Source organism: Canis aureus, chromosome 12, assembly GCF_053574225.1.
Source record: "Canis aureus isolate CA01 chromosome 12, VMU_Caureus_v.1.0, whole genome shotgun sequence".
Classification (NCBI taxonomy): Eukaryota; Metazoa; Chordata; class Mammalia; order Carnivora; family Canidae; genus Canis; species Canis aureus.
This window is the reverse complement of record NC_135622.1, coordinates 3,506,863-3,647,858: the sequence shown is the minus strand read 5'-3', so window position 1 is coordinate 3,647,858 and position 140,996 is coordinate 3,506,863. Positions and strand designations below refer to the sequence as shown.

Sequence of the window (140,996 nt, the reverse complement as noted above, 5' to 3'; positions counted from 1 at the left end):
CGTCTGTCTCATGTCACGAACAGCAAAACAGCCCAGAGGAGGATAGTCAGAGAAGCTCTCAACCCACATAGGTTTGCCAGGAACCATATCAACAATGGCAGCATCCCCAGATTTCAAGAACTTGGCACCATCTTCCAGCTTCTTTCCAGAATGACGATCTATCTTTTCCTTCAGCTCAGCAAACTTGCAAGCAATGTGAGCTGTGTGACAATCCAGCAGAGGTGCATATCCAGCACTGATTTGGCCTGGATGGTTCAGGATAATCACCTGAGCCGTGAAGCCAGCTGCTTCCATTGGTGGGTCATTTTTGCTGTCACCAGCCACGGTGCCACGACGAACATCTTTGACAGATACGTTCTTGACATTGAAGCCCACATTGTCCCCAGGAAGAGCCTCACTCAAAGCTTCATGGTGCATTTCAACAGACTTTACTTCAGTTGTAACATTGACTGGAGCATAGGTGACCACCATGCCAGGCTTAAGAACACCAGTCTCCACTCGACCCACTGGGGCAGTACCAATACCACCAATTTTGTAGACGTCTTGGAGAGGCAGACGCAAGGGCTTATCAGTTGGACGAGTTGGTGGCAGAATGCGATCCAGGGCTTCAAGCAGTGTGGTTCTGCTGGCATTCCCATCTTTACGGGTGACTTTCCATCCCTTGAACCAAGGCATGTTATCACTTGGCTCCAGCATGTTGTCACCATTCCAAACAGAAATTGGCACAAATGCTACTGTGTTGGGGTTGTAGCCAATTTTCTTAATGTAGGTGCTGACTTCCTTAACAATTTCCTCGTATCTCTTCTGGCTGTAGGGTGGTTCAGTGGAATCCATTTTGTTAACACCAACAATTAGTTGTTTTACACCCAGTGTGTAAGCCAGAAGGGCATGCTCACGGATCTGCCCATTCTTGGAGATACCTGCTTCAAATTCACCAACACCAGCAGCAACAATCAGGACAGCACAGTCAGCCTGAGATGTGCCTGTAATCATGTTTTTGATAGAGTCTCTGTGCCCTGGGGCATCAATGATGGTCACATAATACTTGCTGGTCTCGAATTTCCACAGGGAGATATCAATGGTGATACCTCGTCACGTTCAGCTTTCAGTTTATCCAAGACCCAGGCATACTTGAAGGAGCCTTTTCCCATCTCAGCAGCCTCCTTCTCAAATTTTTCTTTCTTTTTTTTTTATTTTTTATTTATTTATGATAGTCACAGAGAGAGAGAGAGAGAGGCAGAGACACAGGCAGAGGGAGAAGCAGGCTCCATGCACCGGGAGCCTGATGTGGGATTTGATCCCGGGTCTCCAGGATCGCGCCCTGGGCCAAAGGCAGGCGCCAAACCGCTGCGCCACCCAGGGATTCCCCTTCTCAAATTTTTCGATAGTTCTTTTGTCGATCCCACTACATTTGTAGATCAGATGGCCAGTAGTGGTAGACTTGCCCGAATCTACGTGTCCAATGACGACGATGTTGATGTGAGTCTTTTCCTTTCCCATTTTGGTTTAGGTTTAGCGGCACCTGTGTTCTGGCGGCAAACCCCTTGCGAAAAAGAGCCACTGCAGTAATTACCGGAGCTCTCAGTCTGCAGGGGCCTGGATGCTAGGGGGGTGGGGGCCGCTGATCTGCACAGCTGGTGGCAGGAAGTGTCCTTGCTGTCCTGGGCCCTCCCGACCTCTGCCTGTTCCCGGGGGGAGGCCGGATCCTGGGCTGTGTCCCGGCGCCCTGTGCTCCTGGGCCTGCGCTCCTGGAGTCGCGCTCTTGGCCGCGCAGCTCCCTCCGCGCGGAGCCTCTGCCGGAGCCGCCCCAGAGCAGCCCCGGGTCAGCCGGCGCGCGCTGCAGCCCTTTAGGGAGCTCGGCCAGGGTGTGGTGCTCTCCCAGGTGCACAGGTCCTCGGTTAGTGTCCCAGGGAGCCTGAGGGCATCCCCGCCCCTCCTGGGATCCTGCTCCAACTCCCTGTGAGTGCCTTTCTGTCCGTCCAGGTCTGGGAAGATTGGCGAAGCTCCTGCTTCTCCAGGACCGGGCTTTCCTGTCCTGGGGGCACTTCCCCCCACCCTTAGCCCAGCTCCTCGTCGGGCCCTTCCCCTTTGGATGCCTTTTCTTTATTTCTTTTTTTCCCCCATCTTCCTACTTTGATAGAAGCGCAAACTCTTCTCACTGTAGCATTCCAGCTGTTCTCTCTTTAAATCTCAAGCCGAATTCGTAGGTTTTCAGGATGATTTGAAAGTTATCTGGGTAATTTGGTGGGGACAGGTGACCCTACTCTTCCACCATCTTGCCCCGCCTCCTTCCTAAATTGAATTTAAATGAAAAATATCCCCAGGCTCATGGAGGGGCAGTCACTGACTCGGCATGGCACCTCCTGGGGAGGGGGATGATGGGCTGGAAGGAGGAGGTGGCATTTGTGCAGCTGCTTCCTTTGACTACTCTGTCTTTTCCTTCATGTCCTGTTCAGCATTAGGGACCCAAAACCTACATGTTCTCCCTGAGGTGTAACAAGGAGGTCAAAGCAGATACATTCCGTGCCCAGGGAACCAATGTTAGAGATCTGGAAGGAGCTAAGGCTGGGAACTCAGGAGGCCAATGGACTAGCCCTGGCTCTGGAAGCTGACCGAGGGCCATTGCATGCACCCCACTTGTGCCACAGAATGAAGGGTCCTGTCCCTCCTCACACGGAATAGATAGAGCAGCGGGCCAGGTGCTACGTGATGTACACACTTAAGCAGAACATAGGCGTACACACTAAATCTGAAAGAGGAAATGATATTCCCACACAAGGGGATAAGCACAGTGCAGTCTGTGTGGGCTCTTTATCTCTTGGTGAGTAAGTGTTCCAGGTCCAAGATCTATTTTATGTGGTCAAGGGGGGATCAACAGAGGTATATATCAGATTGCCTTTCCCAAAGGGCTGGAGAGACCCTTCTCTGGGTCTCAGGCAAACTTTCTGCAAACTAGGAGCTGACCTCCTCTTTCTAAAATTCAGGAATACCTATAAAGGGGTCCTAACATGTCCAGGATTAGTTGATGAACTTCCTGAGAATTTTTGAAATGTTTTTAACAGATGCACAAACATAAGCACAGAGAGGTTAAGTAACTTGCCCAAGGACAAACTGTGAGTGAATGGTAGACCTTGATTATAATCTGAGTACAGGCTGACCCCTGAGCCCATGTTCTTAACCATGATTCCATCCTTTATTCCTCACTTTTTTAAATAATAAATTTATTTTTTATTGGTGTTCAATTTGCCAACATACAGAATAACACCCAGTGCTTATCCCGTCAAGTGCCCCCCTCAGTGCCCGCCAACCAGTCACCCCCACCCCCCACCCTCCTCCTCTTCCACCACCCCTAGTTCGTTTCCCAGAGTAAGTAGTCTTCCATTTTCTGTCTCCCTTTCTGATATTTCCTACCCATTTCTTCTCCCTTCCCCTCTATTCCCTTTCACTATTATTTATATTCCCCAAATGAATGAGACCATATGATGTTTGTCCGTCTCCGATTGACTTACTTCACTCAGCATAATACCCTCCAGTTCCATCCACGTTGAAGCAAATGGTGGGTATTTGTCATTTCTAATGGCTGAGGAATATTCCATTGTACACATAGACCACATCTTCTTTATCCATTCATCTTTCGATGGACACCGAGGCTCCTTCCACAGTTTGGCTATTGTGGACATTGCTGCTAGAAACATCGGGGTGCAGGTGTCCTGGTGTTTCATTGCATCTGTATCTTTGGGGTAAATCCCCAGCAGTGCAATAGCTGGGTCTTAGGGCAGATCTATTTTTAACTCTTTGAGGAACCTCCACACAGTTTTCCAGAGTGGCTGCACCATTTCACATTCCCATCAACAGTGCAAGAGGGTTCCCTTTTCTCCGCATCCTCTCCAACATTTGTGGTTTCCTGCCTTGTTAATTTTCCCCATTCTCACTGGTGTGAGTGAGAATGTGGTTTTGATTTATATTTCCCTGATGGCAAGTGATGCAGAGCATCTTCTCATGTGCTTGTAGAATTTATTCCCAGGACACAAGGTTGGCTCAACACTCGTAAAACAATCAATGTGATTCATCATATCAGCAAGAGAAAAACCAAGAACCATATGATCCTCTCAATAGATGCAGAGAAAGCATTTGACAAAATACAGCATCCATTCCTAATCAAAACTCTTCAGAGTGTAGGGATAGAGGGAACATTCCCCGACATCTTAAAAGCCATCTACGAAAAGCCCACAACAAATATCATTTTCAGTGGGGAAGCAATGGGAGCCTTTTCCCTGAGATCAGGAACAAGACAGGGATGTCCACTCTCACCACTGCTATTCAACATAGTACTGGAAGTCCTAGCCTCAGCAATCAGACAACAAAAAGACATTAAAGGCATTCGAATTGGCAAAGAAGAAGTCAAACTCTCCCTCTTCGCTGATGACATGATATTCCACATAGAAAACCCCAAAGACTCCACCCCAAGATTGCTAGAACTCATACAGCAATTTGGCAGTGTGGCAGGATACGAAATCAATGCCCAGAAGTCGGTGGCATTTCTATACACTAACAATGAGACTGAAGAAAGAGGAATTAAGGAGTCAATCCCATTTACAATTGCACCCAAAAGCATAAGATACCTAGGAATAAACCTAACCAAAGAGATAAAGGATCTATACCCTAAAAACTATAGAACACTTTTGAAAGAAATTGAGGAAGACACAAAGAGATGGAAAAATATTCCATGCTCATGGATTGGCAGAATTTATATTGTGAAAGTGTCCATGTTACCCAGGGCAATTTACACGTTTAATGCAATCCCTATCAAAATACCATGGACTTTCTTCAGAGAGTTAGAACAAATTATTTTAAGATTTGTGTGGAATCAGAAAAGACCCCGAATAGCCAGGGTAATTTTAAAAAAGAAAACCATAGCTTGGGGCATCACAATGCCAGATTTTGGGTTATGCATTGTTTTTTGTTATTCTTTTAAATGGCTCTCTTTCTCCATCAGACTGTATATTCTATGGGATCAAGAATTATTCGTGTTTTGTTCATCACTATATACCCTGTATATATAGTTCAGTAGATGGTCAATTGTTGAATGAATTAGTAAGTGAAAAAAATGCCTCCCATGGATTTGGTACTACTCTAGATCCACTGGTAAATAGTAAACACATATGTATTGAACACTTACTAATGCCAGGGAGTATTGCTGGGCACTTTTATATAGATTATTTTGTTTACTCTTTTATTTATATTTTATTTTATTTTTAAGATTTTATTTATTCATTCAGGAGGCGGGGGGGAGAGAGACAAAGACAGAGGCAGAGGGAGAAGCAGGCTCCATGCAAGGGAGCCTGATGTGGGAGTCAATCCTGGGACTCCAGGACCACGCCCTGGGCCAAAGGCAGGAGCTAAACTGCTGAGCCACCCGGGGATCCCCTTGTTTACGCATTTCTGTTGGGTTATATGTTTGGTATAGAATTACTTGGTCATAGGGTTGCATATATTCAGCTTTAGTAGATATTACCCTACTGTTCTCCACAATGACTATGGTCATTGTTTATGCTATCACTACCAGGCTGAGAGTTCTAGTCATTCTACCTCTTTGCACACACTTGATATGATCACTTTTTAATTTGCGTATTTGGTAGATACGAGTGGTTCTCAGTGCGGTTTAACTGGCACTTACCTGATATCCAATAAGGTTGGGTACCTTTTCATTGGCTTCTTTGATATCCCTTTTTCTGAAGTGTCTGTTCATGTCTTTAACTTTTTTTTTTTTTTTTTAGAAGTTAGGTCATCTTTTACTCATTGACTTATAGGCATTCTTTGTATATTTTGGATACAAGCTCTGGTTTGTTTGTTGTTGTTGTTTTGTGTGTGTGTGTTTAAAATCTTCACAATAGCACTGTGAGTGATTATAATGACATTTCACACAGGCAGGTTCTGAGGTCAGAAAGGTTAAGTCAGTTGCTATTGGACATGTGAGATATTAGAATATAAGAATTATTCCTTCTCTCTGGTAACTTATAATCTATTTAGTTGGGGAAAAAACATTCAGAGAACAATTAGTGAGTAATACTAGCAAATAAGTATTAAAGTACTGATCTAGGTTGTATAGGCTATGAATGACATAGTAGTTAAAGGATCAGTGTGAGCTTCCTAGCAGAGTTAGGATTTAGTTGAAGACTTTAAGGGCAGGTATAATTTGAGGAAGTAGAGGAAATGAAAACACATTTCAGGGAGGGTGAACCACAGGCAGGCATGGAAATAGAAGAAATAATGTGACTAACATCTTGCCTTTGAATAGTTCTTTGCAGAACTTTACAGCTGTCTATGTAGGACTACATCTTTCATGAGGGCAAGGACCATGCCTGTTCCATTGACCAGGGCATGTCCAATGCCCACAATAGTGCCTGGCACATAGCAAGTGTTTAATAAATACATTTAAATGAAATGAAAGAATGCATTAAATCTCAACAATATTCCTTTCAACTTAGTAGAATAGGGTTTAAATGATCAAGGTTAGAATTTAGATTAAATGGCCAACTTGATGTCCTCAGTAGGATTTCTAAAGAAACTAGTGGTAAATTGTAATTGGAGGGAAAGATTATAGAGTTTGATTGGTTTAGATTTGATGTGGCATAAAGTGTAAGGTGTCTCTCTGAGAGGTCTTGAACAGAGAGAGATGAAATGAAAACAATGTTCTGCAAAATTCTTGAGTTATTAAATGAACGATGGATTAGAAGCAAGGGGCCAAGTTAAGAGGCTGTTGCAATGATACCAGGATTTATTCATTTTATTCAACAGACAACTATTGCGATCACAATACACATTTGGTGCTAATCTCCATGCTAATGAAGGATAGCAAGATGTGTAAGTCGTGAACTTTGCTGCTAAGGAGCTTATAGTCTAAGAGGAGAGCTAAGATAAGCACACAATAACTGTAACTCATGGGAAGAAGTTTGAAAAAGAGACACAAATCAAAACTGTGGAATCAGGGGAGAATCCTGCTGATTTTGCTGGAGCATCAGGAAAGGTTTGAGTAGTCTTCTATAGTAGCATTTTACCTGCCTCTGACTTCCTGCTCCCTTGTCTCTCTCTATTGTGTTTCTTGCTTTATTATCTGGAATTCTCTTGTTTATTTATGGTTGTACCTGTCTGCTCTTTGTCTCTCCCTTCCCTCATTAGAATACAAGCTCCAAGATAGAGAGTACCTGTTTGTCTTGTCGCTTCTGTATTTCCAATTCTTCACCTAGTATTTGGAATCAACATAAATTTTTAAATAAAAATTTCGGTATGAATGAATGAAATCCAACCTTGAACACTGAGGTTGTATCCTAGGATAAGCAGGAATTGGAATTCAATAAAAGGGGAGGGAGAGAAATTATTTTAGGTGGAGGGCACTTGAAAGCCCATAAGGAGTGGAGAATGAAGGATGGATCTGGAAAATGGGTTTAAGGCAGACTAGGGAGATACTGTAGTGGATTAGATATGGAGAATAAAAGAAAGTAAATGACGATTACAAAGTTTATGCCTTTGAAAGAGATAGAATGGTATAGAGAGGACAGAATGAGGAAACTGGGAGGACAAGCCAGTTTAATGGGGGAGTGACTGGCAGTCTTAGGGGTCATATCTTGTGAGCGATTGGACAGATTGGATTGAAGTGCTCGGTCAAGTGTAAACAAGGTGAGTTGCGACTTACCATTGTAGAAGAGACACTAGTAACTTGGGCTAAGGACAGTTTCTCAGAGAGAAAGTCCAGAAAAAAATAGCTTTTGGTAAGAGCCTGCAGTCTTGGGAACTGGATGAGAAGAATCCACAAGAGAAGGGGAAGGACCAGTAAAGTGAGAGGCAGTCATCAGTAGGAACTGCCACAACAGGTCTCAAAACATGGAGGTTAGCGGTCTCTAGGCTTGTCAGATGAAGGGCAATTCCATCTTCAAAGGAAGAATATTTATAGGATGGTGGAAAAAATATTGCTTTGTGGTAGGGATAGAACAGAGGGCAGAAAGAGGGAGAGAAAAATTGGATGGTTGCTTGAGTGTGAAGAGAGTGTTTAAAAACTATTATTTATTTTTTGAAAATGAAGAAAATCTCAAATCAGGAAATAAATGTCATATAGAGATAGCTACTGTTGAGATTTTTGTTCTCATACTCTGCCTATTTATCTATTAATCTTTAAGTGGAATCATACTCCATTTACCATTTTATAATCATTGGAAGCTTAGTATTTTATGAATCCCTTCTCAATTAAATAAAATCTTATAATTCTACAATTATAATATAATCTCATAATTTGTCATGATTTTTGACATTCCACAGTATGCAGTGACCATGATTTAGTTAACAATTCCTGTAATGATGGACATTTAGGTTGTTTCTGGGTTTTGCTATATTTTTTTTTAAAATATTTTTTTGGGTTTTGCTATCTTTAGTACACTACAACTAATATCTTTGTAGACGAATTTTTATACGCATTCCTGATTATTTCCTTATAATGTCATCTGGGAAATATTTAAAAATGTTTTTGTGTGTATTATTGAATTGCCATCTGGGAAGGTTGTACTCATTTATATATCTATCATCTGTATTACAGAGTTTCTGTGTTTCCATAATCAAATCACTGTGTGCTTATTAAAAACAAATAGCATTTAATAACTTGATAAGTGAAAAAACTATTTTTAATCTGCATTTCCTTTAAGTCTAGTGAGGATTTCATATATTTATTGGAGCTATCTGTATAGCTTCTTTTGCAATTTGTTACATATAACCTTTGTCATTTTTGTGGTTCCTGACATATATTGCTAGTGGTTTGTGAGAAAGACTGATGAGTTTAAGCTCTAGTATATATTTTTCTTTTTTGTGAGTTGCCTCATGTCTCCTGGTCATTAAAGAGTATGTATGTATGTATGTATGTATGTATGCATTTATATTGGGATATTCATTCATGATCAAAGGTAGAATGAACAGAGCTGAAAATGTTGGAGGGCAAGGAAGTACAGGGGAATTTTAGATTCTGGAAGAGGTGTGGGATGGAGTGGAAGAATATTTAACCTTGAAGGCAGGATGCAACAGGAGATGGGGCATTTTGGCTTCAGGAAACATATGATATCTATTTTACTCTTTTTCTAAGTTATTACTAGCTCTGAGGCATCATCCTTTAATCACAGGCATGTATGTATGTATGTATGTATTTATTTATTTATTTATTTAAAGATTTCTAAATTTATTTTAGAGAGAGAGCGTTTAAGTGTGCACCAGAGCAGGCGGAGGAGCAAAGGGAGAGGGAAAGAGAAACTCTAGGCTGATTCCGCACTCAGCACAGAGCTCCACATTGGGCTTGCTTTCACAACACTGAGATCAGGACCTGAGCTGAAACCAGAAGTCAGCTGCTTAACCTACTTTGCCATCAAGGTTCCCCTAATAGCAGTGTTTTAAAATAACTGCAAATCTCCTAAGATTGTTTTTGTTTCTGATCAGTGTTTCCAAGGCTAGATGGAGAAATAAAGGGGAAAAAAACAGCAGCAGAAGATATTGATAATGAGGTTATTTATTTCCTACTTTTTCCACATTACTGTCAACAAACCATATAGGTAAACATTTTGTAGGCTTAGTGGAGCATTGGTTATAAGAGCTTCTTATGGAATGAAACATACATTAGATTTACATTCTGTGTCTCCTTCATAATTATTCTTGCTTATTTGAGCCAGAAGCTTTGAAAACACTGTGTAAGGAGTGGGATTTAAAGGAATGAATGAATGAATCTGTGGCATAATTTAGTTGCACCTGGACATTAACAAAGAGTCATGAATCTACTCTGATTGGGTGCTAGAAAGTCATAATTATTTTATGTTATGGTGATATCCGAGATTGTCTTGAAGGATAAAATTTTAGGATAAACTTGAACTCTGTTAGGAAATGTCATGAAGCAGAATAATTGGCATATATGAATTAATTTTATTTTATGGGGGTGGTATTGCAGAGTCTCATACTCACTATAGCCACATTATAAAAAGCCAACAAATCAATTGAAGAAATCGACATATGTTAAAGATATGAAAGGATTTTTTTTCTATTCCTAATGACAGGTAAATTGTGAAAAACTGTCTCATGAGAAAATCCATTTTGGTACTTGGAAGTATCATCATATGGTAGGATTTTTGGTGTGATATTTCTTTGGTGGCATCTCCCACTGCTGAATACTTCCTTATTTGCTTTTGTAGAGATCTAGGAAAGGAATTTAAAGAATTATTAATTTGCTTCTCAATGTGTGCATGTGAGCATTGAGGGTGATTGGGAGGGAAGAAGTCTGGGACATGTTGAGATGTATGAAGTTCCTTGGAATTTCTTCTGGGATCATAATGATTCACTGCTTATTGGTGCTTGCCTCCCTTTGTAGTACTGATTTCTTTTCCTGAGGGTGGCCCTGCATATCTGAGGCTTGGGGAGCTGATGTTTGCTGTGCATCAGAAGGATCTGCATCAGGCAGATGTTCCCAGTTGTAATATTGTAATGCTTGGCTGTCACTGAAGATGATGGGACAATCTGAGCCCTCACTGGTGAGGGATGCACTTGACTGGTTGTTGAGGAGCTCTTGGCTTGACGCTCTAGCTGACAGAGCTTGATTTTGCTGCTCCACTGGGGTCATATCCATTTGTTGCAGTATCTTCTCTTGCAGGTACTGGTACAGAGGACTGGAATAGATTGTACTTCTCTCCACAGAACCAGATTCTTGGTCCATCTGCATCTTCTCTACAAGGCTTGACTGGGGGACTGAAACATCATATCCTTTCTTGGCTGGATTTTGTTGGTCATTGGCTTCTCCTGCCAAATATTGGGGGCCTTCATCCTCCTCTAATGTTGCAGGTTCATCTCTTTCAAAGTGTGCTTTGGAGGAGGCTGAATTGTCATCCAGATTTTTTACTGGAGCCTCCTGGGTCTCCTGTGCTCTACTTTCCTCTCCTTTGGTACTTGGGCTCTGCGCCTTTAACTTTTTTCTGCTGTCTTCCTTTGCTGAAAGCTGTCTTATGGAAGACTGGTCAGTGACATCTGCCTTCAGTGTACCTGGGATCTCTGTCTCAAGGGACTTTCTGTTTTCTCCTCTTGATATGGACTTCTGTGCTTCTGGATGTCCATCAGGGTGCACAGCTGAACCTTGGTCTTTGGTCCCTAAGCCCTGACTCCTGTACTCTTCTCTGGCAGCCCATTCTGATTCCTCGGTGAGCTTATCTTCTCCTCTGACTTCCAGCACCACTGCCTCCTGAGTTCTGCTTTCCTCACCCAGTGCTACCTGTTTCTTAGTGTCTGGGTTATTATTGTGACTTCTTTCCATAGACTCTCTAAGAGGGTCTACTTTATTCTGGGAATCTCCTTGCACAGGTGGATCAGTTGTCTCTGAGCTGTTGTCACCATCCTCTGGAGTAAGGCTATTGGGAATTTCCCAAGAACTCTCATTATTCTGTGTGATTGTGGCCTCGGGATCCTCTCCCAGATAACCAACATCCTCCTTGACTGGCTTGTCATGAGTCTTGGTGACATTCTCATTTTCTTCTCCAGACGGGTTCTTGAGTGGTGCTAAGTCTTGTGTTCTTTCTCTTGCTCCTGGTGTCCCTTCTGCTGCAGGGGCGTTTTTGCTGCTCATACGTGCTTCTGCTATGCCTTCCTCAGCATGTCTTGCCTCTTCTCCTGGGGTGACTGCTCTTTCAATTTCAGAATGGTTCTGTTCTCCTTCTGAGCTTGACACTTGTGTTTTAGAATCTTCTACAGCATCCCTTTCTTTTGATGACTCTTGGAGTTCCTGATACTTCCCATCCTGTGATTGGTCTTCCAGGGTTGATAGCTGAATTTTTCTCTCATTTTCTTTCTGCCCTGCTGTTCCATGGGCCATAGGGCTTCTCCTCTTCTTCCTTATAACTTGAGCATCAGGTATTTCTGAAACATTTCTGATATCACCTTGGACAAGCAGGTCCTTTGTTTCATGTTTTTTTTCTTGTGCTGGTGGTTCTTGGGTCTCAGATGCTCTACTGTCATCCCCAGATTCAGCTAGATTCTTTGTTTCAGGTGGTGTCCTATCGGCATCCTCTCCTTGTCCTTGGGTCTCAAATGTACTACCATCATCGTCAGGATCAGTTAGTTTCTCTGTCTGCAATGGTTTCTGGGCAGTAGCTTGTTCTGGTAGATTGGTATGCTCTGAACTGGGCTCATATTTTCCTGTCAGCGACAGTTCTTGTGTTTTAGAATGTTCCTTAACATCCTTTTCTGTTGCAACTTTCTGATCTTTGGAAGGCCTCTTTGTTGTTTTTCCTGGTGGAGAACTTTGGAGTCTCAGGTTCCCTTCTTGTTCTCCAAATCGATCACTTTTCTTCGTGTCACTTTGTTCCCTGACTGGTTTATCTCTTTCCCTGGGACTCTCCTTTTCCTGTCTCTCCTGCTTTGTGGGACTGTCAATCTGTTCTGAATCTGCTGTTAGCTTATTTGTCTCAAGTTGAACTCCATTGTCTCTTGTTGCTGATACATCTTGGGCCACATCCTGGCTCCATTGATCTCCTTCTGGGTGTTGGTTCTCAGGGTCATTGCGCCCGGATGCTTCTACTGGCAGATTGTAAGTCTTGGTGTTTTCGGCCCCATTGTATCCAACTGCCCCCCTTCCCACGAAGCTGAGCTGAGCTGATGATGTCATTCCTGAAGGAGGTACCACTCTGTCTTGAGTTGGTGGAGTTTGTTCTGTCTGCTGGCCAGTGCTACTGGTCACCTGAAGATCTAGATCATCTGGCTTCTCCTCTGGTTTAGACACTTGTCTTGGTTCTGATTTTAGTAAGGATTGTATATCAAGATAGCAGAGGTTCAAAAGGTTGAAGATTGCAAGAACAAATTCATCAAAACTGATGGTGCTCTTGTCAATATTCAGAAGGTTCAAGTTTTTCTCCACAGCATGAATGGCATATGGCTGCATGAAAACACAGTGAGAAATCAGCCTATTTATATGAAGTCAAGCACCCATAGTATCTGCATGTCTCCCAAGAATCCTTTTTTTTTTTTTAAACATTATTCCTCAAGACCTAGTGAAAATTTCCCCAAACAGTATGAGTTTGTTGATTCTGGATACCATTTTTCGCCAGGGAGCTATGCTAAGAAGGAACTTTTACATCACTCTGAGTTGCATTTATATGTATACTGGCTCATGACTCCTTTCAGAACCTACTTTGCTGAAGCATAGCCCCAGGGAGGAAAACCTCATTTTCCTCTATAAGGTCGATTAAGCAATTGCACGCAGTAGGGAGCTGAGATTGGAAAAAATTGTTCAAAATCAGTGAGTGCTGAGAATTGGTAGCCAAATGTAAAATAGGCAGGGATCATCTATGCACATCTTGCATAGATTATGGAGAAAGGGTAAGTGGGGGAGAATTTCCAGAGCTCTGTGAATACCACACCTGAAGAATGTCCCCAAACTCGCCCTGAATGAGCTGTTTCAGCTCTGTACAGGTCAGTGTTGCCTTGTTACCGTCCTCCTGGGCATACTTGTGGAATGTCTTGATTATACAGAGGACATCTCTCAGGAGCCGAGGCATCTTTCCCAACTCAGGAAACTGTGAGAAAGAACAAAGTTCATTTTTTTCAGGAAGGAGATACTGAGGTTATCCTTTTCTCTGTCCCTCCCACAGTTCTACTGGCATCATATACTCTATTCTGTTTATCTCTATCTATTAATATCTTGTATCAGAATTTCTTCTTTTTTGTATCAGAATTTCAATGATTAGTTTTGTACCAGATAATGTGGTGAGATCAGATCTGGCACAGGTAGATATTAGAAGCAACACTTCATCCCACTCTGTGGAAAACAATGACACGTGTTCAGAGAAAGCTGTATTGCAAAAAGAAGTGGAAAAAGAATACAAATATAAGTACTGAAATGTGCAAATGATGTCGACAGAATGGGACCAATCCTTCCAGCATTAACTGAGAGTGTCCACCTATTTTCCTCCTACCTTGGCTTGGCATAACTCCTCTGCTTAGGAAAGTATAATTTTTAAAGTTAATAAAGCTTCTAGAAGAAAGAGAAGTAATGCCAAAAGTATCAACCCCTATGCAGACTGAAGCAACATGTTTTTACCAAGAAGACATGGCTTAGTGAATTCACTGGAAAAACAAATAGAATTCTGACCCCTCAGTCATTAACCATCACTTAAATGACTCTGTATTTTCATTTTAATATAGCCTTGAGTCCCGGGTCCTGGATCTTGTTAAATACTATTCATGCCTACGTCATACAGTTTATATTTTTTTAAAAAAGACAATGCTCAAAGTAGTTCCAAAGCAAAGAATGCATCTGGGGGGCTGGAGCTCCCAGTTTAGTGGCAGTAATGGTGCTCGATTAGACTTGAGATATGTCTCCTCTGGAATTCTTACACAATCTCACATATAAGCAGAGCAGCAACCGAGATCCCAAGTATGCTCAAGCATATAGCCTATGAGACTTACCTTGTTCACGAATGAGAGCAAGAAGAATAAAATGTGCAGCAGGCTGTGAGCTGACAGCAGGCGTTCAAACCTTTTATTGAGTTCCTAATTGCACAGTTAGGAAGGAGACACCTTCCGGGTGTAATGCTCTGATTCATCACCACCAAACCCAGTTCTCCCCTCCTTGTCTACTGTCAGCTTCTCTTATTTTTATTTCCTTCTTTAGGCAGCTTCAGTTAAGTCTTGCCTTTAGACTCATCCAAAGGAAGGAGAGGGGATATTTTGTTTCATTCACTGACTTATAGTTTTGAAGAATCTTTGGAGTGGTGTTGGCTTTTTTTTTTTTTTTTTTTTTTTGAGCTGAGAACACAATTACATTTCTGTTTGACAAATCATAGGGCTGGCAGGGACCTCAGAAGTCATCTGATTCCTCCCTCTGCCCACAGGATGGACTGTATTTGACCTAGCTGGACAGATGGGTGTCAATCATGTGTTTAAAAATAGAGGCCCCACTGAGCCATGTGACAAGAGTGGAGATACCAGTTAATTCAGGTGTTTCAATGCTCTACTCTCCTTGCCCAGAGGCAGAGTTAGAAAAAAAAAATCTTGCTGGGTGTGCAGAACTTTGCTTACTTACCTAGGATATACCATTTTAAAAAAGTGATTGATATCTGCTCTTTAAAGGTGCTTTTATAATTCAAGGAGCTTAGAAATGGGCATCCACAGTCCTGTGTTCTTTTTGTGAAAGGAAAAGAGAGACCTAGAAACCACCAATCTGAGGACAAGTGGAGGAGAGACTGAGATGCTAAACTGGTAAATGTTTTTATTACCTTCTGGATCTGGATCCCTCTTCAGAGAGAATATTTAATTAGCAGGAGAATTAGATTTGTTGTTTTATTAGATATTTAAAAAGATATAGAGTATGTTTGAAAACATTCTTGCCTGCATTTTTTTAAAAGACTTTTTTTTTATAAGAGACACACAGAGAGACACAGAGACATAGGCAGAGGGAGAAGCAGGGAATCGATCCCTGAACCCTGGGATCATGACCTGAGCCAAAGTCAGACACTCAACCACTGAGCCACCTGGGAGTCCCTATTCTTGCCTGCTTGTAAAAGGATGTAAGAAATAGACCCATGAAAACAAGTGTAAAAGGCAAATACCAAGAGAATGGAGGGGTGGAGATGGAGGTAATTTTATAAGTCTGAGGCTAAGGACAGCATCACTATTGAGCAAAACCTTTTCTTGATCTTCCTGATAATCAAAGCAAGTACAAGGGAACTGAGTTTTTTTTTGAGGGGGGCAGTAGGGAAATCCATGTTGATAGGTTTCCACCTGTAAAGAAATTTCTCAACATTGTCCTAAAAGACAGAAACCTCTTTCTGAGAATTGGGATTGGCATGTGAAGATCATCTTAATTCTGATCAATCAACATCTCCTGAGTACCAACTATTTCTCAGCCATTATGCCAGGCACTGTGGTGTTTAAAGTTGAGTAAGTTCTGTATCCCTGCTCTGGAGGTCACAGGCCAGTTTCATGAGAAATGGTTGAAGGAAACATTAACATCAAGGCTGGATTGGAAAGAAAGGGGAGCATAACAGCTGTTTTAAAATGTTTGAAGGGTTTTCATGGGGATGAGGAATGGGATGGGAAGAGAAAGGAACTTAAATTCATTGAACACCTAAGACACACCAGGTACTTTACGTGGGCTGTCTTACTTTCTTACTTAATCCTCATAGACCTTTTAAGTAGTTATTATCCTCTTTTAGCAGATAAGGAAGTTAAGGCTCTTAGCTGTTAAGTAACTTGCCTATGGCCATGTGCCCAATAAATGACAAACCTGGATTTAGAATTGAAATGCCTCAAGAATATATCTCTGAGCTCATGGTATCTCCATTATGTTGAATTCCTTATTCTGTGTAAAGCCAGAGAATAGAGCTAGAATCAGTGATTGATAATTTCTAAAAAGAAGTCTTTAGTTTTTGTTAAGAACTCTTTAAGGAGCGGTGTTGTCTGACAATGATGTAGACTGGTCCTAAGGTTAACAAGATCCCTGTCACTGGAACTGTCAAGTAGAGGCTGAATCACAATCCATTGGCTGGGTTATAGGGAAGTCCTGTCACAGCAGGAGGCAAGGCTGGAGTGGCTTACAGTGAAGAGCACAGAACTCTTCCAACCCTAAATATCTATATTTTTATTTTTTGTTTATTTTTTTAAATAATAAATTTATTTTTTATTGGTGTTAATTTGCCAACATACAGAATAACACCCAGTGCTCATCCAGGTTTGGATCTTGAACAATGTAAGGGCTGTCTCCTCAGCCCTTTTTTTTTTTTTTTCTCCTCAGCCCTTTTATAGGCATTCCTATTTTTTCAGAGCTTACTTAAGACTTTAATTAATATCATACTTCTCGGGATCCCTGGGTGGCACAGCGGTTTGGCGCCTGCCTTTGGCCCAGGGCGCGATCCTGGAGACCCGGGATCGAATCCCACGTCGGGCTCTCGGTGCATGGAGCCTGCTTCTCCCTCTGCCAGTGTCTCTGCCTCTCTCTCTCTCTCTGTGACTATCATAAATAAATTAAAAAAAAAATACTCATACTTCTGGGTGGGTAATGACTCAAGGTCTGGCAGAGGCAAGAGAGAGTTGGGAGGATAGGGTAAGAATACTTTTTTGTTTAAAAAAGTTATTTAGATTGCTATATAATAAACCATAAACAATTCTACTATTACTGAAAAAAAGACCTGGTTGCCCTTTCTACTTCCAAAAAGAGATCTCTAATAGTCCCTTCATGATGTCCTCTCCCTTCTAATTTTGTGCAGGGACAGTGAAGAAAGGGAGAGAGACACAGTGAAAAGAAATTGATTAATAAAGAACTATATCTGAGGTGCCTGGGTGGCTCAGTGTGTTAAGTGCTGGACCTTTGATTTTAGGTTGGTCATGATCTCATGGAACGCAGCCCCAGCTTAGAGTGGATCCTATTTGAGATTCTCTCTCTTTCTCCCTCTGTCGCTCCCTGCTCACATGTGGGCTATCTCTCTCTCTGTCTCTTTCTCAAATAAACAAACAAACAAATAATAAAGAACTATGTTTGAAAGTCTATTGCTTTTCAAAGGCCACACCTGAAGTCTTCAGTGAAGGCTCCAAATAAAACCCATATGAAGGCTACTTCGGAAAAGACGGCTAATAAAGCAGTTTTAAAAAAGATTTATTTATTTATGAGATAGCCACGTGTGGGCAGGGGAGGGGCAGAGAAGGAGAGAAAGGGAAACACTGGTTCTACCCTGAGTGGAAAGCCTGAGTGTGAAGCCTAGATGTGGGACTGGATCTCATTACCAGAGATCATGACCTGAGCTGAAATCAAGAGTCCTACACCTAACTGAGGGAGCCATTCAGGTGTCCTGCTAACACAGCAATTTTTAATGATTCTCTGTAATACTGGAAAATGTAACAAGCAAAGAAGAAGACTCCAGCTTTTATTTATAGTTTTGTTATCTTTTTTCTTATTATAAAAGTGTTCAAGATGATGGTAGACTGAGCAAATGTATATTCTTTTGTCTTTCCAGGAATCCTCTAAAATAAAAATATACAAGAAATAAATGTACCAGAACTATAAGCAGAACTGGAGAATTATAGCTTAGATTCAGGAAATTTATGGAAGTTGAAAAGTGGATGCTTGAATGTTCATAATATAAACAAATGGAGAAAGGCACAGCCCAGAATGTGTTATGAAGGAGGGGCAGAGATGAGAGTAGGTTCAGCCTTCAAAACCTGGAGAAACTCTGGACTCAGAATTAGCAGGTATGATGGAGGTGGGAGTAGGAAGTTGGGGAAGTTGGGCTTTAAATAGGGAAAGTAATTGAGAGTTTATGTGAGGAACTTCTGTTTTAGTGGCCATTCCCATATCCCTCCTCCACTTTAGAGCATAGAACATAGACATCTGGGCATATGCTATATTGCCTAACCTTTCTAGCAAAACTCCAAATGACTCTTTCCTAAAGAAATTGAACAAAAGTCCTAAAAATGTTAAATGTAAACTCCTTGAAGGCAGAACTCTGTATCTTATTTTCCATACTATCCTCAGAAGCTGTATAAGTATCTGGACTATAGTAGGTGCTCTGTCATATTTGTTGATTAATGGATGGACTGAAAGCCAGAGCATCTAGTGTAGATATTCTCCATATGGCATTAGTTGAGGGTGGGAAAAGGCAGATCTGCAGCCAGACAGCCATTTCTCTGCAAATTGACAGGTTTCTCCTTCAGCCTGCCACAAGTAAGAGAGTTGGTGTGAAAACAGACATATTTATACAAATCAGAAGAAACTCAGATCTTTTAGTTGATGTAAAGGAGCAACCAAGAATATTCAGGTATATTAATAAATCAGCAGCATGAAAAAAAAGAGTAAGACAAACAGACAAATTTCCTCTTGGTCCCAGAGGAAATAGATATAATTCAGGATGTAGAAGAAAGATTAAAAAGAAACCTCTAATTAATATACTCCCAAGAGATTAATTGAGGCAAGACTAGGATGCTCCAAAAGAATAATCAAAGAACAAAAATCAGAAAAGAAAATGGTATTTTTAGATGAAATTAAATACAAACATGAAATGAAATAAATAAAAAACAATTAGAATTTTAAAATATCTCACAATATTGACAAAATCCTTTAGAAGAGCATTTTCCAATAGAACTTTAGATATTTGCACTGTCCAATGTGATAGCCACTAGCTATATATGTGGTTTGAAATGTGGCTAGAGTGAGAAACTAAATTTTAAATTTTATTTAATATGTATTAATTTTCACAATATTAATTCTTCCAATCCATGAACATGGAATGCCAATGCTACCCAGGCAATTTGCGCATTTAATACAATCCCTATCAAAATACCATGGACTTTCTTCAGAGACTTGGAACAAATCATCATAAGATTTGTGTGGAATCAGAAAAGACCCCAAATAGCCAGGGGAATACTGAAAAAGAAAACCAGAGTCAGGGGCATCACAATGCCAGATTTCAGGTTGTACTACAAAGCTGTGATCATCAAGACTGTGTGGTACTGGCACAAAAACAAACACGTTGTTTAATGGAACAGAACAGAGAATCCAGAAATGGGCCCTCAACTCTATGGTCAACTAATATTCGACAAAGCAGGAAAGACTATCCACTGGAAAAAGGACAGTCTCTTCAAATAAATGGCACTGGAGAAATTGGACAGCCACATGCAGAAGAATGAAACTAGACCATTCTATTACAACATATACAAACATAAACACAAAATGGATGAAAGATCTAAATGTGAGACAAGAATCTATCAAAATCCTAGAGTGTGGGCAACACGCTTTTTATCTTGGCCACAGCAACTTCTTGCAAGATACATCTATGAAGGCAAGGGAAACAAAAGCAAAAATGAACTATTGGGACTTCATCAAGATTAAAAGCTTATGCACAGCAAGAGAAACTGTCAAGAAAACTAAAAGACAACCTACAGAATGGGAAAAAATATTTGCAAATGATGTATCAGATAAAGGGCTAGTTTCCAAGATCTATAAAGAACTTATTAAACTCAACAGCAAAGAAACAAACAATCCAATCATGAAATGGGCAAAAGACATGAACAGAAATCTCACAGAGGAAGACATAGACATGGCCAACAAGCACATGAGAAAATGCTCTGCATCACTTGCCATCAGGGAAATACAAATCAAAACCACAATGAGATCCCACCTCACACCAGTGAGAATGGGGAAAGTTAACAAGGCAGAAAACCACAGATGTTGGAGAGGATGTGGAGAAAAGGGAACCCTCTTGCACTGTTGGTGGGAATGTGAATGGTGCAGCCACTCTGGAAAACTGTGTGGAGGTTCCTCAAAGAGTTAAAAATAGATCTGCCCTAAGACCCAGCAATTGCACTGCTGGGGATTTACCCCAAAGATACAGATGCAGTGAAACGCAGGACACCTGCACCCCAATGTTTCTAGCAGTAATGTCCACAATAGCCAAACTGTGGAAGGAGCCCCGGTGTCCATTGAAAGATGAATGGAAAAGAAGATTTGGTATATGTATATGATGGAATATTCCTCAGCCATTAGAAACGACAAATACCCACCATTTGCTTCGACATGGATGGAACTGGAGGGTATTATGCTGAGTTAAGTAAGTCAATCAGAGAAGGACAAACATATGGTTTCATTCATTTGGGAATTATAAAAAATAGTGAAAGGGAATAAAGGGGAAAGGAGAGAAAATGAGTGGGAAATATCAGTGAGGGTGAAAGAACATGAGAGACACCTAAGTCTGGGAAACGAACAAGGGGTGGTGGAAAGGGAGGTGGGTGGGGGGTTGGGGTGACTGGGTGATGGGCACTGAGGGGGGCACTTGATGGGACGAACACTGAGTGTTATGCTATATGTTGGCACATCGAACTCCAATAAAAAATATATACAAAAATAATATGTATTAATTTAAACTTAAATGCAGATAGCCATATTCACCTAGTGGCTACCTCTTTGGATAGTAAAATTTTAGAATATAAAGCAAAAAGAGAAATGTAAGAGGTGAGAGAAAAAGTAAGAAACCTACATAATCAACTTAGTAGAGCCTACTAATAGGAGCAGGGAGATAAAAGATTAATTTATCAAATTAAGATTCCTAGAGATTTCAGATTTTAAAATGTTCAAACAAAATGTTCACCTAGATGTATCCTTGGAAATTTCAGAGCACCAAGGATAAGGAAAATATAGGTCAAGTGTCTTGCCCAAGGCTACAAAGCTATTAAGTGGTAGATTCATTTTTCGCTCTTAAGCAATCTTGCTTCTGTGCCTAAGTGCTTTAACATAGCAATGTAGATATTTACTGGTTTCCAAGTGTATGTACAAAGCACGGTATATTTGGTTGTGGTTGGAAATGTAAAAGTGGAAGTGGTACTACCAAAAGTTGATGGAAAAAGAAAAAATAAGTCCATTATTTTGAATTAGAATGGTAATTGCAGATTAGAATAATGAAATATTAAAAACTGAGAAAGAGGGTGGAGAAGAGAGGCAGCATAAGTGATTTAAATCCCCCCCTTTCATCATGGATATGTCATTTTAAACGGATAAATTTTACTACCAGAGGTTATGCCAGGAGAAGAAGAACAACAAATTTTTAAAAAAGAATCTTTCTCTGAGGAATGGGACTGGGGTTCAAAGATTACTGGATCTTAGGGTAGTTCTACTTTTAACTTTTTGAGGAACCACTGAACAGTTTTCCCATCAACAGTGCATGGTGTTCCTTTTTCTCTACAGTCTCACCAATACTTACTGTTTTCTGTTGTTGATTTTAGCCATTCTGACATGTGTGTGGTAATAACTCATTGCAGTTTTGATTTGCATTTCTCTGATGAGTGATGTTGAGTATCTTTTCATGTATCTTTTGGCCATCTATATGTTTTCTTTGGGGAAATGTCTGCTCATGTCTTATACCCATTTTTAATTGGACTATTTGTTTTGGGTTGTTGAGTTTTATAAATTCTTTATATATTTTTGGATATTAGCTCTTTATAGGATATGTCATTTGCAAAGATCTACCATTGCCTTTTAGTTTTTGTTGATTGTTTCCTTTGCTCTGTAGCTTTTTATTTTGATGTGATCCCAACAGTTTATTTTTGTTTTGTTTCCCTTGCCTGAGGAGGTGTATCTAGAAAGAAGTTGCTATGGCTAATGTCAAAGAAGCTACTGCCTGTGTTCTTTTCTAGGATTTTTATGGTTTCAGGTCTCATGTTTAGGTTTTTAATCCATTTTGAATTTGTTTTTGTGTGTGGTGTAAGAAAGTGATACAGTTTCATTCTTTTGCATGTTGTCCAATTATCCCAACACTGTTTGTTGAGGAGACTGTCTTTTTCCCATTGGCTATTCTTTCCTGCTTTGTCAAAGATTAATTGACCGTATATTTGTGGCTTTATATCAGGATTTTCTATTCTGTTCCATTGATCTATGTGCCTATTTTTGTGCCATTTCTAAATTGTTTTGATCACTAGTTTTGTAATACAACAGTTGTTTTATTTTGTCTTATTTTATTTTAGTTTAATTTTTAAAAAGCATTATTATTTATTCATGAGAGACACAGAGAGAGAGGCAGAGATACAGGAGAGGGAGAAGCAGGCTCCCTGTGGGGAGCCTGTTGGGAAACTTGATCCCAGGACCCTGGGATCACACCCTGAGTTGAAGGCAGACTCTCAACCCCTGAGCCACCCAGGTGCCCTTACAACAGTTATTTTTCCTTTTTTTTTTTTACAAAAGTTATTTTAAATCATCTCTACTTCCTTTGGTTATCTGACAACCTCCCCAGCCCCTTACTCTTAGAAGATGGTCCTGCCTGTTTACTTCATAAATAAAATAAAAGTCATCAGAGGAGAATCCCTTAACTTTCTTCCACCAAACTACAAATTTACTGGCACCTATTTACATGCATGGTTTCTTTTTGTTACATTAGAAAAGGCATCCATCTAAGCCTAATCTCTCTTCCTCTCTGGATCCTGGTTTTCCTGTCTTTTCAGGAAATCATGTATGTTGATAATTCCCTCTCTTTTCTATGCTGCAGTCTCTATTTGTTTTTTTTTTCCCATCAAAATTTATACCTGCCTAAGTCTCTTCTACTTTATAGAATCCTGCTTTGTGTCCATAACCCCACCCAAACTTCTTCCTCCTCTTTGTGAACATTAAGCAATGTTCAACATTGAAGAATTTTCAAAATACAAAAAGGGACTTAGGGCTTCAGTATTCAGAGGGAAGGATGATATGTTAGGTGGGTAGTAGAAACCTTGGACTAAAAGAACTATAAGGGTTATAGTAATTCATGTGACAAATATTAATTGAATATCTATATTATGCATCAAATTCTCACAACTCCTTAGCTTCATAGGGACTAGGAACTTTTGAAATCCTAGATGAAATTATTGAGAATATATATTTTTCTAGTGAGACACTCCACATATTTCAACAGAATTTCATAGAGTTCTATTGCTTATTGTTTATCCTGGAAAGAATATACAAAATAAAGAAGTCCAAAGTGTAGTCTTTGTTTTCAAGGTCTTTACTATCTAGTTGGAAGATGAAGCAAGTATAAAGCCAACTAAGGCAGAATATTGTAATCAATTAACGAGTAAGTAGTAAAGATAATAGCTATCTTGGAATCTCAGTGAATATGTGTCTGAATGATTAGGGAAGACTCAAAGGAAGAGGTGGGACTAAATCTGGGTCTATTAAACTAATTAGAAAGTGTCCAGGTAGTTAGGGAGGGAGGCATTCCAAATAGATAAATTATGCCAGTAAGCTTTTGAAGGAAGGACAATCATAAGGTGTCCTGATGACAACATAGACTAGTGTGCTTTTAACAACATGCTTGGTTCAAGAGATATTGAGGGGGCCAGGATTAAAAGATATATTACCTCTAGAGTGTGGAGGGCTTTAAATTCCAAATTGAAGATCTTAGCCTTTATCTTGCAGAAAATACCACACTCATTTTTTTCTTTTAAAGGGGAGTGATGACAAATAGAAATTAAATTTTTAAGTTTTTGTAACTTGAGTGCTTGCTGTGGAAGTCCAGAGGATTTGGAAAATGATGACCTACTCAGAAATCTATGCTTTACATTAATTTTAGGTTGTTGTATGTGACTGTCAGCTCTTTTTTAAAAAAAGATTTTATTTATTTGTTCATGAGAGAGAGAGAGAGAGACGGAAGAGACATAGGCAGAGGGAGAAGCAGGCTCCCCTCAGGGAGCCCAATGTGGGACTCCATCCCTGAACTCCAGGGTCACGTCCTGAGCTGAAAGCAGAGCTTAACCGCTGAGCCATCCAGGTGTCCTGGTGACTGTCAGCTCTTAACTAAGAAGGGAAATGTGCTTATTACATACTACATAGATCACAATCTTCAGAGGCTTACAATGCCAGTATACTTGCTGAGCAGACTAATTACTAGGACTGAATGAAAATACTAGCAATGTATAATTAGTGCAGAAGATAGAGCAGAGATGGGTTCATACTTAACTAATGGCCACTGACTTTTATTTTGAGTGGAACCAAGTTCTAGGACTTCATTTTCTCCTCTGAAACAAATGGGAGTAATTAAATGTATATGTGAAGTTCATAAATTAGAGGGTCAATGATTTTTAATAGTACTAGAATCATAGAAAATGAGATAGGTTTAGGGTCTTTTCGTGCAGTGAGTAAACCCTAGATGATAGGAAAACACTCTGGGGAGGAATTTGAGAGATAAATAGAAGGAACTTCAGGTCCGATTGGCTAGAAAGACAAGATCTTTGAAGCTAAACTAGGCTCTGATGATTACCATCATTTAATTCTTTTTCCTGCTTTCTCTTAGTTTAAGGTAGAAGCTGGGGTGAGGCATTATTTGAGTTGCTTTTAGAAGTTCAGTTTTGCCATGTGGCATGTTCCGATGAGAGACGAAATGATTACTCAGAATCCATTATCTTTGACAAAGACCTGAAGGGGCTACACTGTCAGGCACCGCCAAGAAGTGCAGGTGTCAAGGTGAAGCCTCAAGTCTGGGTTGGCTCTGTTTTATTATTGTAGAATGTAAAGTATGTGGAAACAAGGAAGGAAAAACAACCCAAGAAACCAATTGTGTGAGGGGTAGGCAGCATCTGTGACTGTCTGCATGGGTCTCAGAGGAGCATTAACTCAGGGGCTATAGGGATGGGAGAACTGACCTCAGCAGGCCTTGGTGTCTATCTACCATCATTGTTGTTTCAGCATGTACTGTTTGGAGTATGGAGTGATGGCAGGGATAATTGGTTTTTGCTATATGCATAAAATTGTAGCTATTTATGTGTGTCCCTGTTCTTATTTTTTCTTTTTCCTGCTAGGGTCTTGCTCTCCCATACAGTTGGACAAACTGAATGTTAGAATTATGTTTTTCCAGTCCTAGGAATACCTTGGTAATAACCATTTCAACCTCATAGTTCAAAATACAAAACGAGGCCCAGAAAGCCTAAGTGACTTGCATAAGGATACACAGACAGTAAACGAAGAAACAGGTGAGAAGGACTATTTCACTACTGTATGCATATTGCCTTAGGATGCCTTGCACATAGCAAGAACTCATTAAATATTTGCTGAATGAATGAATGGATTAATTAATTAAACCAGGCTTCTGGTTCCTTGAAGCAGTCTTTCCACTGTACCATTTAAACTATGGCAGATCTACTAAAATGTCTTTGAGGAACCAGGATCTGCTTATAAGATGTCAAAAGATAAATAAAGGTCATCACATTGAAATACAGATGTTTCCCTAGAAACATAACCTCATCTTATATGATATATTAGTTTGCTAGAGCTATCAGTACAAAATGCCACATGCTGGGTGGCTTAGCCAACATAAATTTATTTTCTCACAGTTCTGGATGTTAGAGGTATAAGAAGATGTTGGGAGGGTTGGCTTCTTCTGAGGGCCATGAGGGAAGGATCTCTTCCAAGGATCTCTATTCTTAGCTTGTAAATGGCCATTTTCTTCCTTTGTCTTCATATCATCTTCCCTCTCTCCATGTCCAAGTTTTCTCTTCTTATAAGGACAGCATTCAATTGGATTAGGGCCCACCTAATGACCTCATTTTAATTTCATTACCTAAATAATGTATCTCCAAACATGGCTACATTTTAATGTGCTGAGGGTTAGGAATTCCCATATGAACCTATAGGAGGGACATAATTCAGCCCATAAAGTGGAGACCAGCTTTTCCATTACAGATCATATATATTCAACTCTCAACCCCATTCCCCAGTAGCAGCCAAGGTGATGTTAATAGAGCTCCCAGTTTATAGTTAAGCAGCCAGTTGCCCAATAGCCTCAAGGTTCTGCCCATGCACGTACATTATTTAGGTGGTGCAGGAAGGTTGGCTTGCCAGTATGATCTCCTGCCAATGAATAAAAGAAGAGCCATAGGGCATGTACTGGCTGACATTTTTTTTCTAACTACATGTTATTATAACTGTGATGAGACAATACTTTCTTCTTTGGAAATTGGCCCTTTCCTCATCTTGTAAAGTGCTGCAAGAAGCCTGTGGGCTTTGATTGTTTTTTATTATAGGTGAATTGTAGCTTATATGATGAGTATATATTTCAGGAGTATCCTGGGGCTGATATTTATAAGGAGGTGCCCATTGAGAGGATCCTGGAGAAAGCCAGTGAGGCTCTTCCAGGGTTTCCAGGAAGACTAAATAAGGAAAAGTTTACACTTGCCTTAAGAGAAAAGTAGTTTTGCAGTTAGAAATCATTTGAAAGAGATGAAGTTCCAAGGGCATCAGGGATTCCCAGGTTCTGCCTTTTGTGGGTATCTACTGTTTGTGTTAAAGTGAGGGAGACGCTAGTGCTCCTTGCAGAAATTGTCACCTTACTCTATCAGAATGATTCTCAGGAGCTATAGGCTTAGCTTTTTTCTCTCCACCATTGATCAAAATGTTAAGTAACTTCGAACATCTCACCTGGGACCCTCACAATTAGAAACGATCCTATCCTGGATTAGGGTCTTCTTGGACTTATTCCTAGTTGCTAAGGTATGAATGCTGAATATAGACTTCAGCAGGTGGCAGAGGGGTGTTTGGATTTTTAGATAACAATTTTATACTTTGGTCTGATTAGTATTAAGCATCTTCTGATTGTGTCACCTCAGGGATATGCTGCTTAAGTCAACAGGTCACCTACAATTTCTGTAATATTGAACTGAACTTTCAGGCCATTTTCTACTATTGGCTTATCAGACATCAGAGACCAAGAAGCTGCTGTATTCTCAGAAGGAAGAATTAACAAACACATTATACAAACAATTTTATATATCATGACTAGTGAGTCCCTGAAAGAACGGAAAGCTGTGCAGTGAAGAATAAAAACCCCTGGAAAGAGAATTGTAGCTTGGAGATGGAAATAATGTAGGGCTCACCCTAACAGGAAAAAATGGTTGGGGAAAACAGATTTTTCCCCCTTTTTCATATTTAGACATAGATAATAGTAGCTAAATACCCTTAAATGGGAGCTTACATCAGTTAAAAACCATTAGATCTTGAGTTATTTAATGCTTAATAAAAAGAGACAAAAATAACTATTTGCCAAACTTTTATTGTTTTTTATGTAGTCCACTCATTTCAACAAGAATGTCTCCAGCGTAGTATCAATAGGCCTCAAAGGATTGTGGGCTGATGGGTCTTGGCTCATCTAAGGGCCTCTACAAACTTGTCTTTCTGTTCACAAATTTTCCCTTTCCCTCCCCCAAAATGCTGTTTTCTTTTATTGCTTTAAAGCTAAATATATGTTTACAAGATCCTGAGCAGGCTCCCTCTCAGTTAAAATGAACAAAGGTAGTAATATTCTTAACCTCATCAAAGACTGGGGGCACAGAACTGAGCACTACAGACTACGTAGACAGTTTTAAAATTTGAACTCTGGAGTTGTTTGAGAAACACCTTGCCTTTGCTTCATGAGATTTTAAGTGCTTGTGTATGAAAAAATTCTAATTCAAATTCCAAGTCTTGAAGCTAAGCCTTCTTCATAATAGATATTTCTTCCAATTAGGGGCAGATTTTATAGGGAATTTTCTGTAGAAGTCACTCCCCCTGTGCTACTCAAGGATTATAAAGATTCGGTCCCCTTGCAGAATCTGTGCTAATTATACCACAAAAGCGAGCCTATTTGGAGATAAATATTAATGTAGTTAATGTTAATTATCTGCGGGAAATGCCAAATGGAACATTAAAAATATCTAAACTCTCCCAAAAGATGGACTATTAAAGAAAGACCCAAATCTTTTGAATCCTAAATCATATTCTTGTTACTCTTGAAAGCAATAAATTAACGTTCCCCAAACAAAACTCCTTAAACAAATTAAATGATTTATATTTTTAAACAATGCACACCACATCTGCACCAAAGAGTAAAGACACCCTGCAGTAAAGAATTACTTGAGAAAGAATAAAGGCAAGGTACAAGGTATATAAAATGACTATAGTTTAAAGTTTTGGAAAAAAAAGATTTTGAAACATCAGAGAGTTCTCCCACAACCAGAAACATCTTGAGTTATTTGGTATCCAGTGTTTCCTCATTATCTTTTGCTGGAAGCTTTGGCAGGTGTCGGGATATTGGTAACATCTCTTAAGGGCGGTACTGAGATCTCTGCTCTTGGATGTACTCATAGAGAGGGCTGGAGCGCACCGGGACACTAGCAAACGGACGCTTGCCGGGCTCCAGAGCCTGCCTTCGGCCTTTGTCTCCTTCTTCCCAGACTTGGCTACGGCGCCTCTGATCCTCTCTCTGCTGGCGGCGCAGCTGCTCTTCCCTTTCCTGCAGGAGCTGTTCCTCCTCACGGAACTTCCTGTCGCGCTCCTGGCGGCGCAGCTGCTCTTCCCTTTCCTGCAGGAGCTGTTCCTCCTCGCGGAACTTCCTGTCGCGCTCCTGGCGCAGCTGCTGCTCACGTTCCCTCCTGCGCAGCTGCTCTTCCCTTTCCTGCAGGAGCTGTTCCTCCTCGCGGAACTTCCTGTCGCGCTCCTGGCGGCGCAGCTGCTCTTCCCTTTCCTGCAGGAGCTGTTCCTCCTCGCGGAACTTCCTGTCACGCTCTTGGCGGCGCAGCTGCTCTTCCCTTTCCTGCAGGAGCTGTTCCTCCTCACGGAACTTCCTGTCACGCTCCTGGCGACGCAGCTGCTCTTCCCTTTCCTGCAGGAGCTGTTCCTCCTCGCGGAACTTCCTGTCACGCTCCTGGCGACGCAGCTGCTCTTCCCTTTCCTGCAGGAGCTGTTCCTCCTCGCGGAACTTCCTGTCGCGTTCCTGGCGGCGCAGCTGCTCTTCCCTTTCCTGCAGGAGCTGTTCCTCCTCGCGGAACTTCCTGTCACGCTCTTGGCGGCGCAGCTGCTCTTCCCTTTCCTGCAGGAGCTGTTCCTCCTCGCGGAACTTCCTGTCACGCTCCTGGCGACGCAGCTGCTCTTCCCTTTCCTGCAGGAGCTGTTCCTCCTCGCGGAACTTCCTGTCACGCTCCTGGCGACGCAGCTGCTCTTCCCTTTCCTGCAGGAGCTGTTCCTCCTCGCGGAACTTCCTGTCGCGTTCCTGGCGGCGCAGCTGCTCTTCCCTTTCCTGCAGGAGCGGTTCCTCCTCGCGGAACTTCCTGTCGCGCTCCTGGCGCAGCTGCTGCTCACGTTCCCTCCTGCGCAGCTGCTCTTCCCTTTCCTGCAGGAGCTGTTCCTCCTCGCGGAACTTCCTGTCGCGCTCCTGGCGCAGCTGCTGCTCACGTTCCCTCCTGCGCAGCTGCTCTTCCCTTTCCTGCAGGAGCTGTTCCTCCTCGCGGAACTTCCTGTCGCGCTCCTGGCGGCGCAGCTGCTCTTCCCTTCCCTGCAGGAGCTGTTCCTCCTCGCGGAACTTCCTGTCGCGCTCCTGGCGGCGCAGCTGCTCTTCCCTTTCCTGCAGGAGCTGTTCCTCCTCGCGGAACTTCCTGTCGCGCTCCTGGCGGCGCAGCTGCTCTTCCCTTTCCTGCAGGAGCTGTTCCTCCTCGCGGAACTTCCTGTCACGCTCTTGGCGGCGCAGCTGCTCTTCTCTTTCCTGCAGGAGCTGTTCCTCCTCGCGGAACTTCCTGTCGCGCTCCTGGCGGCGCAGCTGCTCTTCCCTTTCCTGCAGGAGCTGTTCCTCCTCGCGGAACTTCCTGTCACGCTCTTGGCGGCGCAGCTGCTCTTCTCTTTCCTGCAGGAGCTGTTCCTCCTCACGGAACTTCCTGTCACGCTCCTGGCGGCGCAGCTGCTCTTCCCTTTCCTGCAGGAGCTGTTCCTCCTCGCGGAACTTCCTGTCGCGTTCCTGGCGGCGCAGCTGCTCTTCCCTTTCCTGCAGGAGCTGTTCCTCCTCGCGGAACTTCCTGTCGCGCTCCTGGCGGCGCAGCTGCTCTTCCCTTTCCTGCAGGAGCTGTTCCTCCTCGCGGAACTTCCTGTCGCGTTCCTGGCGGCGCAGCTGCTCTTCCCTTTCCTGCAGGAGCGGTTCCTCCTCGCGGAACTTCCTGTCACGCTCCTGGCGCAGCTGCTGCTCACGTTCCCTCCTGCGCAGCTGCTCTTCCCTTTCCTGCAGGAGCTGTTCCTCCTCACGGAACTTCCTGTCACGCTCCTGGCGCAGCTGCTGCTCACGTTCCCTCCTGCGCAGCTGCTCTTCCCTTTCCTGCAGGAGCTGTTCCTCCTCACGGAACTTCCTGTCACGCTTCTGGCGGCGCAGCTGCTCTTCCCTTTCCTGCAGGAGCGGTTCCTCCTCGCGGAACTTCCTGTCACGCTCTTGGCGGCGCAGCTGCTCTTCCCTTTCCTGCAGGAGCTGTTCCTCCTCGCGGAACTTCCTGTCACGCTCCTGGCGGCGCAGCTGCTCTTCCCTTTCCTGCAGGAGCTGTTCCTCCTCGCGGAACTTCCTGTCACGCTCCTGGCGGCGCAGCTGCTCTTCCCTTTCCTGCAGGAGCTGTTCCTCCTCGCGGAACTTCCTGTCACGCTCCTGGCGCAGCTGCTGCTCACGTTCCCTCCTGCGCAGCTGCTCTTCCCTTTCCTGCAGGAGCTGTTCCTCCTCGCGGAACTTCCTGTCGCGCTCTTGGCGGCGCAGCTGCTCTTCCCTTTCCTGCAGGAGCGGTTCCTCCTGGCGCCTCCTTTTCTCGCGTTCCTCCCTCTGCACCTGCTCTTCCTCCCTCAGCTGCTCCCGTTCAGCTGGCTTGGCGTACACTATGTGGCGGTGCCTTTGGCTTTCCTCATCGGGTTGCCACCTCCATTTTTGGTCTCGGCGCTGCTCCTCCTGGCGTAGCTTCCTCCCTTGATCCTCCTGGAAGTTCTCCAACCGGAGCTGCTTCTCCTCCTCACGGACCTGCTGCTCCTGCTCCCTCTCGAGTCGTTGGCGCTCCTGCTCCTCCTCACGGAACAGTTCCCGCTCCTGTGGCTCCTCCGCTCTTAGCTGCCTCTCCCGCTGCTCCTGCAAAGCGGGCCTGGCCGACAGCCTCTGGCGGCGCCTCTCGCTCTCTTCCTCCGCCTGCCACTGCCATTTAGAGTCGCGGCGCTGCTCTTCCTCCGCCTCCAGCCGGCGCACCTGCTCCTCCCGTTGCAGCCCGCGTTCGCGCTCCTCTCCGAGGGGCCGGGCCCCGCGCTGCCACTGGGCGTCCTCCTCCTGCGCCCGCAGCTGCTGCTCGAGCTCCTGGCGCTGCCTCTTCTCTTCTTTCTGCCTGCGGGGCCTGGAGTAAACTTTGCTCTGACGAGCTTCCGCTTCACTTTCCAGCTGCCACTGCCACCTTGGGGTGCGGCACTTGCCCCGCTCACGTGCCTCTTCCTGCTCCACCTCCTCCGCCAGCTGCTGCTCGCGCCTCTGCTGCTGCTCCAGGCGCTGCTCCTCGCGTCTGAGCTGCTCGCGTCTTTCCTCCTGCTCGCGCCTCAGCTCCTGCTCCAGGCGCGGCTCCTTGCGTCTCAGCTCCTGCTCGCGCCTCAGCTCCTGCTCCAGGCGCGGCTCCTCGCGCCTCAGCTCCTGCTCGCGCCTTAGTTCTTGCTCGCGTCTTTCCTCCTGCTCGCGCCTCAGCTCCTGCTTCAGGCGCTGCTCCTCGCGTCTGAGCTGCTCACGTCTTCCCTGCTCGCCCCTCAGCTCCTGCTCCAGGCGCGGCTCCTTGCGTCTCAGCTCCTGCTCGCGCCTCAGCTCCTGCTCCAAGCGCTGCTCATTGCGCCTCAGTTCTTGCTCGCGCCTTAGCTCCTGCTCACGCCCGAGCTCCTGCTCCTCGCGTCTCAGCTCCTGCTCGTGTCTTAATTCTTGTTCGCGCCCCAGCTCCTGCTCCAGGCGCGGCTCCTCGCGTCTCAGCTCCTGCTCGCGCCTTAGTTCTTGCTCGCGTCTTTCCTCCTGCTCGCGCCTCAGCTCCTGCTCCAAGCGCTGCTCATTGCGCCTCAGTTCTTGCTCGCGCCTTAGCTCCTGCTCACGCCTGAGCTCCTGCTCCTCGCGTCTCAGCTCCTGCTCGTGTCTTAATTCTTGTTCGCGCCCCAGCTCCTGCTCCAGGCGCTGCTCCTTGCGTCTCAGCTGCTCCCGTCTCTGCTGCGGCTCGTCGCGCCGCGGCTCCTGCTCGCGCCTTAGTTCTTGCTCGCGTCTTTCCTCCTGCCGGCGCCTCAGCTCCTGCTCCAGGCGCGGCTCCTTGCGTCTCAGCTGCTCACGTGTCTGCTCCTGCTCGCGCCTTAGTTCTTGCTCGCGCCTCAGCTCCTGCTCCAAGCGCTGCTCTTTGCGCCTCAGTTCTTGCTCACGCCTGAGCTCCTGCTCCTCGCGCCTCAGCTCCTGCTCCAGGCGCGGCTCCTTGCGTCTCAGCTCCTGCTCGCGCCTTAGTTCTTGCTCGCGTCTTTCCTCCTGCTCGCGCCTCAGCTCCTGCTCCAGGCGCGGCTCCTTGCGTCTCAGTTCTTGCTCGCGCCTTAGCTCCTGCTCACGCCTGAGCTCCTGCTCCTCGCGTCTCAGCTCCTGCTCTTGTTCTTGCACACGTCTCTCCTGCTCGCGCCGCAGCTCCTGCTCCAGGTGCCTTTCCTGGCGCCTTTGCCGTTGCAGTTGCTCGCCTTCCTCCTCGAGTGCCCGCTCGCCTTGCTCTTGGCGCTCCCGCCTTTGCAGATGCTCTTCCTCTTGCAGCTCCCGCTGCGCCTGCCTCTCTCGCCTTTGCTCTTGATCAGGAAGTGTCTCTGGCTCTCGACCCTTGCGCCTCTGCAGATGCTCTTCCTCTTCCAGGCGCCTTTCCTGTTCTCGCCTCTGCAGTCGCTGCTGCTCCTCCTCTGCGAGCTCCCTCTCCAGTTCCTGTCTCTTCTGCCTGCGTTCTTCAAATTGTGTGTCCTGGGGCTCAAATCTCCTTTGGTCTTCTTTTTGCCTGGGATCTTGTAATGGGTTATCCTTTCCCTCACAGTTGGCCCCCTTCTCATCTAGCCCGGCAGCCTGGCTGAGGGCGTAATAACAAGCTTGAGCCACCTTGAAAACGAACAGGAGGAATTCGTTGAAGTCAACCAGCCCGTTACAGTCGCGATCCAGAAGTTCCAGGATCAGATCTACTGTCTCAGGGTCATGTGGTCTCTATGAAAAAAATGAAGACAAAAATTTTACAGTGCACTATTTACAAGTAGTAAACTTTCAGTCATAGACACAATGAATATTTTGTGATATGCTGACACTCAAAAGACATTAAGAGCAATTAGGAAAACATCCAGTGTGTATCAAGTCTGGTCCCCATGTAAAATGTGAACACTTCATTTTAAAGCATACATTTGTTGAAAATTTTTGTAACTCGTAATTTAATGCTGATCAAAAGAATCCATGTTCTCTTAAGCTGGGTGAATAAGAATGAACTAACCTTCAAGAGAGAAATACAACGAAAATTTGTGAAGTTTAACAGCAGCTAGTTCTGTCTGAAATAGCCGGTACCCCTGCTTGATTTTTATCCCATGTTTGAAGACAGAACAAAACACTTATGTTTTGTTAACATGTTAACATCATTTTACTAGAGATCAGGCTGATTTTAATTGTTAAAATTTGGAAGTAAATTTAAGTTCCTTCCAAGTTTAGTTCGATCTGACATCTTTGGTGATAACTTCGCATGAACAGTTCATTCACAATGATGTTACCATCAAGTACATGAAATAGTTGCTAGCTACTTCCTTAGTATTCAGACTACAATGCCAGTTAAGTACCTTTAAACTCAGGAATGAATAAGGGTGGAGTGCCTAAGTGTCTCAGTGGGTTAAGTGCCAGACCAGACTCTAGGCCTCCACTCAGGTCATGATCTCAGGGTTGTGGGATTGAGCCCACAATGGGCTCCATACTCAGCATAAGTCTGCTTTCCCCTCTCCCTGTCTCCACTTGAGCATGTGTGAGGTCTCTCTCTTCAAATAAATAAATAAAATCTTAAAAAAAGAAAAATGAATAGGGAATGCAGTGTGGGGCTGTGATGGTATAAAATAGATAAAAGGTCATTATTCTTTGCTATGACCCCTACTGAGAAGACGTTTTAAACCCTAAATCAATAGATTTTCTTTTCTTATTTCTTACCCGAAGGACATCTCCAAATTCCCTTTCAAGGAGGTTCTTCAGGTCTTTCTTGCTTAGTGCTGCCCCATCACAATCATGTGAGGCATATTGATTAAACATTTCAGTGATATTGAAGATGCTTCTCAGAAGTGGAGACATTTTTTTTTTCTTTCCTTCACGTTCAAGTAAATCTAGGAGAATAAGAAAGGATCCAGAATCAAAACTCTGTTTCTGATCTTGGAGAGGCTTCATCCACACTATTTTAGTCAGAGCCCCAAATTTACAACAGTAGTTATTTTTAACCTTGGCTTTCAAAGTTTTCTTTTTTTCAATCTTTGAATACTTAGAATGGGGAAGACAGATTCTAAGAAATTTTAAGCCAGGAAATTACTTTCAGACTATCCTGTAGTCAGCTTTTGATTGTCCACTCAATCTGGATTATCCATATCATTTCCTTCTCTCTTTTCCTACTCCCTAGAATATTTCAGATCAGATAGTGAAGAACAGAAATTTAAATTTGATATGTTGCTACTCATAAGTATCTTCCTCTAAAGTTGAATAAAGAGAATAAGTGAAAGCCAAAAGGTAAAGGAAGATTTGAAAATATTTAAAAGTGAATAGAAGCCATGTAGATCTAATTGTGGCAGCAAAACATTTGGTGGTACTCAGAAAAATTAACAGGGAATATGGATTATTTTCCAACATTATAGAACATACAGGATCTACATGGATAATTCATAAGTCACCAGTTCTAAGATTAAACACCACTTCTTCCTAGTCAAAGATGGCATTATAATGCTCAGATATAACAATGGGGAAGATAGAATACATGTTATCTGCATCAACTCAGATATGTTGCAAATATTCAGTTATTGGCTGGCTTCTTTAGTTACTTCTCAACTCCAATACCTCAGATGTCATAAATACATGAAGATGGCCCATAGAGAGTAGAACCAATATAAAAAGAGTACTGAGGATTGGTGACTTTTCGAGATGACAGTTTTTAGGAAGATGAACCCCCTTAGAGTCACACATGACCATCCTCCAACCCCTGATGTGCAAACAAATTTATAGAGCTCAGAGCCTTGGGAGAAGAGCCATGTTTTCATTCAAGTGATGGTTTCAGCTATAAGATGGCATGGAGTTAGTTGGAGTATGACATCACTGTAAGATGCTGATCCTTTCTGGCACATAGACCCTCCTCATCCCCACCCAACATCTACTACAGCTGGAAAATGAATCATGCAGAAGAAGATGATCCCATTGACTGGGACTTACCCACTTCACCAAAGGAAGCTGAGCCCTCGCTGACACTGCTGGCAAGTGTACTGGGCAACTGGGACCTGGGCCTTTTATAGGGGATTTAATTGTGCCTTGAAGAGCAACTTGGGAAGGAGACACCCACTCTGTGGGATGGCCTGATTCATTCCTAACCAAGCCCAGCTCCACCTCTGTCTCCATGAAGGACTTGTTTATCTCACTATTTGCTCACGTAGCTATTTGGCACGAGGTTCACAGACCTTGCTTTCTGACAGTTAAGGTACTCGTTCCACCTGACATGAATGGATAGAATATTTGACGGAATCTGTCATTTTCTTAAAGTGCTAAAATTGAACGATCAAAGAAATTAATGTTCAGAATCTTAATTATGACTTCATAAAAAGTAGTAAAATCTAAGCCATTTACTATATAAAAAATATAAATTCTAGAGTGGAGTTAAACAGGAACTTTAGCATAACTGATGAGAACCAATTAATATAGCAATTCTAGGATGAGAGGGTGTAAGGAATTGGTTTCAGTTTTTTTCTCTAAAATGCAAGTGGGGGGGATCCCTGGGTGGCTCAGCAGTTTAGCCCCTGCCTTTAGCCCAGGGAGTCATCCTGGAGTCCAGGGATTGAGTCCCCGTCAGGCTCCCTGCATGGAGTCCGCTTCTCCTTCTGCCTGTGTCTCTGCCTCTCTCTCTCTCTCTCTCTCTCTGTCTCTCATGAATACATAAATAAAATCTTAAAAAAATAAAATGCAAGTGGGAAGAAGTTTGCATTTGTATTTGTGGGTCTTATGATGATTTTCCTACAGATTGGGAATTGCCTCCTTGGTAAGCAATTTTGGCATCTGAAAAATATATTTTCATTAATTGTTCATAAGAGAACATGAAATCTATAAAATTTCATTCTTACATCTAAATGAAGTTTGCTCATTTCTTTTCTCATTAACATATCGATGCCCCTAGAGAAAAAGAGCTGGTGTAATGCATTATTGTAGATATAATCATCCTACTCAGCCTAAGTTGCTAATGATTATGACACCTAAACACTTGACTCTGCTTCTCCTGGAAGCACATTAAGATAATCGGTCATTCTAGCCCATTATATCTGTCAGGGCTTTCTCAACTCTGGTGATCATTTGCAATTCTCAGCATTGTTTTATTGTAAGGAACTGGATTTTATCCCTGGTGGTAGTGACTTCCACCCTTACATTTTAGACTATACGAAACTTTGGTTCACAATAGGTTTATGGAGACTATTAAATGATTCAATGGCTTTCAGCATTTCCATCTTCTCCTTTGTCCAATACAACCAACTATTGGTTTTCTGAATTTTGAGGAGACTCTGTAGTGCCCTTTAGTAGAATGTGAAGATTTATAACTTTAATCTTGGTGGCTAGTACATTATGTGCAGATTGGTCCAAATGGAAATAGAGTTGACTTCTATTTCTCCCCTCAATTACTGCTATCCCAGAATTGGGTGAAGAGGAAAGTGGAAGTGGTAAGTCACCAGAAGACAATTGTAAGCCTGGCTCATTTCTGCATCCTTAAGGACTTCAGCACTGAATCCTATGATCTAGGAATTTTCCTGGAAATGTCACCATTTCTTGGGATCAGGTAGTAAACTTCATATAGTAGCTTCTTGGTGAAGAGTGAACATTTTTCTTTTTTCCTTTCTACTTAGGGGTTTATATAGTTCTCTTAATATTTGGATTCTAAGAAAGAACCATCACGAACATTGTGTACAATGTAGCCATGGATAATCTCAGAACCTCTTTTTGTCACAGAGGGATAGCCTTTTTTATGGGTGTCCTTCAAGGAATTACCTGGACAAACCCTGTTTTATGTCTGATTCTGTTGTTATCTACCAGTGTGTGATCTGTTGGGAACCTCAGCCCAGGTGGTGGGATGCATTTGTCTGATTGCATTATCTTCCTGTAGTCAATACACTCAAAAGGAGACTAGACAGTAATCAAGCTGAGAAAAAAGGGAAAATATTAATCATTCTAAAATCATGGTTGAGCAAGCAAAATAATATAAAGGCAAACTTCCCAAAAAAGTGCCTATGAAGAGTCTTGAAAAAAATGGCTGAAATTGCTTTCATAGTAACAGAAAACTCCTCCCCCATTCTGATTGAAGCTTGATCTTTAATCCAATGATGGATTTTTACCCACTTTTGTTTAAAGTCAACACAACATAAGGCAAAATGTTTAAAAACTTGAAAAACCTAGGAGAATTAGTCTATCTTTCTTATTGTTCTTTGTACATCATCAGAAAAAAATATAAGTGGATTCAAATGCTAAATTCTAAAATCAGATTTGATATTATTCTAATGAAGTGGCCCTCATTACTATATAATGTTCTTTTGTTTAATACAATATCATTATTTTAAAATCCTATTTTAAAAGAAGCTTCTGACATAATGTTTGAACAGGGAAATAATTTTTGTTTTCTACTTCCTTAAAAGGTTGGTAAATGCCAAAGAATGTAGAAAATTATCAAGTCCTAAAAAATTGCTTCAATCTATTTTTTTAAAAGAACAACTGGGAAAGGTAGCAGTGTTTACTCATCATGGTTAATCAAAAAAGAATAATCTGAGGATCCTCATTCTTTTTATAGACAGGAAATCTCATTATCTTTCTTTTATAAGACTGTACAAGGAGGCACTGAGAGGTCAGATAATAGTAACTATACTGACTGGCCCAGGAAGAACCCAAATGCCCCTGCTCCATTCTGCAAGAATGCCCTTCTTTATTAAAAGTTAATGCTGTTGGATTTAGAGCACAGTTACAGTACTGTACTGTTACTTGGCTTTGAGACTTGGGCTCTTCATTAGAGAGGAATTGAAAAGAGAAAATAAGATTCATATCACTCAGATGCTTTAATATGATGTCAATCATGAAGCCTTGTCCATGCTGAAATCTCTCAGGGTGGAGCTCTGCTGTATTAACAGAACTAAGGAAATATTAGATTTTCCTTGTCTTTATCCCAAGGGTGTTTGTCCCATTTTCTGTTGTCAGAACCCAGAAAAAGTCAATAATAGATTTGACATTCTGTGGCATTCTACTAGGACCAGGCAACCAAACCACCTGTCCTGGTTTTACTGGAAAACCACCAAAGTGGAAATTTAGATAAAGCATAGAAGGTACTAGTGTCACTGTCAGCCTAATGGGCTTCTCCAGAACACAATATGAGCCACAATAAGGAACTCTGAGAAAATGTCTAAGGAGGGTGATTTTATTTGTTGATTTATTTTTTACTTTTTAAAAGATTCATGTATTTATTTTAGAGAGAGAGCGAGCGAGCGAGATCGAGAGAGGGTGCCTGTGGGGGGAGGGATAGAGGGAGAGAATCCTTAAGCAGACTCCCTGCTGAGTGCAGAGCCCCACATGGGGCTCCATCTCATGACCCATGAGATTGTGACCTGTGCCAAAACCAAGAGTCTGTCACTTAACTAACTGACTGAGCCACTCAGATGTCCCCAAGTAGGGTGATTTGAGATGGCTTTAAAAAAATAAGATTGTTTGGTAAGCTCTCTAAACATCTCTCCAATGAAGACTTTTTTCTTAAGATTATGTGTTAAACCTTTCAAGTTTTCCTATTGTTTCTTCTTATTCACTGATTCACTCAGTGGGACCCCATCTCTGCCAGTCTAAGACCTATGGTATTTTCTTTGAGGCCCTGTACAAGTTCCATCTCTTTCTTGACCTTTACATATAGTGATCTTGCAATTAAAATAATTTTACATAGCAAGCATTGTCAGCATCATACAATCTAGCACTAGTTAATGTGTATTTTCCACATTTTTTCCCTCTAATTTAATGGAGCCTTGTTTTGTCTTCTCAGTTAGGATTTAAATTCCTTGAAGGCAATACTGTATCTTTTACCTTGACTAGGTGTTTTGTAAAATCCTTGTTGGTATAATTTTATTGCATTGAAGCAGTTTAAATGGCTAGCAGGTCAGAATGAGATGGATTGCTTGATTTGGGATGGATTTCTATGGGTTTGGGGATGAAGGCACACACCATAATAGGAGTCAGCTCTTTTAGGGCCTTTCTAGTTTCACCATGTATGGGACAGGTGATGGAAGAGGCATTACCACTCCACTCCTTTCTGCCTTCCCGCATGCCCATCACTTCACCCCTCTGTTAAGTGAGGAGATGTAAGATATGAATCCCTTCCTCAGAGGACAGCTGTGATAATTACAGCTTGTAAAGCATTTGTGTTCTTAGATATAAGAAGGCTAATTATTATGATCATTAATAATTCTTAATTTTTATCTTCTTTAAGGTAAATTATTCTTACTTTAATTATACCCCCACCCTGGTGGTAATTATACCTCTTAGAGTCAGCAGATGCTTTCATCTTACATCATGCCATGCAGGGTGACTGAGCATGGGTGCCCAGGGAGGGCACTTCTACCTTCTGCTCACTCCTGCTCTCAACTAGAGTAGTCAAGGACTCCTGGCTTTCTTTGTCATTAAAGTGGTCATAGATTTCAAGTGACTTGTTTTCCCTGTCCTGTAACTATATATCTTAATCTGTAGCTCCTCAATTTCACAGAGTGTTGGGATTTATCAAACGATACATTGAATAGGAAAAATGAATTTAATTTTCATAATTTGATGAATACTCTGAATAAAGGAATCAGGTATCTTTGGTTGGGCAGTGGAGACTTTATGAGAGAGACTTATAGAGAGACTCACAGCCACCAGATGAAAGAAAGGCCATAGCTTCTTAGGGGTCACGGTGCTGTGTAACATTGTCTTTTGGACTTAGATCTGCTCTAGTACAGTAACAAGTCATTCTTTGGGGTGAGATAAGAGGATTTGTACCTAATGAACTGAAAAAAAATTTTTTTTAAGAGAGAAGTTTTGCTTTTCACGGTAAGGTGTAACATAGAGGAGACTGAGAACTGAGGCTTTACACTTAGTAGAAGCTTTGGGAGTAAAAGTCGCAGCCTCCCAAGGGTGCAAAAGAACTGTCAGCAGAGGCAGGCATGCTCCAGTCTGCCTTAGAATGTTTTCTCCAGGCCCAGACATTCAATAGTCACTTGTGTCATGAGATAAGTACTGAGCTCTTCTCTTAGGTGTGTTGGTACCCTGAATCCCACCTCATCCTTGAAGTAAGGATGGAAGTGGAACAAGGAGGAGGCCAGTAATCAGAATTTTTTGGTTTTCATTCTGATGCTTCCCCTGCAGAGGGGCACATTGCTTCCCTGGTTAGCCTCTGCCCCCATTCCAGCATCCTTTCAATTACCTTCCTTTGCTCATTTCTCTTCTCTTCTTTTGAAAATCATTTCCATTTATCCACCTCATCCTCAAAACCACTCAAAACTCAAGTAGGGAAATAGGAGTGGGTTGAAGGAACTTGGAGGGGACTGGTCATGGTTCTTGTCCCTTTGGCCCACAAGCATTAAGTCCTTGTTCTGTACCAAGCATAGTGCCAGACACTGCAACTCTAACCACCAGGTGCTCCACCCATCCCGTGATGATTTGGAATGGGACGTGTTAATTCCAAAAAAATAAATAAATAAATAAATAAATAAGTCTATGTATTAGTATTTGCTTGTATACTCAAAAAAGGTTTTTCTAAGAACACACAAAAAAACTAGTGAGAGCAATGACCTGTAGGGAGATAGATGAGGAAGTATCTTTTTTACTGTCTACTTTCTTAGACTTTTTCGTATTTAAACCATGTGAATGTGTTATCTATTCAAAACTTAAATACATTAAAGGAACCTAGCTGGCTCAATGGTTGAGCATCTGCCTTTGGTTCAGGTCATGATCCTAGGGTCCTGGGATCGAGTCCCGCATAGGGCTCCCTGCAGGGAGACTGCTTCTCCTTCTGCCTATGTCTCTGCCTTTCTCTCTCTGTGTCTCTCACGAATAAATAATTAAAATCTTAAAAAAGAATTAAGTACATTAAATCCCAAAAACAAAAATTTAATTCCAAGAATAAAGAGATGAAACAAGGAGAAGGCAGCTAGCAGAATATGAGATAGGGGAATTGAACATTTTATTCTAAGATGTAAAAGAGCAGAAACAGGAGAGTTTCTGGAGTTGACGCTTTTAGGAGACAAGAATGCATATCATGTACTCAGTTGGTATTGCATCTGGCAGGATACTTGGTGATTATTTATTTATTTCTTTTACGTGCAATGCAATGAAATAGCCTTTCAAATATTTGAACTTTAAAACTCATGAAAGTGGTTGCACACTAAGCATTTCATTTCATTTTAGCCTTTGAGCTGTTCTGTCAGATGTGTAATTGGAAGTTTTCAGATGGTTTTCTTTGAGGCATTCCTTATCTGCAGATGAAGAGTGCTGTGGATGCTACTTCTCTGGGTGTCTAACCAACCCCACCTGGCTCTGGGCTCTCAGTTGGCCTGCTCTCAGCTCTGGTCAGAGAGCGCATCATTAATGGCTCATCTATAACTGCATCGTTTGAAAGCATTTCCCAAATTACAAGAAAAAGTGCTTTCAGCAGCACAAATTAATTGAAGTGAACCATATCCTCTGTAGGTGTTGCAAATGGGGAATAATTGGGCTAAAGAGTCAGTTTTTCTGACATTAATGTAATTCTTCCTTTCAGTGCCAATATATTTCTAAGGCAAATTTGAGGGTTCTTTTGTCATACTTTTCATGGTGCAAAACTCTTTGAAAGTCTCTGAATGCAAGCTCTAAAAGAGTGCTTGTATAACCTTACCTTCCCCATGTATGTCCATAGCACCTTGTTTCCAGCTGATGAAAAACTTTCGGTAAAAACTTATTAAAGGGAAGACACTGTGCTAGATGAAAAGAAGACATCATCCTGGGCATTCAGAGACTATGATATGCTTGTGAAGTCTTCTTACAATCCACACATGCTCTATGGGTTAGAGAAGGAAGGCACTCCTGCTGGCTAAAATAGTTTGGGAGGGCTTCTGGGAGGAGATGGTGCTTGTTCTGAATAAGATGAGTGGATTTCAGGGGCACCTGGGTGGCTCAGTTGGTTAAGCAGCTGACTCTTGGTTTCGGCTCAGGTCATGATCTCAGGGGGGTGGGATGGTGCCCCTTGTCTGGCTCTGCACTCTGTGTGAAGTCTGCTTGGGACTCTCTCTCTCTCTTTGCCCTTCCCTCTGCTGTCTCCAAAATAAACAAAATGCATCTAAAAAAAAGATAAGTGGATTTCAGGTAGGCCAAGTGGAATGAGGAGGCATTCTAGGCAGTGTGTGGAAAGCTGCAGAGTAGGAATTGGCAAAGTCTATTTTGAGAAAAATAGCTGACCAGTCAGACTATATTGGAGAGTTTATTACTCTTTGATCAAGGGCTGTGTCTAACTGGTTCTAACATCTTTCATACTTACAGAAGAAATGTTGGTTTCATCCATCCATCCATTCATTGTGGAAGGAATTGAATACAGTATCATATAGGTTCCATGAAAGGTTTCATATCTGTTTTGTTTGCTGCTATATTCCTAATCCCTGTTATAGAGCAGGCACTCAGGAAATATTTGTTGATTGAAAGAGTGAATGATCTGCATTTATGTGTCATATACAAGACCATATGTAAGTGCTATGATCAGAAAGTAGCCCTGTAAGAGTTCAGAAAAAGTCACTTTAAAAATTATTTTTTATTTAAATTCAATTTAATTAACATATAGTGTATTAGTTTCAGAGGTAGAATTCAGTGATTCATCAGTTGCATATAACACCCAGTGCTCATCATGTCACGTGCCCTTCTTAACGCCCATCACCTAGGTACCCCCTTCCCCACCAACTTCCCCTTTAGCAGCTCTCAGTTTGTCTGCTAGAGTTAAGAGTCTCTCTCTCTCTTTTTTTTTAAGAGTCTCTTATGGTTTGTTTCCTTCTCTATTTAGAAGTCACTTTTTAGTACTTTAGGAAATTAGGAGGAAGAAGAGCACATGAGAGAAGTTGGGATGAACCATGAGATAGGAGGGAGTGCATAATTTTATTTTTTAAGTTTTGCTGGAAGTGTAAAATGGGTGGCTGGATTGTCCAGGACACAAGGAAATAAGATGGGAGGGCAAGAGTAGTGACAATAAAACTAATATCCTAGTTCTTTCTACACTGGCTTAGTCAGTGGTTTCTTTTGGAGAGTTGAAACAAAGGTTGAGAGAAAGAAATGATGTTCACCAAGGGACTAATTTCATATCTGTAATTTAAAAGCAGTTCCAAGAGTATCACCTGAGCCAGTCTGAGCTTCCTCTGCTATTATTATTCAGATGAGAACTTGACTAAGCAGAAATTGCAGCAGTGAGGAAAATTGCCTGGAGCCCCAGCCTAGGCAAGGCTTAAGTGGACTGGCTTTGCCCATATTTAGACAATGGTTCATGGAGGAGGATTCATCTTTCTAATCCAAGCATCTGCTGTACTTCAGCTTGATCTTCTGTACTCAGCATCATATAATCAGTTAAGTATAACTAAATTTACTGAGCACTGGCCCAGGTACTGAGAATGAAAATATGGATGAGAGATGCCTCTGTTCTACACCTCCAGTTTGGTGGAGTTTGGTCTATGTGGCATGGTGGAGAAGAAGTTATTTTGTATTTCTGTGACTGTCACTACTGCCACCATCATCATCACTGTGAGCCAGACAAGATAACAGCTGTAGTCTCTCATTCTTAACTAGTCTTGTGTGGTGAGCATGCTTATTCTCATTTTGTAGGTGGGGAGACTGAGGGTTTGAGATGTGAAGTGACTTCTCTAGGGCCGAAGAGCTGTCAAGTGGCGAAGCTGGAATTTGAATACAGATCTATCTGACTCTAAAACCCATGCTCTATCAGTACCATCTTCAGTACTCCTTTAATTCTTTGCTGCCTATGTGGAGGTGACAATACTTTGATACAGAAAGTAAGATATCAAGATAAAAGATCTTCCCTTTACCACTCCCCATCATGGTCAGCTAATGCTCTTGCCCCCTGCCCCCGCCCCTCCACCGTGTGGTTAGAACAAACACATGCTATGGGGCAGCCCTCTGCAGCAGATGTCAGTTTCCCGAAGGCTGTACCCTCAGCCACGAGTACGCAAAGTCGCGGTTTTTGTGGGGAGGTTGTGAGGATCTTGTTTCCCATGAGACATGGTGGTGATTAGACTAAGACAGCTTGACTTCTGTGCTATTTTCCTCCTGACAACTTTGTGTGAGGACACCAGAGGTGGCCTAGATCAGTCTGTGCAGCTGATGCACTGAGCCTGAGAGTGTCCTGTTATCAGATACCAGCACAGTGACTGCTGAATGTCATGTGCGCACCTTGCAGACTTCTAGCCATAGCTTGATTATAATCATTAAGATTTTACAGGACTCTGAATGTATTGCCAAGTGGCCAAGTGTTTTATGACCTTCTTTTTATTAGTTGTTCCCCATCCAGCCTAGCCTGACGGAAGGGCTGCCGCCTCTGCTTTCCTGATGTGGAAATAGATAGGGCCATGATGAGGTTAAGGTTTTTGCCAGAGGTCACCTGGCGGCTGAGCTGGTGTTCCGACTTTCTGGCTTGGCCAGATGTGGTCTGCTTCTTTGGGCCAATTTGTTGATGTGGGAATCAGGGAAATTTAGAGCTAATGAAATAATACTTTGGGGGGTCTGGAAGGTAGTAGGATACATTGTTTGAAATTTGTCTTCCAGTATGAATTTTGGTTTTGGTGTCCAGAGTTGATGAATCAAAAGTAGAAGAGCTGTCATTCTTATTCCACTTTGCGGTTCTCACTTTTTTATGTGCTAACTTTTCCTTTACAATCTAAAAGAAAGGTTTGATCTTCAATAAGTGATTTCAAGTTCCAGACATTTACAGAGGGGCCCATGTTGTGGGTGGTTATGGTTGTGCAAATTACTGGGCACATGAGAATCACAAGGTAGCTCTCTTTTGCTTGGAGATAACATTCTCCATATAGGGTCTCTAGTTAAAACATTGGTTTCGTGGAATCTTCCTAGGGAACCAGGTACTTCAGGCTCTAACATTAATACTAATTGGGAACTCCAAGTTAAGCAAATTGAAACACATTATTTATTATTTTTGTATGGTAGGACTTCTCAAAGCCTTGTGTGTTGTGAGTTTCCAAAGGAAGACTCTAGCAGAAATCATATCTGAAACTCAAAGACCACCAACTCTATTTTTCCCTTTGCTCTGTCTCCTGACAATGACATTCCATGCAATACCCCTGAGGAGATTCAAGCTGATATTCTCAAGCACACCCTGCTCAGATGTGAGCTCAGATGTCATCTACCTCTCAGGTGGTATACAGTCCCCTTCCTTCTTTCTGTGGCTCCTTATGGGACTTTATTGTGCTCTAGGAGTTATGGGAGGGGAAGAAATGCTCCCATAATTCTTTGGGAAGCATAGGTGAATGCTTACTCCACAAACCTTCTAGACCTGTGATCCTTCCTGTATGTACCTTCTAGGCATGAACTTGTACCCAAGCCAGGAGATGAACCACACATCTCCTGAATTGAACTTTTCATTTTTGCCCTTGCTCACTATGCCAACTATAATGTAATAAATAAGTATTGATTATGGGGTACGTGTCTAGACATAATTTATTATACAGGTTTTTGGAGTGCAGATCATGCAGGTTGTACTATATGATGAGCAACATTTTGAAATCATTTGTGCCAGTAATTTCAACACAATGGGAATGGCCTTGTGTTATCCCCACCAAATTTCCTCCAGAACTGTGCATTTAGATATTTTTGGTACATAGTAGTGTCAGGGGGTAAGAATGTGTCTTTTTAAGGAATAGTTAATTTTTAAATAGCTTCTGTCCGGCCATAAGGTAATGTGGGAGCTGTCAGGGTGGGGGCCAGGGTTCCTGCTGTAGGTCCAGCTTAGACATTGGTATTCTCTATGACCTCAGGTGAGTCACTTAAACTCACCAGGTCCTGGGTGTCTATGTATAAAATTAAGATAATGACTTCTGCTTCCTCCCCCTCTTGGGGGTAGGGATGCTAGAAGAAATGAGATCATATAAGCTTTGAGCCTAGAGAAAAAAAAGCAAGAAGAGAATTTTAAGTATCTCTATGTTTTTTTTTTTTCTTCCCTTGACATCTATATGCAGAATCCTGGGAATAGATCCTTGGAAATCAGATCCCAAGAGGGAGAAATGAGGTCAAGAAGAGATGCCTGCACATAGAGTTGCTTATGGGCCTTTATAGACTCTTGCTTTCACTAAGTGTTGCCCGAAACATTACCTTCCTTGAAAGCACAGTGACTTGGGAGATTTGCTTCTCTGTTCTTTATCTATCCGCCTCTCTGTCCTTTATCTCTGCCCTTTATCTAACAGTTTATAATAATCGTCTGTAATTGTGGGGTCTCATTATCTTGTATTTCTTCACTAAATCTTTTTCCTATTATATGTCAGGATTCTGGCAAAGTCTCTTTTTGAAAATTGCCAAAAAAACCCACTTGCTGAAAGTGAGACATGTTTGTCGGATATTTGTTCTGCCATTGGCCTTTTCTTACCATGTGCCCAGGACATCTGGTGTTTTAGGTTATCTCTGATCATCAGGATCTGGCGTCTCAGAAGCTTTTGGCTCTCAGGAGCCTGAACCATTTTAGTGTTCTGCTATGTGCATGTCATTATGATGCCCAATTTCCTGAGGATGACATGGAGACAGAGATGTGATGGACTTGCCTGGGGCCACAGGGTGACTCATGAACACAAGGGTGAAGGAGAACACGAGGGAGAGATTCTTCTCCCCTGACCTCACTCTCAGTCCCCACGCTGTCCAGCCCACTCTCTTCTATGAGCTTGCTTGCTCAGAAACCCGGTTCCAGAGGCATTTTGTTGCCTCCTCCCATTCATCATTTATATTTGATGTAATTCATTTATCTAAGGCATTATTTAGCCCATTATCTCTTTGTGATGCTCACTTGGTTGCAAAGAATTTCCCATCTCTTGTTCTACTTAAGTCTCAGTAAGTGCAGCTCTCTACCTACCCTCCTTTTCTCTGGGCTCTGGGCTCTGTATCAGAAGCTTGGGATCATATCTGTCATCGATAAGTGCAGAGTGGTTGCTCAGAAGGGAAGGGAAACTATAATTTATTGAATGCCTTCCATTTGTCATGCTCTATATTAGATACAAAAATAAAATAATAAGTCTATGAGTATGTATTCATATTTGGCAGATGAGGAAAATGAGGCACAGAGAGGCCAAGTGACCTGCCCAAGGTCACATGACATTCAGCCCACATTATTTTTCAAGATTTTAATTGAGGTGTAAATGACATACAATATTATATTAGTTTCAGGTGTACAACATAGTGATTTGACATTTGTATACACTGTAAAATGATCACCACAGTAAGTGTAGTTACCATCTGTCACCTTACAGAGTTAATAGAACATTATTAATGATATTCCCTGTGCTGTACATTACATCCCCATGACTTATTTTATAACTAGAAGTTTGTAATTCTTTTTTTTAAGATTTTATTTATTCATTCTTGAGAGGCACAGAGAGAGTTGGAGACATAGGCAGAGAGAGAAGCAGGCTCCATGCAGGGAGCCTGATATGGAACTCGATCCCGGAACTCCAGGATCACACCCTGAGCTGAAGGCAGATGCTCAACCTCTGAGCCACTCAGGCATCCCTGGAAGTTTGTACTTCTTGATTCCCTTTACCCATTCTGTACCCCCTGATCCTCTGCCACTTGACAACCATCAATTTGTTTCCTGTATCTATGAGGCCGTGTTTTGTTCTGTTTTGTCTTTTAGTTTCTACATAGAAGTGAAATCATGAAGTATTTGTCTTTCTCTGTCTGACTTATTTCACTTAGTGTAATATCCTGTAGGTCCATCCATGTTGTCTCAAATGGCAAGATCTCATTCTTTTTTATGACTGAGTAGTATTCTGTTATATAAAACAGAATATATATATAAAATCTATATATTATGTATATAAAATAATATAAACAAACATATAAAGTGAACATATATTTACATATATCTACACATATGCACATATACCATATATACCATATCATCTTTATCTATTCATTCATTGATGAATACTAGGCTGTTTCCATGTCTTGGCTAATGCAGTAATGCTGTATATTATATTGTAATATAGGGGTGCAGATATCTTTTCAAATTATTATTATTATTATTTTAATTTTTATTTATTTATTTATGATAGTCACACACACACACACACACACACACACACAGAGGCAGAGACATAGGCAGAGGGAGAAGCAGGCTCCATGCACCGGGAGCCCGACGTGGGATTCGATCCCGGGTCTCCAGGATCAGGCCCTGGGCCAAAGGCAGGCGCCAAACCACTGCGCCACCCAGGGATCCCCATATCTTTTCAAATTAATGTTTTTGTTTTCTTTGGCTAGATACCCAGGAGTGGGATTGCTGGATCATATGGTAACTCTATTTTTAATTTTTTGAGGAAGCTCTATACTATTTTCCAATGGCTGTACCTATTTATATTCTCACCAACAATTCATGAGGGTTCCCTTTTCTTTACCTCCTTATCGACACTTGTTTCTTGTGTTTTTGCTACTAGCCATTCCAACAGGTGTAAGGTGATATCTCATTGTGGCTTTGATTTGCATTTTCCTGATCGTGAGTGGTGTTGAGCATCTTTTCGTTTGCTTGTTGGCCATGCGTATATCTTTTCTGAAAAAAAGTCAACTACTTTGTCCATTTTTAAATCAGATTTTATATGTTATTGAGTTGTATGTTGTTCTTTATGTATTTTGGATATTAACCCCTTATTGGATGTATGATTGGCAAATATCTTCTCTTATCTAGTAGATAGCCTTTGCATTTTGTTGATTTTTTTCCTGCACTGTGTAGAAGCTTTTTAGTTTGATGTTGTCCCATTCAGCCCATTGTTTTTGTCCCTTGCTCTGCTGCTTTTGATTTTACTAAAAATCCTTTGTTGTCTACACTTTTTTAATTCACATGGTCTTAATTTTTTACATTTGTATAGTGATCTATGGCTTCAGAAAGTTATTACAAATTTTATTTTATTTTATTCTTGCAACAGCCATATGAAACAGGTACCACAGGTAATAATACTCCAGTTTTTTAGGTTAAGAAGTTGAGGCTCATAGAGCTTAGTGATTTGCCCAACATCCCACTATCTGGTGTCCAGTCTGTACCATATAATCTATTATCAAAATATTTTTCCTCAAGTACTATTTTTATTATGCTAATTTTCTGATTAAGAATCTTACAGTGGCTATATATTGCTAAATATACAATTAAAAGTCAGTTGTTCAACTCTCTTTGCCAGCTGGCCTTCCCCATCCATCATTCATTCATTCATTTATTCAACAAACCTTAATTAAACACTTGTGATGTGTGAAGAACCAAGGATACAGAGAGGAATAATACCTGGTCCCAGCCCTTGTGGAGATTACAGTGTGGTCAGGGAGTCATGCAGTCAAGCCATTATTTTAATCCAGGATAATAAAAGCTATGGTAGAGGGTGTCATGGGAGCATACTGAAGGGGCACATCACTTAGACAGTGGGCTTGAGGAGGCTAGCTTAGCGAAGGTGCAAGCTTGTACCAAATCCTGTGGAACAAGCCCCACAGGGTAGGGTGTGGGATAGAGGCAGGGATAAGAGGTGAAGGTGGGAAAGCTAAGCAGGGAAGATAATGAAGGATTTTGTGGGCAGAAGTAAGGAATGTAGACCTTATCCTATAGACTATGAAGAGCCATTATAGGATTTTAAGACAGGAGAGGACTTGACATACTCAGATTTGCATTTTGGAGAGGTTACTATGACAGAAACACTGAGAATGGGTTGAGGGAATGCTGGATAGGAGAGAGCAAAGTTATTTAGGTATCCATTAGTGAAATAGTTGAGAAATAAAGGCTTAAATCAAGGTATTTACAGCTGGGCTGGAGAAAATAATTTGAATCAGTTTTTAAGAAGCAGAAACACATAAAACCTGCTGAAATATTGGTTACAAAAGACAAGGAAGAGGAAGGAATCGGGAGGAGATCTGGATTTGTTGGGAGTCCCTGGATAGATAGATAGCAGGGAGAGGGAAATGACAGGAAGAGATCCATTTTGACCATATTGAGTTTGAGATACCAGATAAGGAGGCACATGAAGCAATAGGACACATAGGTTTGGGAGCCAGAAGTGAAGTCTGGGCTGGAGACAGGGATTTCGAAACCATCAGTGGGAATGATATGGTGTAGCCTCAAGAAGAGATGAGATTGAGTGGGCTCTGTGTGTGTGTGTGTGTGTGTGTGTGTGTGTGTGTTTGTGTGTGTAGTACAGTGGTGCTCACCTGGGCTGCGCATTATTAGAACCATGGCAGGGTGGAGGGACTTTGACAATCCAGATAGCTTGAGTCTCATCACAGTAACATCAGAAATTCTGAGAATGGCATACAGGAGCCTCCTCCCCACCCCCTTTTTTAAGGACTTGCTAGATGTTGAAGTGGCAGCCAAAGTAGAGAAGCACTTAGCATACAGAAACAACAGAAAGAGGAGTGGGAGGAAACAGAAAGGGAGGACCAGTTTCTGAAGGAGCCTAAGTTTCCTGAGAAGGAGAGCCTGGAGAGAAGGGGTCTTGGGTGCTAAGTGTGTGAGGGGTCTGGAAGAAGGAGTGAACATCCTCTTTCACAGAGTCTTCAGTCACTTCCTAAAATGACCCTTTCCCACAAGTGCCCAATCTGTTAGTTATTTCTTGCATTAACTTGGGAGATGCTCCTCTGTATCTCTGCTCAAACCACTCCAGATACCCAGATTCCTGCCTTTTGCCAGGATGCCAGTCCACTTCCATTCCATGTATAAGACTTGGTTCAAAGCTCCTCCTCCAAAGATCTGATTAATTTTGCCAGATTCTAAAGACTTCTCTTTAAGTAGTCCCTTATACATTTAGTGATTCATCAGAGATGGCCCAGCTCTGGGACAATGCTAAGAGTTCTGGACTTGGACTCTGAAGATCTGGGTTCAAATCCTTGCTCTGCTACAAGTTAATTAGCTGACGTTTTGGGAGAAATCATTAAAGCTCACTAGTTTTGGGGCTCCTGGGCGGCTCAGTTGGTTAAATGTCCACCTTCAGCTCAGATCATGATCTTGGGGTAGTGGGATTGAGCCCTGTGTCGGGCTTCCTGATCAGCAGGAGCCTGCTTCTCCCTCCTCCTCTACCGGTACCCCCCCCCCGCCCCCACTTGTGCTCAAGCTCTCTCTCTGTCAAATAAATAAATAAAATATTTTTAAAATTAAAAACCTCACCAGTTTCTTTATCTGTAAGGTACTCATAGCTACAACTACTTTGAAGGGTTCATGTAAAATTTGTGTGTGAGATTATAAGTAAGATATACATATGGTATAACATTTTACACTTGTGAATATGTTGCTTTACAAGCAAAGCCTATGTGTGTGTGAGCATTCATTTTAATTTTTCTTTTTTTTAATTTTCATTTTTATTTGCATTTATTCTATGCAGAATTTACTCCTGGGCCATAAGTTTTTGTTTCTTCAGGTCTTCTGGGATATCTTTTTCTTCTGTGCAACCTCTTATTCTGGTTTAGGAACAATCTGCTCTTTTTCAGTAAGAATCATCTCAATGTGGCAGGGAGAACTCATGGATGGGTTAATCCAGCCATGAGCCCTGTAGGTTCTATGTCACATCTTGGGGGCTTTGTTCACCTGGATATGCTCAATGTCCAGAGTATCTACATCTAAACTCTTAAGTTCAGCATTACTCTCTGTGTTTTTAAGCATGCGCAGTAAAAATTCAGCACTCTTCTTGGGCCACCCTCCCTGTGTCCAACTCCACTGTTTGGCCTGCGCACACCTACCAACTCCACCATTGTAGCGTCGGAATGGCACATGCTGCTTCTACGAAGTGACATCTTTCAGATACTTGGTGGCTTTTTGGATATGCGTACCCTTGATGGCCTGGGCAGTTTCACGCGTGTTCTTAAAGTGAACACAACAATTTGAACCTCTCGATTTGCATAATTTTGTAGGGTTTTCTGGGTCCAGCGAATATCGAACTATTTTCGGAGGTCACCTCGGGCCGCTCGGAGGAAGCGTTCATTTTAATTTTTTCTAATGGGATTACAAATTCCTCAGAGTTTATACTAAAAGGGGGTTTAGTGTTGTGGTTAGGCAGTCAGCACCTTTTGTGGGATCATGCTGGTTAACTTCAATATCCCTGAGGATGTTGCTCCCTGATGACAGGTCTTCTGGACCTTGTACAGGGACTAAGCAGTCAGATGACAGCCTGCACAGGCATAGGATGCTATCTGAGTCAGTATCATCCAGTCCAGATCTGTGGGCTCCAAACATTTAAGAGACAAATCCTAGGTGTATGCAGGAAGTGGGAAAGGATTGAGGCAAAACCATTTGATGGCTCTCCAGCTTGCCCTGAGGAAAATCTAAAATCCTTAAGCCTCCCCAAACCTGCATGGTTAGTGGGTATGCAGAATGACTTCTTGGATCTCATTTTCTGTGACTCACCCCTTCCTCATTTTGTATCCACTTGTCTCTTTGCTGTTCCTGAACTCACCTGGCATGCTGCTGTCTCAGGGCTTTTATAGCTGCTATTCCCTCAGCCTGGACTGCTCTTCTCTAGGTGTTCATTTACTCCACTTCTTTAGATCTTTGCTCTGATGTTACTTTCTCAGAAGACCTTCCTTGACCACTTTATTTAAAATCATGACCCTCAACATGCCTTATCTTCCTCCACTGCTTTTCTTCCCTGTAGCCCTTGTCATTATCTGATGTAATATGTGTTTTATTTTTTTTCTATTGTATCTCCATTATGATGTAAATTCAATGAGGACCATGTTTTTTTTTTTTTTTTTTTTTGTCTATTTTTTTCAGTATATTTTTCAAAGCTTCTGGGTCCCTGGTGCTTATGTGGTTCTTGAACATAGTAGGTGCTCATTATTTGTTGATGAATGAATAAAATTTACTTATCAGTGGGCAAGATATTTTGAATTGGTGGAGACCCAGTAGGTCAAGGAATCTGACTCCTTTCCTTACTCTGGTTTCCTCTTTGTTTCTTTATTAGGTTTTATTTAATCAATTATGGGGAAAAACTCTTATTAATTCCTGTGGACCAGTGGCTCTGTAGTTTCTTTCTTTCTTCTTTTTTTAAATTTGGTTTTCTTTCAAGGGGAATAAATCGTAAAGAGGAGAGGGCTTTGGTAGTTTATTGAATCATACTTCAAACTCTTTCCTCTTCTATCTTCTAAATGTGGCTTCTAGTCATCTGGAAATTTCTGCCTTTTTTGGGAGGGAATTTTCTAAAAAACAGTGGACTGCTTTTTTTGAACTTTAAAGTCAAATGAAGAGAGAAGAATTAGGACATTATGATGGTTTATAAATATGTAGGATTAACTCTGATGAGGTTGATAGGGTTGGGAGTGCAGGTTTTTTTTTTTTTTTTTTTTTTTTTTTTTTTTTTTAATCCCAGAAGAGCCTGGACAGATTTGCAGAAGGGAAAGCACAATGAGCTACTTGTGAACTAACATCCTAACGTGTGTGGACGCTATTCTCTCTGTCTCCACCTTTTCCATAGTGAGCATACGAGTAGTGACTGCATGGACCACTGGTCATACCCAAAGGAGCCACTGTGGTGTGTTTCACAAGCCCCTGGGTGCTATTCTCAGACACATGGAAAGCCTAAATGTGAAGTGTGGCTTCTTTCATTTCTCATCTGACTCACCTCTACCTCATTCAGCTACAGTATAGGTGGGAGTAAGGCACATGAGTGAAAATATCTCAGAGCTTTACTGTTTTTTAAACCAGGCTTTGACAGAGTGTGGGAAACCATTTGGCAAGGAGGCCAAGGCAGATATTTCTGCCTTATGTGTATATGTAAAATGATTGCCTTATATCACAGAATCTTAGAATTGGGTCCTATAGTTCAGTTTAGAAATCACCCAACTCAAGATCCATCTACTGCAGAAAAGCTTCTGCAGTGTGACCCTGACTGATAGTCACACTGTTTCTTCTTAGGCAGGGCTGGTGATGAGCAGATCACTACATCCTAAAGCAGTAGACTCTGTTATAAATATAAGAATATTTCTCTTTAAATTGGGTAAAATTGCCTTCCTTTTAACTTTTGCCTATTGACTCAAGTCCTACTCTCAAGCAATGTAAAATCGTTCCTTATTTTATGTGACTGCCTTCAAATACTTGCAAATTCCTAACATCCTTTTAGATATTCCTAGGAGAGAAGTCCTTATCTTACTACTCTGGAAAGACTCAATGTTGCCCTGCTTCTCATTATGTCTGAACTGAGCAGTGAAGGGCAAAGAGTTCTATTTCCTTCCTATCTGGACACTACTTCTGTTAATTTAACCTAAGATTGTTTTACTTTTTTTTAATTAAAAATTTTTAAAAATTTAATTGTATACAATGGAATATTACTCAGCTATTAGAAATGACAAATACCCACCATTTGCTTCAACGTGGATGGAACTGGAAGGTATTATGCTGAGTGAAGTAAGTCAGTCGGAGAAGGACAAACATTATATGTTCTCATTCATTTGGGGAATATAAATAATAGTGAAAGGGAATATAAGGGAAGGGAGAAGAAATGTGTGGGAAATATCAGAAAGGGAGACAGAACGTAAAGACTGCTAACTCTGGGAAACGAACTAGGGGTGGTAGAAGGGGAGAAGGGCGGGGGGTGGGAGTGAATGGGTGACGGGCACTGGGGGTTATTCTGTATGTTAGTAAATTGAACACCAATAAAAAATAAATTAAAAAAAATTTAATTGTGGTAAAATATAAACAACATAAAAGTTACCATCTTAATTATTTTTAAGTGTATATAGTTCAGTACTGTTAAGTATATTCACATTGTGTAACTATGAATTTGACTACTCTGGGAACCTCATATGAATGCAATCATACAATATCTCATTGAGCTTACTGTCCTTGAACTTCAACCATGTTGTTGTATGTGTCAGAATTTCCTTCCTTTCTAGGTCTGGATAATACTCCATTGTGTGTATATCTCATTTTGTCTATTCATTCATCCATCAATGGACACTTGGGTTATTTTCATCTTTTGGCTATTGTGAATAGGGTTGCTATATCATGAATATACAAGTATCTCTTCAAGATTCTGTTTCAATTCTTTTATAATATCTGGATCATATGATAATTCTATTTTTAATTTTTTGAGGAACTGTCATACTGTTTTCCGTAATGGCTGTACAATTTTACATACACATTAGTAATGTACAGGGTTCCAGTTTTTCCACATCCTTGCCAAAAGTTGTTATTTTCTGTTTTAAAATTTTAAATAGCAGCAATCCTACTGGATGTGAGATGTTATCCCATTGTGCTTTTGACTTGCATTTCCCTTACGTTTAGTAATGTTAAGCATCTATTTGTTTGGCCTGCTGTCTGTTTGTGTACCCTCTTTGGAGACATGTCTTTTCAAAATTTTACACACTTTTTAGTTGGATTGTTTGTTTGCTTGTTTTGCTATTGTTTTGGAGTTCTTTTTGTACATTTTGGATATTAATCCCTTGTTAGATATATATTTTGCAAATATTTTTTCCCATTCTGTGGGTCACCTTCCCACTCTATTGATTGTGCCTTTTGATGCACAGAAGTTTTTAATTCTTATGTAGTTCAATTTACCAATTTTTACTCTTATTGCCTTTATTTTAGTGTGATGTTTTAGATGGTTTTATTTTTTTCTTTTTTTAAATTTTTTTTATTTTTAAATTTTTTTGGTTTTATTTTTTCTTAAAGTAATCACAGTTCATTACTTTCCTGTTATGATGACAATCAATTAAAAGCCAAGTCAAAAAAAAAAAAAAAAGCCCAAGTCAGATGTATTAAGCCTGGTGACCTTCATTCTATCTCCTTACTTACATTTCTCTAAAACTTACTCATCCCTAATAACCCAGACCAAATGCTTCTTTCAGCCAGAATCCCACCAGTATTCCTCAGTTGGATGTAATTTTTTCTTTGTCTGGAACTTTGCTTGATTATAAACCTGTTATAGTATTATTTGGATTAAATGTATTGGTTTATATGAATTATATCCTTCAGTAGACTTTGAACTCACCAAGGGCAGGAACAGTTTTGTTTGTATGTGCCCACTATAGTCATAGCATTAAGTCTTATTTTAGCAAAGATTGGTGAACTTGGCATTTATATGCTGGATTCTGTCCATGAATTATGGAACTCATTGGGTAGGCTCTTTTCAATGGCTTGAGAGGCAATAAAGTGATTTAAAAACATGGACTCCAGAAGTCAGGCCTGGATTTGAATTCTTCTTCCTTTTTTTTAAAGATATTATTCATTCATTCATCATTCATTAGAGACACAGAGACAGAGAAGCAGAGACATAGGCAGAGGGAGAAGCAGGCTCCATGCAGAGACCCTGATGTGGAACTCAATCCTGGATCCCGGGATCACGCACTGAGCCAAAGACAGGCGCTCAACTGCTGAGCTACCCGGGTGTCCCTGGATTTGAATTCTGTTCTTATCACTTTGAGGAAATTACTTAATCTTTTTATGCCTTGGCATTTTCATCTGTAAAATGGGGATGATAAAAAGAACCTAACTTATGAGGGTGCATAAGAGGCCTGCATGGAATAGTTGTGCCCAGTGCACACTAAGGGCTCTTGTGAGTTATTGGCTATTTTTCACTTGGATTTGCAAGCAGTTGTTTGTTCTATTGGACCCATCACATGGAATTGCGATAATCTTCCTGCCCCATAAATTATGAATTCTTGATAATGGACACCCTATCTCTGTAACTCTCCAATGCCAGTGTTGTCCTAGCAAATTATAGTTATCAGTGTTTGGATGAATGAATGAATGAATTGGTGACTTAAACTGCATTCCCCATGTTCCATATGTAAATGCTGCTGTTTTTAGTAGGCATTGCACTCCGAGGTCTTATAAATGAATACTATGATTCATTGTATTCCCTGACTTGAGGGAAGTGTGTGGCAGACAGCATGAAAGATAGACTTGGAAATTATGAACTTTAAATTAAGCAAAGTAAATTAGAATAGTGTAATAGAGGAATGAGAAAAGTAGGTGCACACAGGTGATTTGAAAAGGACATGACTAAACTATAAGGAGTGGCTTTATGGAGATGAAATTTGAAGTAAGAGTTTAAGGATGAGATTTTAAAGTTTTTTAAGGGTTGAATAAATCCATCTGCCTATTTAAATCCTAACCATTTATTAAAGTCCAGGGCAGAGACTCCCTGTGCCATGAAGACATTTATCTTGTCCCACCAGCATGTGATCTGCCCCTCCTTTGAGTCTCCATGGTGTTTTACTTCTTATCACATACCACCTTCTGTTATAGCCCTTGGTGTGCATGAGGTGATAAAAAATGTTGTACATTGAATCATCATTACTTATATGCTTAGCTTAGTACTTGCCGCTACCCCTGGCTGATTGCAAGCTCTCTTAGAGTATGAGTTCGATATCCACAGTTCTTTAACACCTAGAATGTGCCGGGCACTATGCCGGGCACTCCACATGTCCTTATAGACATCCTATGGAGAAGATACTATTATTGGAATTTTATTTATTTTTATTTTTTAATTTTTATTTATTTAAAACAATTTTTAAAATAATAAATTTATTTTTTATTGGTGTACAATTTGCCAACATACAGAATAACACCCAATGCTCATCCCGTCAAGTGCCCCCCTCAGTGCCCGCCACCCAGTCACCCCCACCCCCCGCCCTCCTCCCCTTCCACCACCCCTAGTTAGTTTCCTAGACTTAGGAGTCTTCCATGTTCTGTCTCCCTTTCTGATATTTCATTGTGGTTTTGATTTGTATTTCCCTGGTGGCAAGTGATGCAGAGCATTTTCTCATGTGTGTGTTGGCCATGTCTATGTCTTCCTCTGTGAGATTTCTCTTCATGTCTTTTGCCCATTTCATGATTGGATTGTTTGTTTCTTTGCTGTTGAGTTTAGTAAGTTCTTTATAGATCTTGGAAACTAGCCCTTTATCTGATACGTCATTTGCAAATATCTTCTCCCATTCTGTAGGTTGTCTTTGAGTTTTGTTGACTGTATCCTTTGCTGTGCAAAAGCTTCTTATCTTGATGAAGTCCCAATAGTTCATTTTTGTTTTTGTTTCTTTTGCCTTTGTGGATGTATCTTGCAAGAAGTTACTGTGGCTGAGTTCATTGGAATTTTAAAATGAGGAAACTGAGGCTCAAGTCACACAGGAACTTAAATGGGGGGACAAGATTGGAATTCACTTCTACTGGACTCCCCAACTGCTGTTCTTCACTCCATAGCATGCTGTACAATGCAGATACATTGCATAGTTAGTGATGGTAGCTGCTGTAGTAGAGACTGATGAGGAGTCCATTTGACAAGTCTTACTCATTTACTGGGCAAACAGCGCCATATTATGACTATTCCCTTCTCAACAGTCTCATTTTTTTTCTCTAGACACCTCAGAACACAAGAAATCCAGTGATCAGTAGGTGGCACTAGAACCTCATCTGATATTTTTTCCAGTTTGCGGTCTAGGTGTTTTGCAGCCTCTGGAATATTTATTTACTGTCTTTAATCAGCTTGGCTGATTCACCTAGACATTTAGCTATAAAACCAGAGCAGTACAAGTTGAAGGAAATCTACATTGTAAATTGTATTGTGTCAACTCCTCATTTTAAGGATGAGAACACTGGAGCACATTATCAGGACAAAAAATACCCAGTCAACATGGCGTTAGTGGCAGTTCAGGACTGTAACTCAAGTTTTCTGATTCCCAGTTCGATGTACTCTTTCTCTGAGACTGTTGCTATCTATTTAATAGGTGTTGGTGGTGCCCTTTGCTCTCAAGAATGCAAGTTGCTTGTATGCAAAATGTATTTTGACAGTAGGTACTCAAAAAATGTTCAGTTCAAATTAGGCTCTAGCTGCTTGAGTAAGTCTCCCAGTAAGTTAAGCAACACCAGTGGCTGCAAATCCATTGTGCTGGGTTTTCAAAGGAGCAAGAGACTCATCAGCTTCTTAATAGTCTCGTAGCTTCAGTGGAAAGGATGAATGACAGCTGAAGCAACAGAAGAACATTTATGTATGACTCTGTCGGAAAGCAGAGGGCACATGGAGAAGCCTGAGTATATGAAAGTCAATAGAGCACCGAGGGAGGAAAGATTAGAGGAGTTGAGTTTGGAACTGATCCTTTGAGTTGGTGGATAGGTATTGTTAGGTTTGAATTGCAACGGAGAAGGGGGAAGGTGGAGTGAGGAGTGAGAAAATAGAATGGCCACAGTCTGGGATCCTGAAAATCATGGAAATTGTTGGTGCTCAGGGTAGATTATGCACCCCTCTGGAGTTCTATTTCAATGGGGTTGTGTCAGGAGGAGATGGGCAAAATAGGGGAAAGGGATAAAGTATAAGCTTCCAGTTATACAATAAACAAGTTACAGGGATGAAAAGTTCAGCCTAGGGAATATTGTCAGTACTATTCTAATGACAATGGTAAAAGATGGTGACTCCATCTTAATGATGGTGATCATTGTGTAATGGATAAAATGGTCAAATCCCTAGGCTGTACATATGAAACTAATATAACACTGTATGTCAACTATACTTTAATAAAAATATAGGAAAATAATAAATGGGGCTTGAGCAGGGAGGCACAGGAAGCCTGAGAGAGAGAAAGGCCGGATCCTGGGTTGTGAAGGAAGATGGGAGGGATGATAGCACACTAATAGCAGACTAGAACAAAGAGGACAGAGTAGTGGTGCCAGGCATGGAGGGAAAGAGCCATAATGTAATGGAGAGTCCATTCAGTTGAATTTAATTCAACAAGAACCCACCAAATACTTATTCTGAATATTCTGGGAGCTAATAATGATGTAAAGAATAAAGTGTGGACCTTTTACTGAAGGAACTTCTAATATAGTCAGAGAGTGAGAATGTTCACTGATACCTATAATAATGTAGAATGTGATGATGATCACAGAAGCTTTCCAAAGATGTTTGAAGACAAAGAAGAGGTTTACTATTGTCTAGAAAGGAAGGGAATCAAGGAAGGTTTTTTGGAGGAGCTGGTGCATAACCTGGGCTTTTCAATAATATGTAAACATTTATTAAGGTTCTATTAAAAACAATGTCAAAGGGGAGAAGATGGTAAACACTAACTAAATAAGCAACAAGATATCAGATAATTAACTACTTTATGTATGTCATCTTAACTTATTTTTAAGCAACTACTGGAATTTTTTTTAACTACTAGAATTTTTAATCCCATTTTACAGATGAGAGAACTGAGATTTTTTTTTTTTTTTTTTTTTTTTGAGAACTGAGATTTAAAGAGATAGAGAAGGGATCCCTGGGTGGCGCAGCGGTTTGGCGCCTGCCTTTGGCCCAGGGCGCGATCCTGGAGGCCTGGGATCGGGTCCCGCGTCGGGCTCCCGGTGCATGGAGTCTGCTTCTCCCTCTGCTTATGTCTCTGCCTCTCTCTCTCTCTCTCTCTGTGTGACTATCATGGATAAATAAAAATTAAAAAAAAACTTAAAAAAAAAATAAAGAGATAGAGAAGCTTTTCTAAGTTTTCTGAGATTGTGAAATCAGTAAATGGTGGATCTAGGTTTTTAAATACAGGTCTTCTAGTTCTAAATATCTCTCTTTTTAAAGAAGTTTATCTATCTATATATCTATTATCTATCTATCTATCTAAATCTATTTATTTATTTTAGAGAGAGAGAGAGTGCGTGCACATGTGCGCAGTGGGGTGAAGGGCATAGGGAGAGGGAGAGAAAGTCTTCAGCAGTCTCCACACTGAGCCCAAAGCCCAATGCACTGGGCTCGATCTCATGACTCTGAGATCAGGAACTGAGCCGAAGCCAAGAGTTAGATGCTTAACCAACTGTGCCACCCAGTTGCCCCTAAATCTGTCTCTTTACATATAGTTGGTCAGTCACTGTGCTTGGTGTCATAAATACAACTGAATAAGATGCAGTTGCTGCCTGCTAGGATCTCGCAGCTTGGTGTGGGAAATGTGCAATGTGATAAATTCTGCACTACTAATAGCTCCGAGAGATGCTGTTAATTAATAGAATAGATACAATTTTGCCAGGTGGAGGCTTAGGAGAGTAGAGTGTTCCAGTGGAGGAAATGGTATAAGCAGAGGTGTGGAGGCTGGGCAATTGTCCAATTAGGCTAGAGTCTAGGTGGCATGTAAGGGCATATGGGGAATCAAGCTGGAATGTAGACTGAAGCCAGATTACAGAGGCCTTCTCTGAGCATTTGGTGGACACTTACACTCATTGGGCTTGCACCTTGAGTGCATACTCTTTTTTGATGCAGAGGGCACGATGGTAACAAGACAAATAAAATCTGTGTCCTTATGAGCCTTAAGTTCTAGTAGAGGGAAAAAGACAATAAATAGATATTACAGATATGAAAGATTACAGATATGAAAAATCCTGAGAACAACAAGAGAAAGAGGAGAATGTGACTGAGGACTACTCTTATGGACTAAATGTCAGAGAAAGCTTATTCTGGGAGGTGACTCTTTAGCTGAGACTTGAATGAAATAAGGAACCAGTTACACAAAGCTGGGGAGAGGACACTTCCAAGCCAAAGAAATTGGTTCAGAGGTCTTGAGGTGGGAACCAGCTTGTCCTGCTAGAATCACAGGAGGAAGGCCAGCATAGTTGGAAAACAGCACGGAGTGGAGTGGTGTATGATGGAGTGTGGCAGAGCCCCATCCTAGGAAGCCTCTGGGAGAATCCTGGATTTTATTCTTAGTGTAATGAGAAACTGAGCCTTTTACCCAGGGGAGTGATCTGATGTGGTTTCCATTTCACAGAGGAGTAAGGAATCCCATCAGGAAGCTGTTGCTGGGTTCTAGGAGAGAGACAGTGGAGAGAGGGTTGAAGACATGGGAGATGACAAGAATGATGGGATCTAGTCTATACTGTATTTTGAGATAGAAACAAAGGGACTCGCTGAGGAGTTTGATTTGGCAGAGAGAATGACTAAAATGAAGAATGTCTCTCCTAGACTTTCACTTGAGCAATATGGATGGTCCTACCAACTTACTAAACTGGGGAAAATTGAGGGAGAAACAGGTTAAGTCAAGACTCCTGTTTGAGAGTGCTAAGACTGAGATGCTATTTGATGTCCCAATGAATATGTCAACAAGATAATTAGATATACAAGTCTGGGATTTGGGAAAAAAGTAGGGCTGGAGAGGAAGACCTGAGAGTCTTAGAAATAATGGCTATATTTGGAGCTGTAGGACCAAACAAGATAATCATAGTTAGAAAAGAGAAGGAGGCTGAGGAGTGAGCCCCAAGGGGAAGATGACTTTTACAAAGGAATGGCATCTTTCTGGTGTAGGTAGATTTGGAGGTCATATTGTGAATTAGCTTCTTGGTGTGCATGATTCAGAGTTTAAGAGTAGAGACAGGGCTTAAGGGGGACGATCTTCTGTTTGGTCATGCCAGTTGAGGAAATTTGGTGGGTTGCTCTCTGGCTTAGATCCAGAGAGCTTCTTTTTTGCCTGCTGCAGAGCAGTCAGCACAGCTCAGTTGGATGTCTCCCTGCTTTCACACCTTTTTAGGGTGCACCTCCTTTCTTATCTTTTAGCCTGACGGCCTGGATAGCCCCCAGTCCATGCTTATGTTGTACCTATGATGAGGAGTTACCCATATAAAATTTACCTAACTCCACTCCTGAAAGTAGCCATTTATCTTTATTGCAAACATCTCTCCTACTGGTTTTCCTCTTGTTTTCTACACAGAAAACTTTTGAGGCTCCTACTACTAACAGAAAAAATTCCAAACTCTTCATGGTGGATTTTGAAGTCCTCTGTGATCTGGTTCTGTTTGTCCTTCCAGCTTTGACTGTCTTTCTTTTTTTTAGTGTTCCCCTGAAACTTCCTTCACCATGTGGCACTTGTGCTGTTCTGCCTGCCTACAATGCCTAAATCCCTCCCATTCTTCACTGCCTCACTGACCCACTGAGAGCCTCTAGGAATCCTTAGCAGCTTATAGATTTTGAAACCTCTCAGCTTTGGGTTTATTCTCCATCCTCTAGTTTAGCTTTCTGGGGAGGGTCTCAGTTATAGAGAGCATTTGTGAAGAAAGCCCATCTTACCCCTGAACAATTATGCCATTTAAACAGCAGCCAACAGGGTACCTGGGTGGCTCAGTGGTTGAGCATCTGCCTTTGGCTCAGATCATGATCCTGGGGTCTTGGGATTCAGTCCTGCATTGGGCTCCCCACAGAGAGCTTGCTTCTCCCTCTGCCTGTGTCTCTGCCTCTCTCTCTGTGTCTCTCATGAATAAATAAATAAAATCTTTTTTTTTTTTAAAAAAGGAGCAGCCAATATATGAGCATCCCCACTGAGCCTAAGGCCCAAGGTAAGCCATGACCCTTCTCATCCCCACTCCTCCAGGATCATGACCCTAGCTTAGATGCTTTCCTCCATGCAAGCTTCTTTCAGCCCTTCTACATATTTACTTACTCCCTGCGTGGTGTCACGACAGCAATTTTCTTGTACTTATGACTTCTTGCCTTATTGAATGGTTGTTTGCTGTACACATATTTGTTACTAGATTATAATAATCTTGAGGAAAAGGGCTGCTGTTATAAGTCTATATATCCTTCCTATAGTGAATCCAATGGCCCTCAACATCCATTTTTATCTCCTTTTGTATTTTCTAGACTCCTTTGAAGCTAGGGTTCTGGATGTGAATTATGTGTTTCCAACTAGATGTGTTTACATGATATTTGGAAGGTACAGTGATTTTTGCTGTTTCTTTTGTAAACAGAGTTATGAAATATGGTTGTTGACTGGCAGATTTGGGAGCAATGCCAGCAGCTTCTGGATCCCAGGTTTCTGATTGCTGGATTACAGTTCTGTGGATGTCTTGAACAGAATAGTTCTGGAGTTCGCTTGCTGATTTCTAATAATCCAGATGTTATAATTCTAGGAATTAAATGTCCTATTGTTTACAATATCAAAAAGATTGCTGTTTCATTCATTGAGCTTTGACTGAGTAAGGGTTAAATTTAGCCTCTTTTGTTTGTTACTATGTAAATGTTACTATGTAAATGTTTAGTTGAATTTTTTCCTGAAGCCAGACTAATTTCCTCTATCTGCCCATCTATTCAGCAAAAGATTATGAGTGCCCCTGGACCTTGATGGCTGCACTAAGTGCTGAGCTGTACATAGTTGAGTAAGTTACAGTCTCATTCCCAGTTTGGTAGGGGTGGTAATCACAATAGTTTGTGTGCAAAAATGAGTGAGAATGTAGAGGAAGGAGTACTTGGAGTTTGCAGGAATGCTGCTCAGAAAATGAGATATTTTAGTTGGGACACTGAGGATGCCCAGGTTTTTACCTGGCAGAAGAGGGAGATACTCCAGGCTATGGAATGGTATATGCAAAGACATGAATTAATGAAAAGACCATGGTATACTAAGAAAAGGTCAAGTCCTTGGTATAGCTAGAGCAATGGGTCTCCTAGTAAGGGCATTTCATGAGACTAACCCGGGTAGGTCATCTGAGTCAGGTAACGAAGGGCCTAGATGTTATGCTAAGAAGTATGAACTTCATTCTAAAGTCCCTGGAAGCCACTGAAGAGGAGGGAAATTAAAGGCAGTGGAAATGGAGAAGTGGGAAGAGATCCAAGAAGTATGAAGGATGTAAGTCTTTGGCAAGACTTAATGACCATTTGCATGTGGAGGTGAATGAGGGCAAGAGTCAACTTTGACTCCTTTGTGGGAGAAGGAGATAAAAATACTTAGATAAATTTCCTTCGACTTTTTTTTTTGATTTGTTTTATATTGATTCCTCTTTTTCTTTTTCCTCTTCCTCTCCCTTCACTTCCTCCCCTTATCCTCCTCCTCCTTCTCCTTTTCCTTCTTCTTCAGTGCTCAGGAACTCAAAGAAAAAGGCATCTTAGAAGTCAAGAAATGAGGTCTTATTCTTGGAAAATGGCACCAAAGTGAAGACAGGGTAGCATGTCCCCATCATGAAGAAGGAAAAGAGTCATTGAGATCATTGCTCACCAATCATTTATTGGGTATATTAATACAATTCCACATATTTTCTTTGAAGGGTTTTCAAGAGCTATGGATGGACAGTTTTGGCTTGTTGGAATTTGTAAGCAGATGACATATGCTTTCTGTTTTATATGATCAGAAACTGGGTAAGTATGGAGCTGGAACCAGTCCAGTCAGCTGTAGTGATAGCAGCTCAAGGGACAGCCTCTGTGGCAAAGGATGGGAAACTTGGCATGTTATGGACTTCAGAGATGACTCTCCTAGAAGCCTCTCACCATGTTTCATTGTAGTGTAGGCTATGAGGTTTGCAATTTCTGGTGTTTTGTTCACAGGAACCCAAGATCATCAAAGCCCAAGTGTCTTGTCTTCAGGCTATAATATATATCTTCAGAATACTTTTCCTGTTTCTGAACTTTTGGGAGAAGTTTCTGCTATTCAATGATCCAACCATGACCCACCTAAACAGAGGGAAAACCAGGAAATGATTTAAATACCCAAACTAACCAAAATTGGGATCTGATTATGTCTCCCAACTTACCACTCAGATTTAACTTAATAGAATACCCTAGAATTTCTACTCAAAGAATGAAAATGCCCTAAAAGTGAGTACTAGTATTCAAAAGCATCCTTGCAAATAGATATAGGAGGGAAGGAAGACGTACATTTTCAATCTCTTAAACAGAAGTAAAGATAAACTTGACATGTAGATTTCTTCTTTGGCTTCAAGTTGCTTTAGCTGTGGTGTGTGCACAGCCTAGTGCTGATTCCTTTTCTGATCTTGTACATAGTCATAGAGGGGATTGGGAGCAGGAGCTGCCTTGGTAGGGTAACTTCCACCCTGTTCTCTCCTTGGGAGCCTCCCACCCCTCTGGGTGGGATGGAGGGTCAGGTTACTGGGTCTTCCCTGGGAGCCTTGCCTCTGGCTATTCTCATTCATTTGAAATTTTTCTCTATTAGCACAGCCTTGCTCAGTCCCATAAGATTGTCGATCCTGGGACCCTTGATACCTTTCTTCCTCCTTAAGGGTTTGCCTATCCCATTGTTGTTGACAGTTTTGATTCTTGTCATCAGTTTCCCTGTCTCGACGCTGATAGGTGTGCTCATCTTCGTGAGTTTGTCTGTCTTGTGGTTGACGAGCCTGTTCATCTTCATGGGATTGTCCGTCTTGTCGCTGTTGGGTCTGTTCATCTTCGTGGGTTTGCCTGTCCTGCCTCTGATGGATTTGCTCACCTTCACGGGTTTGCCTGTCCCTCCTCTGATGGGTCTGCTCATCTTCGTGGGTTTGCCTCTCCTGTCCCTGATGGCTTTGTTCCTTATCATGGGTTTGCCTGGCCTGCGTCTCCTGTGGAGTTTCTTTATTCTCACAACCATGTCTGCCCCAACTTTGGCGGCCCTGCTCTTCTTTGGCCTGGTGGCTGTGTCCATCTCCATGACTTTGCCTGGCCTCGGCCTGTATGTGGTCCTGCTCACTACTACATGATTGCCAGTCACCCCTTTTGTAACTACATGGCCTTTCTTGCTGGATTTGTGCTATGAGTTTGTGTTGGTGGTATTGGCTATCCTCAGGCTCCCATGCCTGATGGCTATTCTGTTGCCCTTCCCTAGACTGGAATCTCTGCCCTTGATTTCGGGTTACTTCCTGCCCCAGAGTCTGTTGACTTGGTCTCCCTGACCTTCCTGATTGCTCAACATATGAGTCTCTGTTTGTTCCCTCACTCCCTTGGTGGTAACTATTTTGTCCTGTTTCCCTAATCTCTGACTGACTATAGTGAGAGCTCAAGCGCTGTCTGTCTGACTGATCATAATGATAACCCTGGCCTTGTCTGTCTGTCTGGCCATAATGAGAGCTTAGGCCTTGTCTTTCTATTTGGCTATAATGATAACCTTGGCCTTGTATGTCTGTCTGACCATGGCCATGGTGAGAACCCTGGCCTTGTCTGGCTGGCTGACCATAGTGAGAAATCTGGCCATGTCTGTCTGTCTGGCCATAGTGGGAACTCTGGCCTTGTCTGTCTGTCTGACCATAGTGAGAAATCTGGCCTTGTCTGTCTGTCTGGCCATACTGAGAACCTAGGCCTTGTCTTTCTGTCTGACCATAGTGAGAAATCTGGCCTTGTCTGTCTGTCTGACCATAGTGAGAAATCTGGCCTTGTCTGTCTGTCTGGCCATACTGAGAACCTAGGCCTTGTCTGTCTGTCTGGCCATAGTGGGAACTCTGGCCTTGTCTGTCTGTCTGGCCACACTGAAAACCTACGCCTTGTCGGTCTGTCTGACCATAGTGAGAAATCTGGCCTTGTCTGTCTGTCTGGCCATACTGAGAACCTAGGCCTTGTCTTTCTGTCTGAGCATTGTGAGAAGTCTGGCCTTGTCTGTCTGTCTGACCATAGTGAGAAGTCTGGCCTTGTCTGTCTGTCTGACCATAGTGAGAAGTCTGGCCTTGTCTGTCTGTCTGGCCATACTGAGAACCTAGGCCTTGTCTGTCTGTCTGGCCATACTGAGAACCTAGGCCTTGTCTGTCTGTCTGACCATAGTGAGAAATCTGGCCTTGTCTGTCTGTCTGGCCATACTGAGAACCTAGGCCTTGTCTGTCTGTCTGGCCATAGTGGGAACTCTGGCCTTGTCTGTCTGTCTGGCCACACTGAAAACCTACGCCTTGTCGGTCTGTCTGACCATAGTGAGAAATCTGGCCTTGTCTGTCTGTCTGGCCATACTGAGAACCTAGGCCTTGTCTTTCTGTCTGAGCATTGTGAGAAGTCTGGCCTTGTCTGTCTGTCTGACCATAGTGAGAAGTCTGGCCTTGTCTGTCTGTCTGACCATAGTGAGAAGTCTGGCCTTGTCTGTCTGTCTGGCCATACTGAGAACCTAGGCCTTGTCTGTCTGTCTGGCCATACTGAGAACCTAGGCCTTGTCTGTCTATCTGCCCATAGTGAGAAATCTGGTCTTGTCTCTCTGTCTGGCCATACTGAGAACCTAGGCCTTGTCTATCTGTCTGACCATAGAGAGAACTCTGGCTTTTTCTGTCTGACTGACCATATTGGGAGTCCAATTTTTGTCTATCTCTCTGACCATATGCTGATTCCTGATCCAAACTCCGAGACTGTCTATAATAAGAGCCTGATTCCTGTTGGTTTATTTGGCCATAATGAGAATTGTGAATTTGTTTCTCACTCTGATTTAAGGCAAAGATATATCCTTGTCTTTTAGACTGACTACTGCTAGATTTATGACCCCATCTTTGATCATCACAGGAGTCTCTATCCTGTCCTTCAGACTGACCATAGCGGGAGTCCCTACGCTGTCTCTCAGACTGACCATTGCTAGAGTCCCTATCCTGTCCTTCAGATTGACCATAGTGGGAGTCTCTATTCTGTTCCTCAGACTGACCATAGTGGGAGTCTCTATCCTGTCCCTCAGACTGACCATAGCGGGAGTCCCTACGCTGTCTCTCAGACTGACCATTGCTAGAATCCCTATCCTGTCCTTCAGATTGACCATAGTGGGAGTCTCTATCTTGTCTCTCAAGCTGACCATAGTGGGAATCCCTATCCTGTCTATCAGACTGATCCTGGTGGACATCCTGGTTTTGTCTCTCAGACTGAGTACAGTGGGAGTCCTGCCTTTCTCCTTCATGCCTCTGCCTCTGTTGTCTACCTCTATTTCCTGGAAACTTATGGTCTCGTGTTCCCTCCTCCTCTTCTTGCTGAGAGATTCTATCGCCATATGACTTGTTATCCAGTTTATGATAGCAGGCTTGGGCCAATTGGAACACCAACAAGAGATATTCATGAAAATCAACATATCCATTTCTGTCTTTATCCAAGAGGCTCAGGATGGTTTCCACTGTGTCTGGGTCATTTGGTCTCTGTGAAAAGATTAAACAAAGAGCAAAATCAGCTGTTCTCCTGTAGATACTAAGATGTGTGCCAGTGTCTACAACCCAGCCTCTTCACTCCTGTATGAGCCTTCGTTGGTTGGAAATCATTAATCTGAAATGGCTTGGGCTTGGTTCTAGTCTTTGATCAACTGGTCCTCAGAACCTCATCCCTTGTTGGACCAGTTGGGGCATGATTATCCCATCCCATCACATGCTATATTGTAATTATTTTTTACTGTCTTCATTCTAACCACAGTGTGAGATCCTAGAGGGAAGAGAAGCTGGTTTTATTCATGTCTGCATCCCCAGTGCCTAGGAGGGTGCTGGACTGGAATAGGTGTTCAATGACTTTTTACTGAATGAATGAATGAGAAGACACGTGGACAGAAATCAAGACATGAATCTAGAATTTCTTCTGAGAAATGATTTCTGGTTGGAAGTTGTATTCCCTCCTATTAAGCTCAGCTATAAGAAGGTGTGTGTGTGTGTGTGTGTGTGTGTGTGTGTGTGTGTGTATGCCTGTGAACACGTGTGTCTGCTGGGAGAGAAGTACTGAGGAGCTGCCTGAAAATCATAGCTACAGGGTAGATGGAGCATGACCAGATCAAACAAAAAAAACATCAAGCCCTCGGATGCAGGTATCAGAATCACTCACACTTGACTTCATGGGGCCAGAGTCTGCATCTTACCCGGAGGATATCTCCAAACTCAGCTAAGAGCAGCTGCTTCAACTCCTTCTTGCACAGCAATGTACATTCCCCATTCTCTTTAGCGTATTTCTGGAAAACCTTGATCACAGTGAGTATGCTGTTCAGAAGTTGAGCCATTTTAGCAAAAATGAGTGAACCTAAGAGAAGAAGGAAGATTCTTTCTGTGTTTAAGATGAAGACCTGAAGACAGCATTCCCAGAGGGAAAGTGGCCCTTTTTGGTCAGGGAAAGAAATTTTAAAAATGACAGAGCCCCTTCTTATCCATATCTCTCACTCCCTTTGACCCACATTTAGGCTCCAAATATCATGCACTGCAGTGGGAGATGGGTGCAAACTATGGATCCCTGACTAGGAAGTAATAATTTCCTAAAAAGGAAAAACCTATGGTAGGTGGTTTATATATGCCCCCCCCCACACTCCAGGTGGGACTTGATTGATTGAAACTCATTTTAGAACAAAAAGGAATGGGGGTCAGGAGATCCATAGAGGCAGGTCCAGAAGCCAGTATAGTAAGACAATTTTCCACCAGCTAAATAGACCTCACTAAACAGTCCTTAGTCTTCAAATGACTCTTGCTCAAGTGGAGAAGAAGGCTAGAGTCTTTTGCCATGGTTCAAGCAAACTCTCTGGGGGGCTAAATTCCAGCAAGCACTTCTGGCCTGGATGGTCATTTGGGATATGCTTATAAAATAGAATCAATTAGTATAAAAAGTATTACAGATAAAAATGGCAACCCAAATTAACTGCACAGATGATAGGAAGTGTATATAATCAGCTAGATTCCCATTAGCCATGTTGGAAGACTAAGGTCTTTTAGGATCTGGATCACATGATATTTCTTCCTGTGGCATAAAAATTCTAGTTACTGCATTTATAAGCCTCCAAGAAGCCCTTATCTGCAAAGCACATTGGACTTCCAAAAGCATGCAGTGATGCCTATATGGATGCATGGCAAACAATGAATGGGACATACTGAGTTTCTTATGGCAATTCACCGCAATGAAACTTGAATGTTACTGTGGCCCTGTGGTCTAGAGCCTTAGACCCAAAGAGCCCTAAACTTCTAGGTCTTGCCTTACTTGCACGAAAGGTCAATGCTCCGCTATGGGAGACTAAGCTATCCACTGATAGTTCTAGCCCTCCGTTTTGGGATGCCCAGGACACGCTGAAACAAAGGCATGTATATTTTACAGGCTCAGAAGTGGGCCACCTCAGCTATCATCATAGTCTCAGATGGAGCCAAGAAAAGGAAGCAGGGTTCTACTCAAGCCTTTCATGCACAGACCTCCCCAGCCCAGCGCATTATAGTTGCCATCAAAAGCCTTGTGGATATTGCCATAACATATCCTCTCTCACACCCCCTCCATGAATGTTTTCCTTACCTGCTTAAGAAGGAATGAGCAGAAGATTGAGAAGCCAGAGAGGATACTGGAGACTTGAAAACCCATCCTATTTATAGGGGTTTTAATTGTCCTGCTAGACCATCCCAGGAGACACCCATTCTGTGGTAGAACCTGAATCACTCTGGGCCTGGCCCCAGCTCAGCCCAGCTTGACCTCTCCCTCTGTGGACTGTTTGGTTTATTTACTTCCCCTACTTACTCATGAACCTGTTTGTCATTCAATAGGTGATACTGTTCAGGTCTCAGCCCCATTTAATTAGGGGAGTGTGTGTGCGAGTGCATGCTGCGGGGGTCCCAAAAGATAGGTGTAGATTGCCTCTCTTTGTTAAGATTCATCCTTAACATCCTTGGTGTCACTTACCAAGACTAGTGGAGGTAAACCATACTGAAGAAGGATATTGATATGGGTCACTTTATAACCTGTCAGGGTAGGGTCTAGTGATTCCAGGCAAATAGCTACAATATAGTTCCAGGAAGAGATTTGTTTTAGGCTATCTTGCTTGTGTAGGCAGATATGTATATTTTAATCTGTTGACCTATTTTAATTAAAGCATTTAAAAAAAAATTTAACAGCTTTACTGGCTAAAGGGAGAATTGGATTCATGACCGATTTGGGGAAGGAAGGGTATGATGATGATGGAGCTGCCACCTTTTAAGATCTTCCTAAAAAAGTTACATGTGAATGCTATGGACTATGTGAATGCTATGATATCTGTGAGGAAGGATGCTACCGGGGACCTGGGTCACTGCTTATTCTCCACCTCTGTTCCTGTGATATGTCAGCAGTGTCTTACACATAGGAAATTCTCAGTAATTTTTTGTGGAGTAAATCAATTACTGATTTATGGAAGCATTGGAGAATCTTGTGTAAAGTGCAAAAACTCCTAGGTTTATCCCTACTTTCTACTTTTGCCTCACGTCTAGATTCCTCTTGGATTTTTTCCTATGTGTCCATACATTAGTCAGTTATTAGTGATGACATTTGTTGTTATTGTCTACATGTTCAGCATTCTGCAAGGCAGTCACAAAAGTGCAGAGATTTTAGTTCAGTCGGAATAAAGAAGCTTCATATAGGAAACGATTTTGAACAGCAGGAGCAGAACATGAGAAGTGTTGAGTGTCAGAACCTTGGTGTTTGTGTGGAGTCTTCATGGAGTAGGCCCAGGCTCCCTTTAGCAGGTGGGCTTTTTGTTGTTGCTATCAGAGTTCAGGTAGGCAGAAAAGAAAGCAGAGAAATCCTGGTGGAGAGAAGGGAAAAACCAAAGGTACAGGCAAAAATTTATAGGGTGTGTTTGGATTGCAGTGAGCTGGTGAGTCTGGCTGGAGTGGAGGGTATACAAAAGAACAGAATTAGAGAATTTTAAAGCTGCAAAGGAAATCTAGTTACAGCCTCTTAATTTTACAGATGAGGAAACAGGTTTAGGGAGATGGAGGGACTTGCCAAGGATCCCACAGAGCAATGACGAAATCTAGGCTCAGAATCCTTATTTTCCAACCTCCGCCCAATACGCGTTCTTATATATTCTCTGAGACAGATTTGGGGTCTGCTTTAGGGTTACTTTATTTATTTATTTATTTATTTATTTATTTATTTATTTATTTATTAGAGAGAGAGAGAGCACAAGCAGAGGGAGAGGCAGACTCCTGCTGAGCAGGGGGTCCAATGTGGGACTCCATCCCAGGACCCTGGGATCATGATCTGGCCCGAAGGCAGATGCTTAACCTGAGCCACCCAGGTGCCCCTTTAAGTTTACTTTAAGTTTAGTTTTAATGGGAAATGGGAACCAGGGAACATTTTGGTCAGGAAAATGACATGGTCAAGAATTGTCTGAGAGAAGATTTTAATCTGCCTGCAGTAAGATGGCAAGCTGTCTCAGTTTGTCTGGGACTAAGGGGTTTCCTAGGACAGGAGACTTTCAGCGCTAAAATGGGGAGAGTTCTGGGCAACCTGGGACAGTCAGTCACTAGAGACTGTAGCACACAGGATGAATTAGAAAGAAGAATGTCTGAGCAGGAAGACCAGTTAGGAGTCTATTGTGTGGCCCACGTGAGAAAGGATGAGAACTTTGACTTGGAAATGGCAGTTCCAAACTACACAACAGTCGCTGGATGACAAAGGGAAAGAAAGGGTGCAGTTTGCAGCCAGATTAGATGAGGGGCAGGGAAAGTGGAAAAGTAAGGAGAGACTCAAGGCTTTAGGCCTGGGTAGCTTGGAGAAATGTGGTGTGCCGAAGGAATGTGACTTCTGACAGGAGCCCGATGGAGTTTTATATTTGGCACTCCTTCCAGCATTCCACAGACTTTCTGCCTCTGGGAGCTTGCCATCTTCCCTCCTACTTGCACCCTCTGCTCTTTGGGATCTTTTGGCACTGGTTAAGACTTGCTTCAGTCTGTTTCTATATCCCGAGAGTGGGGTATATTAAGATTCTCTTTCTGCTTTTGAACCTCGACTTGTGAGTGCTATTCAGGTATGTCTCTTCTTACCTATTAGGAGAAAAAACCAAGATAAGATTTGGTGACCACAGAGGCAAATAAGGGAAATGGTAGTGGGATGGGTAGGGAGTAAAAGACAACAGCTATTACAGTATAATGGCAAAGTCGAGGACCCCAAGATGTTGGCATCTTCTAGGACTCCCTAGAAACTATTTGTTTTGGTTAGATGGGCAGTTCTCTGCCTGAATCTGCAGTGGAGAGAAAGATGATGTTCTTAATAGTAGGGTCTGCTATGTATGCATTCATTCAATGCTTAGTAAGTTCCTACAAGATGAGAGGAGAGCTGTGTGTCGCTAAGTCAGTCAGTCAGTGGGGATGTGTGAGCACGTGGAGGGAGGGCTCTTTTGTAGGCACTGAGACACAGGCACAGCCTTGGTTTTCTTTTTTTTTTTTTCTTTTTGTGTATTTTTTTATTGGAGTTCAATTTGCCAACATATAGTGTAACATACAGTGCTCATCCCATCAAGGGCCCCCCATCAGTGCCCGTCACCCAGTCACCCCGTACCCCTGCCCACCTCCCCTTCCACTACCCCTTGTTCATTTCCCAGAGTTAGGAGTCTCTCATGTTCTGTCACCCTCTCTGATATTTCCTACTCATTTTCTCTCTTTTCCCCTTTAATCCCTTTCACTATTTTTTATATTCCCCGTATGAGTGAAACCCTATGATGATTGTCCTTCTCTGATTGACTTACTTCACTCAGCATAATACCCTCCAGTTCCATCCATGTCCAAGCAAATGGTGGTTATTTGTCGTTTCTAATGGCTGAGGAATATTCCACTGTATACATAAACCACATCTTCTTTATCCATTCATCTTTCGATGGACACCGAGGCTCCTTTCACTGTTTGGCTACTGTGGACATTGCTGCTATGAACATTGGGGTGCAGGTGTCCTGGCGTTTCACTGCATCTGTATCTTTGGGGTAAATCCCCAGCAGTGCAATTGCTGGGTCGTAGGGCAGATCTATTTTTAACTCTTTGAGGAACCTCCACACAGTTTTCCAGAGTGGCTGCACCAGTTCACATTCCCACCAACAGTGCAAGAGGGTTCCCCTTTTCTCCACATCCTCTCCAACATTTGTTGTTTCCTGTCTTGTTAATTTTCCCCATTCTCACTGGTGTGAGGTGGTATCTCATTGTGGTTTGATTTGTATTTTCCAGATGGCAAGCGATGTGGAACATTTTCTCATGTGCTTGTTGGCCATGTCTATGTCTTCTTTGGTGAAATTTCTGTTCATGTCTTTTGCCCATTTTATGATTTGATTGTTTCTTTGCCATAGAGTTTAATAAGAAATTTTCAATCTCACTGGGGTATGTCATACGTAGGCTCCTTCTCTGGTGTTGAAATTGCTGCTGTTTGATAGGGCATTGGGAAAGTTTGATTAGAGGGAAGAAGGGCAGGATGCAGAGACTAGAAATAACACCCATTTGAAGAAATCATGGAATGTACTGGGCAATTTTAGGCAAATTGCTTAACCTTGTTGTCTTGTGTTTCTTTCTTTTTTTTTTTAATGATTTTTCAGGCAATGTCCTTTATTTTTATTTATTTATTTTTTAATAAATTTATTTTTATTGGTGTTCAATTTGTCAACATACAGAATAACACCCAGTGCTCATCCTGTCAAGTGCCCACCTCAGTGCCCGCCACCCAGTGACCCCCACCCGCCGCCGACCTCTTGTGTTTCTTTATCTGTAAAAGGAGAGGGCTGGATTGATCTCTAAGCATTTTCTTTGGCATTAACATTTTTAAGATTCTGTGACTCTAATCTTAGAGTTAGCAGGGGCTTTAGAGGTTTTATTTTAACTTTTCTATATTCATGAATATATTAAAGGCCTTAGAACTTTGTGTTTCTCAGTCTTCCTTTGTGGAAAAGGTAGGGGGATTGTGAGCGCTCTGTCGCTTACTTAGCATGTGTAATTTGCATGAGGATTTCCACTGTTTTTGTTCATTGTGTTTTGCTGCTTTTGTGTTTGTGTTGGAATGTGGTCTGGTGGTCTTAAAGGCAAGATGTTTTTCAGCTACGGTTTATTGAGGTCTTATTGTGTGCTAGGCTCTATGTGAAGCATTTTGTATATATTATCTTGCTTAATTTCCACAACTCCATGAGGCAGAGAATATTATCATCAATTTTCAAACAGAGAAACTGAGCATCAGAGAAAGATAAATAACTTGTCCAGGGTCATGCAGTCTGCAACAGTTGAGCTGGGGATTGAACCCACACCTTCCTGGCTATAAAGCCCTTGTCTACAACCTTTATGTTTATACCATCTTTTGGAACAGGACTGGTGATTGCCCACTCTGAGAAAAATAGTTTTTCACAAAAGCTGAAGTAAGAATAAACTAACTTCCTAATGACATGCTCTGAAGGAATCCGACTTTGAAATGAGACCCTTCTGATGCTTAGCTAGTCAAATATTTATTATTTTCTCATGTTTCTTGCCTACCTAAATGGTTCCAACATGGAAGGAGCTTGTAATCTATTTGGAGAGACAAGACAAATACTTATAGTTAATTCTTTATAAAAGCTACATATAAAAAGTACCCTTCTGTCTTTATAGTTGACAGGATAAGATGGAAGAAGTTCCATGTGTTGCCCATTCCTTTCAGGTCCTGACCCTGTTAAAGCCTTTGCTGTTCATTTCTCATGGGATGTGGATGTGCCTAATGGGTGTGACAGCTACTATTTTGAACTAATGGAGTTTTCAGGGAGTCTCCTTGCATATTTTGACCAAATCATTAAGGATAATTATCATGGAACTCTTAGACTTCCTTTATCCTTCTGTTGAGAAGTTGGGTGCCTATTTAATGAAACTAAATCCTCAGGACCCAGGGAATGGCTGTTTATGTGACAAAGAAAGGCCCTGTGTAACCTTGGGGCAGGCTCTCCATTCCTGCTTAGCTTTTGGAATGAAACAGGTAGATAAACTGCAGATGGGGAAAATGATCACCTTACCTGGAGAGGAGTGGGACTAATTAATAGGCATAAAAGTCTTTGAGATTTCTTGATATTAAAGGTCATTTCTTATCATATGCATAAAGAAGTTCTCATTTTAAAATCTTTCCTTGCAGGTGAATTACCCTCCTGTTAATTATAGGCCATCTCTTTATTAATGGCATCTGTGAGAGTCAGTGGTTTTTGAAGGTAACACGTCTTAGTGATGTTTTAATGCTGTTGGAAAATATGTTGTGAGCCAGAGGAATGAGATGTTGGGTTCTTGGGGGTCTAGTGCACAGGTTTGCTTCTGGAGCCGGGCTTCCTACAGCCAGCCTGTAGCCCAGCTTTTTCTTCTACTGTAGCTTTTGTTTTTAGATACAAGAACACATCATCTCCCACCTTCCCAGTGTTTCAGGCCATGTTCTCCCCATGAAATGAACAAGAAAGTGTCATAAGTTATTGGTGAGCACAGCCTGTGAAGTTTTAGATAATTCCCTAGATTATAGTTAATCATGCTACAGACCAAAACAGATGTCCCCAAAGTCTTCCGCCTGTGACCAAGATTGGATCATTCTGGTTAGGTTTCCAAGTTTTTTTTTCTTTTTGTTAAAGAGCTTTATTGAGTTGTAATTCATATGCCATACAACACACCCATTTAAAGTGTACCATTCAGTATTTTTTAGTATTTTGTAATCATTAAAATCTCATTTTTAGAATATTTTCTTCCATTGCCCCCCACCCCCCAAGAAACCCTGTGCCTATTAGCAGTCATTCCCTATTCTGCCCTCTTCTATTCCATGGCAATTGCTGATCTACTTTCTGTGTCTTTAGATTTGTTTATTCTGGAAATTTCTTGTAAATGGAATCATAGAATACGTGGCCTTTTTGGATTGGTTTGGTGCACCTGGCGTAATATTTTCAAGGTAGCACTGTGGCCATGTGCCTCCCTGGGGGGCTTGCACAACACTTGCAACCCAGTAGCCACCAAAGAACCCACAATAGTAGGCATATAATAAAGGTTTGTTGACCAAAAGAATGAATGTGTCCTGAAGTAAAGTGGGAGTAGAGGAAATGGGGTAAGGGAGATACATAAGCTTTGTAGTCTGTGAAGTTTCAATGGTATTTTAGGTATGATTAGCAAGTCACTTGGGGTTCTATCAGGGTTTTCCATTCCCTGACCTCCACCCTCCTACCCCTATGTCAGCTCCTTCAGGATGGGAGGAGGTGAATTTGGGAGTCTGGGTATGTAGAAGTCAGTGCTCAGGCTTCCGCCTGTTCCCTTGTAAGAATGGTTAGATCTCCTTCTACTTTTCCCTACAGCTTCTCCTGGCCCCACACCTTGGTGCCCTAGAGAGTGCTTGGACTGAGAGTTGGAGACCCAGCTTTCACTGTGAACTTGGAAACAATATTTCTATTTTGTGACTATCTTTAAATGAGAGGGGTTTGAAGCCATGACTGGTTGAGCCAGATGCCTTCCCACCTCTACCTGTCTGTGCTCCCTGAGGTCTCCTGGTACTGAGATTCTGTCCTAACTTTCTTTCTTTTTTTCTTTCTTTCTTTCTTTCTTTCTTTCTTTCTTTCTTTCTTTCTTTCTTTTTTCTTTCTTTCTTTCTTTCTCTCTCTCTTTCTTTCTCGATTTTATTTACTTATTTGAGAGAAAGAGCATGACAGGAGGGAGGAATAGAGAGAGAAGCAGACTCCCCATCGAGAAGGCAGCCTGATGTGGGACTCCTTCCCAAGACCCTGGGATCATGATCTGAGCTGAAGGCAGACAGTTCACCGACTGGGCCACCAGGTGCCCTATCCTATCTCATTTCTATTTATTTATTTATTTATTTATTTATTTATTTATTTATCTATCTATCTATCTATCTATTTATTTATTTATTTATTTTTCTTGCCTCTCCTGGCCTCACCTCTGCTCTGGCAAAGTCTCTGCTCAAGAGAGGGACTTGCTTCTGTTTCCCAGGGCTGCTGTGCAGCTAGCAACACACCACCCTACCTGTAGTCTTCCCTTCTAATTTATTCTTCACACTATTCCCAGAGGAATTGTATCTTCTCAAGGAGGGGTACAGTTTCCTATAAGAAGAAAGGGTTTTCGGTTTTCCATAAGAATCAAGTTCAAAATTCTTAACATGCTCTTTGAGGCCCTCCACAGCAAGCAGATTTGTGGTTTCCTAACCACTGTGGGCTTCTTGGGTTTCTCTTACTAAACCTTATAGTGTCCTTTCTATTTTTATTCACACTGCTTCTCCCCCTGAACCCACTCCCCCCTATTTCTATTAGACTTCTACCCATTTTATTAGTTTTTATTTAAAAAAAAATAAATTCTATGCTCCACATGAGACTTGAACTCATGAGGTGCATATTTTACTGACTGAACCAGCCAGACATCCCAAAATTCTGCCCATTTTAAACACATTTAAATAGTTACCTTTTCTATGAAAGCATCTCCAACTCTTCCTCACCATAATTGTCTCCTCTTTGCTCCCCACCCCCCTCGCCGCCTGCTTACTCTGTACCCCTTGCTCTCCGTGTTTGCAATGTTCTTTGGTATTCTGCAAATGGCTGTGTCTGTGTTTGCCTAGCTCACTTGACTTTGAGCTCTATGAGGGAAAAGATGGTATCTTAATTTCTCTGCCTGTCTCCTACAAGGTCTGCTTTGCCATTCAATTTTTAAAATGGACTCTTGGTGGCTTCTTTAGCTCCTGTGTCCCTGTAGAATAGGATTTTGAAACACACAGCTAACCTCTCATTTTATGTCATCTCTTAGCTCTGTGTGCTGTTTCCTATGTATATGTCTTACTTCTGAATTAGATGATGAGTTCTCTGTGGGCAGGGACCTTGACTTCCCTTCTTTGGCTCTCACTGTGTGCCCTGCCACAGTTGCGAGGCCCCCAGTGGGGCTGAACCAGACGACCACCTACCTCTGCAAGTCTGTGCTCCATGGGGAACTCTGTGTGGGATTTAGACCTCCTTTAGGTTTGGCTCTTGGGAATAAAGAGAATACTCTGAAAATTATAGCTCCATACAGTGTGGGGCAAGAATATGGGTTTGTAAGCTGGACTGGTGATGGACTATGATAGTTTCAGGAGTCCTGCGGAATGGCTGCTGGTATCTTGAAAGATTTGACAGAGAAAGAACAGAGGAGTAGTTTTAGTTTCCTCAGAAATAGCTGGGTGCCATGGATCCCAGGCCCAGCTAATGGGGTAGGATTTGGGCATAGCCTGGGAGCTGCAGCTCTCCCTAGTAGCTGAATGTATCTGTGATGCTGGTGAGCATATGTGAATCAAGTTCTAGAGCAGGCTGTGTGAAAGCAGTGTTGGGTGGGTGAGCATCAGACTCATCAGGCCTCCAGAGGTCATCTTGCCCTGCCTGGGCCCCCTATGGTCAGTGCCCAGGCCATACTCAGCAGGTGTCCATCCTGAGGCTCCCCAGAGAAGCTCATCCCTGTTTCTCATTCCCTGAACTGCCAGGTGCCGTAGGATGCTAGATCCAGGGTCCTGAGAGAGCAGACAGAGAAAAGCAGGTGATCGTGGGGAATTACTACAAAGGCTTCAGTAAAGGGGAGTGATCCTTCAGGGGCCTTTGCTAGCAGATCACAGAAGGAGTTTTGGAGGTCACTAGCTCATGGCCTAGAGGCTTTGGTGGAGATTACCTGGGAGCAGGGAGCGGTGCTGTCCCCAATCCTCTGTGATTTGCTGTCTGGTTCCCAAAATGAGGGCAGTTGGTGCTTGAATGATACACCTATTTGTCACGTCCACCTAGCAGATTCTTGGCATAGTCAGGAAACAAGAAAGATTGAAAGCCAAGCCAGGGTTTTCTTCCTTATTTGCTCTTTCCTCTCTTCATTTATTTATCTTCTTGATAAAATGTTAAGTGAAGAAGACAGAGCTGTTAACAATGAGAAGGATTCTAGGAAAGGTTACAGCAGAGCTGGGGGCCAGGGTTAGGGAAAAGCAAAGTTACTATCATTAGTTCTCTCCCCACAGTGGGACCAGCCCAGACAGCACTCCTTTTCCCTCTGCTCCCATCTGCAGTGCCTCACCCCTTCTGTGTGCCCCAGCCCGACTCAGCTGCATTACCACATCCCTTTGCCATGGGTGCCTACCATCCCCTTTAATCCCTAACCTCTTTATTGTGGTCACAGATGCTCCACGTGGCCCCAGCACCCTGCAGGGAAGGAATCATTAGTTTCTTGCAGCATCCAGAAACAGCACACCTTACTATTTGTCAAAAGGAACAGAGGAGAGGGATTAGAGGAGGAAAAATGGCAGCAGAGGGAGAGGTCCAGGCAGGATTTTGTCTTGACACATTGCCAGATTGATCAGAGTCAGGAGGAGCCTGACTGCCTATCTGAGCATCTTGCATCTGTTCGTCTATGCAGAGTGCCAGCCTGCTCCTGCTAGTATGTAAGAGAAGAGGTTGGTAGTCCCCTTCACAAGGTGCCCTGGAGCCTGACTCTGCCATGCTGAGGTGGGCTGGTGAAGGTGAGCGCAGGGCATTTCCTGCCATCTGGAAGGACCAAAGCCCCTATACTGTGAGCCTCTCGTTTCACAGAACAGAGAGCTTCAAGTGCCCATGGCCTTCCTGCTTCTGAAAAGGGAAAAATTAAGGTTCCTGGAGAAGGTTGTGAATTTTACAAGGTCACATAGAGCATGCAAGAAAGTCAATAGTGAAGCTAGAACCCAAATGGTCTAACACAGGGTATGACACAGGATCTTTCTTGTCCTGAGATTATGTTCTGTTCTTCTCTCTAATTACATTTACTAACCCAACCAGGCAGAAAGAGCTAGGGTCCAGGTCTGTGTGAGAATCCTAGTTTTGCTCAGGCTTGCTTTCTCACCCAGCACCTGGCTCAGGGGAGGTGCTATCAGTGGGTGTTCTGATCTCCTTCCTAGTGACCTGCCCATCATTTTCTTTCTGGAAACTTGCTGGGCAGCAGAGGTCCTGACCTCCTTGGGCACAATGCTGACTATATTTAGGCCTCCATTTATAAAATGTTTCAGAAGCTCAAGTACTTTATTGGTAGAGATGAATTATTGTCATGATTTATCTACTACCCACCCACGGTGGGGAGATGCTGCTCTGAACCATCTGATTTGAGAAGCAATGGAGGAACTTTGTGAGGCTAATAAGGTCTGTGCTATTAATTTGAGTATTGCAGGTGTGGATTATGGAAAGTAGACCGTTTTAGAGAATCTGTCTCATACTATGCTTTCACCTTTGCCCCATAACCTGGTCCTTTGCAGTACGTTCCTAGCATCCCCTGTCAGGCTCTCATCAGATATGTCCTAGGAAGCCACACATCCTGCAGAGGTGGAGGTAGGTGGTTTCCACATGCAAATATCATGATTGTTGGATTGGGAGGACAGAGGGAAGCAAGGGCAGATTGTTTTCATCCTTGTTCAGTGACGATTATGATTTTGAGAGACCATCTCTTTAGTTCAGAAAGAGGATGGGAAAGGGACATGGATTTCACTTTTAGGCAAATGCAGGGTAAACACTCTTAGTGGGGAGGTGCATGAATTGCACTGTAGGGGAGTAAGGTGGCCCTGGAGTTAGAGGAAACGGCTTCCATTCCTGGGTCTGTGCACTACTGGCTGTTTGGCACTCGTAAACTGGGAGAACCCCTTCTGAGAAGGGGCTGATGTGTGTGCTGCAGCCGCCATGCACCAGCTGCTGGGCACCAAGTGTGTGTGCTCTGACTGCGGGGGCTGCATGTATTGACTCAGATGCAGTCGGCCATGTACCTGTGACCCTCCCATTCCACCCCCTGCCCGGGAGTCCAGGTCCAGATGCTGGATGAAGGGAGCTTTGTGCCACTGGCAGCCTCTGCTTCATGTGGAGGCTCTTCTTTGGAAAGCAAACTACTATTTGATTTTGTTATCAAACCCTGGCCCATGTCGATGTTCCTCTGCCTCAGTCTTCCCAGACGCAAGGAGCCTTGTCCACAAAGGCATCCAATATCTTTGTTCGAGGCTTATCTCAAGACACCCAGTAGCCACCTTTTCTTTTCCTATCACTTAGCAGACGTCCACCTTTAGATTGTGAACACACAGAGGCTAAGGCAAAGTCCTTGGAACTCTGCTGGCACATAGTCAATCCTCGAGACATGTTAGCTGCTTTTAATATGATTTTTCTGTCTGTAAAAAGCTAGGCATGATACTTGGCACATGATCAATTGAACACTAACCCAAGTTATCCATAGGGAGGAATCGGCTCAGTGCTGTCCACATGATGTAGGAAGGGAGTCCAGGGGTTGCTGCAATGTTTCTTGAGGATGCACCTCAGCATGCATGTGTTGGGCAGCCTCTGCCTCTTGCATTGTATCCCAGCCTCCTCTGCTGAGCCAGCCTCTGGGTTGCACTCCCGCGGCACTGCATGTAGGCTTGCTTCTCCTTGCTGAACTGCAGGCCTCCTGAGGGCTCCATCTGTGGCTTATTTGTCTCTATGTCCCTCACTGTAGCACAATGTCTGGCACAGGGCACTTCCTCAGAATGAATAAACTTAAAAGGAGACCTAAAGGATGAGTGCCACTGAAGTATGTGCAACAAACCAACCAGGGACACTCACTCTTAGCCTGGGTTTGTATGCTGGCTCTGGTGCTAACGAGCTGGCTGAACCTGGCAGTGACTGGCAAGTAGTAGGCACTCAGTAAATGTAAGCTGTGATTATTTTTATCTTCATTAATATTAGGAGTCATTAGTTCCTGAAATAGCGAATGCAATGTTGGTCTCCACACTTTACGTAAGAAACAATTGGCAAATTTCTACACAAATTTAACCTTTGTTAACAAGGAAATGATGATAAAGAAACTCCTGTCTGAAGGCCTCTGTCCTTGTTGTTCCCACCACCTGGAATGCTCTTCCCTCTGATAGCCATATGGCTTAATTCCATATTTTATTTAGGATTCTGCTCAAATGTCAAGTTATCAGAGAAGCCTTGCTAAGCCGCCCTGTAGAAAATAGCAAGTCATCACCTAATTTTCTATTCCCTTACTCTGTTTTATTTTTCTTCTAAGCACTTATTACTGCCACCTGGTTTGGTGAACATTTGCTCATTTATTATTTCTCTCCTCCACTAGAAAGTGAGCACTTCATAGCCCTAGTGCACACAGTACATGCTGTTAATGCCTGTTGATGTGATCAAATGGCAAAATTAAGTCTCTTCATTTACAGAGGATGACGGCAGGAGGGGGCATTAAGTGGAAGATTGTAAGATCAAGAAAGGCATATATTATATGAATATAGTCATGTCCACAAACACCTAACATAGACTTGGTCCCCCTCCCTTTAAAGCTTGAGAAAGAGAAAGGAAGGAAGAGAAAGAGAAAGAGAAGGAAGTCCTACTTCATACAACAGCCCATCATTTGGGGGAAACTCCTTGCTCCAAGAAACGATGCTAGTTGAAAAATAAGAATCTGTTCACAGATTTCCAGCAGCTCTGGGTACCATTTCTAACTGTCTGGCACTGGGGTTTCCACAGCTCCCTGCATAAAACTCTGGTGCCTTTGTTAGGGGCAGGCTCTAGGGCGAATATATACACGGCTGCTTCCCAGCTGGCCATTTCAGATGATTCTGTGTACCCGGGTGACAAGAGAGAGAAATAACAGGGCAAGGGATCAGTGCTGCTGAAAGCAAAGAGGAGTGGAGAGTGGAGAAGAAGAGATTGTATTTCCTGTGGGTCTTCACGAATGGGAGACACAGGGAAAGAACCTGGAGGGAGTGTTCACATTTGAAAAGTTTGGAAGACTACTATAAGCCTTGAGCTAGAGTGGTTTATTCCTTCCATGGTTCCTTATTATCGAACAGGCGTTTATTGATAAGCTTGTTACACATCAGGCACTGTTCTAGACATGGGGGTCACAGCAGTGAAATCCTGGCCTCACACAGCTTCATGTTCTAGGATGGGGAGACTCATAATAAAGTGAGACACATTCCTAAGGTGTCAGCTGGTGCCAAGCACTGTGGAGAGAAAGATGCAGGGGAGGGGACAGTGTGTGGGGACGGTGGAACCCTGGTCAGGGACAGGTTGGGATTGTGACCGGCTAGCTGGGGGAGGCTGCTCGGAGAAGGTGACACTTGATAATGGTCTGAAGAAGGAGAAGTTTTCTGTCTGGTCCCAACCAGAGGTCCAGACAGTTCTCAGCAGCCTATTTACATTCGACTGTGTGCTTCTGAGCCTCGTTTCCTCCCTCCGTGTTTCCTTCTCTGGCCAGGCCGTCTAGTTTACTCAGTAAACACTGGGCACGGGGACACACCGTGAACAAGACAGACAGGATCTGTGCTTCTGTGGACCTTTCAGGCTGAAAGAGGAAACAAGGAAATGGTTACCCAACAGTGTGTGAGGTGCTGCCTTGGATGTTTTCAGGGTGCCGGGGCAGTGTGGAGCAGGGAGCCATCCCAGGCCTCCCTGCCGAGGTACAGCTGGGCCCAGGTTGGTCTTTTCTTCATTTCCAACCCTCTCCCCCTGCCTCCTTCCACACTTTCCTGTCTCAAAAGTCTCCCGAATTTCAAGTTGTTTCCCATCTTACATTTCTTGTTGTCTTAGGCATCATGACTGATTTTTCTTTGGCCTTCACTTCTCAGGTGAACCTAACAACTGTTGCCATCCATATGCTCACAAGAATGCAGGAGTGTTACAGCGGATTAGTGGCATTTTAGGATTAAGGACAGGATGGGATTTTAAAAGCTTTTAGCTCCTCCTAAATGAGGGAAGCTGCCTGACACAAAGCATTGTTAAGCCTCACAGATTTCCCTGTGGCAATACTTATGTTTCTCTGTGTGCCCCATACTGGCTACTGTTTGGGAAATTTGGGCACGACTGCTTTGGGTGTCAAGCACATATCTCTTGGACCTCACCCTTGCTCCCTTTTAGGGCCTTGTGACCACAGAGCTCAGGTATGTGGCATCTGATGAACTTGCAAGGGATGTGGCTAGTGTCAGGGACGTTTGTGGAAGGTCATCCACAGCTGCAGTGGGACGCGGTATAGATGCCTCTGTAGTTCCTGTCTTCTGCAATGTACCTCACTGATCAGGGACAGGGGCAAGGGCCCTGGGGGCCTTGCAGCAGCTCCCTTTTCTCTGTCAGTGTCTCCGTATTCTGACCTAACTCCCGTTTCCAACTCCACCTCCCCTCCGGAATCCCCCTGCTCTGTTAACATGGCATCTTTGCTGAGCCCTGGATGTACTTCCACACCTTCACTCAAGCAGCAAGCCCTCTGTGAAATGTTACCTCTCTCTTTCTGTAAATCTACTTTCCCCCGTGAAACACCCCTGAGCCCTCCTTTGATCTCTCCCTGAACTGGAATTAACATAAAAACTTTAAAATATATATTACACACATTGGCACACCTTATCTAGCACAGTGCTTTAGTTCAGCAACATCTAGCACTGTAGAGGGGCCTCACCCTGGAACCAACCAGCACTGCATTGACTCTAGCCCAGTGGTTTTCACACTGTGCTCCTTGGAGCCTGGCAGAGGCCTGGTGGGAAGGACTCTGGTGCTTAGGCCCATTCGACAAGCTTGTTGTGAGCATCAAATGAGATAATGATGTGTATTTATTTATTGAGCTCAATAAATAAGTACACATCATTGAGCTCAATTATTGAGCTCACAACAAGCTTGTGAGACAGATAATATTATTACTCTCACTTTATAGACAGGAAAGTAGAGCTAAAAGATGTCAAATACTTTTCTGAGGTCCTGGAAGTAGTAAATAGCAATGGCAAGATCTGAACCCAGGCAGTCAGACCCCAGAACCTAGGGGCTTAACATTGCAGACATGCTGAGCTCCTATTAGGTTTAGAAACAGTCATATTATGTATTATTTACTCGCTGATTCCTTCACCAAATACTTATTAGGCACTGACTATATTCTAGAGACCTTAACATTATTAAAAAAATGTGTTAAAACTGCCTCACCCCTTTGGTGTCTGTATGTGTCAGTCAGGTCTTCCCACCTGGACTGCAGGCCCCTTGAGAGCAGCCCCTGTGTTTCCTATCTCTTTTTTGTCCCCTGCCTTTCTTTCTTGCTCACCCACTTAAATGGCTAGCAGACTGCTGAGTACAGATGCTCATCCAACTTGTTAACTTGATTGCATGGCAGCATCGATAGCCTGTGACATATGGCACAGATTCCCAGATTCATGGGGAGATTAGAAGTGATCCGGATCCCTGACCTCAAGCAGCCCTAACTACAACTACACCATTCAAGGAAATACGATCATCTAATTTAGGGTTTGGCAAACTATGGCTGTGGGCCAAATCATGCCTGCAGACTGTTTTTATAAGGCCCATGAGCCAAGCATGTTTTTTTATATTGTTAACTGAATGGAAGCAATGGAAAGAAGAACACTATTTTGTGATGTATAAAAATAATATGAGATTCGAATTTTAGTGCCCATAAATAGTTTTATTGGAACACAGTGATCTCATTTGTTACATATTGTCTCTGGCAGCTTCACACTGCTACTGAGCATGCTATAAACTGTGGTGCAGTTGTAACTCCGCAGTGTTTTGCAGGTCAAGATGATGTTCTTTATGTAATATCTCATTTCATTTTCTATCACCAGTGCACACGCATCATGTCTAAAAAAGGAAAAAGAAGAAGAGAAAAGTGAACTTCACAAGTCCTACTTTTAAGGTGCAGAGGAGCATAGCTTGCTGTCCTCGTGATGGGATTAGAGGGCAAAGTATTACATTTATTACACAGTGATGCTGCTGCTGTGCTAAGATAATATGATCTGAATCTGTATTGATGTTATCAGACTAAGCACCCATCACAATGTTCCCAACTCACAAGAAACAGTGGTCAGAAATATTAGGAAACTGAAATTGAAATATTTTATCACAGCAGAATTTCTTTACAAAAAAGTATAAGTGAAATCACAACTGAAGTAAATTTCTGAGCAGCTCTTTTGTTAGCCAAGCAAAGAGAACTTTTACAGTTGGCGAGTTAATTAAATCATATTCGGTTGCAGCACCTGAAGAAATGTGTCCAGAGGAAAAAAACTACTAGCCTTTTGGCAAAGAGTGAGGACATTGTGAACGTCAACATCAATTATAAAAAGGTAAATAGATGGTTTTGAGTAATTTTATTTGGTTTTTGAGGAGTTGACAGATGTTTCTGATACAGTTCAGTTGTTTATTTGGATAGTTAACGCGGAGTTTGAAGTGACTCATGGATTCGTTTCTGGGGATAGTCTGTGGAGCAACTGCCTTCAAGGATGTTTTCAAAGTGGAGAAAATACTAATCCCCTAAAGTGGAATCTGCTACAATATATTACAACTGATGGTAGAAATACAATTGGAAAAGAAAAGAGCTTAGTCAGAAATTTAAAAAAAAAATATTTTTTTATTGAAGTTCGATTTGCCAACATATAACACCCAGTGCTCATCCCATCAAGTGCCCCCCTCAGTGCCCGTCACCCAGTCACCTCATCCTACCTGCCCACCTCCCTTTCCACTACCCGTTGTTTGTTTCCCAGAGTTAGGAGTCTCTCTCATGTTTTGTCACCCTCTCTAATGTTTTTAAAGCTCATGAAATTGTGGTGTTTAAAGTCTATGATTAATCATTGTGTTATTCATCAGCAGATACTTTGGACAAAATATTTTTAGTATTTTATGTTATTGAACCAGCAGTGTCAATGGTGAACTTCACTTCCTCTTGTGCACTTAATCATTCTCAGTTCTGTCATTTTTGGGGTCAGAAACAGAGACTGAGGAGACTTGCTTTATTGCACAACAGTTTGACGGCCTAACAGTGACCAAATTTTGCTGTGATGTTTTGAGTTCAAGGCTGAGCTTGAAATTTTTATAGAATGAGGAGAATCATCTTCATCCACTATTTTTTAACACAGATGGTTTTGGTGATTAGCTTTTGTGGCAGACTTGATAATGTTTCTTAATGAATTCAATCTAAATTTACAAGACAAAACAGCTCTTTTTTTATTTTTATTTTTTTTTACAAAACAGCTCTTAAATGTGGAACAAATACTGTGCAAAAGTTGTTTCTGAGACAACTAACACTGTTTGAATCACAAGTAATGTCAAAGTGTTTCATAGACTTCTTATGTGTCAAAAGTTAAAATAAAAAGTGGAGTCTTACTACCATGCAAATTTGCGGCAGATGTACTTCTGAGCTCAAACTATAGTATTGGCAGCAGGGTTTTTTGGAATTTTGGAACTTGATGCGAGTACAAAGGAAATTTCCATTTTTCAAAATCCATTTGACTATGCAATGGAAGATCTTTCCTGTTAACCTTCAATTGGAAGAAATTACTCTTTAATGTAATGGCATGTTATAAGGCAAATATCAAGAGATGAATCTAGTAGAATTCTATAAATAACTTCCAAGTGATGACTATGCTGAATTAAAATCTTATCTATGGTTGACATCATATTTGGCAATATCTGTGTGTGAAAAGACATTTTAAAATATGGAATATGTAAGATCTCTTTATACATCAGCGTTAGCAGTATAACATTTGTAGTTGATTTGGACCACAGGCAACAACTCTGAACCTCCATTAGATGAATGATTACTTCTTAAAAAGAGAATTACATTTTTTTCTCATTGCAGATCTGTGTTACAAAAAATTGTATTCAATTATTAACATATTTTGAAATTTGTCAATAAAAATTGTGGAAATTTGTTTTCTCTTTTGTTATATACAAGTATCAATGTGATATCCTTAGGACACAAAAGCCTAAAATATTTATTATCTGGCCCTTTACAGAGAATGTTTGCCTACGTGTGATTTAATCTATACTGGAAATGTCCAAGGGACAACACAAACGAGCAGTCACCGGAGGATCCCATTTCCTTTATGGTTTGTTTCTTGTCAGAAAATACATTTTCAAATCTCATTTTCGGGCTGGCCCTGCAGTTTATCTGATTTCCTTTGGTATCTGCCGTGTTGTCGCTGAAGAGCACGGTCAGCGGGTCATTGTGGAAATCAGTTTTAATTTGCTCTGAGTCAGTTCTATGCAACAGAATAATGGAGCCCTTTATTTGCAATAAAGAAACTTATGGGTTTAGTTGCCTGCATTTGCTAAACTGGTTTTCATTTATGGGAACTCTCTCCCTTTGAAGCCAGGAGGGTGGGGGGTGGGGTGGGAAGGGCGAGGTTGAGGACATCCCTTGGGGAGCCTGAAGTGGTTGTAGAGGGGAGTGAGTTCAAGGGCCCTTGGGCATACTTGCCTGCTGGAAAGAGAACAGAAGAGCCTCCTGTGCCAGTAGGGAAGACAGGGCTCTCAGCAGGGATCAGGTGACTAGAGCGCCTCTCAGTTCTTTCCCTGGTCTGGAGCTGCCTGTTTCTCCTTCTGTGTCCTGCTCACATTTCCTTTCTCTGTCCTTTTGTGTGTTTCTATTCAAGAAGGGGGGCAGAAGCACCTGGGTAGTTCAGTTGTTTGAGGCTCTGATTCTTAGTTTCAGCTCAGGTCATGATCTCAGGGTCATGAGATTGAGCCCCAAGTCGAGTTCTATGCTCATCACTAAGTCTGCTTAAGATTCTTTTCTCCTCCCTCTCCTTCCCCCTCTGCCCCTCTCTCTGCCACCTTACACGCGCTCTCTCTGAAAGAAAGAAAGAAAGAAAGAAAGAAAGAAAGAAAGAAAGAAAATCTAAAAAAAGAAGAAGGTGGGCAGTAACCCTATTTTACAGATGAGGAAATTGAAGCCCAGAGAAGCTAAGTAATTGACCAAGACAACATAGTCAGTGTAAGGTGGAGCCAGGACTTAAATCTAGGATTTCTACCTTTCAATCTTGTGCCCACCCCCCTGGGTAGCACTGTGCTGGCCATAGGAAAGGTTCTGAGCCCTTGTTGGTTGACTACCTGGAGGGTGTCCAAGAGACTTTCCTATTCAAACATTACTGTGCTGCCAACCCACCATTAGACTTGCTCACACTTTCTTGAGGTTTTCTCCCTTCCTTCCTTCCTTCCTTCCTTCCTTCCTTCCTTCCTTCCTTCCTTCCTTTCTTCCTTCTAATTTAAATTCCAGTTAGTTAACATACTATGTAGTATTAGTTTTAGAAGAACAGTATAGTGATTCAGCACTTCCATACAACATCCAGTGTTCATCATGACAAGTTGAGGCACCTTCTTTCAAAATACGGATTAATATAGTAAGGCATTAACACTCTTAAGTGAGTTCTCCTTTCTTTCTTTCTTTCTTTCTTTCTTTCTTTCTTTCTTTCTTTCTTTCTTTCTTTCTTTTCTTTCTTCTTTCTTTCTTTCTTCGTTCTTTCTTTCTTTCGTTCTTTTCTTTGGTTACTCAAGCCCAAGCCAGGAAAATTAGTGTTAGGAATTTGGTGAATAGTCAGCAAAGGTTGTGAAAGGGTGAGTGAGAGGTATTGAAGTCAGATTTTTTCCCTCTCTCATCGCTTTGCTCAGGGTCCCTCAGGAATCATCACATGGGCGCTTGTCCTCTTCTGGGGCATAAGAGACATGAGTTTGAAATCTTCTAGGTAATCTTTCAAAAAGTGTGGGTTCATCTCTGTGCCCTTCCCCATAGCGGTGACCGGCCTATGCCTGGCCATGCCCTTTGATCAAGGAGGCCCTCCACAGCCTGTCCCTTCCCAGGTGGTTCTAGCTTTGGGGAATATCTATCACTGGGAGATGCAATCTATTTGGAACCTCTGCTGTATGGTTCTCATTCTATCTTCTGGAACAATATAAGTCAAGGCTCATTAAATTCTTCTGCCATGTGACATCCACAAAACAGTTGCCCAGGTTCCCTCCTATACCTCCTATTCTCTGTCTCTACAAGTTTCTTTCTTACAACCTTTTCTCATGTGATGAGGTCTCCAGAACATTCACAACCCTGGCTGCCATCTCCAGATATGCTATAGCTTGTCAGCAACTCTCATAAAACATGGCACAGAGAACTGACTGGTGCCCATTCATTCATGTATGTTTATTCAACAAATATTTATGTGAGCTTGCTTTTTGCCAAACCCTGGGCAAGTGTCTGAGGATTTCTGATTTGTGGTACTTGATTGATACTCAAATAACCATATCCAAAAACAATAACAAGCTGTAATATATTCTGTGAAGGAGTGTAGCATATCTGGGAAGATTCCTGGTTACTGAAGGCAGCATTTAGGGTGATCCTGATGCCTCTGGCTGGCAAGTCCTGGGCTTTCACAGAGGGCCTAAGGATCACTTTGACTACCTGCTTCCACAGAGGGGGGAGCCATTTAGGTCCCTTCTGACCTGATGCTTAGTCATCACACTCATTCTCTCACCTCCACTCTCTGCCTCATCCCCTTTTCTTCTCTTTTGGGGAAGACATAGACAGAGATGAGCCAAAGTTGTATAAAAAGAATCTTTGGAAAGGCTCTGGTGATGTTTTGAGACATGGTTCCCAAGGCCCAGCTAGTTCTGGGAAATGTTTTGTCTGGATGGCTTTCATTTTTAATAGACTTCAAGGGCTTCCCCTAAGCATGATGTGACATTTGGTCAAGAAAGAATTTGAGATGTTTTCAGTGCCAAAAGGTGTTTTATTAAAGCATGGAGACAGGACTTCAGGGAAGGACGGAGCTGACTGAGATTATGAAGAGCAACTGATTATATACTTTCAGTTGAGGGGTGGGGGATAGAGAGAAAGGAAGTTTCCAAAAGGATTTTCATATATTAAAGCAGACTACCAGGATCCTGGATGTCTAGCTATTATCCAGCTGAGGTTGTTTATTCCCTCTTAATGTTAATGCTTTGGCATTAAGTCAGTTGCGTGTTTCTGGAGGAAGATCATACTGCCTTTCTCAGGTCTGTATCAATGGTCTGCAGGTTGTAAGGAAATTTAATTTTATCTACATTTCTTTTGCCTTTGTTCTCCTTATCAAGTAGAGACAGAGCTATGGTGTCCTCTCTTGTCTTTCCTATAGCCACAGAACACCACTTTGGGCCAAGGCTGGTTCCATTGTCCGAGGCGAGCCCACTGGCTGAGTCTGTATGCGCTGTGGCTGGGAGAGTGGCAGAGGTCAGCCAGGGGACAGACTGCACAGAGCACAGTAGTGAAGTGAGGCCCTGCTCTACAGAAACCTGGTCTCCTTTCCTTGGCTCACAAATGATAAGAGACCATCCAGTAACTACTATTATTTGTCACATTGTTGCCATTGTTATCATTATTGGTGGTACTACTATGCACTGATCACAGTGAAATCTGAAGAAGACTTTCATGTCACCCAGATACCTTGGGTCAGAAATAACCAGAAGGCATTATTGAAAGGGCCTACCATGAAGAGTAAGGCTTCCTTCAGATGAGAGTACAGGAGCTGGAGCAGATGGCAGGGTTCTGACCTCGCAGAGGATGGGGCAAGTAAGGAAAGAGAAGGTTGAATGGCTGAATGCATAGACTTGAAAGGAATTTAATTTCAGCCCACATGGTGAGCCAGGGGGCAAGGGCCCACTCTCAAAGTTCTGTCTTGTCCTTGGCACTAGAGGCCTAGATTTGGGGTGGAAACTAGTTATTAGAAGGAAAGAGGATAAGGTGCAAAGAGCTGAGAATAAAATAGAGGCAAAAGATCTGGAAGAGAACATGAAGCCCACTTCAGTCCTCTTTCAGGTTCACCTGAAGTCAGGTGTAATGGGGGGAGGTGAACTGTTTGCTCCACCAAAAGCCTCCTGGGAGACAATTTATCCAGCTATGCTTTGGGGACAGTTGGGCAAGTCTACAGTGCCTTTCTGGAAGGAAGCACCTGTAAACAACCACCCTGAAGTGAAATCAATGCAAACTATTCTGTGGGCTTGGAAATTGTCTTATAAGAAGTTGTTAACATGGCGTGGAGGGATGTTGGAGTAACAAAGGCCAACAAAGAGGTTATTGTGATGTTTAAAAGAAAAGCAGAGTAGAAGAAGTTTGAATTTTTAGATTTCCATTAGCAGTATTCTGGGAAAGAGCATTCTGTTTCTTTAATTTAAAATCTCTCTCAAGGCAAAAATATTTTCTGTCCTGATTCCCTGTCTCCTGTAAGCGTGTGATAAGTGGTATTAGATTTCTTAGTGGTTTTACGCACATGGTAAGTATGTCCCAGTGCCTGGCCTGAAGATGAGGACTGGTGTCTGTTGTATGTGAATATTTGTGTTTGCCTCATCAATCAGGAAATCTGAGTGTGGTTTCGGTGAATCAGACTTCTGGTGCTTTAAGACCCCAGGGGGGAACTCATGAGCTGGCTCCTTAGCCATCAGCTTCCGAGTGGAATACACTTCAGATTATCTCTCAAGGGTGGCTGCTATATTATGTGTTAGCTTCGTAGCTTTCTTGCTGGCCTGACCCCAACTGAAAGCTCCCACAAGTTCACTCTTATATTTGGCATTTGCAGTTTCTTGTCATGGAAATAGGCTTTCTAATAAGAGCCAGAAGAAATGGGCTCACGTCCCAACTCCTGCATCGATGAGCATGGGGTGTTGGCCAGGACACTTTGCCTGTGTGTTTCTTAGTTTTCTCATGTGCAAAACAGTTGAGAGTGGGAAGGAATAAGGAGAGCATTGGTCCTGTTCAACTCTGTCAGTCCTGGCTCTATGATGTCCGGGAGGCGTACCTGTTCCTCCACATTAACCAGCAGCGCAAGCTCATGGAGTTGCTCTGGAGTCTGGCATTTTGAACTTGTCTTCCTGTTGACCTCTCTCCTGTGGTCTTCTTGTTGTGCCAGTTTTCAATCTGTTACAATTATGGTTAGAAATAAAATGAAACCATGCTTGCTTACCAGGTCCTTAAGAGACCCTTAGCAAGGTGAATGGGATGAGAGTTGTTCTCAGATCAAAGCCTAAGCTCTGAGGGAGGTAGCAGGAGAAGAGCCCCTAGGTAGTGGTGGTGGCACTGCAGCTGATGCAGGTGGCACCAGGTTAACTGGATTGGACAGGATATGTGTCACTTCTGTTCTAGCATAGAGAATAGTTTAGTATCTTGCTCAGGGCTGAGTGGAAAAGTGCTGAGTTGGGATCAGGGCAGCAGAACTACAAGATTGTATACTCCTGGGCATGAGCCTGCCTCAGGCTCAGATGCTTGCTTCTCCTGACTGCTTGTGACACTGTACTGCTACTGATCCTGGGTATGGAGTAGGCACATCCTGGCTAGTTCCTACAGTGGGCCTGATGGTGCTGAGTGATGTCTATTGGAATTGGGGGCAGTAAGTAGACTGACCTGCACATGGCAAGGTGGGCTCCCACAGAACAGGGTGGGGTTGGCCCTATTCTGGAGGGCTTAGTGAGAGGACAGTGGAAGTCAACACCTGGGGAAAACCTGGTTGAACAACATATATAGGTAATGCTGATGCGGGAGAGCTTGGTTCTTGTCCCACGGAGCCGAAGAATGAATCTCACAGATAATGGAGAGTGAGTAAAGCAATAGAAGTTTGTTAAGCAAAGATATAGAGAAAGCTCTCTGAAGTGAGAGGGTCCTGACAGGTATACCACTGAGGGCTTGTAGGTTTGGCCTTTTATTATTTATTTATTATTATTATTTTTATAAAATATATTTTTTATTGGAGTTCGGTTTGCCAACATATAATATAACACCCAGTGCTCATCCTGTCCAGTGCCCCCCTCAGCGCCCGTCATCCAGTTACCCCATCCTCCTGCCCACCTCCCCTTCCACCACCCTTTGTTTGTTTCCCAGAGTTAGGAGCCTCTCATGTTTTGTCATATTCTCTAATTTTTCCCACTCAATTTTTCTCCTTTCCCCTATAATCCCTTTTACTATTTTTTATATTCCCCATTTGAGTGAAACCATATAATGGTTGGTCTTTTATTGAAAGCCAACCAGGGAACCTAAATCTTTTTAACATATCTATTAATATCACCATTGAGTAAGGACTAGTGATAACATCTTTAATAGCTTACTTCCTTGTTAGGGTTCCATAATTCTCTGTTGGTCACAGATGATTGTCATAAAAAAGACACCTTCCCCATGCACACCCAGGGCAGGGGTGGTCTGGCTTGCTCCCTTATCTCTGGTTTCCTCACACCTCAGCATTTTGGGGATTTTTGTGGCCTGCTTCTGTGGCCCCCTACCTAGCCCTGCCTAGCCCTATTTGTTCCTAACTCAATGCCAGATGGGGGTGCAAAAACTAGTAACAGGTTTTCCACTGGGGTCCTCCCTGGTTCACAGTCCTTCAGGACAGGTGACTCCAAATCCCACTGTGTTTCAGCTATGTTTGAGCTGTCAATGAGCTGGTCTTTGGGGCCCATCTAGCCAGGGTCCTGACTCTTACGAATGGAGCTCTGGTGTCTAGGCAATGCAGGGAGATGGAAATGAAGAGAGGACAGGGGAAAGGATGATGAGAAGAGGGAAAGGGGATATAAAAGGAACATGTATAAGGGATAAAGGAGGGAAGAATGGAGAAATGAAGAGATGGAAGGAAGGGGATGGAAGAGATTAGAAAGGGCAGCTGGTGATTCCTTAGGATAGTTGTACACAGTTAGGGGTGCCCAGGCCATGGATGTCTGTGTGCCTGTGACTGTTGGCTTCCTCAGATTGGCTCAGCTAAGCCTTACCCCATGTCATGTATTGTAACACCCATACGGGTCTTCAAACAGAGTCAGTGCCACCACTGGGGACATGTCTGCCATTTTCTAGGGAAGCCATTCCTTAGGGTAGACAGGTAACCATCCCACATGGACATAAAATCCCATATCTAGAATTCATGCATATCTCTCAAGTTTGTCACCACTGGAGCCAATTCAACAAGCATTCACTGAGCCTTCCTACATTTAAGTTACCTTGTGTGGTGCTGGGAATGATAGAAAGCCAAGGAACTTACAATCTGGTGGTGGTGGTGGTGGTGTTGCACTTGTGTAAACTGACAGGGGAAAGAGAAGTAGAAGTTTGCAGCTGGGGATCTCTGCTGTGCCCTGAACAATGCTAACGTACTCCCGTGCTCTGGACATTAAAGGCACAAACAGGAAAACATATTTGGGCTTGCTGGAGCAAGCTGGACATTTCAGGGCTGAAATGAAGGCATCTGAAGGTATGACCAAGTACTTCTCAGCTGTGAAAAGTATCAGAGCCTGGGGTGAAGGCTCAGGGAAACAGAGGGGTGATTTAAATGTCCTTTCTAGGGGTGCCTTGGTGGCTTAGTGAGTGGTTAAGCGTCTGCCTTGGGCTCAGGCCATGATTCCAGTCCTGCAACAGGCTCCCTACTCAACAGGGAGCCTGCTTTTCCCTCGCCTCTGCCCCTCTCTCCCACTTCTGTGCTCCCACTCTCTCTTTCAAAGAAAGAAAGAAAGAAAGAAAGAAAGAAAGAAAGAAAGAAAGAGAAATAAGATCTTCAAAAAAGTCTCTTTCTGGATTCTTTTTTTGCTTGGGATGACTGAAGTGTTATTCTGTGAAGAGGTAGAGGGATGGGTGGTTTGATGGAGTCACATAATTATTTCCGTGACATCTGTTTCCCTCTCTTTTTATTTGTATTGGAGTTCGATTTGCCAACATACAGGATAACATCCAGTGCTCATCCTGTCAAGTGCCCCCCTCAGTGCCCGTCACCGAGTCACCCCGTCCCCCTGCCCACCTCCCCTTCCACTACCCCTTGTTCATTTCCCAGAGTCAGGAGTCTCTCATGTTCTGTCATCCTCACTGATATTTTCACTCCTTTCTCCTTTATTTCCGTTCACTACTTTTTATATTCCCCAAAGGAATGAAACCATATAATGTTTGTCCTTCTCTGATTGGCTTACTTCACTCAGCATAATACCCTCCAGTTCCATCCATGTTGAAGCAAATGGTGGGTATTCGTTGTTTCTAATGGCTGAGGAATATTCCATTGTATATATAGACCACATCTTCTTTATCCATTCATCTTTTGATGGACACCGAGGATCCTTCCATAGTTTGGCTATTGTGGACATTGCTGCTAGAAACATTGGGGTGCAGGTGTCTCGGTCTTTCACTGCATCTGTATCTTTGGGATAATCCCTTTTTGAACTTGGTCACAGCAACTTCTTGCAAGATACATCTATGAAGGCAAGGGAAACAAAAGCAAAAATGAACTCTTGGGACTTCATCAAGATAAGAAGCTTCTGCACAGCAAAAGAAACAGTCAACAAAACTAAAAGACAACCTACAGAATGGGAGAAGATATTTGCAAATGACGTATCAGATAAAGGGCTGGTCTCCAAGATCTATAAAGAACTCATTCAACTCAACACCCAAGAAACAAACAATCCGATCATGAAATGGGAAAAAGACATGAACAGAAATCTCACAGAGGAAGACATAGACATGGCCAACAAGCACATGAGAAAATGCTCTGCATCACTTGCCATCAGGGAAATACAAATCAAAACACAATGAGATACCACCTCACGCCGGTGAGAATGGGGAAAATTAACAAGACAGGAAACAACAAATGTTGGAGAGGATGCGGAGAAAGGGGAACCGTTCCTCTTGGACTGTTTGTGGGAATGTGAATGGTGCAGCCACTCTGGAACACTGTGTGGAGGTTCCTCAAAGAATTAAAAATAGAGCTACCCTACAACATCTGTTTCTCCTTCCTAGCCCTGGAGCACTAGCTCATGGAGCGCTGGGGCTGAGCAGTAACCAGCCACTCAAACCTGGGCTCTAGTGGAGAGCCCGTCACGGATAAACCCAGTGTTCTTGGAGTACTTCCGTCTCTGTTCCAGCTTCCATATTTGTTGACCAGAAGACCAACAGGAGAATCATGAGTGTCTATAGACACCTGGTGGCAGTTTAGAGGAATTACAGTCAGTATGCAGGTTCCTAAGGTATATCTCAGGCGTCCGAAAAACACTTCCTGGGTTTGGAGGCTGAGTCAGTCAGTCTGAGGGGTTCATCCTGGGAAGATGGGCTTCTTTTCTTTTCTTTTTTTTTTTTTTACTGGTGTTCAATTTGCCAACAAATAGCATAACACCCAGTGCTCATCCTGCCAAGTGCCCCCCTCAGTGCCCGTCACCCAGTCACCCCAAACCCCCACCCACTCCCTTTCCACCACCCCTTTTTCATTTCCCAGAGTTAGGTGTCTCTCATGTTTTGTCACCCTCACTGATATTTTCACTCATTTTCTCTCCTTTCCCCTTTATTCCTTTTCACTATTTTTTATATTCCCCAAATGAATGAGAACATGTAATGTTTGTCCTTCTCCGATTGACTTACTTCACTCAGCATAATACCCTCCAGTTCCATCCACGTTGAAGCAAATGGTGGGTATTTGTCGTTTCTTTTCTTTCTTTTTTTTGTTATTAAGCAAATTGTTTTTTTAATAATAAATTCATTTTTTATTGGTGTTCAATTTGCCAACATACAGAATAACACCCAGTGCTCATCCCGTCAAGTGCCCCCCTCAGTGCCTGTCACCCATTCACCCCCACCCCCGCCCTCCTCCCCTTTCACCACCCCTAGTTCGTTTCCCAGAGTTAGGAGTCTTTATGTTCTGTCTACCTTTCAGATATTTCCTACCCACTTCTTCTCCATTCCCTTCTATTCCTTTTCACTAGTATTTATATTCCCCAAATGAATGAGACAATATAATGTTTGTCCTTCTCCGATTGACTTATTTCACTCAGCATAATACCCTCCAGTTTCATCCACGTTGAAGCAAATGGTGGGTATTTGTCATTTCTAATGGCTGAGGAATATTCCATTGTATACATAAACCACATCATCTTTATCCATTCATCTTAGATGGACACCGAGGCTCCTTCCACAGTTTGGCTATTGTGGACATTGCTGCTAGAAACATCGGGGTGCAGGTGTCCCGGCGTTTCACTGCATCTGTATCCTTGGGGTAAATCCCCAGCAGTGTAATTGTTGGGTGGTAGGGCAGTGGTAGGTTCGTTGAGGAACCTCCACACAGTTTTCCAGAGTGGCTGCACCATTCACATTCCCACAAACAGTCCAAGAGGAATGGTTCCCCTTTTTCCGCATCCTCTCCAACATTTGTTGTTTCTCATCTTGTTAATTTTCCCCATTCTCACTGGCGTGAGGTGGTATCTCATTGTGTTTTGATTTGTATTTCCCTGATGGCAAGTGATGCAGAGCATTTTCTCATGTGCATGTTGGCCATGTCTATGTCTTCCTCTGTGAGATTTCTCTTCATGTCCTTTGCCCATTTCATGATTGGATTGTTTGTTTCTTTGGTGTTGAGTTTAAGAAGTTCTTTATAGATCTTGGAAACTAGCCCTTTATCTGATACGTCATTTGCAAATATCTTCTCCCATTCTGTAGGTTGTCTTTTAGTTTTGTTGACTGTTTCTTTTGCTGTGCAGCTTCTTATCTTGATGAAGTCCCAATAGTTCATTTTTGCTTTTGTTTCCCTTGCCTTCATAGATGTATCTTGCAAGAAGTTGCTGTGACCAAGTTCAAAAAGGGATTTACCCCAAAGATACAGATGCAGTGAAAGACCGAGACACCTGCACCCCAATGTTTCTAGCAGCAATGTCCACAATAGCCAAACTGTGGAAGGATCCTCGGTGTCCATCAAAAGATGAATGGATAAAGGAGATGTGGTCTATATATACAATGGAATATTCCTCAGCCATTAGAAACAACGAATACCCACCATTTGCTTCAACATGGATGGAACTGGAGGATATTATGCTGAGTGAAGTAAGCCAATCAGAGAAGGACAAACATTATATGGTTTCATTCTTTTGGGGAATATAAAAAGTAGTGAACGGGAATAAAGGAGAAAGGAGTGAAAATATCAGTGAGGATGACAGAACATGAGAGACTCCTGACTCTGGGAAATGAACAAGGGGTAGTGGAAGGGGAGGTGGGCAGGGGGACGGGGTGACTCGGTGACGGGCACTGAGGGGGGCACTTGACAGGATGAGCACTGGATGTTATCCTGTATGTTGGCAAATCGAACTCCAATACAAATAAAAAGAGAGGGAAACAGATGTCACGGAAATAATTATGTGACTCCATCAAACCACCCATCCCTCTACCTCTTCACAGAATAACACTTCAGTCATCCCAAGCAAAAAAAGAATCCAGAAAGAGACTTTTTTGAAGATCTTATTTCTCTTTCTTTCTTTCTTTCTTTCTTTCTTTCTTTCTTTCTTTCTTTCTTTGAAAGAGAGAGTGGGAGCACAGAAGTGGGAGAGAGGGGCAGAGGCGAGGGAAAAGCAGGCTCCCTGTTGAGTAGGGAGCCTGTTGCAGGACTGGAATCATGGCCTGAGCCCAAGGCAGACGCTTAACCACTCACTAAGTCACCAAGGCACCCCTAGAAAGGACATTTAAATCACCCCTCTGTTTCCCTGAGCCTTCACCCCAGGCTCTGATACTTTTCACAGCTGAGAAGTACTTGGTCATACCTTCAGATGCCTTCATTTCAGCCCTGAAATGTCCAGCTTGCTCCAGCAAGCCCAAATATGTTTTCCTGTTTGTGCCTTTAATGTCCAGAGCACGGGAGTACGTTAGCATTGTTCAGGGCACAGCAGAGATCCCCAGCTGCAAACTTCTACTTCTCTTTCCCCTGTCAGTTCTCGCTGTTGAAAAACCTACAGGTAGACATTCACTTCTTTTTTCTCTGCACTCTTGGTACCTGCAACTCAGAGGCTGTCCATCACGTTCAGGCTCGCACCTCTTCTATTTACGCATTCGTCCTGTTTACACAAGTGCAACACCACCACCACCACCACCAGATTGTAAGTTCCTTGGCTTTCTATCATTCCCAGCACCACACAAGGTAACTTAAATGTAGGAAGGCTCAGTGAATGCTTGTTGAATTAGCTCCAGTGGTGACAAACTTGAGAGATATGCATGAATTCTAGATATGGGATTTTTATGTCCATGTGGGATGGTTACCTGTCTACCCTAAGGAATGGCTTCCCTAGAAAATGGCAGACATGTCCCCAGTGGTGGCACTGACTCTGTTTGAAGACCCGTATGGGTGTTACAATACATGACATGGGGTGAGGCTTACGGTGATATGGTATATGTTGACAAACTGAACTCCAATAAAAAAAAGTAACCGTTACATGTATGTATTCCCTTGATTGTCCTTGTTGGGCTGGTCATTTCCTCTGATGTTAGTTATTCAAGAGTCTGTTTCATGACTTTTTGCAATATATGTATTATTTATTTAATATTTTTATTTCTTTTTTTAAAAAAATTTTTATTTATTTAACAGAGAGACGGAGAGAGAGAGAGAGAGAGAGAGAGAAAGAGAGAGCAAGTGAGCGCACAAGCGGGGGGAGCAGCAGAGAGAGAGGCAGTTTCCCGCCTAAGCAGGGATTCCTATTCCTGGCTGGATCCCAGGACCCTGAGATCATGACCTACGCTGAAGCCAGATACTGAAAGGACTGAGCCTCCCAGGTGCCCCTAATACTTTCTTTAAATCACTGATAACTGCTAACTTTACAACATGTTTGGAGCTAGAGAACATAATGCTAGGTGAAATAAGTCAGGGAAAGAGAAATACCATATGATTTCACTCATGCGTGGAATTTAGGAAATAAACAAGCAAAGGGGGAAAAAAAAAAAAAAGAGAGAGACAGAAAGACCAAACAAGAAAGAGACTCAAATGTAGAAACACACTGATGGTCACTAGAGGGGAGGGAATGGGTTACATAGACGTGGGGATTCAGGAGGGCACTTGCTGTGGGGAGCACTGGGTGATGCATCACTATACCGTACACCTAAAAGTAATACAACACTGTGTGTTGACTAACTGGAATTAAGATACAAACTTAAAAAAGATAAAGCTGGTAAGCGGGACTGTTTAATTGCTAGAGGTTGATGTACCCATTTACTAGCTTAGTCCTGGATTTTTTTCGTCTTTAATATCCTAAAAATAAAACCAGATTTTATATATGGACACACAAAGAACTTACTCTTATACTTAAATAATATTTAAGATACATGGGATTTGTTGCAGCAGGTGTAGTTTTTGTCTAGCACGCGCAAGAATAAGTAAGTCAAACCCTGTTAGAGGTGTAGGTAGCAGCTCCACGCATCGCGAATCCTCCGTTTGGGAAACCAGTAAGTGCACCCCGATGTCCTGGGGGCCCCCGTGGCGGTGTCACCCCGCGCAGCGCACGTTATAGGCGTCCTTCAAGCTCGTGCACACGCCTGTCCTGAGGTCTTTTATTAATATTTTAATGTGAATGTTTTTGCTGCTTTACTTAAACGGAAACATTTGTTTTTTTGCTTTGAAAACCTGTATTTTTAACACTTTTTTAAAATTTTTTATTTATTTATGATAGTCACAGAGAGAGAGAGAGAGAGAGGCAGAGACACAGGCGGAGGGAGAAGCAGGCTCCATGCACCGGGAGCCTGATGCGGGACTCGATCCCAGGTCTCCAGGATCGCGCCCTGGGCCAAATGCAGGCGCCAAACCGCTGCGCCACCCAGGGATCCCTGAAAACCTGTATTTTTAAAGGAAACTTACTTCATCTATAAAATGGTGACAACGGTGTCAGCATCAAAGGATTCAATGAAATACCACCCAAAGTGCTTAAAACAGTACGTGGTGTTACTGTTACTACTGTTACTGCTGTAGTTCTGGGAGGACCTGTGGCCCTTCAGAGGAGGCTCGGACTCTCTCCCAGAAGTTCCTGGAAACCTGACTTGCAGGCCAGCCCCCTTCCTGCTGTTTGTCCCCATGGCCGGGTGGTCCTCGCTGCCCTGGGGAGGTGTTCCGGCAACTCCATTCTCCAGGGAAAGGTCCTTTCACTGTGATTGCTTAGGCGGCAACTAAATAGAGCTGCCAGCAGATGGCCCCAGAGCCCCGTGGGCGTGTTTGCCCTTTGAGTCCTGTAATGTCACCAGGGCTTCTGGGACCCGCAGGATGGTACAGGTATGGGGGAAGGGGTGTAGGCATGCATGCAGCTGTGGGCAGGAGCCCTGGCCTCAGGGAGAATACAAATGATTTATTATTCTGCTCTTTTTCTTTCACAAGATTTTGGTGTCTATTGGACTCATTCATGTAATTCATTCGATAAACATTTATTGGATGCCTACTTTGTTCCAGACCTGTTCAAAGACTCGATGTACATCAGTGAACTAGAACAAAGATCCTTGACCTCACAGAGCTTACAATCTAGCAGGCAGCAATAAAGATAATAAGTAAATAAGTTATATAGTTTGTTAGAAGTCTTATGAAAAAGAAGAGTGTAAACTTGAGTGTATGGGGATGGGGTTGCTGGGATGGGCAGTTTGCAGTATTGAAGAGGGTAGGCTAAGAGCAACATTTGAGCAAAGATTCAGAAGAAATGAACTTAGCTAGGCAGAGATCTGGGGGAGGGGTGTTCTAGAGACTATGAAAAATTTGCAGCAGTTACACTATGTACCCTTTTATAGATAAGGTAGCAAGGCTCAGAGAACTGAAATGACTTGTTTAAGGTCTTAATTGGGGCTCCTGGCAAGTTGGTGTTCCTTACAGCCTCATTCCTAGCTCTGTGTTTATGTGTCAGATGACATTACTATTGTGTTTGCCAAGGTGATGGTGCCTTTTTGTAAAGCTGCACCATAACACAGCCTGCTTAGGTGATGACTCAGGTCAGCTTGCCATATTTCCACCCATTGGGTAATACCAGAACTGCCTGTGATCTTTCTTTTTAATACAATCAGTAAATATTTATTTTGTTGTGTGCTGTAGAGGCTAGAATTGAGGCATGGCCCCTGCAACTAAGGGACCAATGATCTATCCATAAACATTTTTGGTCTTCATTTCCTCTCTTCCATTTGCTTTCCCTATTTACCCCCAAACAAGTCCACTGATGATCTTCACTTACATCTTGGAATTGGAATTAGGTCTCAGACGTATTCACCCATGCCCAGACTCTACCCAGATTCCTTTTGCTGCTGGCTGATACACTGTGCCCCTCCTGGGTTAACTCTAGTCGTGGTTCTGCATTTCCTCCACAGTGTGTTGGACCAGTCTGTGAGACCAGGCTTATGCTTTGGCCTCTACTCCTAGCTTTGATTGGATGCCCTACTTTGACCCTTACTTAATTTTCCTCTACAACTGTGTCTTCACAGTTCTTGAGATGTGTCCACTTGACTGGAGACTGTGTCCTCTTCCTTGGAGACTGTGCTCCTTGGGCATTCTGCTTGGTCCCCTTGAACTGAGCCTGAGTCACTCTCTCAGCCTCCGGCCCTGGGAGCTCAGGACGTGTGCTGTGTCTCTTTCCTGCCCATTTGCCAGGAGATTGTGATCCCTGGTGTTAAAGTCCTGGGTATGGTGCTTGTGGGGCAGCAGTCAAGGACAGAAGGCTCCATGTAGGTAATTAATTGAGAACTAGTAGTTTGGAGGACAGGGGAGCTTGGTAAGCCTGTGGTGGATAAGAATGAGGAAGCCTGGGGTTGAGGAGCACGTAGAATTACAAGGTATAGGGGAGAGACCCACCAGGGTGGGGGGGGGTGGCTGGGGTGTTGTGGGACAATGAGAGAGGAGCCTGAGTAGAACAGAGAGAGGGTGTGTTTGGGAGTGCTGTGGGAAGATGGTAGATAAGCAGGGCGGTGCTAGCACAGGGCTTGGAGCACCAGGTCAAGAGGGTTGCATCACAGCATCACAAACTATTCTTAAATACAGAAGCTCCCGGGAAGCTGGCATGAGGGCCTTAAGGACAACATGTCATTAGGACCTGTGTATCCACCTGCTTATCTTCAAGCATCTCCAATTTACTAGGTTCTTGAATGCTCCATATGAAAGACGTTCTTTTGGTTATCTTGTCACCATGCCCTGTTTCTTATTGCTTGCTTGTTTATTTTCAGTCTCATTCTAGCATGTCCTCTAATAAATGCTGCTAGACGGTAAGGATCCTGTCTGGTTCCTTTCGTGCCCCCAGAATGCAGTACAGCATCAGCTACTAAAGGCTCTAAAAATAATTGCTGATGGAATGAACACTGTAAGTATCTGTTTCTCAAATCTTGCTCTGTCTCCTTCTGGACGCTTGAATTCTGTTGGTGCTAACACCAGCTGTCTGGTCTGCACAGTTGGGAGCCTTCATGCAGACATGACTACAGAATCTGACTGCTCCTGAGCTTAACATGGGCCGTAGTCCCACTGAGACCTTGTTTTTATTCCATTATGACAAGATAACAAGGCACTCTGTTGCCTTTTAGATGTGAACACTAAAAGTATCAAATGTTTACATCGAGGGAAAAGGAGTTAGGATTCATAAGGAAGCAGGGCCAATGGCAAACTGTAAATTACATATATTTAACCCTGATATTGACTATTCTGATCTCTACAAGGGGCAGAATTACATAGTGGTTTAATAATAGTTTTGGCTTATGTTAGATTGCATGGGCTCAGATCTTGCTTCTGCCACTTACTACTAGCTTCGTGTCTTTGGAAAAGCTGCTTAACCTCTCTGTAGTTCTGTTTTTCATCTGCAAAATACGTGTAAGAATAGTACCTCACAGAATTATTGTGATTAAATTCTTAGCACATAGTAAGTGTTCTAAAAGGGATGGGTCTTATTAACTATTAATATTCACTTGGCATTTGAGATAACATACATTCTATAACCATTTTGAGCTGCTGATCTGAAACAGGCAGCCACATTTCAAAAGGGAATGAACTTTGAAAGATGTGACCGAGGGTCTGCTAGTGAAGGGAGGTTGGAATTTGTTGAGGGAGGACTGAGTTTCTGCAGGAGAGGTAGTGGCCAGGGAGAGGTCCCAGGCCTGGATGGGATCACTTTGGGCAGAATGCACATATGAATTCCCCAACACAATGAAGGAAATGTTACCACTTAGCTTTCTATATGCCAGGCTGTGCAGAAATCTAAGAGAACTCTGCTTCTACTCTGTTTTTGCCTTGTAGGGGGAGAAGGCAGCCATGTTTAAAGCCAGGCCTGTTATGACCTTGGTGGTTGGTGCCTTGTCAAAGCCCTCCTGTGTGTTCCCATCTTCTCCTTCCTCACTATGGCTCTCTCCCTGATTAGTGAACATAATGGGATGTTTCACTCTAAGAGTCGTGTTGGTGCCAAGGTGGGATGGGAGGGTTGGAGATTTTATCAAACTGGTTACCCATAAACCTTTCTTTTTCACCCCTGGGTTCCTTTGCCCCCACCATTTCAGGTACTCAAATATTGTCATCATCTCCTCTGATGAACAGAGCAATAGTGAATTTGATAACCAGTTATTTTATACTTTATTTATTTATTTTTCTTTAAAGGTTTTGTTTATCCATTTATGAGAGACACACAGAGAGAGGGGCAGAGACACAGGCAGAGGGAGAAGCAGGCTCCATGCAGGGAGCCCGACGCGGGACTCAATCCCGGGACTCCAGGATCACGTCCTGGGCCCAAGGCAGGAGCTAAACCGCTGAGCCACCTGGGCTGCCCTATTTTATACTTTAAAGTGATTTTCTTATGCTGAATTTTGAGATACTTAGAGATGAAACATTTTAGAGGTACAGAGACAACTATGGCAAATGTGTGCAGTATTGATGAGGTCTCTCCCAGGCCCTCTGGGCTTCCCACAGGTGTTCTCTGGGGCCCCCTCAGTTCAAACTGAGGGACTTGAGGGTGCAGACATCAGCATTCTTCTCTTCTAAATATGCAGGTGTGAGACGCAGACGTTTGTGAGAAGATGCTATGAGACAGAAGAAATATTTTTCTACTCCACCTCCATCCAGAATAGAAAAAAAGATTGTCTGAACATAGATGGAGGGGAGTTTGGAGAAGAGAAGAGCAGGATATAGCGTGTGAGGCTCAGGTCTTCTTCCCTTGCCCCCGGCTGAGTGTGATGGATGGTGATTTTTTTTTTTTCAGAAAGGGATTGATGTGTTTTCTGAATAAGGCCTTGATCAGTGTGGCCAGCTCTCTTTATACACATTCTATACTGCCCATAAATAAAGGAGTCTCTGTAAATGAATATATCCTGTATCAGTGAAGAGCCCACTCTCTAAATATGGGCATGCCAGAGCTGAGAGGACACGTGCCTCCTTGTCTTAGCATTCCCACCGTGCTCGCAAACCCTGTACAGAGGTGCTCTGGTTCTGTGGAGTAGAAGGTGGGTCTTGGCATGAGTGCTGGAGGAACTCAGCCCCTAAGTTTGCCTTAGCCTGAAAATGGTCTGAGAGGGCATTGGTGGATGTCCAGTGAGCCCTGCCTCTTTCCTGGGCTCTTGCCTGTCTTCTTTTCCTCACTCTGGTCCAGTCACTTTTCTGATTCTAAGAGGATGTAAGTCTCCTATATTGGTTCATCCCTGTCATGTGGGTCCACCCTGGACTCCTAACCTTCAAGTCTTCTTGGGTGGGCCCCTGTCTATTCATTCTTTGATATGTCTGCAGAGCTGTTGACGGAATCACAGTCAGTCACCTCTTCACCTTCAGTGTTCTGGAATCCCTCTACCTGCTCCCTCAGATCCTTTCACTCATTCAATGCAGACTTGATTTCCTGACTGTTTTGCTGATGTCTGGCCTGGTTTTGTGGTAATTTCTTTCAGCATTTCCTCCCCCCTGGAGTGCTTTTCAATACACGCCATCCCCAGTTCTTTGCTTATTTGTTTGCCAGTAAAACTTACCATTGCTCATTGATTGAACCCATGGTCTTGGATCATGCAATTATACCATTAGAATTTCAGTGGGATATTTGAGGTAACTATCTCTTCACCTAACTGAAACCAGGCTTTTCCTGAATGACACCGCTTTTCAGCGATTCCTGTGCAGGGCCCTCCTTCTCCCTCCACTATGTGTGGCCTGGAGATAGGCCGAGCATGTTTTCTGCTCACTGTGTGGCTTCTTTAAACAATCACTCCTCCACTGATGTACATACACTCCACCCTCTTACCTTCCTCATTTTTGGTTCAAGTAATCTCCTTGCCCTATAACCATATTCAATGAGAACTTTGGCACCTGTCTCTTTCCACCCTGGCTTTTGTCATCATTCTGGGAAACTTCAATAACCATGTTGATGACACATTGGATTCTTTGTTTCTTATACCCCATTGATTCCCACCTCCACTCTGTGTCAGCCACCCATTCAAATGCCCATACCCCAGACCTTGCTGCCACCCACGATCATTCCACCTCTGAAGCCATGAATCCTGAAATTCCAATTATTATTGTTATTATGTTTAAGTAGGCTCCATGTCCAGTGTGGAGCCCAACACAGGGCTTGAACTTACAACCCTAAGATCAAGACCTGAGCTGAGACCAAGAATTGTATGCTTAACTGACTGAGCCACTCAGACACCCCATCAAATTCAAATTATTGATCTCACAGCATGGCTTTCTAACTCTGTGACTCCCAGGTTCCCACTAAGTCCGTTCTTAAAAAATACTCTGTATTTTTGAGTAATTGCATGCCTCCCTCCCAGAATTAATACTAATATACATTTTGTCATATTTGCTTCAAGTCTTATTCAAGTGAATAAAACATTAAAGGTACCTTTATATCTCTCTCCTGTGTTCTTCCCCCAGGTTCTAATATCCCCTCCTCATCAAAAGCAGCCACCATTGGGATACCTGGGTGGCTCAGCGGTTTAGCACTTGCCTTCAGCCCAGGGCATGATCCTGGAGTCCCGGGATCCAGTCCTACATCAGGCTTCCTGCGTGGAGCCTGCTTCTCCCGTTGCCTGTGTCTCTGCCTCTCTCTCTCTCTCTCTGTCTGTCTCTCATGAATAAATAAATAAAATCTTAAAAAAACCAAAAACCCCAAAGCAGCCATCATCATGAATTTGGTGAGTGTGTGTGTGTGTGTGTAACATGTAGTATTGTTTTTTGTTCCTGTACATAATTTGCAACTTGATTTTCACTCAGTGTTATGTTTGAAAATCTACATGTATAAAACAAATAGTCCAATCCTTCTAAGTACTCCTTAGTGTCCCAATGTAAGAATATAGTGCAGTTTATGGATCCACTTTCCAAATTCACTACAAGGAGTGCTGCATTAAACAGCCTTGTAAACATCTTCCCACACAGATCAATACAGCTGTGTGGCTAAGGTGGGCCTACAGCTAGGCTGTATGGCACTGTTGTGTGCATTAGAGAGACTTCCTCTTTGCATGAACCTAGTTCTCTGAACACACAGCTTGGCACATGGAAGGTCCTGGGCCAAGAGGAAAGTTCTGAGGTGGATGCAGCTTTGTGCTCAAGATGCATTAATTGTTACATGGATGTGGATTGAGTTTCTTGGACTTACTCCCTGTGGGCACCTCTGGACAGGGGATAGACCTCATAGCCATGTTTTGTGACTTAGTTAAGACAAAACAAAACTTCATAGTCACACTTTGTGGGTTTAGATGCTAGCTATTTTGATGGTAGCAGACTTTAAAGCCTGTGCCTCACTGTGCTCATCAGTAAAATGTGAATATAGAATTCTCTCTGCCAAGGGTTTTTGTTGGCAATCAAGATGTTGGTTATACATAGCAAGAGGCGGGGCAGGATGGCGGAAGAGTAGGGTCTCCAAGTCACCTGTCCCCACCAAACTACCTAGATAACCTTCAAATCATTCTGAAGACCTACGAATTCGCCTGAGATTTAAAGAGAGAACTGCTAGAATGCTACAGCGAGAAGAGTTCACCCTTCTATCAAGGTAGGAAGATGGGGGGAGGTGAGAAATAAACAAAAGGCCTCCAAGGGGGAGGGGCCCCGCGAGGAGCCGGGCTGAGGCCGGGGCGAGTGTCCCCAGGACAAGAGAGCCCCGTCCCGAGAAGCAGGAGCTGCACCAACCTTCCCGGGCGGAAAGGGGCTCGCAGGGAGTTGGAGCAGGACCCAGGAGGGCGGGGATGCCCTCGGGCTCCCGGGGACACTAACAGACACCTGCGCCCCGGGAGAGTGCGCCGAGCTCCCTAAGGGCTGCAGCGCGCACGGCGGGACCCGGAGCAGCTCGGAGGGGGCTGCGGGGCGGGAGCAGCTCGGAGGGGCTCGGGGCGGCTCCGCGGAGGGGGCTGCGGGGCGGGAGCGCGAATCCAACAGCGCAGGCTCCGGAGCACAGGGCGCCGGGACACAGCCCGGGATCCGGCCTCCCCCGGGACAGGCAGAGGCCGGGAGGGCCCAGGACAGCGAGGACGCTCCTGCCCCGAGCTGAGCAGATCAGCGGCCCCGCCCGCAGAGCATCCAGACCCCTTCGGACTGAGAGCTCCGTAGTTACTGCAGGAGCTAAATCCAGGGCTCCAGAGCTGGCCGCTGCCCCTGTTGTTCCTCCTGGGGCCTCACGGGGTAAACAGCCCCCACTGAGCCTCACAGTGGCCTCACTGGATAAACAGGTTAAACATCTTTCACAGAGCCCTGCACCAGGCAGGGGGCTGAGCAGCTCCCCCGCGTGCTAACACCTGAAAATCAGCACAGCAGGCCCCTCCCCCAGAAGACCAGCTAGACCGACAGGGGAAAAACAAATTATGGACCAAGCAACACTGGAAAGTTCCAGGGGAAGTCAAGGGATTTACAGTATACAGAATCAGAGGATACTCCCCCTTGTTTTTTGATTTCTGTTTGCTTCCCTCCCCCTCTTTTTTCTTTTTTCTCTTCTTCTCTTTTTTCTTTCTTTTTTTCTTTCTTTTTCTTTTTTCTTTTTTTCTTTTTCTTCTTTCTCTTCTCCCTTTTTCTCCATTTCCCAATACAATGTGCCTTTGGCCACTCTGCACTGAGCAAAATGACTAGAAGGAAAACCTCACCTCAAAAGAAAGAATCAGAAACAGTCCTCTCTCCCACAGAGTTACAAAATTTGGATTACAATTCAACGTCAGAAAGCCAATTCAGAAGCACTATTATAAAGCTTCTGGTGGCTCTAGAAAAAAGCATAAAGGACTCAAGAGACTTCATGATTGCAGAATTTAGATCTAATCAGGCAGAAATTAAAAATCAATTGAATGAGATGCAATCCAAACTAGAAGTCCTAACGACGAAGGTTAACGAGGTGGAAGAACAAGTGAGTGACATAGAAGACAAGTTGATGGCAAAGAGGGAAACTGAGGAAAAAGAGACAAACAATTAAAAGATCATGAGGATAGATTACGGGAAATAATTGACAGCCTGAGGAAGAAAAATCTATGTTTAATTGGGGTTCCCGAGGGTGCCGAAAGGGACAGAGGTCCAGAAAATGTATTTGAACAAATCCTAGCTGAAAACTTTCCTAATCTGGGAAGGGAACCAGGCATCCAGATCCAGGAAATAGAGAGACCCCCCTCCCCCAAATCAGCAAAAACCACTCCACACCTCAACAGTTAATAGTGAAGCTTCCAAATTCCAAAGATAAAGAGAAGATCCTTAAAGCAGCAAGAGACAAGAAATCTCTGACTTTTATGGGGAGAAATATTAGATTAACAGCAGACCTCTCACAGGGACCTGGCAGGCCAGAAAGGGCTGGCAGGATATATTCAGGGTCCTAAATGAGAAAAACATGCAACCAAGAATACTTTATCCAGCAAGGTTCTCATTCAGAATGGAATAAAGAGCTTCCAAGACAGGCAGGAACTGAAAGAATATGTGACCTCCAAACCAGCTCTGCAAGAAATTTTAAGGGGGACTCTTAAAATTCCCCTTTAAGAAGAAGTCCAGTGGAACAATCCACAAAAACAGGGACTGAATAGATATCATGATGACACTAAACTCATATCTTTCAATAGTTTCAACTCTGAACGTGAATGGGCTTAATGACCCCATCAAAAGATGCAGGGTGTCAGACTGGATAAAAAAGCAGGACCCATCTATTTGCTGTCTACAAGAGACTCATTTTAGATATAAGGACACCTACAGCCTGAAAATAAAAGGTTGGAGAACCATTTACCATTCAAATGGTCCTCAAAAGAAAGCAGGGGTAGCCATCCTTATATCAGATAAACTAAAATTTACCCCGAAGATTGTAGGGAGAGATGAAGGGGACACTATATCATACTTAAAGAATCTATCAAACAGGAGGACTTAACAATCATCAATATATATGCCCCAAATGTGGGAGCTGCCAAGTATATCAATCAATTAATAAGCAAAATTAAGACGTACTTAGATAATAATACACTTATACTTGGTGACTTCAATGTAGCGCTTTCTACACTCGATATGCCTTGTAAGCACAACATCTTCAAAGAAACAAGAGCTTTAAATGATACACTGGACCAGATGGATTTCACAGATATCTACAGAACTTTACATCCAAACGCAACTGAATACACATTCTTCTCAAGTGCACATGGAACTTTCTCCAGAATAGACCACACACTGGGTCACAAATCGGGTCTGAACTGACACCAAAAGATTGGGATCATCCCCTGCATATTCTCAGACCATAATGCCTTGAAATTAGATCTAAATCACAAGAAGAAGTTTGGAAGGACTTCAAACACGTGGAGGTTAATGACCATTCTGCTAAAAGATGAAAGGGTCAATCATGAAATTAAGGAAGAATTAAAAAGATTCATAGAAACTAATGAGAATGAAGATACAACCGTTCAAAATCTTTGGGATGCAGCAAAAGCAGTCCTGAGGAGGAAATACATTGCAATACAAGCATCCCTCCAAACACTGGAAAGAACTCAAATACAAAAGCTAACCTTACACCTAAAGGAGCTAGAAAAAAAACAACAAATAGATCCTACACCCAGCAGAAGAAGAGAGTTAATTAAGATTCAAGCAGAACGCAATGAAATGGAGACCAGAAGAACTGTGGAACACATCAACAAAAACAGGAGTTGGTTCTCTGAAAGAATTAATAAGATAGATAAACCATTAGCCAGCCTTATTAAAAAGAAGAGAGAGAAGACTCAAATTACTAAAATCATGAATGAGAAAGGAGAGATCACTACCAACACCAAGGAAATACAAACGATTTCAAAAACATATTATGAACAGCTATATGCCAATAAATTAGGCAATCTAGAAGAAATGGACGCATTCCTGGAAAGCCACAAACCACCAAAACTGGAACAGGAAGAAATAGAAAACCTGAACAGGTCAATAACCAGGGAGGAAATTGAAGCAGTCATCAAAAACCTCCAGGGCCAGATGGCTTCCCAGGGGAATTCTATCAAATGTTTAAAGAAGAAACCATACCTATTCTACTAAAGCTGTTCAGAAAGATAGAAAGAAATGGAGTGCTCCCAAACTCGTTCTATGAGGCCAGCATCACCTTATTTCCAAAATCAGACAAGGACCCCACCAAAAAGGAGAATTATAGACCAATATCCCTGATGAACATGGATGCAAAAATTCTCAACAAGATACTAGCCAATAGGATACAACAATACATTAAGAAGATTATTCACCATGACCAAGTAGGATTTATCCCTGTGATGCAAGGCTGGTTCAACACTTGTAAAGCAATGAATTGGATTCATCATATCAGCAAGAGAAAAACCAAGAACCATATGATCCTCTCATTAGATGCAGAGAAAGCATTTGACAAAACACAGCATCCATTCCTGATCAAAACTCTTCAGAGTGTAGGGATAGAGGGAACATTCCTCGACATCTTAAAAGCCATCTACGAAAAGCCCACAGCAAATATCATTCTCAATGGGGAAGCACTGGGAGCCTTCCCCCTAAGATCAGGAACAAGACAGGGATGTCCACTCTCACCACTGCTATTCAACATAGTACTGGAAGTCCTAGCCTCAGCAATCAGACAACAAAAAGTCATTAAAGGCATTCAAATTGGCAAAGAAGAAGTCAAACTCTCCCTCTTCGCCAATGACGTGATACTGTATATAGAAAACCCAAAGACTCCACTTCACAATTGCTAGAACTCATACAGCAATTTGGCAGTGTGGCAGGATACAAAATCAATGCCCAGAAGTCAGTGGCATTTCTATACACTAACAATGAGACTGAAGAAAGAGAAATTAAGGAGTCTGTCCCATTTACAATTGCACCCAAAAGCATAAGATATCTAGGAATAAACCTAACCAGAAGGTAAAGGATCTATACCCTAAAACTATACTAAAACTATAGAACACTTCTGAAAGAAATTGAGGAAGACACAAAGAGATGGAAAAATATTCCATGCTCATGTATTGGCAGAATTAATATTGTGAAAATGTCAATGTTACCCAGGGCAATTTACACATTTAATGCAATCCCTGTCAAAATACCATGGACTTTCTTCAGAGAGTTAGAACAAATTATTTTAAGATCTGTGTGGAGCCAGGGGAATTTTAAAAAAGAAAACCATAGCTGGGGGCATCACAATGCCAGATTTCAGGTTGTACTACAAAGCTGTGGTCATCAAGACAGTGTGGTATTGGCACAAAAACAGACACATAGATCAATGGAACAGAATAGAGAACCCAGAAGTGGACCCTGAACTTAATTGTCAACTAATATTCGACAAAGGAGGAAAGACTATCCACTGGAAGAAAGACAGCCTCTTTAATAAATGGTTCTTGGAAAATTGGACATCCACATGCAGGAGAATGAAACTAGACCACTCTCTTTTACCATACACAAAGATAAACTCAAATGGATGAAAGATCTAAATGTGAGACAAGATTCCATCAAAATCCTAGAGGAGAAGACAGGCAACACCCTTTTTGAACTCAGCCACAGTAACTTCTTGCAAGATACATCCACAAAGGCAAAAGAAATAAAAGCAAAAATGAACTATTGGAACTTCATCAAGATAAGAAGCTTTTGCACAGCAAAGGATACAGTCAGAAAAACTAAAAGACACCCTACAGAATGGGAGAAGATATTTGCAAATGACATATCAGATAAAGTGCTAGTTTCCAAGATCTCTACAGAACGTATTAAACTCAACAGCAAAGAAACAAACAATCCAATCATGAAATGGGCAAAAGACATGAACAGAAATCTCACAGAGGAAGACATAGACATTGGCAACAAACACATGAGGAAATGCTCTGCATCACTGGCCATCAGGGAAATACAAATCAAAACCACAATGAGATACCACCTCACAGCAGTGACAATGGGGAAAATTAACAAGGCAGGAAACCACAAAGGTTGGAGAGGATGTGGAGAAAGGGGAACCCTCTTACACTGCTGGTGGGAATGTGAACTGGTGCAGCCACTCTGGAAAACTGTGTGGAGGTTCCTCAAAGAGTTAAAAATAGACCTGCCCTACGACCCAGCAATTGCACTGTTGGGGATTTACCCCAAAGATACAGATGCAATGAAACGCTGGGACACCTGCACCCCAATGTCTCTAGCAGCAATGTCCACAATAGCCAAACTGTGGAAGGAGCCTCAGTTCCATCGAAAGATGCATGGAGAAAGAAGCTGTGGTCTATGTATACAATGGAATATTCCTCAGCCATTAGAAATGACAAATACCTTCCATTTGCTTCAACGTGGATGGAACTGGAGGGTATTATGCTGAGTGAAGTAAGTCAATCGGAGAAGGACAAACATTATATGTTCTCATTCATTTGGGGAAGATGAATAATAGTGAAAGGGAATATAAGGGAAGGGAGAAGAAGTGTGTTGGAAATATCATAAAGGGAGACAGAACATAAAGACTCCTAACTCTGGGAAATGAACTAGGGGTGGTGGATGGGGAGGAGGGCGGGGGGTGGGGGTGAATGGGTGACGGGCACTGAGGGGGGCACTTGACGGGATGAGCACTGGGTGTTATTCTGTAAGTTTGCAAATTGAACGCCAATAAAAAATAAATTTATTATAAGAAAAATAAAAAAAATAATAAAAAGGAAAATTCATATCCAGTCTGGATTCCATAATCATGTGTTTGAAACTGGACCTCAGTCATGTTATAGGGAATTGGGATTGTTCTGAAGAATGGGAAAGCGTCATAAAGAGGAGCAAGGCAAGTCTCCCAGGCTGCTCCCCCAAGGGGGCAGAAGGAAAGGCTTGGATTAAGGGTGCAATAAGAGTGAGCTCTTTCTGCCAGGCATGTGGACTCTCCTTACCTGGATGGGGCCTCCATGTCCCTTGAGAGATGTCTCGTATAGCAGTGCTGAGTGATCTGAGCTCATTTTCTTCCTCTCACTTCCTTCCTTCCAGCCCCCATCTCCCCATGCACACACTCCTTCAGCCAGCAGTCTGATACATTTATTATTAACAGCTGCTTCTTGGTTGTTACTTGCTGTCTTCTCTCTGCTAATTCTCCCACATTATGCTTTTCTCATTTTCTTCAATTGTGCTGCCAAAAGTGTCCCTATATTCTTAATTCTTTCTTAGAATACTCCCTGAATTCTCTTGTTCTACTAGAACTCTGGATTTACTGTCGTCTGTGAAGTGGAGCTTAGTTGCTCCTGGTGGGGTCTGTGTGGGCTAGTGGGTGGATGGTGAACAAGTCTGCAGCCAGTCACACTTGAATTTGTATCTGAGCTACACCAAGTTTAGGACTGTGTGTCCTTGGCCTCACGACAACTTCTAAAAATCTGTTTGTACACCTTGTTTAAGGATCTCTGCTCCAGAGAGTTGTGAGGTAACAAAAAGGGATAAGTAACCTCACATTGATATATAGCTTCTAGTAGATTCCATATTGTTATTTACCTTTCCTGAAAAGCTGCTGCTACTAGCAAGCACCATCCTTAGGACAGTAATTGGAAAGTAGAGGAAAATGTGGCTGTAACTTCATCCCTCTCTCCACACACATAAAATCTGGGCCCAGGAGAGGCCCTGTATAGGTGTCCTTCCCTTTCTCCCATACCTGTACCCCTCACTAAGGATTGTTAAGTGTCCTTGAACCCTTCACTTTTCCTTGCACCTGCACTGTCAATTCCAAACCCATGGTTAACTTCATTTTCATAGTTATGTCTTTGCTTATTTTTACCTCCTTTTTGTCTCAAGAGTGTAAGGTACCCTGTTCTTTTCAAGGCTGATTTCTCTGTATCTGTTCTTATCATTTCTTTTTGATCCTTGAGCCAGCAGTGAAATCTCCCTTTCTCTGGTACCAACTGTCTCACTCACAATCTCCTTCCTCTTAGCTTACCAATATTATTCACCAATTGAGTAAATTTTTATTTGGTGACTTGTATATTTCCAGAATGTAATTTAATTTCTTTTTTTAATAATAAATTTATTTTTTATTGGTGTTCAATTTGTCAACATACGGAATAACACCCAGTGCTCATCCCGTCAAGTGCCCCCCTCAGTGCCCGTCACCCATTTCCTTTTTTGTAAAGGAAAATTCCTCTTCTTCTTTCCTCCTGTCTACTTTTATCCTCTTTACTACTGAACTTTTTGAAGGAATCTTTCCTTTGCATATTGATTTTTAATAATGATTACAACCACAATAACAACAAATAGTAATAAGGATAGCCACTGAAATTTATTGGTTGATTACTATAGACCAGACACTTTTCTAAGTGCTTTATATATTGACTGTGTAGCTGATACTCCACATATCAATTTAAAAATATGTATATTAGGATCTGATTCTGGACTATTTATTCAGTTATATTGATCTGCATTGTGTACTCTTCTAATACTCTATGGTATTGTTTATTATAACTTTATTAACTACATTTAATGTTCATGCTCATTACTTATTGGAATGCTCATTTTGGCCTCTGGAACACCCCTTTTTTGTGCTTGTCTTCCTATTTTGATTCATCTTTACTGATGACCTTCACTGGCTTTTCTGCTTACCTTAACTCCATCTAAAGCCCCTTAGAACTTGCCTCCAACTTGCTTTTCCAGCCACAGTTCCCAATCCTCTTTCTTTGCCCTACATGTTTCAGCCAAAGACACCTTCTCTTTGGTCCTGAAACACATATTTCTTCCATGTCTTTGCATACAACATCCCCTGTTTTGCTGTGAAATCTGGTCAAGTCACACAGCAGATTGTCCCAGCTATGTGCCTCAGAGTACCTGCTGATTTAGGATCTTCAACATCTGGAATGCTCAGACTTTGTAGATAAGGACCATGCAGCAGCTGGGAGGGCTGCTTAGGGATCTTTCACCTCTGGGGTAGAGCACACCGGGTGGGGGAGTTAGAAAGCACAGGAATAGGTAGTGGGGCAAGGTGGAAATAGGGAATTCTGGCTGTTGGGGGCAGTGGATATAGGATCTTCAACTTTTAAAATGTGCAAGACTGTGGGTGATTGTTTTTAATTAGTTTATAGTGAACTTCAAATGAGGCATGCTTAATGCTAGGTCAGAAATGCCACCCTCTGGAATTAAAGCTAATAAGGACCATTAAATGTGATGAGATAAAATGTGAGGGTGAGTTCTCTGCACCAGGGAGCCTCCCTTGGAAATTGTTCTTAAGTGTGTTGCTAATGAGCGAGGGTGTTTTTCAAGTGTCCCTCAAGGACATTAAGTATCCTTGCATTGAGGGTGGGAAAAGGGGAGTCAAGAGGATGAAAATCAGTTAGTGTGTCTCCAGCAGTGCCCAGAAGAGGGTGCTGCTCTGGTTTTAGATGTTTGATTGTACAGTTGCCCCTTGAACAACATGGGTTTGAACTGCACAGCTCTAATTACATATGGATTTTTTTTGGATAAATGTAGCATAGTACTGTAAATGTATTTTCTTAACATTTTATCTAGCTTACTTTATTGTAAGAATATGATATTTTATACATATAACATACAAAATAGGTGATATTTGAATGTTTATGTTATTGGTAAGACTTGTCAAAGGTACAAACTGTTAATAATTAAGTTTTTGGAGGATTCAAAAGTTATATGCAGATTTTCAGCTGTGCATGGAGGGGAGAGGTCAGCATGCCTAACCTGGGTGTTCAAGGGTTAACTGTAGTTGTGTAAAGAGAAATATTACTAGAGTAGAAGACCTTCCTGGTAGTAACACATGTGTTTCAGTGTCAGACAGATCCGGTCTCAAACCTGGCTCTACTAAGGTAAGGAAGTCACTTGACCTTCCTGAGTCTTCTTTTCCTCTTCAATAAAATGAATATAAAACAACTCTAGTAAGGTTATGAGACTGAAACTAGCAATAAAAAGTATATTAAATAATATATATAAAACACATAATTTTTAATATTCCCAACTCACATCATACTCAATAAAGATGTTAGTTTCGTAGTCTTTCCCTTTTAGGACAAATTGTTAAAATTGTCAGGTTACCATAGCATGATAGAGCAACATTTTGAGGATAAGACTCTTTGCTCTAAAATTCCTTTAATAACTCTGATATCTCTTAAATGAATGTATCCAGTGGGAGAGAATACCCCATGGTAGACAACTGATTCCTTTTCCCAAGCATATATATTTTGTAGTTAGTAAATTAGATCTTAAGATTGATTACTGTGAATATGTCTCTTAGAATTTGGTTACATCTGAGTGTACAGAAAAAAAAATTGATTTTCTTCATCTTCAAAAGTGAGATCCAGACCTGGACAAGGTATTGAGACCCTATAAGATTCTGCCTAAAACAATGACCTTACTGCTTTCTACCTTTAGATTTTATAGTCAGGACAAAGAGAAGAGAAACACATGAAAAACTGGCTTAGCTATGCAACTAGAGCATTTATTTGAAATTTCTTTGCTTTCTCTTACTAGAATAATTTTTTTACTCCAGAACTCTTGAAATTTAGAAGAAGCAAAGAGTAAGGTTGCCTGAAAAAGGGGTCAGGGGCTTGGTCATCATCCTTGTAGACTCAGATGGGATACAATCACGTGGCAGAGTTTATTAGACTTAGGAAAGCTGTTTCTTTGTAAATAAGCTCACCAGGGACTGAAATAAGAAAACTGAAATCCCAAGAGAGACTTCTGATTAGAAAGTCAGAAATGCACTGCCAGAATTATTAGGTATCTATGCTAGTGAATGACTAGTGAATGCTTTTTCTTTTTGGGAAAATTATAGGAAGCTAAAATTTTCAAGGCTCCCTGGTGAGTTTCAAGTCAAACCAGATAGTTGATTGTGTGATTCAGATGATGAATATCATTAGGCACTGATGTACTGATACATATATTTCAACGACTGGGCAGGGCTGGGCCAGATAGTCTGTGGACTAGCTTGTCAGAGTACTTTCTCCCTTGAGCAGTCCTTGATGGGCATTCTAACACAAATCTTTGTGTCTTCTTTTTTCTTGTGAAATAATTTGAGGTATATAAATAAGTGTAGGTGATAATATAATAAACATCTTTTTGCTTAATGGGTTGCCTGGGTGACTCAGTAGGTTAAGCAGCCGACTCTTGGTTTCAGCTCAGGTTGTGATCTTAGGGTCCTGGGATCCAGCCCCACATCAGGGCTCCACGCTTAGCAGGGAGTCTACTTGTAGATTTTCCCTCTCCCTCTGCCCCTCCCCACGTAGTGTGCTTTCTCTCTCTCTCAAATCAATCAATCTTAAAAAAAAAATGTGACCTTGTTTATTCTTTTTTAGAACGAAGTTTATTTCTTTTCCTTTCTTTCCTTTTTTTCCCCAGAATTTATTTATTTGACAGAGAGAGAGAGAAAGCACAAGCAGGGGGAGCAACATAGGGGGATAGAAAAAGCAGACACCCCACTGAGCAGGGAGCCCCAACAACGTAGGGCTTGATCCCTGGATCCTGAGATCATGACCTGAGCCAAAGGCAGTCTTTTAACTGACTGAGCCACCTAGGCACTTCCTTTCTTTCTTTTTTGTTTCAAATTTTTTTGAATTCTAGTTTGTTAACATACAGTATAATATTAGTAGAGTAGAATTCAGTGATTCATATAATACCTAGTACTCATCTTGATAAGCGCCCTCCTCAATACCCAACATCGTTCTCCCCAGAGGTAACCACTATTCTGAATTTGGTGTATAACATTTCCATAAGGATTTCTATTTTTTACCAATTATGTATTAACTACAAATAATATATGGTATTATTATGTATGTTGTAAAGCTAAGTAAATGGTATCACCCTACATATACACGTCTTACAACTATTTCACTCAATATTCTGTTTTGGGAGATTTTCCATATTGAGATAGATAGATAGGTAGATAATCAAGTAGAAGCAGGAAACTTTTCCTTTCTTCCCTTCTAGATTCTTTGCTTGCCCTAATAATTAAATTTACATAAGATAGGTAACAGGAGAAAAATTTAATTTTATATGTATGGGAACCCAGTAAAACTATGAGACTCAAAAGCAGTCAGGCGTTTAAGGCTTGTGCACCACCCTGAGCTAGGGAGATGCAGGTCTGGGGCTTCAGCAAGGAGGAAGGCAGTTCATAGGAATATGAAGAGCAAATGGTTGCTACGCTATGCAGATAAGTCCTTCTGATATAAAAAGTGATCTCTGGTAATAGCTGTCTCCCTTGTACAGGTTTCCCATCTAAATTCTTTTGGGTAGTTAAAGTGGAGGGACAAAAAACTCTTCCTGAGCCTGCTAGGCCTTGATTGTCTTCAGCTCAAAATAATCCACACGCCAAAGTTTCATAGTTTGGGGTGTTGTATTCCGTCCTCTTCATGTACATGCCATCAATTTTAATTGCTGTATAGCATTCTAATATATGGATATTTCTCTATCTATTCTTCTGTTGAACTTTTAAGTTTGCAGCATTTTGATGACTCTTGCGTGGTCACCAAATTGCTTCTTAAGTGGTTACCAGTTTTGACCTTACTGCTCCATGTCATCCCCAACTCTGGATATTGTCAGAATTTAGTTTTTTCAAATCTGATGGTTACAAAATGATATTTCATTGTGTTTTAATTTTCTGTTCCCCTGAATATCATTTTAAAAATGGCACTTGGCTATTCAGATTTCTATTTTGGATAATTTTCTAAGTGTTGCTGTTTTTTTCTAATTTGATATTTGTAAGTTTTGTACAATCTGGCTATTAACCAGTTGTTCATAAGCATTGCAAAAGTCCATATATCCTAGTCTATGTCTTGTCTTTTTTATATTTTAAGAGTACCTTTTGATTTATATACATTTAGAATTTAATTGTAGTAAAACTCATGAATTTTTTAATGGTTTTTATATTTCTTGTTCAAGACTTCAATATACTCTGAAATCATAAAAATATTTTTTTTAACATGTAAAAATGTTTGACTTATCACATTTTAGGTCTTTAATTCACTTGGATTGATTTTGTGTAGACCGCAAAATGGAGGTATAATTTTTTTTCACATGGAAAACCAGTGATTGTAGCACTATTTATTTATTTATTTATTTATTTATTTATTATAATAAATTTATTTTTTATTGGTGTTCAATTTACCAACATACAGAATAACACCCAGTGCTCATCCCGTCAAGTGCCCCCCTCAGTGCCCGTCATCCATTCACCCCCACCCCCCGCCCTCCTCCCCTTCCACCATTTGCTTCAACGTGGATAGAACTGGAGGGTATTATGCTGAGTGAAGTAAGTCAATCAGAGGACAAACATTGTATGTTCTCATTCATTTGGGGATTATTTATTTATTTATTTAAGATTTTATTTCTTTCTTTATTCATGAGAGACACACAGAGAGAGGCAGAGACACAGGCAGAGGGAGAAGCAGGCTCCATGCAGGGATCCTGACACGGGGAACTCCGGGATCACGCCCTGAGCTGAAGGCAGATGCTCAACTGCAGAGCCACCCAAGTGTCCCTGTGGCATAATTTATTGAAAAGCTTTTTTCTTTCCCCACCGAGATGCAGAGCCATTACTGTTATATGTCAGGTGTTTATGGGTCTGTTTCTGAATAGTCCACTGTTCTAAGTATTTGTTCTTAAAACAGTTCCATACTGTCCTAGATAATATAACTTTTTAATATCTTTTTTTTTTACTTTGTAATATCTTTTGATATCTGATAAGATGAAATTCCTCTTCCTTATTTAAAAATTGTCCTGGTCATTTTTAATTCTTTGCTCTTCTATATAAATTTTGGAATTAGTATGTCAAGTTTCAAAAAAAGCCTTATGAAGACTTTAAGCAAAATCACCTTTATTGAGGTATAGCTTTCATCTGATAAAGTACATATGTAGAATAATTCTATCACTCTTTTGCTCCTTTGTGTTCCCCTTTCTAGCCAATTCATAAGTTCTACTCCCATTCCTGGTTAACCACTAATTTACTTTCTGTTTTTTTTTCTTTAGTAAGTTTCATGTAAATGGAATCATATCGTATGTACTCTTTTGTGTATGGCTTCTTTTGATTAGTATAATGGTTTTGAGATTCATCCATGTCATGTATATCAGTAGTTCATTCTTTTTTTCCTTCCTAAATAGTGTTTCATTGTATAGCTGTACCATTGCTTGTTTGTCTATTCAATGGTTGGTGGACATTTAGGTTGTTTCTAGTTTTGGGCTATTATTATTAAAGCTTCTATGAACATTCATATAAAATCTTTATATGGAGCAGAATTGCTGGGTGATACAGTCAGGTATATTTATTTAATCTTATAAGAAATTGCTACACTATTTTCCAAAGTGACTATGTCATTTTATTTTTCCACTTGTATCCACACTTGTTGTTGCCAGTATTTTTACTTTTGGCCATTCTAATGATGGATGTGTAGTAGTGTCTCATTATGTTTTTTAAATTTATTTATTTATTTATTTATTTATTTATTTATTTATCTTTTTCTCATTATGTTTTAACTTGCATTTCCTTAATGCTTAATGACATCATGCATCTTTTCATGTGCTTGTTGGCCATATGTTCATTTTTTTGTTGTTGTTGAAGTGTTCATCAGATCTTTTGTTCGTTCTTAAATTGAATTGTCTTTTTTTAAAGATTTTATTTATTTATTCATGAGAGACACAGAGAGAGAGAAACAGAGACATAGGCAGAGGGAGAAGCAGGCTCCCCACAAGCAGCCTGATGTGGGACTCGATCCTGAACTGGGATCACACTCTGAGCCAAAGGCAGATGCTCTACTGCTGAGCCACCCAGGTGGCGTCCCTTGAGTTGTTTGTCTTATCCTTAGATTTTAAAATTCTTTATATATTCTGGGTTATTTGTGAAGGGCAGGACCTTGGAAAAGAGCTTTTTGAGTTAGTTTCTAGTCTGACCATCTATGTGTGAGAAGTGAAATCAAGGAGAGATGAGACAGACCTCAGTATTTGATTATTAATATTTATTATCAATTTTAATGCAATCCAGTTATTGGAATCCAAAGACTTCAAACAAATATATTATAGTCAAACCAAGGAACTATATAGCAGTGGCAGATAGTCTTGCTTTCCATCTGGGCATAAATGATATTTTCCTGTTTGGAAAGACCAGTGAACTACAAAAGTAGGTTGGAGACATTGTATTTTCATGCTATTGCTCTTCCTTTTTAAACCTGGGGCAAATTCTTAGGAGTAGAGGGCAAGAACATTCTTGCTGAAACCAAGTTAGAGTCTACATTTGGATCCTTTAATCTCAAAAGGGTCCATCCCTGATCTTTAAGAAAGAATGCTTTCACTAGTGGCAAGGGAGAAGCTCCAGGTGCCACTTTTTAAAGGCAACTTGTTAACTTACTGATTAAAGATTTACCCAAGAATAAGGTATTGGTGGTTTTGATAAGTAAAGAAACAACTGATGCTGCATTTTTGCTTTTAGAATATTCTTCATTCTTTCACCATCCAATGTGGGAGATACCAAAATTATGGTCCATGTTGCTATAAGAGAGGCTTTGGCTCCAGAACTGGTAATGCATTTCTAACACTTTGTTCTTTAGACTTTAGATGAAAGTTTGGCTTTGATAATATAAATGAGTAATGAGTTCTCAAAAAGATACCTTGACTAAACCCCATGCTCCTCATATGCTTTGTATGTTTTTTCAAAGTTACTCCCACACGTAATTTGTTTAACTCAATATTTCTTAACAAAGTGCCCATATACCCTACATTCTTCTGAGGGAACCTTAATAACAAGGAATAGAGTACATGTTTAGAAGAAGAAATATATATACCCACTCTTAAAATAAGTTTTATAATGAATTGCTTATCTATATTCATTTTGTATTTTCTTAAATGGATACTTAAATTAATTTCACTTCTATTTATTATTCATCCTTAGAATTGGCACCGCTGCTCTTGGACATATTCATAGAGTGGCATGCTGCTAAGGACACTGTGGGAACTTGGGCAAGTACTTTTCCCTCCACTGTTATCCCCTTGTCTCTTATAACAATAGTCATCTTGTTTATTACCCTCCTTGCAAATTAACAATGTATTGGTAGTGTTGGATCTAGACTGTCCATATGAGGGTGTAAACTGCCCAAAGCCACAACTTGAGGAACTTTCTACTTTTCTATAACTGCTTCTTGATTGCCCTTCATTACAATTTGAATGTATACAACCAGATTCCAATGGACCTTGGCTCCATCCTTGGCTTTGTTTCCTACATGTTCTTGACTGTCCATGACTACTCTCATATCCATCATGCCCCTTATCTGATAGGCCATAACTCCTACCTCTTTCTTTTTGGCCACACTCTGACCATTCCTGGCTGTTTCTTCTTGATTGATTAGGGACTAAGCCCATTTCGGGTCTACTACACTCATTATGAGTTCCACTTGAACTTGACCTACATCTCCCTTGTATTTCATGTTGCTCATAGTTAGAACACAGGCCAGATCCAGAACCACATTGTCCTGAGCTAGATGAGTGGCATGAACCAGATCTGTACTGTTCAGAGCCAGAATATTGACCAGATCCAGAACCATGTTGTCCAGAGGTAGATGATTGACATGAACCATACCCATATTGTTCAGAGCTAGAACACTGACCAAATCTAGAACCACACTGCTCAGAGCTAGCTGAGTGACACGGGCCAGACCCATATTGTTCAGAACTAGAACATTGACCTGAGCTAGATACATGTCGGCTATGGCTAGAAGATCTACTTGATCCAGACTCGTGTTGACCATAGCTAGAAGACTGACCTAATCCAGACCCATGTTGCCCAGAACCTGAAGACTGACCTGAGCCAGACTCATGATAACCATATCTAGAGGACTGACCTGAGCCAGATCTGTTTTGGCCATAGCTAGGAGACTGGCCTGATCCAGATGCATGTTGACCACAGCTTGATGTCTGTCTTGAAGCAGAACCATATTGTCCATAGCTAGAGGATTGATTTGAGCCAGACCCATACTGACCATGGCCAGAAGAATGTCCTGATCCAGACCTATGCTGAGTATAGCTAGAAGATTGACCTGATCCAGACCCATGATGCCCAAAGCCAGAAGACTGACCTGACCTAGACCCATGTTGGCCATAACTAGCGGGCTGACTGGATCCAGATTCATGTTGCCCCAAACCAGAAGATTGACCTGAGCCAAAGCCATGTTGGCCATAACTAGAAGACTGACTGGATCTAGACCCATGTTGTCCAAAGCCAGAAGACTGACCTGATCCAGACCCATGTTGTCCAAAGCCAGAAGACTGACCTGAGCCAGACTCATGTTGGCCATAACTAGAAGACTGACTGGTTCCAGACCCATGTTGCCCAAAGCCAGAAGACTGGCCTGATCCAAACCTATGTTGACCAAAGCCAGAAGACTGACCAGATCCAGACCCATGTTGGCCATAACTAGAAGACTGACTGGTTCCAGACCCATGTTGCCCAAAGCCAGAAGACTGGCCTGATCCAAACCTATGTTGACCAAAGCCAGAAGACTGACCAGATCCAGTCCCATGTTGCCCAAAGCTAGAGGACTGGCCTGATCTAGATGCATGTTGAGCACTGTTTGATGACTGTCCAAAAGCAGAACCATGTTGTCCATAGCTAGAGGATTGACCTGAGCTAGACTCATGTTGCCCAAAGCCAGAAGACTGACCTGATCTAGACCCATGTTGGCCATAACTAGAAGACTGACTGGATCCAGACCCATGTTGCCCAAAACCAGAAGATTGGCCTGATCCAAACTTGTGTTGACCAAAGCCAGAAGACTGACCAGATACAGACTCATGGTAACCATATCTAGAGGATTGACCTGATCCAGATCCTTGTTGACCACAGCTTGATGTCTGTCCAGAAGCATAGCCATGTTGTCCATAGCTAGAGGATTGACCATATCCAGATTCGTTCTGTCCAGAGCTTGATGATTGACCTAAGCCAGATCCCTGCTCAGTGCCAGAAGACTCTCCTGAGCTAGACTCATGTTGCCCAAAGCCAGAAGACTGACTTGATCCAGACCCATGGTGACCATATCTAGAGGACTGACCTGAGCCAGATCTATATTGTCCATAGCCAGAAGACTGGCCTGATCCAGACCCATGATGACTGTATCTAGAGGACTGACCTGAGCCAGATCTGTTTTGGCCATAGCTAGGAGGCTGGCCTGATCCAGATCCATGTTGACCACAGCTTGATGTCTGTCCTGAAGAAGAACCATATTGTCCATAGCTAGAGGATTGATTTGAGCCAGACCCATACTGACCATGGCCAGAAGAATGTCCTGATCCAGACCTATGCTGAGTATAGCTAGAAGATTGACCTGATCCAGACCCATGATGCCCAAAGCCAGAAGACTGACTAGATCCAGACTCATGATAACTGTATCTAGAAGATTGACCTGATCCAGATCCTTGTTGACCACAGCTTGATGACTGCCCAGAAGCAGAGCCATGTTGTCCATAGCTAGAGGATTGACCATATCTAGATTCATGCTGTCTAGATCTTGATGATTGACCTAAGCCAGATCCCTGCTCAGTGCCAGAAGACTCTCCTGAGCTAGACTCATGTTGCCCAAAGCCAGAAGACTGACTTGATCCAGACCCATGGTGACCATATCTAGAGGACTGACCTGAGCCAGATCTATATTGTCCATAGCCAGAAGACTGGCCTGATCCGGACCCATGATGACCATATCTAGAGGCCTGACCTGAGCTAGATCTGTGTTGTCCATAGCCAGAAAACTGGCCTGATCCAGACCTATGTTGGCTATGGCTAGAAGACTGAGCTGATCCTGACTCATGTTGCCCAAAACCAGAAGACTGGCATGCTCCAGATCCATGTTGTCTGTGGCCAGAAGATTGACTTGAGCCAGACCTATGTTGTCCATAGCTAGAAGACTCTCTTGAGCCAGACCCATGTAGGCTGTGGCCAGAAGATTGACTTGAGCCAGACCTATGTCGTCCATAATTAGAAGACTCTTGTGAGCTAGACCCATGTTGGCTGTGCCTAGAAGACTGACTTAAGCCAGATCCATAGTGTCCCCAACTTGATGACTGTCTTGAAGTAGAACTATTTGGTCCGTAACTAGAAGATTGACCTAAGCCAGACCCATGTTGTCCAAAGCCAGAAGACTGACATGATCCAGATCCATGTTGTCCACAGCTTGATGATTCACCTAAACTAGATCCTGAACTAGACTCATGGTATTTCTGACTAGAAGACTGATTAGAACCAGGTCCATATTTTCCATAATTAGAGGACTGGCCTGACCCAGAGACATGATTTTGTCTTCGACAATTCCCCGAATGACCATCTGAGTTGGATTCATGATATTTTTGCCTAGAAGAATTATTGGAGCCAGAATCATATTGTTTATAGCTAGAAAGCTCTCCAGATCCAGACTCTTCATGGCTACAGTTAGAAGACTGTCCTGAGCCAGACCCATGGTGACCAGAGGCAGAGGACTGATCTGAGCCAGATCTATGCTTTTGTCTTCCATAACCTTCTGATTGATGACCAGTCCTCTGGGTAGAGGACTCATAGGAACTTGATTGATTTTTGCCTTTGCTTATGGACTGGCCTGATTCAGACACATATCCCTCATAGCTTGAAGACTCTTTTGATTCAGAACCATATTTTTGTTGTCTACTAAGTCCTGATTGACCACTTGAATTGGATCTATATTGCCTCTGACCAGAAGATGGACTCCCAGACCTCTCTTGCTGATGAGAGCCATGCTTGTTTGTCTTACAATCTTTTAAATGGCCTGAACTTGTCTCTGTCCTTCTTTCCCCAGAGCTTTGCCTGTGTTCTGAACTAGACAAGCCTCCTTGATGCTCCATTCTTCTGTAGCTGGACCTAGGCCTGTATTTAGTGCTTCTCCTGGAGCCCCTGGAATAGGAATTATTCTCTCCTGTACTTGACCTTGAATGAAATTGTATTTTGTCCTCCTCTTCTGTTTCACTTTGTTCCTCTTGGTGCTGGTGCTGATGGTCTCTCTGCTTTGACCCTGAAGCATGGCAATAATCTTTGCCGATGATCTTATTGCAAGCCTGAGCCAGTTTGAATATCATCAGAAGATACTCAATGAAATTCACTTTCTTGTCATGATCTTGATCCAGATTTTGCATGATGATATCTACAGTGTCTGGATCATCTGGATTCTGTAGAGGAACAAGGTAGAAGTGGCAACTATGTCACTGTAGACTACATACCCAGCTAACCATTTGAAAGAAGACTGTAGAAATGTGAATGTTTGGCTTACTTAGGTGGAGCTCAACCACCTAGTTCTTTAGACAGGACTGCTCTATCCTGAGCAAAAAGAAAGAAAGGAATATGTAATGAACAATATAGTGAGGAATTGCTAGAAGATGCAACTGGAAGATGTTAGGGAATAAGGAAATTGATTATATTTTGCATGAAATGGTCAAATATGAATGATTAGCTAATTTATAAATAGGAATTTTAAAAAATGAAAAAAGTGTAGGTCAAATATGAATGATTAACATAATTGCATATGACCTTTATTTGCCCAGCTATTAATTCATTAATTCATTTAGCAAAGATTTATTGTGCACCTACTATCTGCTTAACATTGAGTTAGGTGCAGAGGATAAAGCAGTGAACACATTTGTTTTCTGACAAAATGGAAGTTAAAGTTTCGTGGCCCAGACACACAAACTTAAAATTACAGTGTATTGTGATAATGTTTCTGAAAACAAGAGAACCAGTAGGGGGTCAAGGAAGGTTAATGAGAGGAAGTGATGTTTTTTGAAGTATGGATTGGACTTTGCCAAATTAAGGGGTAGGAAAGGAGGGAGGGCAGCCCGGGTGGCTCAGTGGTTTAGCACTGCCTTCAGCCCAGTGCCTGATCCTGGAGACCGGGGATCGAGTCCCATGTCAGGCTCCTTGCATGGAGCCTGCTTCTCCTTCTGCCTGTGTCTCTGTCTCTATCTCTCTCTCGTGTGTCTCTCATGAATAAATAAATAAAATCTTTAAAAGAAAAAAAAAAGGAAAGGAGGGAAAGGGGCAAAATGTTGTCCAGGCAGAGGGAACAATTTGAATAAAGCTGAAGGTCAGAGGATGCATGGCTTATATGAGGAACTGAAAGAAATTCAGGATTGTTAAATTTTGAGGCTCCATAATCAAGAGATATTGCTAGAGAAACAGATCAGATTATGCCTTCTAAGTTGTGTGAAGAACTTTGAACTTTATTTTTTTAAAAGATTTTTAAAAATTTATTCATTCATTAGAGAGAGAGAGGCAGAGACACGAGCAGAGGGAGAAGCAGGCTCCATGCCCGGAGCCCGATGCGGGACTCGATCCCAGGTCTCCAGGATCAAGCCCTGGGCTGAAGGCGGTGCTAAAAAACGCTGAGCCACCCAGGCTGCCCCTGAACTTTATTTTTAAAAGCTGTGAGCATTTGGGGCACCTGCGTGGTTCAGTTGGTTAAGCATCTGATTCTTGGTTTCCGTTCAGGTCATGATCTCAGGGTTGTGAGATGGAGCTTAGCATTGGGATCTGTACCAGACATTTGAAGGATTTTGAATTAAGTTGTGATATGATTAGATTTGCACTTGCAGCTGAGATTAGAAGTAGAAAAAGGTCATCTGAGCCAGAGGACTAGCCACACTGATGGAAAGAAATGGCTGTTTTGAGACTATTGATGAATTAGACGGAGGGTAGAGGGTGGAGTTACTTGCTGAGATAAGTGGAACCAGATTTGTGTCTTGGGCAAATAGAGGATAGAGTTTAGAAGGAAATGGTTTCATATATGACACATTGAATTACACCCTTAGGAATCCAAATAAGAAATATTTAGTAAGAAGCTGGATATAATGAATTGATGATCCAAGAGCTAGATCTAAGTTCCCAAATATTTATTTTTGGAGCTGACATTTTAAGATGGTGGTCACCATGTTTTATAAATTAGGAGTAAGATGCTAAGTTCCTGAACTCAGAGGCCTTGTGATATCACAATCTCAGAAATGAGCAGTGGTCAGGACATTCTGGACTAAAGAATGACAGAAAAAGGGAAAAAGATACATTTTACCTATCTTTTTTCTGAGAACCATCTTAGTTTTTTATTCCTTAAGAATTACTTACATAGATAGAATATTATATAATTTATGCATTTTGTCCGTTCAGTAGGATCACTTCCCTTGGTCATATTTTGGAAATCATGTGGGTCAACTTTAGATCATATTTCAAGCCTTTACCAAAACCTATTCTCTATCACCAAGTAGAGAGAGTCCTGTAGGAGTTTGGCAGATGTGACAAAAAGGCAGGAAGGAGTGAAGAAGAGAATTGCAGCTGTCTTCCATCCTGACCTGGAGTTCTTACCTTCAGAATTTGATGAAACTCATTTTCTAAAAGCTCTTTCAGTTCTTCCTTGTTCAACATGTCACACTCCCCATCCTGGGTGGCATATTGGTAGAAAACATCAATGACAGTGACGATACTTTGTAGGAGTTTAGACATTTTTTTTTTTTTGTAAATTTAACCTAAAGGAAAAAAAAAAGGAGAGAGACCCACCTCTTATTATTCCTTTCTCTTGCTTAAATACATAAATAGTTCCAATCATTTGTGATATTAGTTCAGAATTAATGGGGCATAATTAATTTCATATTTTTGAAATCAAGAACCAATCCAGAGTTGAAAGTCTTGTTCAAGCCATGTAGCAAGAGAGTGATGAAATTAGGAACAGAATCAATATCTCTTATTTTCATTCCTGAATGAATGTAGGAGCAATGACTTTCTGTTTTGAGCTCCATGCCTCACCAGGGGTAATTTTATGAGCATTGTCCTGGAGCTAGAGAAATCCTGGGTGTGCCAATCCACCCACTTCCTCAATTCTTCTCTAGGTGCCAACCATCACTGAGGAGGGACAGGTCCATCATGCACATGGTATGCCTGACTCCAACCAAGGGATGCTAGTCGTGAAGCTAGACCCTTAAAATTTGTAGGCCAGAGAAAGTACACAAAATGAGCAATTACAGGCCTAGGTGTTATGGAGCTGGAGGCAGCTGCTATCAGGCCTGCTTCTGTTGTTGTTGTTGTTTTTTTTTTTTTCATTCTCTAAATAGGGACTAACTCTCAGGTTTTACTGATTACATAACAGAGAAAAAACTCAGTAGTCCAGCAACCTACCTAATGATAATTAGAGCCCTGTGATCTTTGAGGAAGTGATCCTGAAGAAAGATGGTACCATCATTCCAAGTCATCTCTGTATTTTCCTTCTCAATAAAGTTAAAATTATATCAAAGTCCCCAAGGTACATTAAAAAGAAACTTGTATCCAGTGCCTCTTTGCCTTAGAGCACATGCTGGATCCTCATGATTTATAGTCCAAAGTACTCCTGTTCACTTACCTAGTACACCAGAGGAACAAGTAGGATGGAGATTGGAAGAGCTTACAGGGTGCTGCTACCTGGGGATAGTGGCCTTTTTATAGAGGAGATAATGGTCCATCTTAGGGAGGAGCTGCTGAGATGTCCTGATTCACTCTCAAATAAGCCCAGCTCCACCTCCACCTCCACCTCCACCTCCACCTCCCAGGTGTTTGCCTTCTTATTTCCCTACATGTTCACCTGAGATTGCATTAGCAATTCCCAAATCTGGGCTAGTATCAGCCCCACCTACCAGAGTCTCCGGACACTGCAGAAAGACCTCTTTGGATATTCAACAAAGAATCTAGCATAATGCATTAATAACCAATTATATGGACTTTAATTAAGTTGAATGGAATGTGTGCAGGGACATCAGGGACCAAATGTCCAAAAATTAATCTAGTGTTTAAAAGGAACCATAGGATCATCCAGTCAAAGTCTCTCATATTGAGCTACATTTTCTTACATGGATTTCCAAAGTATCCATGTATCCATGTATTTCCAAAGTAGCCAAAGTATCATCCATGATATTATTATCCATGATATTATTACCATTCCTCTTGAATTGCTAATGACTGTAGAGGCCTTCTTGTCTCTTTACCTAACCTTTTTTACCAGACCTTAGTGGCCATTCATCAATGTAGCTTTCATTTTAAATGCTATATAACCTTAGGAAGAAATCCATGCTCTTTAGCATGGCATCCTAGGTTATTCATGATTTGGGCTGTGGTTTCCCGCTAGGCCCATCTCCTCTCTCCCTATTCTTTTTACTTCACCAGTAATTAATTACTTAAGCTTTCCTGACTATACCATTCTATTTCATATTTTTTCTTGGCATCTCTGTCCTCATCTGCTTAGTGAACTGCTATTCATTTTTAAAAACCTACTTTAGACATCCTCTAGGAAATATTTCCTAAATTACTCAAGAGAGTTATAATTGTATACTTTATTCATAGTTTTATTATAATATCTGTCATATTATATTATAAAATCCTTTGCAATTATTTTACTTGTAATGTTTAATATAAATAATTAGAAAATACAGATGAGCAAAGCAAATGAAATACCTGTAACCTTCTTATCCAGAAATAGCTACTGTTAATTATTTGGTGTCTATCCTTTCTTGTGCATTCATGTATGTGTGCAGACACAGACACATACTATATATATGTGTCTATACGTGTATATCACTTCTATACTGTGAGCTCCTTGAGAATAGGGAATGGGAATTATTATTACCATTGTTACTGGAGGACTCAGAGTATTGCTTGGCACATAAAAGTTCCCAGTAAATGTTTGTTGAATTGAATTGAAAGAAGAGTTAGTGTCATTCCTATAGACCTTCTGTCTTGCCATCTTCACCTCAGAGGACATGGTTTCACCTGAAAATAAACTGAATCTTAATATTGGGAATTAACAAATGGGTTTATGCTTATCCCTGTGACCTTGCTCTGCATTTCATCATTATGAATTATATGTATAACACGAATGCCACTGAAGCTGAGTGAAGTCACATAGACTTGAAGCTTAAGCTTGTGCAATAACAGTCATCAGGATTTAGGAAGGAGTGGTAGCAACTATTGGTAAATGATAAATTATGTGATTTCAAATTCAAACATTATGACTCTCTGTGTTTTCCTCTAAGAACTACTTAGAGGGCTGGAGAGTCAGAATCCATTCTGTGGCTGTGATCCTCTGGATGCCTTATTTGGGCCAGGTTGTCACACTTCCATCAGAGGAGTGAGCTTTTTGAAGGTGTGACTAAGACTGTGGGAGTGCAGGGGAGGTAGAGTTTGCTGAGTGAAGACTAATTTCCTGCAGGAGACAGCTGTTGCCACAGAGGGAGGAGGGGGTTGCTGGTGAAGATTATTTCAGGTGAAATATGCCCTTGGAGCCAGTGTTCTCCTAAATGAGGGGTTGGCAAAATTTCCTATAAAGGGCCAGTTAGTGTATATTTTGGGCTTTGTGGGACAGTCTTTTTTTTTTTTTTCAATTTCTCAGCTGTGCTCTTTTAGCATGAAAGCATCCAGAGATGATGTGTAAACAAATGAACATACCTGTGTTTCAGTAAAACTAATTTATTGACAGTGGCTTATTGACAAGTTAAATTTCTTTTAATAAAAAAACCTTCTTTTAAAAATATTTTATTTAAATTCAATTTGCCAACATATAGTATAACACCCTTAATTTCACATGTCATAATGGATGAATGTGAATCCTGACCCTCTTCTGCATTTGCTTGTCAGGAAGATTCTCCAGGAGACGAGAGTCTCTGAGGAAAGAAAAGGGATACGAAGTGTTGGGCAGCAGAACCACAAATCCCTGTGGGAGAGACAAGTGTGAAGGTCTGTTTGTGAGTGTCGGTGTGCATGATGTGGTAGGGAAAGGGAACAGAACAAGGGACCTTTGAGCACTTGTAAAAGGGAGGTAAATTTTGACTTTTTGTAAGGAAGAAATTTTAACTTCTGCATTGACTGAAAAATCATTGACCTCTTTACATATAATTGAAATCATTGTGAGGGACATTAAAGAAATTTCCATATATCATAGACACAGTTTAACCCTTTCAGGGCTTCATATTCTTTCTTTTTTTAATTTATTTTTTTAATAATACATTTATTTATTATTGGTGCTCAATTTGCAAACATACAGAATAACACCCAGCGCTCATCCCGTCAAGTGCCTAACTCAGTGCCCGTCACCAATTCACCCCCACCACCCGCCCTCCTCCCCTTTCACCACCCCTAGTTCATTTCCTAGAGTTAGGAGTCTTTCATGTTCTGTCTCCCTTTCTGATATTTCCCACACATTTCTTCTCCCTTCCCTTCTATTCCCTTTCACTATTATTTATATTCCCCAAATGAATGAGACCATATAATGTTTGTCCTTCTCCGATTGACTCATTTCACTCAGCATAATACCCCCCAGTTCCATCCACATTGAAGCAAATGGTGGGTATTTGTCATTTCTAATGGCTGAGGAATATTCCATTGTATACATAAACCACATCTTCTTTATCCATTCATCTTTCGATGGACACTGAGGCTCCTTCCACAGTTTGGCTATTGTGGACATTGTTGCAAGAAACATCGGGGTACAGGTGTCCCAGCGTTTCATTGCATCTGTATCTTTGAGGTAAATAGCCAGCAGTGCAATTGCTGGGTCGTAGGGCAGGTCTATTTTTAACTGTTTGAGGAACCTCCACACAATTTTCCAGAGTGGCTGCACCAGTTCACATTCCCACCAGCAGTGTAAGAGGGTTCCTTTCTCTCCACGCCCTCTCCAACATTTGTGGTTTCCTGCCTTGTTAATGTTCCGCATTCTCACTGGTGTGAGGTGATATCTCATTGTGGTTTTGATTTGTATTTCCCTGATGGGAAGTGATGCAGAGCATTTTCCCATGTGCATGTTGGCCATGTCTATGTCTTCCTCTGTGAGATTTCTGTTCATGTCTTTTGCCCATTTCATGATTGGATTGTTTGTTTCTTTGGTGTTGAGTTTAATAAGTTCTTTATAGATCTTGGAAACTAGCCCTTTATCTGATATGTCATTTGCAAATATCTTCTCCCATTCTGTAGGTTGTCTTTTAGTTTTGTTGACTGTATTGTTTGCTGTGCAAAAGCTTCTTATCTTGATGAAGTCCCAATAGTTCATTTTGCTTTTGTTTCTTTTGCCTTCATGGAAGTATCTTGCAGGAAGTTACTGTGGCTGAGTTCAAAAGGGTGTTGCCTGTGTTCTCTAGGATTTTGATGGAATCTTGTCTCACATTTAGATGTTTCATCCATTTGAGTTTATCTTAGTGTATGGTGAAAGAGAGTGGTCTAGTTTCATTCTTCTGCATGTGGATGTCCAATTTTCCCAGCACCATTTATTGAAGAGACTGTCTTTCTTCCAGTGGATAGACTTTCCTCCTTTATCGGATATTAGTTGACCATAAAGTTTAGGGTCCACTTCTGGAATCTCTATTCTGTTCCATTGATCTATGTGTCTGTTTTTGTGCCAGTACCACACTGTCTTGATGACCACAGCTTTGTAGTACACCCTGAAATCTGGCATTGTGATGCCCCCAGCTATGGTTTTCTTTTTTAATATTTCCCTGACTACTTAGGGTCTTTTCTGATTCCACATAAATCTTAAAATAATTTGTTCTAACTCTCTGAAGAAAGTCCATGGTATTTTGATAGGGATTGCATTAAACGTATAAATTTCCCTGGGTAACATTGACATTTTCACAATATTAATTCTGCCAATCCATGAGCATGGAATATTTTTCCATCTCTTTGTGTCTTCCTCAATTTCTTTCAGAAGTGTTCTATAGTTTTTAAGGTATAGATCCTTTACCTCTTTGGTTAGGTTTATTCCTAGGTATCTTATGCTTTTGGGTGCAATTGTAAATGGGATTGACTCCTTAATTTCTCTTTCTTCAGTCTCATTGTTAGTGTATAGAAATGCCACTGACTTCTGGATATTGATTTTGTATCCTGCCACACTGCCAAATTACTGTATGAGTTCCAACAATCTTGGGGTGGAGACTTTTGGGTTTTCTATGTAGAGTATCATGTCATTGGCAAAGAGGGAGAGTTTGACTTCTTCTTTGCCAATTTGAATGCCTTTAGGGTCTTTTTGTTGTCTGATTGCTGAGGCTAGCACTTCTAGTACTATTTTGAATAGCAGTGGTGAGAGTGGACATCCCTGTCTTGTTCCTGATCTTAGGGGAAAGGCTCCCAGTGCTTCCCCATTGAGAATGATATTTGCTGTGGGCTTTTCGTAGATGGCTTTTAAGATGCTGAGGAATGTTCCCTCTATCCCTACACTCTGAAGAGTTTTGATCAGGAATGGATGCTGCATTGTGATGCCCCCAGCTATGGGCATCTGGTCCAGTGTATCATTTAAAGCTCTCGTTTCTTTGGAGATGTTGTGCTTAGAAGACGTATCGAGTGTAGAAAGCGCTACATTGAAGTCACCAAGTATAAGTGTATTATTATCTAAGTATGTCTTAACTTTGGTTATTTATTGATTGATATATTTGGCAGCTCCCATATTCGCGGCATATATATTGAGGATTGTTAAGTCCTCTTGTTTGATAGATCCTTTAAATATGATATAGTGTCCCTCTTCATATCTCATTACAGTCTTCGGTGTAAATTTTAGTTTATCTGATATAAGGATGGCTACCCCTGCTTTCTTTTGAGGACCATTTTAATGGTAAATGGTTCTCCAACCTTTTATTTTCAGGCTGTAGGTGTCCTTCTGTATAATGTGTCTCTTGTAGACAGCAAATAGATGGGTCCTGCTTTTTTATCCAGTCTGACACCCTGCGCCTTTTGATGGGGTCATTAAGCCCATTCACGTTCAGAGTTACTATTGAAAGATATGAGTTTAGTGTCATCATGATATCTATTCAGTCTCTGTTATTGTGGATTGTTCCATTGGGCTTCTTCTTAAAGGGGAATTTTAAGAGTCCCCGTTAAAATTTCTTGCAGAGCTGGTTTGGAGGTCACATATTCTTTCAGTTCCTGCCTGTCTTAGAAGCTCTTTATCTCTCCTTCCATTCTGAATGAGAGCTTTGCTGGATAAAGTATTCTTGGTTGCATGTTTTTCTCATTTAGGAGCCTGAATATATCCTGCCACCCTTTCTGGCCTGCCAGGTCTCTGTGGAGAGGTCTGCTGTTAATCTAATATTTCTCCCCATAAAAGTCAGAGATTTCTTGTCTCTTGCTGCTTTAAGGATCTTCTCTTTATCTTTGGAATTGCAAGCTTCACTATTAAATGTCGAGGTATTGAACGGTTTTTATTGATTTTAGTGGGGGATCTCTCTATTTCCTGGATCTGAATGCCTGTTTCCCTTCCCAGATTAGGAAAGTTTTCAGCTAGGATTTGTTCAAATACATATTCTGGACCTCTGTCCCTTTCGGTGCCCTTGGGAACCCCAATTAAACGTAGATTTTTCTTCCTCAGGCTGTCACTTATTTCCCTTAATCTATCCTCATGATCTTTTAATTGTTTGTCTCTTTTTCCTCAGTTTCCCTCTTTGCTATCAACTTGTCTTCTATGTCACTCACTCGTTCTTCCACCTCGTTAACCCTCGTCGTTAGGACATCTAGTTTGGATTGCATCTCATTCAATCGATTTTTAATTTCTGCCTGATTAGATCTATATTCTGCAGTCATGAAGTCTCTTGAGTCCTTTATGCTTTTTTTCCTAGAGCCACCAGTAGCTTTATAATAGTGCTTCTGAATTGGCTTTCTGACATTGAATTGTAATCCAAATTTTGTAACTCTGCGGGAGAGAGGACTGTTTCTGATTCTTTCTTTTGAGGTGAGGTTTTCCTTCTAGTCATTTTGCTCAGTGCAGAGTGGCCAAAAACAAGTTGTATTGTTTAAGGAGAAAAAGAAAGAAGAGCAAGAAGGAAATAAAAAGAAAAAAGGAAGAGAAAAAAGAGAAAAAAAGAAAAAAGAAGAAAAGAAAAAGAAAAAAGTGGGGTGAAGCAAACTGAAATCAAAAAGCAAACAAACCAACAAACAAAAAAAAAAAGAAAAAAAAAAAAACAAAGGGGGGTGGGAAACAAGGGGGAGTATCCACTGATTCTGTATACTGTAAATCCCTTGACTTCCCCTGGAACTTTCCAGTGCTGCTTGGTCAATAATTTGTTTTTCCCCTATCCGTCTAGCTGGTCTTCTGTGGGAGGGGTCTGCTGTGCTGTTTTTCAGGCGTTAGCACTTTGGGGAGCTGTTCAGTGAAAGATATTTAAGCTGTTTATCCTGTGAGGCCACTGTGAGGGTCTGTGGGGGCTGTTTACCCCGTGAGTCCCCAGGAGGAACAACCACAGGGGGGCCGCCAGCTCTGGAGCCCTGGATTCAGCCCCCGCAGTAACCCCGGAGCTCTCCGTCTGCGGGGCCTGGATGCTCCGGGGCGGGGCTGCTGATCCGCTCAGCTGGGGGCAGGAGCGTCCTCGCTGTCCTGGGCCCTCCCGGCGTCTGCCTGTCCCGGGGGAGGCCAGATCCTGGGCTGTGTCCCGGCGCCCTGTGCTCCGGCCTGCGCTGATGATTGGCGCTCCGGCCCCGCAGCCCCCTCCGCGGAGCCGCCCCCGAGCCCCTCAGTGGTGCTCCCGGGTCCAGCGTTGTGCGCGCTACAGCCCTTAGGGAGCTCGGCGCCCTCTCCCCGGGGCACAGGTGTCTGTTAGTGTCCCAGGGAGCCTGAGGGCATCCTCGCCCCTCCTGGGGTCCTGCTCTAACTCCCTTGGAGTGCCTTTCAACCCGGGATGATTGGTGAAGCTCCTGCTTCTCCGGGTCGTGGCTTTCCTGTCCTGGGGACACTCGCCCCGGCCTCAGCCCAGCTCCTTGCGGGGCCCCTCCCCCTTGGAGGCCTTTTGTTTCTTTATTTCTTTTTCCCCGTCTTCCTACCTTGACAGAAGTGTGAACTCTTCTCACTGTAGCATTCCAGGTGTTCTCTCTTTAAATCTCAGGCCGAATTTGTAGATTTTCAGGATGGTTGAAGGTTATCTAGGTAATTTGGTGGGGACAGGTGACTTGGGGACTCTACTCTTCTGCCATCTTGCCCCTCCCTCCAGGGCTTCATTTTCTAAATATAATCCAACATCAGAGATTTGTTGAGCTTTAGTTCCTGGTTCGTGTTCTGAAAACAAGAGGCATATTGAATGTGCATTTTGGCTTCTTCACTCCCTTTTGAACATTACTAATGTAAGA

The 140,996-nt window shown here is 42.2% G+C and overlaps 4 protein-coding genes, 1 long non-coding RNA gene and 1 pseudogene across 5 annotated transcripts; 1 reads left to right on the top strand and 5 right to left on the bottom strand.

Annotated features, from left to right (window-relative positions):
* Positions 1-1,522, bottom strand: part of LOC144324813 (elongation factor 1-alpha 1-like) — a 1,803-nt pseudogene extending 281 nt beyond the window's left edge.
* An 8,032-nt stretch (positions 1,523-9,554) lies between these two features.
* Positions 9,555-13,573, bottom strand: TCHHL1 (trichohyalin like 1). Its single transcript, XM_077916024.1, has 2 exons — positions 13,422-13,573; positions 9,555-12,937 (listed from the first exon to the last, which is right to left on the bottom strand). The coding sequence occupies exons 1-2, from the start codon at positions 13,557-13,559 to the stop codon at positions 10,358-10,360; spliced, it is 2,718 nt and encodes a 905-aa protein (XP_077772150.1). The 5' UTR covers positions 13,560-13,573; the 3' UTR covers positions 9,555-10,357.
* A 13,961-nt stretch (positions 13,574-27,534) lies between these two features.
* On the bottom strand, positions 27,535-35,764 carry TCHH (trichohyalin). The gene is made up of 3 exons (XM_077916207.1): positions 35,730-35,764; positions 34,473-34,642; positions 27,535-33,500 (listed from the first exon to the last, which is right to left on the bottom strand). Exons 2-3 carry the CDS (start codon positions 34,608-34,610, stop codon positions 28,584-28,586), a joined length of 5,055 nt encoding a protein of 1,684 aa, XP_077772333.1. The 5' UTR covers positions 34,611-34,642; positions 35,730-35,764; the 3' UTR covers positions 27,535-28,583.
* A 1,413-nt stretch (positions 35,765-37,177) lies between these two features.
* Positions 37,178-90,126, top strand: LOC144324816 (uncharacterized). Its single transcript, XR_013390231.1, has 3 exons — positions 37,178-37,332; positions 87,671-88,168; positions 89,837-90,126. It is a non-coding gene; the product is annotated as an uncharacterized LOC144324816 (long non-coding RNA).
* Positions 65,686-70,388, bottom strand: RPTN (repetin). The gene is made up of 2 exons (XM_077916023.1): positions 70,242-70,388; positions 65,686-69,540 (listed from the first exon to the last, which is right to left on the bottom strand). Exons 1-2 carry the CDS (start codon positions 70,377-70,379, stop codon positions 66,433-66,435), a joined length of 3,246 nt encoding a protein of 1,081 aa, XP_077772149.1. The 5' UTR covers positions 70,380-70,388; the 3' UTR covers positions 65,686-66,432.
* Positions 90,127-124,854: 34,728 nt separating the features above from the next.
* On the bottom strand, positions 124,855-133,337 carry LOC144324810 (uncharacterized). Its single transcript, XM_077916206.1, has 3 exons — positions 133,273-133,337; positions 132,246-132,406; positions 124,855-130,066 (listed from the first exon to the last, which is right to left on the bottom strand). Exons 2-3 carry the CDS (start codon positions 132,381-132,383, stop codon positions 125,795-125,797), a joined length of 4,410 nt encoding a protein of 1,469 aa, XP_077772332.1. The 5' UTR covers positions 132,384-132,406; positions 133,273-133,337; the 3' UTR covers positions 124,855-125,794.
* Between the last annotated feature and the right edge of the window lie 7,659 nt (positions 133,338-140,996).

What these genes read in the sequence shown, in the direction of transcription:
- TCHHL1 (XM_077916024.1), bottom strand. Translation starts at nt 13,559, where the DNA reads ATGCCTCGGCTCCTGAGAGATGTCCTCTGTATAATCAAGACATTCCAC. An exon ending in AGTTTGGGGACATTCTTCAG is followed by an intron (nt 12,938 to 13,421) that starts GTGTGGTATTCA and finishes GTTTTCATGCAG; the next exon opens with CCATATGCCATTCATGCTGT.
- TCHH (XM_077916207.1), bottom strand. Translation starts at nt 34,610, where the DNA reads ATGTCTCCACTTCTGAGAAGCATCTTCAATATCACTGAAATGTTTAAT. An exon ending in AATTTGGAGATGTCCTTCGG is followed by an intron (nt 33,501 to 34,472) that starts GTAAGAAATAAG and finishes TTTTTTTCATAG; the next exon opens with AGACCACATGACCCTGAGAC.
- RPTN (XM_077916023.1), bottom strand. Translation starts at nt 70,379, where the DNA reads ATGGCTCAACTTCTGAACAGCATACTCACTGTGATCAAGGTTTTCCAG. An exon ending in AGTTTGGAGATATCCTCCGG is followed by an intron (nt 69,541 to 70,241) that starts GTAAGATGCAGA and finishes ATCTTTTCACAG; the next exon opens with AGACCAAATGACCCAGACAC.
- LOC144324810 (XM_077916206.1), bottom strand. Translation starts at nt 132,383, where the DNA reads ATGTCTAAACTCCTACAAAGTATCGTCACTGTCATTGATGTTTTCTAC. An exon ending in AGTTTCATCAAATTCTGAAG is followed by an intron (nt 130,067 to 132,245) that starts GTAAGAACTCCA and finishes GTTCCTCTACAG; the next exon opens with AATCCAGATGATCCAGACAC.